The sequence below is a fragment of the Drosophila subpulchrella genome, unplaced genomic scaffold (genome assembly GCF_014743375.2).
Source record: "Drosophila subpulchrella strain 33 F10 #4 breed RU33 unplaced genomic scaffold, RU_Dsub_v1.1 Primary Assembly Seq354, whole genome shotgun sequence".
Lineage (NCBI taxonomy): Eukaryota > Metazoa > Arthropoda > Insecta > Diptera > Drosophilidae > Drosophila > Drosophila subpulchrella.
In genome coordinates, this window is record NW_023665577.1 from 2,549,479 (window position 1) to 2,674,994 (window position 125,516).

The following is a 125,516-nucleotide window of genomic DNA, read 5'->3' on the forward strand; positions in this document are numbered from 1 at the left end:
CACAGAGCGACAGAAATCAAAATCACTTGCTGTCCAGCCTTCGACAGAGAAAGACCACCCTGCTCAAGTTTTTGATACACACCGAGAAAAATAAAATTCAATGAAAATTGGGAAATGCAATATTTCTTTATAGAAAATATTGATAGGGACGCAGAATGCGTAATATGTAATTTTATTTTACCAATAAGTAAATTATATAATATAAAAACACATAATTCTCTTAAACATTCGAACTTTAAGGATTTAATTGAGGGGCGTGAAGGAAAATTGTTAGAGCTAAAAGCGAAATATTTTCTATTACATGTTGCCCATACCATTCCCAATAAAGACAATTTAGCTTTGAAAAAAACGTCTTATGTCGTAGCGTTAGCTTTGGCAAAGCAACGCCGCTTATTCACCGATGTAATTTTTTTTTTAAATTAAATGATTTTGGAGAAGATGAAAGAGGAATATTAGAACGGTGCGAAAACATTGCGTTATCCCCAAGGACCATTTTCCGCAGAACTGAAAAAATCAGCCAATTTATTTTTTCGGCAACAAAAGATAAACTTTTAAACTGCAAATATTTTTCTATTTGCCTGGATGAAAGTACTGACATAAATAATATTTGCCAACTAATAATATATATAAAATTTGTGGATGAAAATATTAATTGTTATGAGACTCTTTGGGCTGTTGTTTCTCTTAACGGACATGTAACGGGGCAAATTTTATTCGATACGCTTTTAAAAACTGTTTTATTGGAAAATAATAAAAGTAAGCTAAGTAGCGTTTGCACAGATGGAGCAAAAGTAATGACTGGAAAAAACAAAGGCCTAGCAAGTCTTTTATAAAAAAATTGATTTTCTTGCCCCTTTATTCATTGCGTTATCCACCAAGAAGCCCTATTCGCCAAGGAATTAAAAGTGGTTAACGTTATGAGCACTTGCGTTAAAATAATAAATAAAATAAGAGGTGGTCATAATAGTTTAACACATAGAAAATTTAAGACATTTATTGAGGAGCTTTTTGATTTAAGAAGTGAAGCAACCAGTTTTTTGAAAACTTTAGGAACTGACGGCGAGGGACTTCTCAACGTTTTTAAAAATTCAGACTTTTTGTTAGATTTTGCTTTTTGTTGTGACATTACTTCATTATTAAATGATCTCAATTTATGCCTTCAAGAAAGAAATAAACTAATTTTTGACTTAATGCATTCAATAAATATGTTTCATAGAAAACTTGTAATCTGAATTAATCAATTAGAGAATAAGAAATTAGATAGTTTAGAGAAAACAAACGCAATATTTTTAGAATTAAATATCAGTAGCTTAGAAAAAGTTGATCAATTCGTATTCCTAATTAAGTCTCTGCATAAGAGCATAGAAAATATATTCCAAGATCTGAATTCCATAAAATATTTTTTTGATTTGCATAATTTTCCACTAACACGTGATATTAGTAATTTAGACGAATTAGTACGAGAAGAGCTAATTTTTTTTAACAAATGATCACAACATTCCGTTTGAAACGGGAACAAATTTTTGGGCCTTAGTTGAGGATAGGAAATATCCGAACCTCAAAAATGATATTTATAAGCTTTACTCCATGTTTGGGAAATAATTCCCATTATCTATGGTTTTTAACTTTTGTGTTTTCTTTTGTTATTTGGTATTTTATTTCTTTTATATTTTTTCCCACGTATTAAAGTATTAAAAAAAATATACCCGCAATTTTGTTCAAAATATTTTTGCTCAGTGCAAAGCAGAGAAACGTCAGGCGACAGAGCGCTGCGCGCCAACTTCGTGGTTTTTACACTGACACTAATGCAAGGCAAACTTGCGATGGTATGAGTGTGCCGACCACTGCCTTAGAGCCACAACAGAAAACACAGAAAAATTCGACGCAAGAATCACAAGCCACAGACAAACACAATCGACAGTTAAAAATTAATATCGATGGTGCGAGCCGCAAAAAATATTTGATATATCGATTGTCAATGGTTTCGGGGTCTAAGGTAATAAACTTCAAGGTACAGTACCACGAGCCGAAGAGCTACTTAGGCCTGGTCAGGCTTCCTGATCATCGGGAGATTACAAAAATATGTCCATTGAATTATTGATCATGGGCGGCTTGGGATTGGGATGTGACAGGACTGGAAATAAGGTGGGGATTGGGCTTGGGCCTCCTAGCCCTAGTTAGTTTAATGCGTAAGATTCCTCAATTTTGAGGAACAATTCTTTTTTTATAAGATTTGTTCATTGCGTCTCTTTCAAAATGACGAAACCGACGTACAAGATAACAGTGTGCTGTAAAGCGCAGACCGTCGTGCCTCACAGACTTCTTGGTAAAGTTTAGGCAGTATTACATGTTAGGTGGACTGCAAACATCTTCTGCTGAGCCTTAGCTACCAAACAGAACAATTTTGCTCTCAGAGGTCCAGTCCAGTCAGACCAGTAGACTTTTGCAACTATGGGTCTCCGGGCTCTTCTCTTCTAGAACTTCTTGCAAATAAATTATTCTATCTGAGACGTCAAAGTTCAACGTCCGAGGTTAAGAAGACTTACTGACTGACCTGCCTAACCAGCTCCCCATTTCCGGGACCCACCGTGCTTAATGGTCTTATTGGTAAAGCTTAGGCAATGTTCCATGTTAGGTCCTCTGGAAACATTTTCCTTTGCGCCTTAGCCACCAAATATTTAGACCCTTCTTATTAGGCCAGTGACTATGCACTTTTGCAAACTGAATATTCGCAACTCGTAAAATATTTCCCTGAGACGTCATTAAAAGAGGCTGAGAACATGGAGACTGGCTTACAACGACGATAAGAGTGTGGAGGGTTCTTGTTAAAGTTTATGTTTTGGAAGCTGCCGGTGGATTTCTCTCCAAATTACAGCCATCTGGATTTTGGAACCGAGCCCCAAAAACCAAAACCGATGACCTTCTGAGTGGCTGCCTTTGCGGAGGCAAATATATTTTTAAAAGATTTTAATAATTTTCTGATTAAGAAAATTGGGACAGCTTAGATCGTAAACCCCCGATGCAATCTTAATGTCAGCGAGTTGTCGCACGCCTTGTAAGAAAACAAAAACAATCCAATTCTTATCCAATATATTTATTTTGAGCTATCTGGATATTAAATTACATTCATATGTGGGGATAATACTAATAATACTATATCCGTGAATACCCTAATTGACTTGAATTGTAACGACACAAATAATTATTATTATTATAATAATAACAATAACACTTGCTCCTGCCTTGGTACGCCGATAAGGAGACCCTGAAAATGTTCAGCGAGGCATGAAAGCGAAAGATATTACAAAAAATGAAAAGTATCTATAAAAGCCTTGAAACCTCGATGATCCTTATAAACCCATGCCTAATAAAAGACCCAAGCCGACGACCGGCAGGCCCGACCTTGGATTTTCATGGATTTTATTCTAAACGAAAAATATTGATTTTGTTTTAGCTTGCGTATTTTAAATTATTTACTGCATAGGTTGACTTGATTGACTTCTTATATTCTGTGATTTTTTTGTACTACTTTAATTAAACTTGTCGGTGGGTAAGTTCCGACCAATGTTCCGAACAAAGGAATTGCTCAAGCTCTTCTAGGTAGATTGGTTGAGGCATTTATTTATTTATTATTAAGCAGCATATTTAAAACTTCAGTTTTTCAAGAAAAATGCTTCGCGCGTTAATAAACTCAGAATGTGCGCAAAATTTGTATTCTTATTTTGCAGCACTCTCCAGCAGGAACTGAAGGACAAGCCGCTCCCAGAATCGACACGGCAAGAAAAAAGCCGCTCCGTCGCTAAAGAAACGCGACTTAAGTCCTTTGGGGATCGCGGTTGCTTCATTTTTAATCACGACGCAAACAAAGTTATTCCTGCACCAACAACAATTTTATTATAACGGCGCCATTGGTCCAAGTGCATTTCCTTTTCAAAAAATCCAGAAACGTAAAGTTTAAAAATCACCTAAACTCGTAAAAAATACTGAATAAAATCATTGAAATACTGAATCGATTTGCGTGTGCGGTCTCATTTTCCGCTGGAGCGAGTTGCAGCGACTTTTTCCCGCCTCTTTCCATTGTATTTCTCATGGATGAAGAAAGGTCGCTGGAGCGCAAACTCCCAAAGTGGGAGCCGTCAGAGGCAATTCCTTTATGATAACAAATACTGAGCATTTCAGCTCCAACTCATTCATTTTTAACTTTAGCAATGCTATATTATTATAAATTTTTTTGAAAATTTGTACATTTCATGAACATTTTCTATATTTTATATTTCCTTATTAACTTTTTAAAAATATTTTTAATTTCTAAAGAACTTACTATTTTTTGGGTGTTGTTTTGTGCAATATATCGGACTTTTTCCATGTTAGCAAGCAGCTTCTTCCTGAATGCCAAAAATAAATTTTTCTAAAAGATATATTATATTAAAAATCATTTCTTTGTTTAGCTGTTTGGGACGCATTTGCTTGCTCGTACGCCTCGATGGCTGGTCTTGCCAAAGTACAGCACAACTACCCGAAAAGCTACTTGGATAACATCACAGTAGCGCGAATTGGCCTGGTCAGGCTTCCTGATCATCGGGAGACTACAAAAATATGGCCATTGAATTATTGATCATGGGCGGCTTGGGATTGGGATGTAACAGGATTGGAAATAAGGTGGGGATTGGACTTGGGCCTCCTAGCCCTAGTTAGTTTAATTCGTAAGTTTCCTCAATTTTGAGGAACAATTCTTTTTTAATAAGATTTCATTGTGTCTCTTTCAAAATGACGAAACCGACGTACAAGATAACAGTGTGCTGCAAAGCGCAGACTGTCGTGCCTCACGGTCTTCTTGGTAAAGTTTAGGCATTACTCCATGTTCCTTTATGATAACATACTTAGCATATCAGATCCAACTCATTAGTTTTTAACATAAGCAATGGTTTTTTATTAAACCTTTTTTTTGTACATTACTTGAAAATTTCTTATATTTTGTATTTCCTTATTAATTTTTTATAAATATTTTTAATTTCTATAGAATTTACTTTTTTTGGGTATTGTTTTGTGCAATATATCGGACTTTTTCCATGTTTACCAGCAGCGTCTTCCTGAATGCTGAAAATACATTTTTTTATAAGATGTATTACATCAAAAAACATTTCTTTGTTCAGCTGTTTGGGACGCATTTTTTTGCTCGTACGCCTCGATGTCTTTCTTTAACTCGCACTTAAAAAATGTTTCCTTCCTTCCTTTTTTCTTTCAATGATCGCAGAATTTGTATATAGGAGAATCACTAGAACTTTATCTGTAAGCGTTACCAGATCAAGCTTTTGAAAACTCGCTGGCATTAAGATTGGCTCTGGGGCCTACGAATAAAGGTGCTTTAGTTTGCATTTACGGAAACATCAAGAAAAATTTACCATCTCACTCCGCAAGGGCAGCCACTCAGAAGGTCATCAATTTAGCAACTAACTACTTGGGTACGATTCCGAAATCCAGATGGCTGGAATGTGGCGAGAAGTCCCCCGGCAGCTTCCAAAACATGAACTTTATCAAATAATCCTTTTTTTAATATATCTACTCTCTCACCGTCGATGTTGGCCAGTCTCCACGTTCTCAGCATCTCTAAAAACCTTTTCGTTCGTACTCTGTACTGGCTAGCTGCAAATAAGTTTGTTTTACGGCGAACCAGTTTTTCGCCTTCAGGTCCATCTTTTTGTTTTGAAAAACTTTAAAGATTCGAGGACGATGAAAATATTTATTTACATCAAAACTTCTTGATGGACTGCTAAACAATTCTAACACTTTTTTTGGAATACGTAATACGCAAATACTTGTATACGACTAGCTAGATTTACCGATGATATGATCGGATCTGATCTTTGTAATACGTCCTTCAAATTTTTGCATCAACTGCTTTTATTCGCATGATTCAGTCTATCCTATCTATAGATTTGATGTGTTTGTTGTGTTAGTTGTGTTTTCAAAAATATCACTTGCGTGAACGAGGATTTTATGAACCGTGGCGGTCATTGGTAGCCAAGGATATTTATCTATAATAATTGTTGCCGTAATATAGCAAAAGTTTTGAAATTTGTTCACATTGATGGGCAATTGGCACGATAAACATATATGAACAATTCTTAAGTTTTTTTAAGCACGATAAATTCTGCGGAAATCTCTGGTGCATTTTTGTATCCCCAAGTGTCTGCCACTAAGTAGAAAGTAATATTGATATTGATGGGGTTTCATTTTTATTACAAACTTAAACACGTTTTCGTTGGCCTTAAGCAACAGAAAATATTTGTTTCAGCATGAAACATGTAGTACACGAGCTGCTTGGCTTTTTTAAAAGCAAATTGAACACCATTCTGTGCAGGGCACAATCGGAAACGGAATCAGTATCAGAACTAAAGGCATCGGCGTCGATATCGGAAAAAATATGTTTGAATTCGTTTTTAGGAGTAGGTGATTCGACAATGGTGAGGGATCGGGAATAAGATTAAACATCCGTTTATGGAATGAGGTGGACGGAGAGGGACTGTACCAAATTTTATAAGTAGATGAGCATTGGCAAACGAGTTTGTTTTGTGTAATAGTAATAAACTGATTAATATGAATATTGTTATGTCCGTTGCCAAGTTTTATCACCACTAACTAACGATTTCATAAATTCGTACGTACGTACGTACAAATAAATGCACAGGTGGTGTATACAGACAAAACAAGAAAGGAAGTTAACTTCGGCATGCCGAAGTTTGTATACCCTGGCAGCTATAATTATTAAATTTTAAAATACAAAAAATGATATTCCCAATAGTATAAGATAATATGTCAAAAAACACAGAAGCTATAATTTATTTCATATTATTTTCCCAACAATTTTCCGATCGTTCCTATGGCAGCTATATGATATAGTCGTCCGATTTTGATAAAATTAAATTCGAAATTCAGAACTAATTAAAAAATGTTATTTCCAAGCGTAGGAGGCTATATGTTAGAAAACACCGAAGCTATAATTTGATTCATATTATTTTTCCACCAATTTTCCGATCGTTCCTATGGCAGCTATATGATAATCGTCCGATTTTGATGAAATATAATTCGAAATTCAGAACTAATTAAAAAATGTTATTTCCAAGCGTAGGAGGTTATATGTTAAACAAGAAAGGAAGTTAACTTCGGCAAGCCGAAGCTTGTATACCCTTGCAGCTATAATTATAAAATTTTAAAACAAACAAGAAAGGAAGTTATCTTCGGCAAGCCGAAGTTTGTATACCCTTGCAGATATAATTATTAAATTTAAAAATAAACAAGAAAGGAAGTTATCTTCGGCAAGCCGAAGTTTGTATACCCTAGCAGATATAATTATTAAATTTAAAAATAAAACAAGAAAGAAAGTTAGCTTCGGCAAGTCGAAGCTTGTATACCCTTGCAGCTATAATTACTAAATTTAAAAACACAAAAAATTATATTCCCAATAGTATAAGATAATATGCCAAAAAACACCGAAGCTATAATTTGTTTCATATTATTTTCCTACCAATTTTCGATCGTTCCTATGGCAGCTATATGATATAGTCGTCCGATTTTGATAAAATTAAATTCGAAATTCAGAACTAATTAAAAAATGTTATTTCCAAGCGTTGGAGGTTATTTGTTGAAAAACACCGAAGCTATAATTTGTTTCATATTATTTTTCCACCAATTTCCGATCGTTCCTATGGCAGCTATATGATATAGTCGTCCGATTTCGATAAAATTTAATTCAAAATTCAGAACTAATTAAAAAATGTTATTTCCAAGCTTAGGAGGTAATGCTTAAAAATGTTATTTCCAAGGAAAGGAGGTAATATGTTAAAAAACACCAAAGATATAATTTTTTTACATTTTTTTTCCGATTATTCCTATGGGAGCTATAAGATATAGTTACGACTTATATACTACCTGCAAAAGATATAAGACTTTTGGGAAAGTTTCAGCCCGATAGCTTTAAAACTGAGAGACTAGTTTGCGTAGAAACGGACGGACAGACGGACATAGCTAGATCGACTCGTCTAGTGATGCTGATCAAGAACATATATACTTTATGGGGTCGGAAACGCCTCCTTCACTGCGTTCCAAACTTCTGACTGAAATCATTATACTCTCTGCAAGGGTATAAATATGGCTCAATTGCAAATTTCTACACAATTTCAAGAACTATGAAATATATTAGCAGACATTTTACAAATTTTTGTTAAGTTTTTGATTCATTCTTTTCATTTAATTTTTTTGTTTTTTTGGTGTACATAAAAATATTTATACCAATTAAACCGGGGACTTCGCAGAATCTCGCGGCTTGTGGGCGTTAGAGTAGGTGGTGCCACTTTTGTAGGCTAATTGGTATTGGCAAAATAAATGCTTTTCATTAAGACAAATTGATTTTTCTTTCCTTTGCTAGTCAAAATATAATAAGATTTTGATTCTTACAAATTTAAACGCACAACTTGCGCCGACAATATTTATCGTAGTCGGTTGTTGACAGCTTCCAATGCAAGAACCTTATATTCTTCTCTACCCAATGTAACTTACATGCTGGTTCGGGTCTAGGGAATTGGCCGTGTATACCAGCGAAAGAGGCGAATTCAACCGAGGCGGGGCGAGTTTAAAAAAAAACATTGGCGGCCTGCCAGCCTTGGCGAGGATTTGAAAACAGTCTTACCAGCAACTTTGGGATGACTTGTGTTAGTGTTGCTGAATATACACAGTAGACTTTTGCAACTATGGGTCTTCTAGAACTTCTTGCTAATAAATTATTCTATCTGAGACGTCAAAGTTCAACGTCCGAGGTTAAGACGACTTACTGACTGACCTGCCTAACCAGCTCCCCATTTCCGGGACCCACCGTGCTTAATGGTCTTATTGGTAAAGCTTAGGCAATGTTCCATGATAGGTCCTCTGGATACATTTTCCTTTGCGCCTTAGCCACCAAACAGAACAATTTGGCGTCCTTCAGTCCAAGGTATATTTAGACCCTTCTTATTAGGCCAGTGACTATGCACTTTTGCAAACTGAATATTCGCACCTCGTAAAATATTTCCCTGAGACATGGAGACTGGCCTACATTGCCGATAAGAGTGTGGAGGGTTCTTGATAAAGTTTATGTTTTGGAAACTGCCGGTGGATTTCTCTCCACATTACAGCCATCTGGATTTTGGAACCGAGCCCCAAAAACCAAAACTGATGACCTTCTGAGTGGCTGCCTTTGCATTGGCAAATATATTTTTAAACGATTTTAATAATTTTCTGATTAAGAAAATTGGGACAGCTTAGATCGTAAACCCCCGATGCAATCTTAGTGTCAGCGAGTTGTCGCACGCCTTGTAAGAAAACAAAAACAATCCATTTCTTATCAAATATATTTATTTTGAGCTATCTGGATATTAAAATACATTCATATGTGGGGATAATACTAATAATACTATATCCGTGAGTACCCTAATTGACTTGAATTGTAACGACACAAATAATTATTATTATTATAATAATAACAATAACACTTGCTCCTGCCTTGGTACGCCGATAAGGAGACCCTGAAAATGTTCAGCGAGGCATGAAAGCGAAAGATATTACAAAAAATGAAAAGTATCTATAAAAGCCTTGAAACCTCGATGATCCTTATAAACCCATGCCTAATAAAAGACCCACGCCGATGACCAGCATGCCCGACCTGGAAATACTCATGGATTTTATTCTGAACCAAAAATATTGATTTGGTTTTAGCTTGCGTATTTTAAATTATTTACTTCATAGGATGACTTGTTTGACTTCTTATATTCTGTGATTTTTTTGTACTACTTTAATTAAACTTGTCGGTGGGTAAGTTCCGACCAATGTTACACGTCCCTGAACAAAGGAATTGCTCAAGCTCTTCTAGGTAGATTGGTTGAGGCATTTATTTATTTATTATTAAGCAGTATATTTAAAATTTCAGTTTTTCAAGAAAAATGCTTAGCGCGTCAATAAACTCATAATGTGCGCAAAATTTGTATTCTTATTTTGCAGCACTCTCCAGCAGGAATTGAAGAACAAGCCGCTCCCTGAATCGACACGGCAAGAAAAAAGCCGCTCCGTCGCTAAAGAAACGCGACTGAAGTCCTTTGGGCATCGCGGTTGCATACATTCACTTTATGCTTCATTTTTAATCTCGACGCAAACAAAGTTATTCCTGCACCAACAACAATTTTATTATAACGGCGCCATTGGTCCAAGTGCATTTCCTTTTCAAAAAATCCAGAAACGTAAAGTTTAAAAATCACCTAAACTCGTAAAAAATACTGAATAAAATCATTGAAATACTGAATCGATTTGCGTGTGCGGTCTCATTTTCCGCTGGAGCGAGTTGCAGCGACTTTTTCCCGCCTCTTTCCATTGTATTTCTCATGGATGAAGAAAGGTCGCTGGAGCGCAAACTCCCAAAGTGGGAGCCGTCAGAGGCAATTCCTTTATGATAACAAATACTGAGCATTTCAGCTCCAACTCATTAATTTTTAACTTTAGGAATGCTGTGTTATTATAAATTTTTTTGAAAATTTGTACATTTCATGAACATTTCCTATATTTTGTATTTCCTTATTAATTTTTTATAAATATTTTTAATTTCTAAAGAACTTACTTTTTTTGGGTGTTTTGTGCAATATATCGGACTTTTTCCATGTTAACAAGCAGCTTCTTTCTGAATGCCAAAAATTAATTTTTCTAAAAGATATATTATATCAAAAATCATTTCTTTGTTTAGCTGTTTGGGACGCATTTGCTTGCTCCATGTTCTCCATGTACTCCATGTTCCTTTATGATAACATACTAAGCATATCAGATCCAACTCATTAGTTTTTAACATAAGCAATGGTTTTTTATTAAACCTTTTTTTTTGTACATTACTTGAACATTTCTTATATTTTGTATTTCCTTATTAATTTTTTATAAATATTTTTAAAATCTATAGAATTTACTTTTTTTGGGTGTTGTTTTGTGCAATATATCGGACTTTTTCCATGTTTACCAGCAGCGTCTTCCTGAATGCTGAAAATAATTTTTTTTATAAGATGTATTACATCAAAAAACATTTCTTTGTTCAGCTGTTTGGGACGCATTTTCTTGCTCGTACGCCTCGATGTCTTTCTTTAACTCGCACTTAAAAAATGTTTCCTTGTCTACATTTTTTCTTTCAATGATCGCAGAATTTGTATATAGGAGAATCACTAGAACTTTAATTTAATTTTTAACTTTAGCAATGCTGTTATTATAAATTTTTTTGAAAATTTGTACATTTCATGAACATTTCCTATATTTTGTATTTCCTTATTAATTTTTTAAAAATATTTTTAATTTCTAAAGAACTTACTATTTTTTGGGTGTTGTTTTGTGCAATATATCGGACTTTTTCCATGTTAACAAGCAGCTTCTTCCTGAATGCCAAAAATAAATTTTTCTAAAAGATATATTATATCAAAAATCATTTCTTTGTTTAGCTGTTTGGGACGCATTTGCTTGCTCGTACGCCTCGATGGCTGGTCTTGCCAAAGTACAGCACAACTACCCGAAAAGCTACTTGGATAACATCACAGTAGCGCGAATTGGCCTGGTCAGGCTTCCTGATCATCGGGAGACTACAAAAATATGGCCATTGAATTATTGATCATGGGCGGCTTGGGATTGGGATGTAACAGGATTGGAAATAAGGTGGGGATTGGACTTGGGCCTTCTAGCCCTAATTGGTTTAATTCGTAAGTTTCCTCAATTTTGAGGAACAATTCTTTTTTAATAAGATTTGTTCATTGTGTCTCTTTCAAAATGACGAAACCGACGTACAAGATAACAGTGTGCTGCAAAGCGCAGACCGTCGTGCCTCACGGTCTTCTTGGTAAAGTTTAGGCAGTACTCCATGTTCCTTTATTATAACATACTGAGCATATCAGATCCAACTCATTAGTTTTTAACATAAGCAATGGTTTTTTATTAAACCAGAATTTGTATATAGGAGAATCACTAGAACTTTTTCTGTAAGCGTTACCAGATCAAGCTTTTGAAAACTCGCTGGCATTAAGATTGGCTCAGGGGCCTACGAATAAAGGTGCTTTAGCTTGCATTTACGGAAACTTGTCAAGAAAAATTTACCATCTCACTCCGCAAGGGCAGCCACTCAGAAGGTCATCAATTTAGCAACTAACTACTTGGGTACGATTCCGAAATCCAGATGGCTGGAATGTGGCGAGAAGTCCCCCGGTAGCTTCCAAAACATGAACTTCATCAAATAATCCTTTTTTTAATATATCTACTCTCTCACCGTCGATGTTGGCCAGTCTCCACGTTCTCAGCATCTCTAAAAACCACTTTTCGTTCGTACTCTGTACTGCAAATCAGTTTATTTTACGGCGAACCAGTTTTTCGCCTTCAGGTCCATCTTTTGGTTCTGAAAAACTTTAAAGATTCGAGGACGATGAAAATTTTTATTTACATCAAAACTTCTTGAGGGACTGCCAAACAATTCTAACACTTTTTTTGGAATACGCAATACGCAAATACTTGTATACGACTAGCTAGATTTACCGATGATATGATCGGATCTGATCTTTGTAATACGTCCTTCAAATTTTTGCATCAACTGCTTTTATTTGCATGATTCAGTCTATCTATAGATTTGATGTGTTTGTTGTGTTAGTTGTGTTTTCAAAAATATCACTTGCGTGAACGAGGATTTTATGAACCGTGGCGGTCATTGGTAGCCAAGGATATTTATCTATAATAATTGGTGCCGTAATATAGTAAAAGTTTTGGAATTTGTTCACATTGACTAATGAATGTATAAAATTACATACAAATAAACGTACAGGTGGTGTATACAGACAAAAATACATATTTTTACCTTCCATCGGCATTGTAACTTGGAATTGGGAACATGTTTTCCAAAAAATATTGTATCCCCTCTTTTTCCATACATCTCTTTTTACACGCTTAATATCTTTACATATAATATTAATCAAGGAATCAGTAAAGTATTTAAAAAATATAAGAGAAAGAAATTCAATTTTTATTTTGGGGCATTTTTCTAATTACTTATCTGTGTGCCGCCCACATTACCATACATTCAAATCGTGTGTAGGTGGCGCTTTACAATCGCCCTTTTGCTCCTCTTAGCTGAGTAACGAGTAGTCCAGAAACTGGACTACAGCTTTGTTCCTTGTTTAGTCCTTGGCTTTAGCCCAATTTTTACTATATGGTAATGTTCTGTGTTGTTGTCACTCGCGGGCTTAATATGTAATATGTTATTGATAAATGTAATCACACAACAGCATTTGCACAGCGTACGTTTATGTGGAAACATTACCTCCATGATGGAAGTAAGTACTACATTGCCAAGGAGAATTAAGAAAAAAATAATATTCTTATTAAAAAATGAATATAATCGATATTATACATTATGAGAGGCTGAAATCATTTTAGCCTGCCAGGTCTAGAAAAAAAGAAACAGTTTTTCGCCGATTCTTTTAGTTTGATAAACTTATTGCTATTGCCCACTTCTCTTGGGTCATCCTCGGAAGACTGAACTACTGCAAAACATTAAACGAATTTTGTTTCGAAGTCATTTCTGTTGTGGCCACCGAGTCTATATAATTTCATTGAATTATAATTATATTGGAGTCATCATTATTAAACCATTAAGTCATATCACTTTTCTGTCAATCTTTCTCCGGAAAACGATCTACAACTGCAACTGTGTTAGTGTTTTTTGTTAATTTGTTTTTAACGCATTTTGCACAGAAAATGGTTTATATTGATCTTATGGGTGTACCTTCGACTAAATAAATATACACTTCTGCATATTTTGCGTATGTTTTGCAATCAAACTTCGTTTCTGCATATTTATTTATCGTAATCCTTCAAAGGTTGGAAATATGCTAAGACCGAGGTCTTTTTATCATGTACTGCGATGTGCATATCATTTTATCGGCTGCTGAGATTGCCTTCAGGTTCCCTAAGTAGATTAGGATGCTGGGTGCCGGCGGAAGGAACTCGAATTTCATCAATTTTAAAGCGACATCAACGCCATGGGATTATTGGCTTATTCGGATTTAATTTCTTGAGTGCCAGTTTCCACACGCCATAAATCAAATGCTCCAAAATGCCGCCGCTCGGATTCCGAACGCAATTACTCAATTAATTTAAATATAATTGTCACAATTTTCCACTTGAAAGCCACACAAAACCATAAACCAATGGATATAAAACAGAGACACCCAGAACTTGGGCGGGACGAAGGGGCAAATGTAAAACGAGATCGCAATTTTATGCGCACATCAAATAAAAATGTATACAGCGACTCGATGGATTTTCCGATAAAATGTCAAAGGCTTTAATGGAGTCTGCCAGAGTCACTCTGGCATCCACTTGACAGCATTGGATCTGGATCTGGAGCAGTGACAGCAAGAGTGAAAGGCGAAAAGGAGAACTGAAAACATGCACGAAAGAAAGGGTCGCCTTCCAGATACCCCTGATTGAAATTGGTAATAATATTGCAATTTTTACCAATCCTACTTCATACTACATGAGGATGCTGGGACTCATGTCCCAATCTATACAATTGCAGTTCAAGAAAAATCACAATTATTCAGTCATGTAAAATTGCTCTTGTTGATTTCTTTTGATCTTCATGTCCGGGTCCGGTTTATCCTTTAAATATTAAAGAATCGTTTACAATATTCCTGTTTATTCTAGATTATGTTCTGGTTCTTTTTCACGACCACTTTAACTAAAACTAAAATGTTAAGCAATGCAGACGAGAAAATAGTCCTTACTTTCAAATAATATTTAGTAGTTCAATTTCCTATTTTTCAAACCGTTTTATTAGTTCGTATATCCAAGAGTTTAAAACCAGCACGGGGTATAATTACGTAATTGATCTGGCGGCAATATTCAAAGGCTGCGGAAATGGAAACTGTTTTGGCCCCAAAACCACCGATAGTGCCGTTACTATTGTAGCCTTTTCATATTGTTTATTTATTGTTGTTAATAAATCTTAATTTGCTTACCTTACGCTTGCTTTGGCGGTCTGTCGCACTGAGGAAATGCAAATGAGAGCAGTGAAAGCAGTCGGGAGAAAGGGGAAAGTATCTAGCGGTGGGTTAGGTGAAGGGGGGCGAGAGGCACAGCTGCGACAGCGGCTCTAGGACCTTTGATCCTCTGACGGAACATGAATTAAACGGCGCTACAGGGCGAACTCTATCCTGGCTTATCGCCAACTCCCCGATCCTTTGTGTGATATATGGGAATGACAAATTCTCCACTTGAGAGTTGCGTCGGTCTAGACTCCAGACCGTGGGCTGGGATCCTCGGCGGAGGGGCACACGTCGCCGCAACATTGCCGCCGACACTGAAAGACGAGACCGTAATTGTTTATGGATCGCCGATTCATATTCCGCCCTCGCGACGGGGGCGTGTCTGGTCAGTGTGGTCCATTAGGTCCTGTTTAGTGCCACTTGACATGCATTATCCTCCGCCTGCGGGGCGTTTTGTTTGCCACTCTAGGGTCAACTCCCTTGGGTCGGTGGGAGCCAAGATGCCAGCTCCTCCTTGGGTTGTACTGTCTGGAGAAAACCCCCATCGGAATAGCCTCTCTAAAACATATTGTTTTAAAATCAAAATAATTGTATATCACGGCTGCCATTTCTAGCCTTTTTCAAAACTGATCCTTACTTTTATTGAAAGATATTGTTTTTTCCATTTTAATAATATTTATCTTAGTAAACTTATGTATACGATACCTTTTTCTAGTATCCTTGCTTTTGTTTGTTTATATTACATTGCATTTATACAAATTAAAATTTGTTATGATAACGCACCCAAATTATCAATTTATATGTGTAATTATCCAAAAAATATTTGTTTGTTTTAAAGTAGCGCTGAAGTAATTATTTATTTGTTTTTAGTAGTGTATAAGTATTTTGAAATTAAAAAAGTTTAATGAAATAACTTTGATTTATTAAAATTTTTAGGGTGCTGGAGATCATAACTTTCTTTACTAAAGAATTCTAAACCAATTTTGGATCCTTCAGAATTTTGCTTGCAATGACCTAAAATTTAGTTAAAATAACCTCATTGCAGCAAACTAATTATAAAGGGGCAACTTTAATGGAATTGTTTCTGTATGTTCATTTGAGCTAATCCCCGATCCCCGTGATTGACACTTAACCCAGGGGAACGGAATCTGAGTCTTCACCCGACAGCTAACCCCAGAAGCTCCGGCTGTCAGAAATGTGGAAACCCTAGCCAAACCGAAAGTGTGATCAGCTGCACTTGTTGGTCTGTGGCCGCAACCCCCTTCACCCGTTGACCCCTGCCATGTGTTTGTGGAGTAATTGATATGCCACTGCCACAACACCACCGATTCGATCCAATCCAACACCACCAGAATCCGAATCAGAAACAGCCCCCAATGAAATATTAGCCTTTGCCCCGATGGCTGTCATAAAGTGCCGAGGAGGAGCGCTTGTTGGGCCCTGCATTTCGTATCTCAACGAGGGTATCTGTATCTTTGGAGGCAGGAAAACATTTTACTGTTGCACTGATGCCACTTAAACGTTTCATAAATGCAACCTTTGTAATGTCTGCCGCCAACGCACTTCCCCTTTCCCCGTGGAATCCCTGCGAAAAGTTGAAAAAGGGAAAACATTTCCAGCACTAAAACGGAAATTGTTGTGTTTTCATTCGCCTTTGAATTCGTTTTTCATAAAACTGATCGCTCGCTCCGATAAAATTGATTTATGCGGCGATCGGCGGCAATTATACGCAGATGCGGTGCCTAATGGATCGGTGGCCGATCGAAAGCGGTTCATAAAGATATAAATACGAGTGCGGGTGAGCAAGGAGTCATGGATATTCCATGGTGTAATTTTTCTTTTGACAACCAGGCGAAAAAGCTGATTGATCTCAATAAATAAAAAGCTAAACTGTGTTCTAAATTTAAAAAATTTTTAATAACTGAACAAACTATTATAAAATCTGTTATAATGATTTGGAGCAAACTATCTTTGAATTTATAATTCTTTAAGGAACATCAACAGATTGCTTTAAAATAAGATAATTTTAAAGTAAATCTATGAAAATAGTTCAATATTTCAATAGTAAAATCTTAGAAAAATAAATGGTTTGTCTGAAATAGTTTGTCTTAAACTTTATTTATTGTCCAATATATACATAAAACAAGGTACTAGAGCTATGAGGCGTTTGCTTACACTACAACGTAAATTCTGCTTGAAACTGCAATAAATTAGAGACTCGAATCCTTCGTCCTGTGAGCGAACTACTGCATGTGCGGGATCTGCTGCTGGGATTGCTGGATGGTTGGGGGCCACATCACGTGGTTGGGAATCGGCGGGGGCAGCGATGTGGGCGAGTGCAGGGGCTCGGACTTCAGCTTCAGATGCTTGGCGATGCCCTCGCAGTCGATGTCACCCCGTTTCGATTTGTACCGGCGATTCTGGAACCATATCTTAACCTGCGTCGCCGAAAGATTCAGCTTCTGGGCGATTATCTCGCGCTCCGCTCCGGTCAGATACTTTTTCAGCCGAAAGCGGCACTCCAGCTCCAGGACCTGAGCCTGTGAGAAAAGCACCCGGGGCTTTCGTTTCATCCTTGGCTTGGAGGATCCATTGTTGCTGCCATGGTTACCGGTGCAATTTATGCTGTTTTTACGCAGTTCAGATCGCGAGGAAGTCACCTGGCTGTTGTCCTCTGAAAGGTTAAATGGGGGTTAGTAAGATGAATATCTCAAATACATCTATATTTTATGTGCTACTTTTATAAAAATAAGATACGCCAAATCGTATGATTGCAAACCACTTCTTGTTAAAGATAAATTTTTAACATATTTCGAAAATGGTTCCGAATTTTGAATTTTTATATGTTAAAGATTTCCGCACTCTCTATAATCTGTTCAAAATAATATTAATGAGATTTAAAAAAAATTTCACAAGTAGCAGTGATCTACATAAAAGTAAAGGTCACGAAATATACTTTATTTAGTTCAGTTATCTATCATAAATAATGTATTTGTCAGTTTTTTATATTTTTCGTGATTTGAAATTTTTACAATAAAAATCTTAAACAACCATGTTTCTGATTTTTCAGATTAAACAAGGAAGAACGCTATAGTCGAGTACCTCAACTATCAGATACCCGTTACTCAGATTAAGGAACCAAAGGGAGATGGATAGGTGCTGACGAGACCAATACAGTTCGGGGTAAAAGTTTTTTCTAGCATGAAAATTGTGAGCCACATAGATTTGGGCGGTTTGTGGCCGTTAGAGTGGGCGCAACAGACAGACATGGCTAGATCGACTCGGCTAGTGATCCTGATCAAGTATATATATACTTTATGGGGTCGGAAACGCTTCCTTCTACCTGTTACATACTTTCCTTTACTCTACTCTACTCTCTAATACCTAAGTTTTGAGTTTTAAAATATAAACCTGGAAAATTACAAACCCTTTTAATTTTGATTTTTGTTTTACAAAATTAGAACCGGTACGATCACTTTAACAAAAGAAATGTCGTTAGATTCAGCTTTTCTTCATTTCATAAAAACTTAATTTTATTTATATTATATGTTTTAAATACTCACTTCTCTTGCCGCCCTCCTCGGCACTGTGAATGCTCCTAAGCGAGGCCGAGTTGCTGGCCGTCTCCATGAGGCGCTGCGTCAGGGGATTGCCGCACAGCTTTTGCGACGGCGTCTGCAGACTGTCCACCTCCGCGGAGCTGTTGAGGTCCAGAGTGGGCGAGGGCGTCACATAGGGCGTGGGTATGTACTCGCTCTTGATGCCCACCGCCGAGGGCGTGGCTCCGCCGTAGACCTCTCCGGTTCCGGTTCCGGCGTAGTTGTAGTTGTAGGTGGCGGGACTTTGGTAGGCCGTAGCCGAGGCTCCGGCGTAAAACGGCGAGGCGGACATGTTGTAGGCCGAGGTCCCATGCTGGAAACTCTGGTGGGGATGTCCGTGATGATGCTGGAACATGTGGGCGGGCATTCCGTAATCCTGGTAGCCGCTGTACAGTTGATGTGGCGGGGGTGGCAGGAGTGGCGACAGAGACGACGATGTGGTAGTGGTGCCATCGTCCAGATGCTGGGGATGCAGTTGCTGCTGCGAGACCGAAAACTCGGATTGCTGGTGCTGCTGGTACTGATGCGGATGCTGGTGGAGATGTGGCTGGTACTCATTGGCGCCATAGAGCGCCGATGCAGCAGTGGCACTGCGGGAAAGCAGGGAAATGGGAAAGACGAAAGGTTAGACACGGGGCTACGCATATATGGCCGCCATATGTTGCATCACGCCGGACCCTGCGGACACATCGAACACATCGACTCCCCGGACCGGAGACTTTTTGCCCACTTCCTGCTGGCGCGACAGGATCCTTGGTGACATCATTTCATGGCTCATCAGGAAATTAAGGACGCCCCTAAGGCGGCGGACACACATGCGAATCACACATGTCGACCAGCCCAAAAAGGACAAACGATCGTCCGACTGACCACCTCGAACTCCCTAACTGCCGACTGCCTGCCTCGGACCTTGTTGTTCTTATTGTTAACACTGTGTCTCCTCATCTTTGTCTGCGGCCTCTTGTACAAATAACGATGATTTGTCAAAGCCCAGAGCCCGATCCTACGATTCTCCGGTCCCAGATCCTATTTGCAATTCATGCTTTCTATGTGTTTTCATAGGATTTCTTCTGCTGCGTCTCGACGGAAGGTTATCAAAATATTATCTTTCGTTGGAAAATTGGTAGAAATTAATTTTCCTATGGAGCCCTATTAAATAAAAATAAATAAAACGCGATTGGGAATGGGAAGAGCGCTGTCTTAGAGAAGAAGTTACTGACAGGTAGAAGTGGAAGAGGTGTTCAAAAGATGCTGGGTAATAAGTAAATACCGGTTGAATAAGGCCTGGGGTTGTTTTTAAGCTTATACTTCTCAGATCCTTGGCCGATTTTCACTTAGTAAGGAAAGGTTTAAAATTGATCGTAAAGTTATCATATTACTAACTCAGTTCTTGGCTATTTCTATCCTTTATTATTCCTAAGCTAAATGTTATTGATCCTTATATCAATTTTGATTTTGACCGTAAATATTCCCAAATACTTTGTTCTTCTGAACATTTTTTAAGAAAAGAAAATATTGAAAGATAATATCCCCAATGGTTAGTTTCAAATCTGTCAAGCTTACCTATCGAGGTGTCCGTAGGCGCCTTCGTAGGCCTCCGTTTGATTGACCATGTTCAGTATATCCTTGACTGAAAACGGAGTGGTGTTCAGGGCATCCGCATTTGTCAAACTGCCCGGACTGGGGGACTGATTGTAATGATCGTAATAGCCACCCGATTGAGCCTGCTGCTGATGGTGCTGCAACATCCTCGCGATGCGATCACTTGGCCACTTGAGAAGCACTTAAAATTTAAATAAATACACAATTTGCCAAATCGCACTTGAACTTGCGACACTTGAAGGGGTATCTCGGTAGCTGGGTAATCAAGTAGGTGGTGGAGTACACCCCACGCGAACCGTAAGCGAACTGGTCGAAACCCGTAACCCGTGAGCCGAAAGCCGTAAAGTGCCGTTCCGATGCGCACTCGACCGTGTCTGCAATTTGTCAGCTCGATTTCGGTACTGAACGAGTACTTCTTGCACCCCAGACCGCCTTGTGGCATGGTGCTCTTGTGCCACACACACACGAGTACCGTTAGGGGGAAAATGGCCGCCCTGAAGCCAATCACAGCACAGCATCGGAATGCGGACTCTCCGTCTCGCTCTTGGTTTTCTCTTTTCGAATAGAGATGTGCGCGTTTTCCCAATTTTGAGTACGCTTTTCATTTTAGTGAATTAAGTTAGTATTAAATTATAAAATATTGAAAAACAAATTAAAATCTTTAAATTACCGGTTCTTTAGATAAAAGAAAAGATATGATATAATCCAGGGAGTACATTGTAAATTGTCGTAATATGCGTGATTCAGAACTAATTTTTCAGTGACAGAATCTATGAGCATCTCTCTCCCCTCAGCGACCATGTGTACATTCTACGTACACAAACGCATATCTTTAAACAATCATACACATTGTACCTTACTATCAGATTCGATAACTGACTCCTCCGCATATCCACTTGCAACGTCACGATTCCTCTGCCTGCTCCCTGTTGTTATTAGTTGTTTGTTCGCAGCCACTTTATGCAGATTTTGTTTCGCTACTTGAGCTTGAGTATCTGTATTTATTATTGTAAAGTCCTTAGGTTTATAGTCCCTTTATACCTTGGTTTGCGTATTCTGTATAAACTGAATGTCAAGTGGCGCTCAAGTGCAGATTTTCGCACACTTGATTTTATGAGTTTACTAAGCTAACAAATGAGAGGATCAAATCAAGTATCGAAGTATCTGATCCACTTACGGTTGCACATTTTGAACAATTTCGCTAACGGCGCAAATAATTGTTTTTGCTTAAAGTATTAACATTTCATCTTAATGTTAAGATACTTTTTATTGGTTCGCTAATACTTATGCAACCGATGAAAAAGGGCCTAAAAGTCGAATTTCGGTTGAACACTCTATCCAATCCAATAACTCCGTTACACTAAGACACATGAAGAAGGAATATTTTGAGAACAAACGTTCTTAAAATAGTATCGATTTATATTTGAAAATATAAAATAAGCAACATTCGAATTTAAAATTAAAATGCAATCAAAAAATGAAAATTTGGCTGTTGTTTCAATTCAGTCGTCACAATGACATTTTGTACAGAAGTTTCCTCAGTTCGAATCCTCGCCGCGACAGTTCATGAGTTATGATTTTTCAAGGCTTAGTCTTAAATACTATTTAACGTTTTAAAACCGTATACAAAAATTTTTAAATAAGAATAAATTGATTTGGTATGCTAGGCCTTAGGCGGAAAATACTTGTGCCTGGTTTCTCATAAAAGCGTGTGCAGTCGAGTAGGTAAGGGGGTCTATCTGCAGTGCGAGCGGTTGTAGGTTCTAACCAAAATCGGGGCCAGAGTTTGTCCAACTATGGCTTTTATTTGTACTTTTACGCATTTAAAATAAATCTAAAATGTGAACAGTTCGTTGTCAATAAAGAATTTTTCGTTCTTAAATTAAGATTTCTTCTTCTTAAAGCAATCTTGTGTCGTACTTGTGTCGATTCATTTTTAGTCTTTGGATTAAGATATTTCGTTCTCAAATTCATATTTTATGGTCTTGGATTTATTTGTACTTCATTTGAAATTTTTGTTCTTAAATCGAGAAAATTCGTGCTGTCCCATCTTTCTAAATTGTACGTACTTGATTTGAAATGACTGTAGAAAGAGTTATTTACAGAAAGAATTTAAAAATATTTTGGTTTATTTTGCACCCAAGAAAAACTACACTCAGAGAAAAAAAGCAGACTGTGGTTTGCCGCTCACTTGTCGGTGCATAATATACATATGTATGCAGACATATGAATGTGTTAGAAAAATATTTAATAATATATAATATATACAAAAATATATATACCTCTGAACACTTCGCTACGTTACCTTTGTAAAGTCGCAAAAAGCGCGAAGCGCTTTTTAAAATGGGCTACAATCCCTCTCCCGCTGTTGATGCACCTCCCAGGAACAGATCCGTAGATTTATATTATTTTTTTTCGATTCCGTCGCCGATGCACCCAATCCTGATTTTAATTCCATTTCCTATGCCCTCGTGCACAAAATTGTGTTCAATTTACATTTAAAAAAGCCGGGCAGAACGTTCACTTCATTTTTTTGACATCCATAAGATACTTGGATGCACGAAATGGAGCAGGCCGCATCTGCCTCCAAGGCCGACGAAAACTAAGTTTACTTTGTAATAAAATTCAAAACAGTTATGGTAAGTTACGTGTTAAAGAACTTATCGATTTCAGAACATAAATATATATATATACCATTCGTTATACCCATGATTGAAACAAGAGCTGGATCGAATCTGTAAAGTTTTCCAGAACAATACAATGAATCTTTAGGCGGAAAAACGGTCCAACATAAAGCAAACCGTTTTGGACCCAGACAGTACTGAATACGAAGCGAAAGTGATCTTCAGAGAGAACTTGGGGATTGTGACCTACGTCGACGCTGAGAGCGTGGAGATCTTAAGGAATAACGGTCACGCATCAAATTCATGTTTTGGAGACTTATGTTTATGGAGAATTTATGTTTTGGACTTCCTGCCACAATTGAAGCCAAGGAACAAAAAACTTTTTTTTCAACCTTTTCCTTAAGTTTTAGTATAGAAAGCAGTAAATAATTGTTAGAACATTACTTTTACCGTCCCTGGTTTAAAGAACTTGTCCAGTTCAGATCATATATATGTTTTCATCGTCAAAACAATCTCAATATCTGACTATTAAATTCGTGTTACCAATGGTAGTAAAAAAGTGATGGATAGAATCTTTAAAGTTTTCCAGAGCCAAACCGGGGCGGAAAAATGGTCCGTCATAAAGCAAACCGTTTTGGACCCTGACAGTACTGAGTACGAAGCGAAAGTGATCTTCAAAGAGAACTTGGAGATTGTGACCTACGTCGACGCTGAGAGCGTGGAGATCTTAAGGAATAACGGTCACGCATCAAATTTATTTTTTGGAGACTTATGTTTATGGAGAATTTATGTTTTGGACTTCCTGCCACAGTTGAAGCCAAGGAACAAAAACTTTTTTTTCAACCTTTTCCTTAAGTTTTAGTATAGAAAGCAGTAAATAATTGTTAGAACATTACTTTTACGGTCCCTGGTTTAAAGAACTTATCCAGTTCAGATCATAAATATGTTTTCATCGTCAAAACAATCCCAATATCTGACTATTAAATTCGTGCTACCAATGGTAGTAAAAAAGTGATGGATCGAATCTTTAAAGTTTGCCAGAGCCAAACCGGGGCGGAAAAATGGTCCGTCATAAAGCAAACCGTTTTGGACCCTGACAGTACTGAGTACGAAGCGAAAGTGATCTTCAGAGAGAACTTGGAGATTGTGACCTACGTCGACGCTGAGAGCGTGGAGATCTTAAGGAATAACGGTCACGCATCAAATTTATTGTTTGGAGACTTATGTTTATGGAGAATTTATGTTTTGGACTTCCTGCCACAATTGAAGGCAAGGAACTAATAACTTTTTTTTCAACCTTTTCCTTAAGTTTTAGTATAGAAAGCAGTAAATAATTGTTAGAACATTACTTTTACGGTCCCTGGTTTAAAGAACTTATCCAGTTCAGATCATAAATATGTTTTCATCGTCAAAACAATCCCAATATCTGACTATTAAATTCGTGCTACCAATGGTAGTAAAAAAGTGATGGATCGAATCTTTAAAGTTTTCCAGAGCCAAACCAGGGCGGAAAAATGGTCCCTCATAAAGCAAACCGTTTTGGACCCAGACAGTACTGAGTACGAACGGAGAGAGATCTTTAGAGAGAACTGGGAGATTGTAGCTTACGTACACGCTGAGAGCGTGGAGATCTTAAGGAATAACGGTCACGCATCAAATTCATGTTTTGGAGACTTATGTTTATGGAGAATTTATGTTTTGGACTTCCTGCCACAATTGAAGCCAAGGAACAAAAAACTTTTTTTTCAACCTTTTCCTTAAGTTTTAGTATAGAAAGCAGTAAATAATTGTTAGAACATTACTTTTACCGTCCCTGGTTTAAAGAACTTATCCAGTTCAGATCATATATATGTTTTCATCGTCAAAACAATCTCAATATCTGACTATTAAATTCGTGTTACCAATGGTAGTAAAAAAGTGATGGATCGAATCTTTAAAGTTTTCCAGAGCCCAACCGGGGCGGAAAAATGGTCCCTCATAAATCAAACCGTTTTGGACCCAGACAGTACTGAGTACGAACGGAAAGTAGTGTTCAGAAAGAACATGGAGACTATGATCTACATCGACGCTGAGAGCGTGAAGATAAAATGAAATTTATGTTCTGGAAGCTGACGGTGGACTTCCTGCCACAATTGAAGACAAATAAACACCCAAGATAAGGAATTCTATAATAGTACATTTTTAAAATCAGTTTCGGTACCGGCGTAATGCTTCTTGCTTGCATCTTTTTAAAGAGTATTCGAAAAATATTATTTCGTGTGAAACACGTAAAGACTAAATAGAAGAAATGGAAATGTCATGAAAAAGTCTCATAAAATAGCATTGCTAAAGTGACAAATGATGGAAATGGAAGACCACAAATGCTTAGTATGATACCGAATTGAGAAGTGAGCCCACTTCGGGCGATGGTACAACTCAAGTAACGCCAAAATGTCAAAATGCAGTGTGACCGCGGCGCAGTAAATGTATTGTTGTCAGTATTTTTAGTGTTTGGCTGAAGCCACAACTAGGGATTTTTTTTTATTTTCAAACAGCCGTTCCATGATATTGTCATTCGCGGGCTAAATAGAATAATGGATTTAATTAATATATTATTGATAACAATAGTTTACAGGAAAAATTGACCCTGATTACTAAAATGTCAAGTTTTATTTCGATTTCACGGTTTTTTAAAGATTAAAATGTTACGTTTCCTAATTTTTTACCTAATTTTTCTACAATTTTATTTTTATCCGCCCAATTATGTCACTTGTTGTTTAATTGTAAGGTCGATTTATTGACTAAATCTAAAGAGCTTAACCTCCCGTACAGGCCAGTATGATTGGATAAGTAACGCCAGCGCAGGAGGACAACAAAGGTGAAAAACGTGAATTTTTGACAACTGTAAGTCGGCTGTACACATCGAAAAAAACTGAATAAAATTCCTTAAAAAATTCATAATGGGTCTGATCTTGAAGTTGATCCAAACAAGAAATCTGTAAAAAATATAAAATTGATCACGTTATGATTATAAGACTGTTTAATAATAATGGATATTACATCCATATGATTTATTCATTCCTATAAAATAGATAGCATTAAGATCAAAGCCATCCTTTTTTAATAAGTACTGCATCATACACCAATTGAAAGGTGTTCTAAAAATAATTGTATTCTTGCAAGAAATTCGCGTTTTTGGACGCTCCTTTGTTAAAATCCTATGCTCCTTTCAAAAGTAATTCCAAAAGCACGGTTATGGAGGACTTCTTAAAATGAAAATGTTACTCTGCATATCTGTCAGTTCTTACGGCTTGGCGGCCTTATGATTGTATTAAAAAGGTCGAGATGGAAAACTTTTGTTCTACCAATTTTGAAAAACCTACCTAGTTCGGCGGAATATCCCAAAAATGCGTGATTTTAATGGCTTAAAGTTTCTAAACGACTAAAGCTACAAACACGTGCTGTATGTCGCTGGAAAGGTAATTAATATGCTAATACGCTGCTATGCTACTTTTAAATTATCTAGAAGTTCTTTTTTAACTTTCTGCCAATTTTCTGAATATTTGTTCGAGTGATTTAAATTTTAAACTATTTATCCCTTGAAATTCCAAAACAAGCATTTCGAAGATATTGCAAAAATACTGGATAAAGGGTAATCCGTTTTAGTTCAGTAAAAGAAAAAATGTCATGCTTATTTGAATGCATAAGAATCTTGGTGAAATTAACTTGTGTAAAAAAATGCTTATTCTATGTTTTTAAGTTATTTTTAATTTTCGTTGAAAAGAATGCAAACGAAGATGTAGATGGCGCATTAGGGCTGTTAACAACGCTGTTATAGATGGCGTGTTGGTACTCTGTTAGTTGAACTTAGGGTGGCCAGGCACGTTTGAAGAAAACTACCCCGCTTTTCCCGAGACGACGTGGTATTTTCGCAGAGGGTACTATTAAGGTATTATAATTGATCAGAGCGGTCACACTTCCCACTTCGTTGAAAAAAATCGGACGCGTTCTGCGCGTTGTCCGCGCTAGAATAAAAATAAGTTTTAACTGTGGCTTTGAATATTTATTTTAAATGAGAAATATTTAATAGATAGGTGAGTAACTGCATTGCTGGTAAATACTTACAACATTTTGCGGCCAATCAGTGAGATAAAAGCCACTTATTTCGCATACACACACATACACACACACACACTGACGCGTGAAAATTTCCCTGTTTTTCGGCTGCGTTGCATTTTTTGTGTGTGCTGCTAACTTTTTTCGGCACTCGCCGCTGGCTGTAAACAATGTTTTCAGCCAGTTGGTCAGTTAAAACATTCGACTAACGACCGTGCAATGCACTTTTTCGCCTGCAGCCAGCAAACGCATAGATACAGAAAAGTATTGATTTTCGTCCAAGATGGCGGACGACGAGCAATTCAGCTTGTGCTGGAACAACTTCAACACGAATTTGTCGGCTGGCTTCCACGAGTCGCTATGTCGCGGCGACCTGGTGGACGTATCGCTGGCCGCCGAGGGGCACATAGTGAAGGCCCACCGCCTGGTGTTGTCCGTCTGCTCGCCCTTCTTCCGCAAGATGTTCACCCAGATGCCGTCGAACACCCATGCCATCGGTGAGTTTTGGAGCTGCTTCCGGCTGGGACCCCTATTATAACGTACTTCCCTACTCATTCTTTCTAGTATTCCTGAACAATGTGAGCCACTCGGCGCTGAAGGACCTCATCCAGTTCATGTACTGCGGCGAGGTCAACGTGAAGCAGGACGCCCTGCCCGCGTTTATTAGCACCGCGGAATCGCTGCAAATCAAGGGGCTAACGGATGTGAGTATGGATGTACATATACTGGGAACTGGGTATAGACCCTATAGCGAATCGGCGGGGTGAGGGGGGACAGCTGCGGAGGCAAAAACAACAACCCGCGCATCGCCTTTCGCGCCCAATACATACACACGCGCGAGCGTCTGTATAAGAGCATGGTTGGACTGTACCGAGAAATTTCTCGCAAACCAAATGCCAAAAGGCAAGCGTGTTAGAGTGGGACAACCATAGGTGGTGTGCGCGCTGCATTTGTCTCGCTCTCGCCTGTACGGCAACGGCTGGGTGGTTGTTTTTGTTTCGCAGCAAATTCGGTGCCAAAGCATAAACATTAATTTGTACCGGAGATAAAAAAAAAAACGATAAAACTTTCAGTTAGAAACAAGCTTATCCTGATTTTTTCGTTAGTACTTGAAATACAAAACTTTAATATCAGAGACATGATTTTTAATTATTGTCGGTAAACAATTAAAAGGTCTTTTTAGTCTTTAATGCAGCATAAATTATTAAAAAGATATCTTAAAACACAAAATATGTATTTGTGAAAATCTTTTATCAGCTTGGGAACCCTAGAAAACAAATTAAGATAACTCTCTTAAAAAATTAAAAAGAACGAATTTGCCAGTCCCTTAAAATATCTTAAATTGCTTTAAGGGTTATTCCTAGTATACGAATTGGATCTTATCGAGATACACATAGAATCCTTAAGATTTGTGGAAAATTTGTTTTGGCAATAGGCAATGTTTTAATTAATTATCTGCGTTTCGGAGTATTTGATTAGAAATACGATGAATAGCTGTTTATAGGAGAATTCAAGATATTCCTATTAATTATCTTATCGAGATACACATAAAATCCGTACGATTTTTGGAAAATTTGTTTTGGCAATAGGCAATGTTTTAATTAATTATCTGCGTTTCGGAGTATTTGATTAGAAATATGATGAATAGCTGTTTATAGGAGAATTCAAGATATTCCTATTAATTATCTTATCGAGATACACATACAATCCGTTAGATTTTTGGAACATTTGTTTTGGCAATAGGCAATGTTTTAATTAATTATCTGCGTTTCGGAGTATTTGATTAGAAATATGAAGATGAATAGCTGTTTATAGGAGAATCCAAGATATTCCTATTAATTACCTTTCCGAATATCCTCTCTTCAGAACGACCCTGCGCCGCAGCCACCGCAAGAGCCCAGCCCGCCGCCAGCAGCACCTCATGTACAACAACAGCAAATACCGGCTCAGCGGGTTCAGCGCCAGCAGCCACGAGCCTCCGCCCGCTACAAGATCGAGACCGTGGACGACGGACTGGGCGACGATGCCAAGGGCACCACCCAGATCGTCATCCAGACCACGGCCGCACCCCAAGCCACCATTGTACAACAGCAGCAGCCGCAGCAACAGCAGGCGACGCAGCAGATCCAGACGCAGCAGCAGCTGCAGACGGGAACCACGACGACGGCGACGCTGGTGTCGACAAACAAACGCTCCGCCCAGCGATCCTCCCTGACCACCGCCTCCTCCAGCGCCGGCGTGAAGCGCTCCAAGACCAGCGTCTCTGCCAATGTAATGGACCCCCTCGATTCGGCCACTGAAACTGGAACCACGACAACCACCCAACTGGTACCGCAGCAGATCACCGTGCAAACCGCAGTGGTCTCAGCGGCCGAGGCCAAGCTCCACCAGCAGACGCAGCAGGTCCGCCACCAGCAGCCGCAGCAGCAGGAGGAAGCCGAGTACATTGATCTCCCCATGGAATTACCCACGAAATCGGAACCTGACTACTCTGAGGACCATGGCGATGCCGCCGGCGACGGCGAGGGTACCTATGTGGAGGACGATGCCTACGGGGACATGCGCTACGACGACAGCTACTTCACGGAGAACGAGGATGCGGGCAACCAGTCGGCGGCGAATACGAGCGGCGGCGGAGTGACTGCCACCACGTCCAAGGCGGTGGTCAAGCAACAGTCGCAGAACTACAGTGACTCTTCGTTTGTCGACGCCAGCGCGGATCAAGGCAACACAGAGGCGCAAGGTTGGTTGAACTCCCCCCGTAAATATGGCCAACTGCCATTAGTTATAAATAGTATTTAGAAAAGGACTTGGTTTCCGCCTGCGAAATGTAAACAGTACAAAATATCTTTATTAAGGTGTACTTTTAATGTACCATTTCTAAACCAAAATACTTTGCCAGCGGAGATCATGCCCTTTTAAAATATAGTAAAGTGCGTTTAAATTTGTCTTGAAACAAATTTAAGCTATACTTCACTGACCTTAGTCAATAGCTAGTTAAGTAAGCCTGTGCTCTATTTCAAACCGCTAAAGAACACATGGCAGATCGGCTGTTTGAAGCATATTACTAAATGCTAAGACGGCAGGATCACGCGATCTTTTATAAATTTGGTTAAAAAGGTGAGTAGAGTGTTGTAATTCCCTGAAGCTGTCAAGACGAAACTGTTGTTGAAACTGCAACCTGGAACCTGAAGAACTACAATAACACAAGGTAATACCAGTAGCCGTAGATCGTTTTGTCCATATATATTTTCTTAAATTTCAGATATTTTAGGATTGAAAAATTTGCCTAAATTTGTTGGGCTCTGAACGCGCGAAGGGAAGTAAAATCTTGCTTTATCAGAGCGTTATTACTTGAGCATGCGCGTTATTGCTCTGATAATAATTCCCTGTTGAAGTTTTGATTTGCTGTGGCTAGTGGTATCAAAAGTCCCCATCACCGTACCCCAAGATGTTGTTTAGACTTGTTGAAGCAACGTAAAAGCTTGCTGACACATTTCTAGCAACGGCATTAATTGCCGAGTCTTAAAAGTTACTTCGAGCAAACCGTGCAACTTTTTATTAGCAAAATATAATAGTGCAGTTTTTATGTTGGAGATAATTTGTTATACGTGTTGTGGAAAATGATGACAGGTCGGCGAAAGTTACCGCTATATAATTCGTCCAAAATTTGAAAACTTCAGAAAAAGTACAACGGGGGATTAGTTTCTGGTCTCCAACTATACCTACCTAAATTTGCTATAGTTTTTCTGTACGAAACTTATTTTAAAAGTTGGGGGAAATCGAATGGAGCTTACTAGATTTTTTTTGCATTTAAAGTTGAATGTAACGAAATATTTTATATAAATTTAGGCAAGGCTTTGTTTTATGTGTCGCAGAAGAATGAATTGTTATATATATATGCCCAGAGGCACACATAGTTAATACGTAGAAAAGTTTGTTTTGTGACCGTGATGTGGGATGCTTTAAAATTCACAGAAATGTGGGTGGGCGAAGAAAGATATTTTAAATGTATTTAAACGTAGAAATTTTAATTGGTATTTAAAGCGGTCTCTTAATTTACTTATATTTAATAATTCAGTTTTAATATGCGAGATATACTATTTTTACTTGTTATTTAATATTAACGACCCTATAAATATTGGATACATAATAAATTACGCAAAATAAAGTTTTAGATATACAAATATCAGGAACAATTAGATTAAAGAAACTAATTATTAAATTTGGTTTCCTTCGTTTATTAAACTATATAGTGTAGGAGTGTTGACTTGTAAAATTTAAATTGATGCATATAAAGACCCACCCCAAGTGACGCTGAGCGATTTCTGTAACACTCGTGTAAATTAAAACTGTTGTCCCCAAGATCGTATATATAACATAAACGTTTCTATCAATATTCGAAGAGAGCAAAATAAACAATTATCGCAAAGATTTCAAAGTTTTATTGAATCTGGAATTGCTGTTTATATAGCCCTAACTTTGGGGCGTTGCCACTTTCTGGCAGCCCTGCTAGAAATAGTAGCCCTGAAATTGGAAAGAGTGGCAACACTGTTGAAAACCATTTAGAAAAACCAAGCCAAATTTGTTTTGTTTTGTTAAATTACTATAAAAGAATTACGATGTTCTTTTTTGTTCATAAAATAGTAATTTCGTTACTGTGAAAATGTGATTTTTGGTGTTGAGTTAAAATGTGAAGTGATGGGGGTGAATAAATGGTACAAGACAACCCCCCTTTGCAGTGCCTGGTGTTTTTCTACCCTTGTGTTTTGTGATAATTCCGACTTGAAACCCAAGCGAGGTGAATCCGGAAGATATTGCTCCTGTAAGTTGTAGAATGTCTTGTTTTCAGGTCCAGTAAGTACTCTACCATCATATTCATGGGTCCTACGGTTAGCTGTCTGCCAATAAACTGCTTTGAGCCAAAGTCTTAACTAAACGTTGTTTTATTTCGCCGATCCTAGCTTAGCGCTTAAGCCTTACATATTTACTTTGTAGATTAGGTCTAAACTTTGGTAATACTTTGCCCACTAAACCAACTTCCCCGCCTTCTCTTCACCCCTCTTTGTTTTCGGTTTCCTTCGCGCCACTTGCAGATACGGAGATCAGTTTCATCCGGAGCCAGAAGAAGAATGCCCAGCTGGTCTACCGGGACTACATCTACAACAAGAAACTCACCCAGGCCAATGGACAGACCACCTGGCGGTGTGCGGATGTCCTCAAGCTGCGCTGCAAGGCGGTGGTCATCACCCGGAATGGTAGCTTCGTCGACGCCCGCCGCCAGCACAACCACGGGTCCCACGCGTCGAGGATTGGCCAACGGCAGCTCTACAAGGTGGAGCAGGAGCTGGAGGAGTACATCGAGATCTGCACGTCGAACCCGAAGATCTCACAGTACCTGGGCAGCAGCAATATCATTGTGACCGCCAAGGACGGCAAGGACTGCAAGCTCTTCCTGCCCGCCGCCGAGGCCACCGAGATCGAGATGCAGGCCCTGGTTGACGCTGCGGAAGAGGAGGAGGAACTGCAGGCCGAGGCGGATGAGCATCGGGCACAGCAGCGGGACCGCGAACGGGAGGCCAGGTGGCAGGCGGAGGAAGCTAAACGCCGATCCCTGCTGAAGACCAAGCCCCTCTAGGAGTTATCAACTAGCACCTAAGATTGTATTAGTCTCGAAGTGGGCCGATTTCTTTAGAGAACTAACAGCCAAATTGTAAGCAATCAATCGGTTTTCTCGGAGGCTTTAGAGCTGGTATCATGTTGAATCTTATGATAGATCTGATATTTTATTAGGTCTATCATAAGATTTCTTAGTTAATTTCAAAAGAAGTCAGTTAATTGTTCATTTTTGTGCACATATCATGTGCACTTCATCAAGTTTGTAAAATGTATTGGGGTATTCTCGTCCATACGTTTAACTAGTGGTAGGTTTCTAAGTAAACATTTTACCTTAAATTGCCAACATCTAATTTAAGTATGTAAATTTTGACAAAGATTACCAATATATTACCCATAAGGATGAATCTACTTTAAGATTTGCCCACATATTCATAGAATTCTTAATTATTATGTCAACCAAACATGATACTGGTTTTATAATGGTTCAAGACAACTTCAGCAAATCGGCCCTCCTACTCGAACTTATTTTAAGACTTTTCTGACTTCTGTAAACTTAATTCGTACTTACCCCCTAATAAACTGAGACCAAAACAAAAGATGGCGCTCATTTTGGAAGGGCCTACTCCATCAATATTAGCCCTCATCCCAAATATAGAGCACTGACTAACCATTCAAACTTCTTATTTGCAGATCTCAACAAGCTGGTCTTCATAGAGAGCCCCTGGTCGACGCCGTGTCTGGTGCTGAATGGCTACATGTACAACTGCCACAGCCGCAAGAGCAACAAACAGTACTGGCGCTGTCACAACTACTCGAAGAAGGTGCACGAAATGCGCTGTCGATCTCGCTGTGTTCTGGAGAACGGTCAGCTGAAGAGCATAACGGGAGGACTTCATAACCACGAGCCGCATACGGAGAAAATCCAGAAGATCATTCAGCGGAACAAAATGGCAGCGATTAGTACCGGCAGGAAGCTATCCAGGACCCACAGCTTCACACAACAGCAGCTCGACGAGCCTAAAGAAGAGTTTATCGATGAACACCAGTTGGCCAGCGATGCGGCCACCTTGCAGCTGTCGGATCACGAACTGATGCACGCCTCCATGATGCTCATGCACGAATAGCTGGGCTACCGGGCAAAACACTCCACCTGGTCTCCGCATTACAATGAAGTTACTAAGTAACAGCTACGGAAAGTACATATCTAGGAAGAGGATTATGTCTTTATGCTCGGTTATGTCCCTGGTTGTCTGGGTGTGCATTTTTTGTTGTAAACAGGTATTACTATGATTTAGAAATCAAATGAACAGAAATTAACTTGAAGTTTAGCGTATAAGAATGTGAATATAGCTGTAAGCCTCTAATTTTATTTTTTTTATAATGAATCATGTTACCAATGAAGAATTTTGCATAACAAAATGAAGCTATTCCCTTTAAAAGATCATGTGAAATAAAGATCTGAACTCATGTAATCTATCGTGCTCCGTTCTGATCTATTTGCAGCTAAAATTTTGAAAAGTACGTGTTATTCCTGTGTCTATCTACTAACTAGGTATTTTCATTTCAGTGCTTACCTACGACGATCGAGGAAAGCTTGTCCACGAGGGATTCACATTCACCTGCCACACCAGGAATCCAGAGAAATGTTTGGCCTTCTGGCGTTGCTCTATGTATAAAAAGATGCACTGCACCTCGGCCCTGACCACCCACATTAAATCAATAAAATCAATCCGCGGATTTCACAATCATAAGCCACCCGAACGGCTAAAGACATTTGTCCCCAGAGTCGTTGATTGGAAGTCTCGCCTTGATAAAAAGGAAAATTAAACTGTAAGTGTCAACTGCCTAAAGTAGATACAAGTAGTTGACATGACTTTGGCAGGAATTCTTAAAAAATTAAAATATTTATTTTAATTTTCTTTCAGATAATGTTCAAGGTAAAGCTTAACTTACAAACTGGACCAATTTCCTTGGATATATGGATTTATAACTATGAATTTGAATAAAAGTTGAACTAGTTATCTAATATTCATCGAACCTTTTTCTTTTCACTCCGTACAGATTGATTTCTCTTTGTAATTAACTTTATTTTGATGAGTAATTCATTAACTAACTAAATTGTTATGTATTCTTCTCCGCTTTTACAGGTGTTAGGGTTGTACAAATAATACAACCTATTCAAAAAGTTCGACATAATCGAGTGGGGAAAATTCTACCCGCGGTCCGCTTGGTTGCCGAAAAAGTGATTAGTGTGGAGCCCGCACGTAAGCTTAACTTGAAGAACCCGGACAACATAATCCGCACCGCTTCCAATCAGCACAACTTTGTGCATGTGGGATTGCCTCGCTTAAAGGGAAAATGTGTTAACTGCCTTAAAAACAACAGGACAGGGCTTAGACGGATCAACACACTCTGTGACACATGCCCAGGAAGCAACTGGATGTGCGAACCCTGCTTCGAGGAACTACACTCCTTAAGAACATAATTATATGATATTCATTTCAATCCTAATTTAAGTTTTTTAATTTCAGCGACAACCTAACCCCTTGATAAAAGATAGCACTGTACACGAAAAATGTAACCGTAGTTTGGATTTCATATTCAGAAAGTACTCATCCAAACGAGTCAATCCCTATTTGAGGTTTTTTAATATTATGTCCAAATTGCGGTTTCACTTACACAACCATAAAAATATAGCAGTGCAATTTTATTTCATTGAACAAAACTTCGTAATGTCCATCACTTCGTTTTTTATTGTAAGCTACGGAAAACTGTATTTTAACTTCCTATTTTCAACGTATTGCCAATACGCACATGTAGAAATAAAAATTTTAATTCAGGCAACTAAAGTTCTCACTTGGCTTAACAACTGGTCCACAATTCCTGCAATAATTTATTATATATCTATTACTTAGATAATTAATCCTTGCAGATATCGGGACACGTATTCATATTTTGCGACTAAAGGTTCCTGCCGGAAAAGAACAATCACTACGGGGCACTCCAAAATTAACAATGGATGCGACAAAAAAGCTTACGACCTTTAGGTTTGACCATATGGAAAATCTAGTTAGTACCTCCTGGAATCAGCATTATCTTATGCTGGTCGGACCTAGAGCTTGTGGACAATGTGTCAGTTGTCTTAAGGCCGGCAGGAAGAACTTGAAAAAGGTCAAAACTTTTTGCATCACATGCCCGGGGGGTGCTTGGATGTGCTTTTCATGTTTCAATATAATACATGCTACGGAGAAAGCAGAAAACTCTTCATCATCAAAGAGGGATTTATATATATGAATTAGATTTCACACCAATATCAACATTTTATTATAATTGATTCTTCAATTGATTAGAATGTTTGAATCATTTCGCAAGTCTTCAGCATTTTTATTTATAGCGGTAAAGTTCTTACGCGTTTCGGAATCCAAAACAAGTTATTTCTATCAATAAAAAAAATATGCTTTATGAGCTATAACTCGTTGTTTAGTAGATATGGACAATATATCAATCTACCTATGGCTAGTTCAGAAATGTCGTATCTTAAATAGTTTAAAAAGTAATTTAAAAAAGAAGACAAACATTTGGCTGTATGTGTTAATTACAAATTAAACTTATTGGAAAAACAGTTGGCTATAACACACATTTTTAAAGCAAACTAAAACAAAATTGTTTTAAAAGTGATATGATAAAAACGTCTTTTCAAATTGGAATACAAAATTTAGGTTCTTCATCTTCAGTATTAGTTTGCTTATATTATAAACAAATAGTCTGATAAGATCATTCTTCGCATTACAAAAATCATATAATGCACACTGAAAAGGAATAAAAAGTATTTCAATACTAGAAAGCCCCTAGTAAAAAGTTGGCTGTGTTGCTAGTTACTCTCAATTACTTTCCGGACTTCATCCTTTGACGATGTCGTCCTCGTTCTTTCTTCGTTGGCGAAAGGTCGTGATTGTGGGGGGCATGCAGCACTTCCAGGCGATTATTTTTCGTGGTGCGGATGCGGGCACGACACTTTGTGGTGGAGCGGGTGGCACAGATCCACTTGGTTCCGCGACCGTTCTCCATGAACTTCACGTAGCTGTGGCCGCCGTAGTTCAGCTTGATGGACTCACGCTGACCCTTGCTGAAGTAAAACTGAGGAGCTTCACCTGGAAGAAAAAGTGTGTGATCCGGTTGGTTAGTAAGGCGCGATTTAGGTTGGAGAGTACTCAAACTGCAGCTGAAGAAGTTTCGTGGACTCTAAAACGATTCAATTGCATTGTTTTGGGCTTACGTTTATTACATTTACATACATATATTTAAGTTTTTATAAGCTGAATCATAATTGCTAACTTAGCTTGTCCGTCTAAGGGAGTAAAACGAGTCGAGTCGACAGAAAGTACAGAAATTAATCTATAGAAGATTCTCAGAAATGACAGATGAAATTATGCAGCCATTATCAAATACGAAACAGATATGAAGGGAAAGTTTGGAAAATAAAAATATTTGTATCTTAAATAATAGTTAAATTTTTTATATAGGTTAATAACTGTAATTAGCCTTCTTTAAATTCAACAAAAGTATCTAGCTCTTAGTTTTAGACGTGGCAAGTTAAAAAATTATGGTGCTTCGAATTTTCTATGGAGTAAAATCAAGTCATCTTCGTAAAAAGTTGGCCATCACTTCCGTCGACTGACCACTCGTGTGGCTCCCACAATGCCCGTGACATCCGCTACGATTTCCTCGTACTTCAGATGCATTCCCAGCTCACTGACATCAATCGTGGCTGGAGATTCGTCCTCGAGCATGGCTCCAGCATTGGTCAGAATGGCATCGCTGGTCAGCTGAATGTCTTGTTGCTGCTGGGACTGCTGCAGCTGCTGCTGTTGCCTGGATGCTGTGGTGGTGACCACCTTGGCAATCGTCTCCACAGGCGGCACCCGACGCACGCGCTTCTTGCGCCGCACAATCTCCTCGTGCGTGTGGAATCGGTTAAGCGGACAGACGACATCATTGATGGTGAAGACGCGGGAGCGACACTTCTGGTTCCACCACTGGTTGCAGCGCCAGAAGCGCTTCTCCTCCCCCGAAGATAGCTTCAGCGTCTTCTCGAAGATGAACGGCTGCCCGCCGTAGATCAGTTGCATTCTTCCCCGGGAAGTGGCCGAGTAGATGGCCACGCTGCTTTCTGTGGACGGAGAGGGTACACATTGTGATTAGTAAATTGTCAACTGCTAAATTACTCGCTACAACTACAAATTAAGAGGCGGTGTAGTGCTGTTTGCCAAGTCATGGCGCGTTTATATTTCGCTCAGCTTAAAATCTAATTTTTCTGTTTGTAGCGGCGCTTCGTAGGCGGATGATTGTGCTCCGGCTGGGACAGACAAACCTTGTACCGCCCGTTCCTTAGCTTAGTGATGAGGAAGCGAGCGTTGCACGGGCTTCTTCCGTTGCGACGGCTGCGGCAGTGCCAGTATGTGGTGCTTCCGTGAGTGTTGCTTTTGGTATAGACATATTTGTTAAACAATAGCTGTATGGTCTTTTTCTGACTGCGAATGGTTTGAATGTTGGGAATGAAGTGCATCACGTTTCCGTCTCCGTCATATACCGTGTCTACTGGCAAGTTCTTCTCGAATCCTGTAAAATAAAATGTATACTTATATTAGTAGTGGTCGGAAAAGTTAAAATAAAATTTGTGGGCTTACAGACTAAATATAGAGAAATAAAGCAACTAAATGTTATATATTATAATGAAAATTGTAACGTTTCAAAACAAGTGTAAATTATAAAGATGTCTTTGATTTTGGTAAATTTTTAATAAATTACAATTAAAATTCTTTGGGAATTCAGCTAGCTTCGATTTGTTTCAAAGCTAATGGCAATGATGACCTTAAATTCCGTACAGATTAAACTCTTCACCTAAAAGTTTTTCCGTATTCGATTGAGTCGGAGATCATGGTAGACCTAGCAACATTTTTCTACATTTTTATCGATCGTGTGTTAACGCAGAGTGGATTCCTCTCGAGGCAAAGTTTCCGGTCATCCACGCGAGCGTCCATTTTGTGCATGGTGTACATTGTGGGATGCGTATGCAGGTTGCTGGTTACGTGGATAACATCCCCTTCCCTGGTGATACGGGTGACCAGGCGAGCTCGGCACTTGGCCTTGTGATACATTGAACACTTCCAGTCTCGACTCTTTTGGCCTTCCCTCAACTTTTCATTGGGCGTGTAGGTGTTTCCCTCGTGGTAAACGAGATCGGTGCCTCGATTGGAGCGCACATACTGCGCTAGCCTGGAGTTATCTGCAAAAAAATCAACAAATTCAGTTAGTGGACGGTCTACGGTTTAAATTAAAATGTTAACATGTAAGGGCAAAATGGTTTTTATGGGTAGTGAAAAGCAGGCGAACATTTTTCAACGGAAACAGTTTGTTTATTCCTTAAGACAGCTTTGGTACCTGCTACTTCTTAGAGTTACGTCCGCTCACCACATCTTTGCGGCTGTGATTGTGGCCCTCGTGCCTCATCCGCACTTTGTTCGTGTCCCTATTTACAATGGCCCGGGCCCGGCAATTGCTGCGGAAGTTGGCGCACTTCAAGTACGTGCGACGGAGATTCGTAGTGCCGATCACAAAGCGGTAGCCATCGATAATCGTAAATCCGTTCTGTTTATAAACACTACGATGCCGGGAACCTGTTAAGAAATCGCCATAGTGGGTAAGTCACAAATGGTAAGGAATGTTTAAAGCTTAATACTATATTAAATGTATGGGTTATTGTGCTGATTAGGTATTAATAAGGCGATGTCTTTGTGAACCGAATGATCCGCTTAAAACTAGTGCTCAGGTTATGAAAAATAGTTTAGCCAGCATTAGAGTTAAATACATAAATGATTAGTTGAATTCAACAAACAAATGAATAGTGTTTCCTTTCACCAAAATGTAACAATGTGATAACAAAGAGATATAAAATAAGACTAATTAGCTTAAACTAACAATCGGCGATCCAGGATTAGGAGTATGGCTAGCTGCTGCCCCGCTTGCCAGGTCGCTTCCGACTACGCTTGTGCAGTTTGAAGGAATCCGCCGGGTGGTTGTGGTGCCGGTGGCTCAGCTTGATGCCGGTGCTACTTTCCGGATTGGTGACGCACCTCGCCGGGCAGCGGAGCGCACTGTTGCTGTTCTTGGAGCAGACCCAGTTGATGCTGTTCCGGTACTTGCGCTCCACGGAGTACATGTGCCCCTGGAAGATCAGGTTCTTACCGCCACGGCGATTGGCCACCAGTTGATAGCAGGCTGCAAGGAGTGGGAGAGATTAGTGAGAAGGCCTCCTGTGATTGTCTTGGGGACACTACAGAAACTACAAAGGCAGGAGAGGCGGAAGATGGCTTTTTGCTCAACGGAAACACCTTTATTGGACTAATGAGATGGCACAGGTAGTTCGTAACTTATGGATGGTTGTGGAGCCCGCGAAGAGCCGAGATCCGATTGGACTTGGTCACCACGCGGGCGGAGCACTTGATGTACTTGCAGCGCAGCTTGACGCACTCCCAGTAGCAGACGTCCTTGATCCGGCGGTTGAGGGTGAAGGGCTTCCCGTCGATGGTCAGCAGGTTGTTGCCCCGATTGCTCCTGGTGAAGCTCACCTCCAGGTGGTCGAAGTTCTGCTTGCGGTGGCTGGCCAGCGTCTTCCTCTTCCTGGACACCAGCAGCGGTAGGTGCACCTTGAAGTCATCCTCCAGTTCGTCTGCAAGACACAATTTGGAGTGGGAGGAACGGGTATTGATTAGGAGGCTCTGACAACTGGACAGCCCAAGATGATCCGCCAAATAATATATGCCTGCGCCGCCATAGTTTCTATACTTTATTAACATTGCATTCGCATTGCAATTTCACATTTTTTAACAATTGTACACAATATTTGCAATACTTTTACTGAAATTTGAGGAGGCGTCGTTGGTTTTCTTTTCATCTTCATCACAAGACACTCAAGCGCCTTTCTTTGGGAGGCGGGCTTTTCGTTCACAGCCGGGATTCCACCAACACTATGCACTTATTTCGGGCAGTTTAACTCTTTGATTGCACCTTTTGTTTAACAATTTAACAATTCGCTAAATTCACTTGCATTTTTTTCACAACCGAGCTGTGGCGACATTTTTGCAGAGTTGCCGGATCAAGCGTACAAATCCAGGGCTGCAACAGCGTGAGTACAGTAGCTACTGGCGAGGGCAGATGTATCGTATATATAATTATCATTTATTCCAGCCAAGGAGTTCTTAATATTATAATTCTTATTTAAAATAAGATATTAAGAATAAAAGCTTTTTGTGGTCCCAATTGAAGGTTAGTTAAGTTTAACTTTACAGAAAACCGAAAAAAACAAATAAAATTAAACTTTACTAGAATGTAATTTATTAATTTAAATAATGTTTTTAATTTATTAATATAACATAAGGTGTCTTCCTTTTTTTCAATGGAAACTTTGAGTACCCCCTAGCCAAAGTCTCACTGTACATCCAGTGCAACCCTGGTTATCTGCTGCCATTTCATTTCTTTTTGGCTTTTTTTTTGGCTTGACTCGTGGGCGTGCTGAAATAAATAATTAAGGCATTTTTGTGTGAAATTGAGCAATGAAAGTGATTAATAATAGGGCAAACTGCCCAGAAAACACCCCCGACTGAAATGTGCTGCAAGTGTAGGCGAATGCTTATTAATTTAACCGAAATAAAGACCCCTTTTAGGAACCGCATGAACTGTGTTTTATTTTGTTTATGTTTTCGGTGGTCTCCCAAAAGCAAAGTATATTGATTGTTTTTGCCATAATGTGCCATTGCAGAAGTCCCAAAGGAGGACACTGAAGTGCCGAAGCCCGTGGAGAACTCCAAGAAACCGGTCACAGATGGGACGGAAAAACCGCCCCGCGACGAGGATGCCATTCCCCTGTTCGACGGCAGTCGCCTCTTTGTGTCCAAGGCTGCTCTGGCCAAGGCCTACATCCCCATGCCGGCCGTCTACACGTTCCGGGTGATGGATCTGGTGATTGGCAAGGAGAAGCTGGCACTCATGGCCCAGCGGAACGAGGCCACCGACAAGGATCTGCTGCAGGACGTCATAAGTACATTATAGAGGCTTTACCCGTAACTCTTACCCGTATCACATCCTATCTTTGCAGCCCATGTGTGCCAAGTGTTTGCCCTGCGCGGCGAACAGCTTACCTCATCCGCAGTCCAGCAGTTCATTAACCACAAGCTGTCCACTCTTAAAGTCATGGTGGTCAAGCCCGGGCAGTAGATTAAATTGTTTGTTGCGTTTGTAAACTGAAAATAAATGCCTGTAACAGAACTTCTCCTCCCACCTCTTGTGCAGTAGCTAGTTACCACAGCCGGAACTCCAAAAATAACCCCAACTAATGTCTGTGAACCTCCTCCTCCTCTCCCGTTCCAGGTGTCATCCAATCCCTGAAGGCGCTCTTCGAGGACAAGACCACCAGCGCCAGCATCCAGTACACCACCACGCAGCGGGGCAGGGTGATGCTGGTCTTCGAGGGCTATCGGTACGTGGTGAACCGCCAGAGCCTGAAGAACGTCTTCTGGCGGTGCTCGCGGTACGTGAAGCACAGCTGTCGGGCCACCCTGGTGACCTCCAAGATACAGGATGTCACCCTGCGCATCGCAGGCGCTCCACACACCCACGGCCCGGAGGTCAGCTCAATGGATCTCTCGTCTGACTTGCTGGACGAGTTTCCGGAGCTGCAGTAGGCAGCCATCTAATTTACTCCCTAGACTACAGACCTAGCCTAATCTAAATAAATTAAACTAAATGTGTACAAAATTTGTAGTTATGCGTGTTGGTTCTACACTTAGTTTAGCTTTAGAATACTTTAAACTTCCTACTAACTTCTGAAATTTGTAATCTTGCAGTTGAGATCAAAATGGAGCCTTCGCCCACGCCTGCCCAGCCAACGGATGCTGCTGTGGCCGCCCTGGCCGTAACCTACCTGAGCGACGATGAGTCGTTCCGGAAACCCTTCACCCTGCCCAAGATTCTGGACGGTAAGTTCTACAAGAACATCCAGCCAAACCAGAAGACGCCAGGCGCCATTCAGGCCACCTGCACCACCTGCTTCGGACTGATCTCCGGCACCACCAAGTCCACCGGTAACTTCCTCAGCCATATCAAGAGACGCCACAAGGAACTGCTGCCGCTGTGCCAGCTTTACTGCCAGGCCAAGGCAAATGGCACCGTGCCGGCGACCAAGAATTCAACACCTAATCCAAACCCAGTCGTCACCTCGACGACATCTACGGTGGAGATGATGACCCAGGTGGCGCCGATTCCCACGCCCACGTACGCCACAGCTCCCACCCACCTGGCCATGCCGGTGACGGTACCTGTTCCCGTCTCCATGTCACTGGCGATGCCGCTCTCCCTGCCCCACGTGCAGACGCCGCAAATGATGGCTCTGATGCAGCAGCACCAGGCCCACGGCGCCGTCTTCATCAGCAAGGACTACTAGCTTCCTGGGCTGTGGGCTCACAAATGTCTGTGGTTTTGACTAGATTTTTGAACTAATGTCGATGTAGAGTACCTATGCTACGGTGAGCGATGGAGCATCTTTTTTGTAGTCTTCGGACAATTGTAAGCCACTATCTGAAGGTCTTCAATCAATATTCTTAAAAACTACGCGAAAACAATGTAGGCTTTAAAAGACAAAATTTAAACACACTTTAATTTTTCTTAATATAGCTAGTTATAACAATAATGACCGGTGCCATATGATTTGTACACCTACAAAAATTGAATAGCATCACAAATCAAAAACTATTTTTTCAATATATACATTTTTGGGTAAGTTTATAATAGTCCAAAGACTACATACTGCAAATCGAGCCACCTGAATCTAAGCTAAGTGAAACGTTGTTTAAGTCCTGATAGATTTAAGCAATTTACAAAACGAAACAAAAAGAAATAAATGATAATAGAAAAATCTTGTATACTGTTTTAATCACTAAAGCTAGCTTTAAAATGATCTTTGTGCATGTAATCAATATAATTTTCTGACACGAGATTTTCTAATTTGTTTCAGTTCGTCGGCGTTACTCGAGAAAGGGCCAGCAATACGACGGGCCCGCGGAGTTCAATCTGGCTGCCCACAGGCGTCCGAAGCTGATCATAGCCAATGAACATTTTATCGTCCATCGAATTCTGGGAAAGGATAACCTAATCGGATCATGGCGATGCATGTATCACCATAAGGGTTGTAAAGCCCGAGCTTCCACTTTTATGGTGGACTCCGAGGTAAAATACCGAAGCACTTGCTCCTCGCACAACCACAACAATGTCAGGACCAAGCTGGGCAGTCTAAAGATGCCTTGGATCACTACCGATTAGGGCCTACAATACTTGATTATCAATCTCACCTTGAAGCTAAGAGATTTAAGTCCTCTGGATGCGATCTCAGAATATTCCAACTTTTAGTGCTCACGCTTCATTACAACAGTCAAAACGTAATTACAATAAATTGGAAAAATGTAGAACTATTTCTTAATTTGAGGAGACAAACGATAGCTTACCAAAAAAAACAACACTTATAATACGCATTTCTTGAAAAGATTAGATATTCTTAAACACAAAATTAAATATTTTTAAGTAAAACTAAAAATAAATTAGATTACTAGATATAATCGTAATCATGAATAATCAAACCATAAAAATACATTATATTATAATGGGATATATTTTTGCAGATTGATTTCTAATTTGTATGCGTAATGTATAATGTAACTCAGTAGAAAGCGATTACAGAAGATTGTCTATTAAGAGATTCAACTAGGGAAAATACTCTTGAATCGTAAGCGAGATCATTTAATTGCAACTCGTTTAGATGTTCATCTGATTTTATTACAAGTTCATAGTTTCTACGTAACTCAAGCCATTGCCGTGACCAAAAGCGTCTAAGCAATGGGAACAGAATAAATAAAAGGACCCGGGACTTCGCAAATTAAAAAAAAGTACCGTGAGATCCCATATTAACAGGCTACTTACCCATCCTAACTAGGCTCGGGACACTCAGTCTAAATTAGAAAGATACTTTGCAAGAACAATAGTGAAATACATTAGCTTAGCCTTAACAGAACTCGGACGTGTGGGTGGGAATGTCGAGAAGCGGTTACATCTTGGGCAGCTGGTCCAGATTGACCTCGCTCTCCATTTTCCAGGAGCCCTGTATTTTGTCGGCGGCCGTGAGGGAACTCAACTTTTTGTGGATAAGCATCCCAGCCGCCTTGGCCGCCTCAATGCGCTTGTTGTCGCCCATGTGGTTGTGCACATCTGTGGTTACGAAAGTAAAGCATTATTCGGTTTTGCGCTTTTGTTTCACTTCACAAACCATTGGTTACATAGAGATCATCTCCGATGGTCTTCAAGCGGCTGCGGCACTTGACCGATCGGTTTTGGACGCACTCCCAGTACAGAATATCATTTTTCTTCCCGAAAAACTTAAGATTGGACCGGTAGACAAAGTTGTTGATGGTCAGCAGAGTGCCGCCCTTGCGGCTGATCAGGAACATCTGCGGACCACAGTTGCGGACGTGTTGTGTAACTGAAAGACATGAAAAAGCTTTGGTTATTTATCGGTTGAATGGGTTCTGGGTACATTTAAGTATTACGGAGTTAGAGCTTATAATCTATTCAAATGTTTTGGCTGAAGATCTGATTTATTGACATCGTTTTATTACGAAAAACTTAATTATTTAGTACTTAGTAGGGGTGTTTAAAACCCAAATGAATATAGAAAGTATAATGTGAGCTCTAAGGCATATTCAGTGTAACTTCTTATTGTTTTGCAGGCCCTCCTGTAGGCGTCGCTAGATCTTTAAGCGGAAATGTCCTCAAGTGAATATAGAAGGTATTATTTGAAGTTTAAGGCGTATCTAGTGTCACTTCTTGCTCTGCAGAGCCTTTTGGAGGCGTGAAAGCAATTGTAGTCCACCTCCTTGTCCTCAAGTGAATATAGAAAGTATAATTTGAAGTTTAAGGCGTATTTAGTGTCACTTCTTCTTGCTCTGCAGAGCCTTCTGGAGGCGTCGCTTGATCTTTTCGCGGAAATCATTGGGGTCCACCTGCTCCTCCTCCTTGGAGGCCGTCTTCTCTGGCAGCGGTTCGTCCAACTCGATCTCGTCTATCTCCTGAATCTCAAACTCCTCGAAGTCTTCGTCCTCCTTGGCGTCGGAATCCTCCAGCTTCGTGGTGTTTTTGATCAGCAGTTCCACCTTGGTGTCCTTGTTGGAGGACATCGTGGATATGGCTCCCGAGTCGCCCGGCATGAACTGCGAGGGCAGGCAGCTCTTGTCGCTGGCCTGCATGAAGTGGACGTGCTCGCCCTCGTAGGGGAAGACCCTCTTCTGGTCGCACACCACGCGCACCTTGCACTCCTCGCCGTGCTCCCGGTAGCAGCACTGGAACACCGAGTAGTCCGCCTTGCGGAACGAGAACTTGAACAGGTGGCCATTGAAGAGGAGCTTGACACCACCTGCGGGTGTAGAACGGAATTAGCTTGGGGATTGCCCAGGAGCAGGACCCTCGTCAGGATCGGGACTCACCCTTCGTCGTGGAGGCGTACACCGCCGGCTCGCTGGCCTCCTCGTTCAAGGTCGCCGCCTGCAGTTTGTCCAGGAGCTTCGGCTTGGGCGTCAGGTCCTCGACCTTGGTCTTCGGCCTGCCGCGTTTACGTGGTGGGATGCGAGATGCAGATGCGGATGTGGCGGCTGTCGATGGGAGAAACAAACGCAACAGGTTAGAACATCTGGGCGAGATCAGGCCTTTCGGGCGAAAAACGAAAATAAAACAACTGAGGAGGGACTTTTGCTGGTTCTTGTTTATTTTATTGGTCTACAAGCAGGGAAATTGTACAAATATTAAAAATAAAATATTTTAATGCAGAAAAACACGGTTCAAAGAAGAAGAGCACTGTACTTTAGAGATGGGAGACATTCTATCGATACTATGTACTCAAAACTGCGCAAAAGTACGGTCACACGCAAATGTTAGGAGGGTGTCTCGGCTATCGCTGCCAAGATTTTGGTGAGACAGTACCGTCGGTATATTTCGGTATATATATGATGGACGTTGATGCACTACGAGCAGTACAAACAAGTGGCCCAACGTGCTTGTTACGCGCGGGGCCCTTCTATAAATTTGGGCAAAAATGCGAGTTCGCGAGGAAGATACAAAAAACAAATAGAGACGGGACACAAATGAAAATAAAAGAAGCAACTAAGAATGAAGCAAATGAGTTAAAATATTAGTTTTTAATACCGGGATAGAAGATGATGTGCAAATTAAATGGTAAAGATTGTTATAATTATTACATAGAACGCGAAAGGGCTCGTGCAGACAAAAATTTGATGTACATCGTGGCAAATTTAGGGGATAATAATTTCGTGTTAGTCTAGCAGGGACATTGAAAGTTAGGCGGTTTACAAGTTCTACAGAATCAATATCACCTCTAATAAGATTTTGCATAAAAATAGTACCAAGCATTGTTCTACGATTTACAAGTGTAGGTAAATTAAGCAATAGTAATCTACTCTGATAAGAAGGTAGCCTTACGTTTTGATCCCAGTTCAAACTACGAAGGGCAAAAAGAAGAAATTTTTTTTGTACCGACTCAATACGGTCAATGTGCACTTGATATTGTGGACTCCAAACCGAAGAACAATATTCCAAAATAGGACGGACAAGGGAGGTAAATAATAATTTGGTTGTATAAGGGTCATCAAATTCTTTTGACCAACGCTTTATAAACCCAAGAACACTCATGGCCTTGTTGACAGTGGACATTATGTGTCAGTCAAATTTAAGTTTTGGGTCCAGAAGAACGCCTAAGTCATTAACGGAATATATACGGTCGAGTGACGTATTTTGAAGAGAGTAACTAACAAAAGTAGGAGTACCCCTATAAAAAGTCATAACGTTGCATTTAAGGCAGTTCAAATTTAAAAGGTTATACTCACACCATCCCTGAAAACAATCAATATCTGACTGTAAGTTGAAACCCGACGCTATATCGTTATATGGTAAACAAAGCTTAACATCATCAGCATACATTAGTACACGAGAATGTTTTATGGTAGAGGGAAGATCGTTAATAAACAAAGTAAACAGCAAAGGACCCAAGTGACTACCCTGAGGCACTCCAGATGTCACGTAGATCAATTTTGAAACAGCGTTCTTGAATATAACCCTCTGAGTCCTACCATTCAAATAACTTGAAATCCAAGTTAATAGCTTACATGGAAACCCAAGCTGATTTAATTTGAATAATAGAAGAGAGTGGTTGACAGAGTCAAAGGCCTTACTAAAATCTGTATATATAACGTCAGTCTGCATTTTTTTCTTAAATCCATTTATTACAATAGATGACAATTCAAGAAGGTTGGTGGTGGTCGATCTTCGCTTAACAAAACCATGCTGATGATGAAATAGACAAATTAAAAAGTTGAAGAATCGGTTTACATATGGTTGACGCACAAAACTGAAGCACACACCCGGGGAGTCCATCTGGACCGGGCGTTGTTGTTGCTAAGTCTCTTATGAGAGAACTTTCCGTAATTTCAGGGGTGAAAATACAGTTTGCCCTATTTAAAGCCTAGTACTCAGATCGGCTAAGAGTTTCACTAGTCGAAAAATCTTATTCTTTGTAGTGTGGTCGAAGTTTTCAAAGTTGGCATGGTCTTACTGTCAAGCAGCTGGGTTTGTTGACAAACGGAAAACAAATCAATTGGAGCAATTTAAAAAAGGAGAGTCTGCGGTGCACAAAGAAATTAAAATAAAAATAAATGAAATTTTCAACGAATGTTTTTATTTATGTAAATTAGAAGCTTAAGGCTTCCTTCTCGTCCCTCGAATGCTTCGCCATCTTTCCCGCGCCATCTGTAGTCCAGCTCCGAGCTGGCCAATAATGGCTGGTAATGGCTCCTCCAGCTGTCCCTTTGCGGGCGACCTTATTTCCTCCTCCCTATAGAAGCCGGCGCGTCCTCCATCTCCGCTTTAGCTGTCAAGTGGCTGGTGGAGGTGGAGTCCTCAATGGGCAGAGCTCGTCGGAGATCGAGCGATGTTCCATGTTCCATCCCACTGGCATTTTCTAGTGGATCTCCTCCAGCGCTTCAACTATTCTGCGGATTTGACCCGTTGTGGTACTGCTTCCTGTCGGTCAAGTCCCACAATAATGGGCAACAGCTTGGATTAGGCATCCTTTTTCATCTGCACTGACCTTTAGCCGTTTTGGGTGTTTTTCTTCCATTTTTAATTTTTAAATTCCCCACCGCTTCTGCACCAACACCGGCAAAGATTAAATTTCTTATTCTTTGGGCCGCGGCTAACGGCGTTCATCGAAAATTCACTCGCGAAATCTGGTATTTTTTCTGGTATTTCCTTAGCTCATCTTAGTACCGCGCTGAAAAACAGACCCGACGAAAACCTTTAGCCGCCTGTTTGCCTCTCGCTCACTCCTATGGTTAGCTCGCGGTTTTCGTCGATGTGAGTACTAGGCTTAAGGGATTAGGGTAGTTAGAATTTGACCAAGCAACCGAACTATAAGTAGTTTGGAAAAACTCGGCAAATAAATCAGCAATTTCAGAATCCGTCGATGCCTCCATTGAGTTAAAACGTACTGATGAAGGCAATGCCGACGACTTACGCTTGGCATTAACAAAGTTATAAAACTGCTTCGGATCATTTGAAAATTCGAATTTACATCGACTTAAATACATAGAATAGCAATGACTATTGAGAACATTAAAGTCCGATCGAGCCACCACATATTTCGAAAAATCAGATGGCTTACCCGATTTTTTATACTTTTTATAGGTGTTTGTTTTAAGGTTTTTAAGTCTTTGAAGCGCATTGGTAAACCAAGGAGGCCTGTTTAGCTTTGAAGGAAGCCTATCAGGAACACATTCATTAAAAAAAGTATTTAACACTATATAGAATAGTTCAGTGGCACTTTCAATATCCATACAATTGTACAAGTCTGTCCAATTATATTGAGAAATCATATCGTTAAGTTTTCTATAGTCACATTTTCGAAAACATCTCATTTTAGTTTGAGGAACTAAAGGAGAGAGGGTATCAACGCATGGGAGGCAGATTGTCAATTCCATTGTTGGATGATATCGGTCTTCAGGTACAACAAGAGCGTCAATTCTAGATACCGTGACTTCAGACGGGTCTGAAACAAACACAAGATCTAGTTGTCTATTTAATGAATTCCGTATAAAGCTTACCTGTAACGATAATTCTAAAAGACCATCTACAAAATCATGGACGGATAAGGGTATAGCGACAAGTGAGTCAGTAGGAGAAGACCAAAAGATATCAGGGAGATTAAAGTCGCCCAAAACAATCAAAAGGTCTCTGTTAGAAAGAAGGGATAGAACAGATTTTATGGCAGACAGATGGTGCTCATAAATTATTAAATCAGAGCCAGGTGGAATATAGGAACATGTAACAAAAATAGATATGGATTGCAAGGAAACTTTCACACTAACAAATTCAATTTCGTTATGGGTATCATAGTAAATTTTTTCAGATGTGAGGCTAGTGGTAACGGCAATCAGCACACCGCCTCCACTACGTGAGGAGCGATCGGTCCTATAGGCATTAAAATGGTTTGACAGAACTTCATTGTCAGATATCTCTGGTTTCAGCCAAGTTTCCGTAATATATATACCAGGGAAAATACCAAATATGTCGACAGAATTTCGAATACAGTCACATGCAAATGTTAAGAGTGTGTCTCGGCTGTCGCTGCCAACATTTTGGTGTGCCCATACTGTCGGAAATTTCTGGTATACACCGAAACATACCGACAGTTCGGTACCACCAATATGTTGGACAGTGGATAACCGATAACCCAGTTAACAGCACTTTTTGTTCTGTTAACGGCACGCCATCTTTGTTGTAGTTGTTTTTTGTTTTCTTACTTTTTTCGCCGCGATCGCTTCGTCTTTTGGCAAACAATTTGTTTGTCCATCGTTATTTCCAATTTGGTAATTTGGTATATACCGAAACATACCGACAGTACGGTGCCACCAATATGTTGGATAGTCGATAACCGATATCCCCGTTAACAGCACTTTTTGTTCTGTTAACGGCACGCCATCTTTGTTGTAGTTGTAACTTTTTTCGCCGCGTTCGCTTGGTTTTCGACTTCGTCCATTCTCCCATTCTTAATCTTGCATCTCGCTTTTTTACTGACACTTACGCTGAGGCTATCTCCCTTTTTTACTGACACTTACGTTGGCTTACGTTTGCGTCACAAACGTCACAAAATTCACAAACGTCACAAAATTCACTTAAACACCGAGCCAAGCCGAACAAGAAAACAAGAATTAATGTGACAGGCCCAGTTTTGGGGACGAATGTCCAGACAAATTGAAAGAGCTCCTTAAGAGGCCTCTGTACTTTTGGCAAACAATTTGTTATTTTGTTATTATTAAACAATTTGTTTGTCCATCGTTAGCAAAGTGCAATTGCTTAAATGTGCATATATGAAATAATGGCAGCAAAAGTGAGTAGTGGGAAGTCTGTAAATTATCCTGCAAGCCTACCGCGAGTGTGTGTGTGAGTGCCTGTGCGGTTGTTTGTGTGTGTGCAGCGAACTGGCATCTTTGTTGTTGTTGTGTCTCAAAAAGGAATCCCTCCAAAAAATGTCACAAAGGATGTGTTTCTTAAATGAAAGGTCCCAGTGTTGTTGTGAAGATCTAAGTGGTTTTTCGGAACCATTCTAAGTCAACCAACTAAAGTGTAAAGTGCTTTGAACACCAGGTGAGTCTACCTTGATGCCAAGCAAAGAATTTTGGCCCTATGAAGGAAGTAAACCTTGTAGTAAAATAGCAAAACATCAAACGCCTTGTGGCACCAAAAGATAACCCCTCCCCCAAGCGATATAAATAAGCGGCTATAAATAGTAGACTGTATCGGGAATTGCCTGCAATAAACGGATTACTCAGCACCCCAAAACTCCATGTGTTTTTCTGTGGGTTATATGTTCGTTTCCAAGATGTCCGGGTAATAAAGTCAGCTGCCTTGCCTCCTCCATTGCAGGTCAGTTCATCGGGGATATTCCGCGGGGCCAGTGGATCGACAAGCACGAATACTTCTTCCTGAGGAACCAGAAGCAGGGCTTCAACCTGGTGTTCAATGGCTACATGTACAAGAAGGAGGCCAGTTTCCGGGCCACGGTCAACTGGATCTGCTCCGACGGGAATGGCAAGCGGCTGAACGAGAACAAGTGCTCTGCGAGAGCCATCACCAAGTTCGATGGAGGCATCAAGCTGGGCAAGAATGCCCACAACCATCCGCCGCGGTTTCTGGGCGCCAATGTGCCCGCAAAGCTGATGCCCAAGGATGCCTTTTATCCACAATATTAAAGAGAGAATAGCCAAAACCTAAACAACATCGAGATTTGTAGACAATTTAGTTGCATGTAATACTTGGATTAAGCTCAGTCTGCTCATGTGTCACCCCGCATCTCACATATCATTCAACCCCATCCTTCATCTCCTTCAGCGAAAGACCAGATCGAGGGCGTCCGTTTAAAGCGCACCGCCCAGGGAGAGTTCCTGATGGTCAGCGGCAAGTCCTACAAGAAGATGCGCGCCATGCAGTACCGCACCTACTTCCACTGCCTGACCAGGAACTGCCCGGCCTACTACGTCCTCGTGGAGCTGAGCCGGCGGCCTCGGCTCACCAGGCACCACGACCACGCCAAGCACTGTGCGCAGTGCCATTAGGAAGTAGGATGTGTATGTAGATATAGGCCGAAACCACAATGTACAATATACCGAAAACCATGAAAGCAATCCCCAGTGTTTTATTTTCTGTGCTGAATTCCTATTGCCCTAATCCCCAGTCACTATGTCCAACTAACACTCCTCCTATCTCCCTTCGTTGTAGCCAAGTACGACTACCAGGTCAGCGTGGACGTGGGCGAGGCCACCATGCAGCTGGCCTCCGCCTCGGCCGCCGGAGTGGTCAACAGCAACTCGCCCTTCTTCATCGTCAGCAAGTACGGCACCAAGCAGATCATGCTCAAGCAGCACACCTTCAATCGCCACATCTGCCGGGACGACGTCACCTACTGGCGCTGCAGCCAGGTGAGTGGTTTTCCCAGAGACCGTATTCCCTACTTTATCGACTCGTTTTTCATAAGATGTGCTAAAATCTGGCTATAGATTTAGGTGTCCGATTACTTTGTTTAACATTCTGACGGTTCCCACGCGGTATCTCACAATTTTTGAAATTTTAAGATTTTTTGTACTGTCCAATAATTTATAAGTAATTAATTTGTATAGTTTAATGTAGATCAGTCTTTGGGAATCATTCTTGTATAGGCAAATTGTTGGTTAGATTATACCAAAGTGGTTTCTGGGATACCGAGATTTGGCTCAAAATTAAAAGAGATTTCTAACTCACCGCGTATGGCGTCCGTTTGCTATAAGGTTTTCATTTTGAGCTTTTTGGTAGAATAAATATAGATTTTTATTATGGTCTATTCATAATAAACTATCTTAATAGGTATAAGAAAAAACTACTTAACTACTTGTTTAAAACATCCTTGGAAAAATCAAGTTAATCTTAATGTTTGCACACCTTTTATTATTATATACTGAATTCTAAGTAATATCCATCTTATATCTAATTATGAGGGAAGGTCCCTGGAATGAACCAAACCTAGATCTGTATAAGTACTTAATATGGGTTTCCTTTCAGTTCGCAGTATTGCGGTGTCGAGCGCGGCTCAAGACCAAACTGGACACCCTGACCATTCTGAACAGCGAGCACAACCACGAGGTCATAACCAAGGCGCGGAAGTATGGCTCGCTGAAGCGTCAGCGGGCGGAAGCGGAGGCAGCGGCCCGGGCGGAGCGTCGGCAGGACCCCTTGGAGACCGCCGCCACGACAGCGCCGGAAACGGCGACCTAGCATGCTAGTCTTAAGCCAAATTGTATATTATAGCATCACCTCAACTTTCGTCTGACTCAATAAAGTTCATTTTAGATAAGTGTATGGTTCCCCTGCGTCTCTCTGCCTTCTAGCTTTAGATCTGTGAGCTACTCATCGTGCCGCCTGAACTAATCCAATTTTTTGCATTCCATTCACAGATTCGGTCTCGTATTACTCGTACATCACTGGCTTTCGAGGGAGTCGCAAGCTGAAGATAGGAGAGTTCACCTTTACCCGAAACAAGTCCACGGGATCGAAAACCTATTGGTCCTGCGCTCGGGCAGGGGCCCACAAATGCAAGGCCCGGGTGGTCACCGTGCAAGATCACGACGTGACCATCAAATGCGGCCAACACAACCATCCGCCCTACTAAACAGCCATAGAAAACCAGCCAACTCTGGCTGTCAATTGTATAGAATCAATTTATTGCCTATTTATTATAGAATATAAATCTGAAAAATCTAAAATGTATTTTATGGTATTCATACTCTCCCACTCCAGCTTGTACATTTTGCATAAAACCCAACTAACAGACAATTTGCTATCTTACAGTTTTCCCCGATCTGGACGACATGAAAGGAGCCATCAAGCACAGCCTGCTGACATTCATTCGGGGTCAACGAGGGTGCAAACTGCTGGCCTTTAATGGCCACAACTACGTTAGGAATCGTCGCAGCAACTTGAAGACCTACTGGATATGCTCCAAAAAGGTAAGCATTATGGTGCTTTAAAATTTTGATATTTTATTTATAAGTAGGGTGGCTTAAAAACCCTTAGCCCTTGAAAGCTTTTATCAAAAAAAGACCCCTTCTATATCGAGATATATAATTGTAACCGTTACTCGTAGAGTAAAAGGCTATATTAGTTTCGTCTAAAAGTACGTAGCAGACAGAAGCCAGCGTTTCTGACCCTATAAGGCATATATATATCAGGATCACTAGCCGAGTCGATGTCCGTCTGTTTGTATGAACGCTGAGACCTGGGAAACTATAAAAGCGGCAAAGTTGGGGCTAAGCATGGAGATTCTAGAGATTTCTGCGCACCGCAAGTTCCACGCAAACTCTATCGACCGCAAACACCCATAACGCTAAAGTCTGTCTTTGGCCCACATATTTGATGAATTGGTTTTAGCGAAATTGAAATTCATTTTATTTACCTATTATTTTGTAAATTAAAATTGATTTTATTGATCAATGCCTATTATTATTTTAAAAGTTATGACTAACTTAGTTAAACAGGCTTCGGCATGGTCTGTAGGCTTTAGCGTTTCTTCTTATTGTCTTTTGTAATCATTCCTACGTCTATATTATTGTATTTATTTTTTGCCAATTGGGCTATTTGGGATATTTGTTCCCACAATGATAATAACCACATAAAGGATTTATATGAGTTCAAAACAGGCTAAGACAGAAAGCAACAATACTTCTTGTTTTCCATTCCAGGGCAGCACGAAGTGCAACGCTCGTGTGGTGACCAACGTCGTTGAAGGCGTGCACAAGATTGTGCTGGAATCGTGCCATCATACCTGTCTCAACACGGAGCGGAAAAAGCGGCTTTCGATGACCACGGCCCCGTCAAAGGTCCGCAGCAAGTCGGGAAGGACGCTGGCCACGGGCTTCGTCAAGGAGGAGGCCGACGAGGATCTCACGCTGGAACTGCGGACCCTTAACTTAAGCATCGAGGACCTGCACAACCTGCAGTGAATCGAGACTCAACCCCTAGCCATAACTTGCGATTTAGAAGTAGACTACCTATATGCGAATTTATAATAAACTCCTTTTCCTGTGTACTTAAGCAAACCAAATTAATTTAAGATTTACAAATTTAATGTCAATTCAAATGTTTGATTGCATGACCTTTAACTAACTCTGCCTGTTTTTCTTGGTTTCCAGCGACCTTTGAAATGATAACAGTGCCGCACACAAAATCCGATCAGCACCCGCTGATGAAGCGCGTCCGCTTGTCCAAGTCTACGGAGGATGTGCACTACGTTCGCACGGCGGCCGGCAACGGAGTCCTGCACTGCGGTGAGCATCGCTACCTGCGCAACGCCTCCTACAAGGACAAGGTGTACTGGAAGTGCAGCAAGTGGCGCAAGCAGTGCCGATCCCGCGTCATCACCCACATCCTGCCCAATGGACAATCCCGCTACGCGGTCAGCGGTGTGCACAATCATCCGTAGATCAAAAAGCATTCAGCTGGCTGAATGGCCACATAGATAGTTAGAATTAAATAATGCTTTTACATGAAAATATAAACGAATATTAAACTGCGAGCATCTGTGCAATAAAGAACTATTTTCAGTTGGTCTGTTTTCAGATTGTAGGAAGCAGTTCAACTTCCCAAAAACTCTGGTGAGTGTTTCTGAAAATTAATTTAAAATAAATCACTTATAATTTATATTCCTTTTCATAGGACTGCATATTTTTCATGGTGCATGGCTGCTTATTGGTTTTTGTTTACTTTGTTTAAATATACATTACCATTACTTGCTTCTTTTTGAATCTGCGTATTTATATTTATATTTAAATGTTAATTTAATTTTATTAATTCTAATTTTAAATGTATTTAGAATTTTATAAGTACTCGAGTTCACTTACTAACTATGTAAACCCTGTTTTCCCTCTCATTGCAGGTCTGACAGACCTTAATCCGAGTATCCTTGCTGACTTTGGCAACGAGAGTTTCTTGCCCAAGACTCGGGGTTCAGGTCGTCAAATGGTTCGCTGCGGACTGGCGCCCGAGCAGAAGTCCGTCCGCACCCTGGACGACTGGGATCGAGTCCGGTATGAGCGGACCAGCGGCGGCGACGTTCTGATCTACGATGGAGACCGCTATCAACGGCGAGCCAGCTACGACGACATCCTCTATTGGACGTGCGCCAAAAAGCGGCTGAACTGCGGCGTTTACATGATCACCCACAAAAACAAACCCACCTATGTGGCCATTTCGGGCGTGCACAATCATTTGTAGACGTACACACTTGACTTTATTACCAATAAACATACACGATTTCGTTAAGAAGCTAGATTAGTGATTACCCACAAGTATTTTCCTGAAACATTAAGTATGTTCCGAGTCCAAACACAATGACTAACTATCTGTTTAATCCTTTCAGAACTGGCTGTTTTTGGGACAGGACAGCGGGGGAGGACCGTGCTGCTGTTCCAGAACGAGAAGTTTGTAAAAAATCGATGCTCCGCCTCTCGTACCTACTGGATCTGCTCAAGAAAGGTGAGTTCTGCCAAATATAAGTGTTTTTTTCTTATCTAGGACTACCATATAAAAATTAATTAATTTGTTTTTAATTTCTATCAAACAATTTAATCGTCTAACCGTTGCTTAAAATATTAATAGTGTTATTAACATCGAAAAGCTAATATTTCATTTTAAAATATTTATTTGTGAACTTTAAAATAACCTAAAAGAGTTTCTGTGATCTATAAAGAATTTAAAAATTTAAATTCAATAATTTTCAATACTTTAGCAAGAAAAAGAACAAATTAAATAATTTTTGTACCAACTAAACGAACGTTAGAAATAATAAACGAATTGAAATTTCCAATTCAAAATAAAATTCTATCATTTAAATTATAAATTATTGATCTAAATTGTCTATTAATGATTTAAAAGTAATCTTTGCTAGGGATCTATTTCTTAGATTGGTTTTACATTGCGGTCTGTTGAAAAATATATGTATATCTGTAGTATATTGCTGAGCGTTAGAATTCCCAAATCGGAATGCAGAAATAAAGTCATATTCTCTTGTCTCCTCAACAGGATGTGACTGTGTGCAGAGCTCGCGTCGTCACTGCGATGGACAAATTCTCCCAGGAGCGCATCATCAAGTGCACCTACGAGCACGACCACAGCCGGAAGTTTCCCAACAACAACGTCAGCTTGCCGGCTCTTATGAAGAGGGAGAAGAAGGCCCTCTCCCTAGACTCTTCCTAGGATTACATTTAAGTGCACACTGTCCAAAGCGTCCAGGCGATTCTCTAGCCGTTTTTAAATAAATCATTTTGTTTTAAATCTCTACTCGATTACGAACTGCATGTTTTTCCATAATTAGGATAAACCTAGGCTGCTGGCGTAGAAGCATCAACTCATTCTCGTACTAATCTAAACTTTCTCTTTCATCCACAGCCTTTCACATTGACTTTGCGGACTCGAAGAAGAATGGTGGCAAACTACTGGTGATCAATGGCTTCCGCTTCTTCCGGAACAAGAAGCGAGGTCACTTGCAGTACTGGAAGTGCCGAAACTATTACAAGGAGCGCTGTCCCGCCATCGCCATCCACGACGAGTCCACCCTTATCCTGCGACTTTGTCACCAGCACCAGCACACGGAGAGCAATGACATCGAGATCAAGCCACTGGCTGGCGGAGAATCGAAGTTACCCGACACCGCTGAGAGTGAGACGCAAGCGGATGAATCGGAGCAACCGAAGACTGAGGTGGATGGTGGTGATGCTCCGGATCCGGAGCTTGAAGCCCGCCCAGTCCCACCTCTCAGGGAGCCGCCGCCGCTCCTTGAAATAAAATCGAAGCTAAAGAACCGCAACCTCTAGCCGCGATTAGATACTCTTTACCACCTAGTCCATAAGCGTGTAAAATTTGTGTATTAAAGCAAAGCAACGTGAAATGTTTTTCAATACCTCCAAGTATCTAGCTGAGCAAACTTAATCGCCTATTTTTCCCCAACTCAGAACTCTTCACTAAATTATCTCTCTTGTATCCGGTTTACTTACAGAGTACGACTACGGGCACGGACAGTATCGCGGAAACAATCCGCAGATCCAGTTTTCCATGTCCAAACGCGGCGGGCAGCTGCTCTGGCTGGACGGGTTGAAGTTTTTCCGGAACAACATAAACCGCACGAATCTATACTGGCGCTGCCATTGGTACTATCGCCACACCAAGTGCCCGGTGCTCATCTGCATGAGCAAGACGAACAGCAACGACTTCCGCCAGATCCACGACCACTGCCATATGCGGGCTAAGCAAAGGGGAAAACCCGCGACGGGAAAGGGTCCCAAGATGAAGACTCCGGTGGTGTCCAACGTGCGGAGTCTGCCGCAGAGCATGGCGCACATGTTCGATATGTAATTTAAGAGCATCTGAAAGCATGTCAATAAAACAAAAAGAAACCTATGAGGAACCCACACAATTGTCCAATTTATTGAATGTACACTTGTATTCGCCGGCAATTTCGACCATAACTAATCCCAAATCTTGCTTTCTTGCAGTTGTGCTGGCCAACGACGAAGTGCCCAATCCGGAGGATGTGCTGGTCTTCTTCACGCAATCGCTGCGCGGTCGCCCTGCCATCATGGCCAATGGCATTCGCTTTCTGATCATGAGCGAGAACAAGAAGAAGATCCTGTGGCGTTGCAGCTCGATGGCCACCAAGAAGCTCAAGTGTCCCGCCCGCATCACCATGCTCAAGGAGACGCCGCCCAAGTTCATCATCAACAAGGCGGAGCACATGCACGCGGAGCTCAAGCGGAACAAGTACAGCTCCAGCAAGGCACAGACGCTGCGGGAACCGCATCAAATGTCCGCCAAGATCGACTGCGATGTGGAGGACGCCGGCGACGTCAACTTTGATCTTCATGAGGAGGAGCTCCATGACCTCGCCCACGACGTCTAGGAGGCACATAGTTAGAATTAGGTGTACGTTAAAGACAAGTGAAAACTGGATCATTCATTCAGAATAAATGGAGAGAAATTGTACTGTTAGGCCAACAAATTCATTTATTTTGTAATTAGCCACTTAATTATCTTCTTTTAGGTCTATCTTTTGTTACCCTGTACTAACAATTTAACTATTCTTTTTGTGTTTTAGACAGAAACTTCGGCTATGTCATAAGTCAAAAGGGACGCGTCCTGTTGTATCATATGAAGTACTCCTATGTCCGCGAAAAGTGCATCAATTACAAAACCTATTGGCGCTGCACACAGTACACCACCCACGAGAAGTGCCACGGGCGAGTTCACACGCTAAAGGGAAAGATTGTGCACTCCAGTAGGCATAACCATCGACCATTCCACCAAATAGGAAGGCAGCACGTGAAGATCATTGAATAATTTGCCATGGTTTAATTGTAGGAGCGATAAGATGTGGACATAAATGGATACATTTTAAATACTTTATTGGTATATTCCAGTATCAACTACCAAATTTGTCTACAACTATGTTTAGATATTACTTTATCTTTGATGTATCTAATACTTTATACTTTGATCTCCTCGATCGTAATTAAGGTTTGTTAAGAAAAAAGCTCATGTACGAAAATAAACTGCAGTCCTCACTTAATTTCATTTTAATACTTTAATTTCTTGAAGCACATTTACGTTCAACCTTGTATCCATCACTAATATCGTATGCTCTTCCTTTCAGGTACGGCACATTTGGCTAGTTTTAGTAGCACCCGCAAGAAAAAGCGTAAGCTGGTCATTGATAAGCATGAGTTCGTAATGGATCGCAAGCTGAAAAGCAGCATCAACTGGCGATGTGCCCGCTACAGAAGTTCCAACTGCAAGGTCAGGGCCACCACCCACGTACTGAAGAACGGCCAGGAGGTGTATCGACTGAAATACGCAAAGCACTCACATCAGTGACCTAAGAGACATATATCTGTTGAATAAATCAAAATGCATTTTTACAAATTAAATAAATTGCCACTCAAGTTAAAGTCTTTCAGATTCGTAAAGATATTGTAATTGAAGATATGACACAAGTCTTACCACTTGTTAACTATTGTTTAATTGTAAGAGCACGTATTCAGTTGAAATGAAAATTGAATATTATATTAAAAAACCAAAAATGTCCAGAAACATATGCGTGTAAGGCATATAAGATATGTGATTACCTTAAAGTTTTCAGAACTCATACTTATTAATCAAAACACTGCTCGTTTACTTACAGATATTATACGCAAGAGAGGAATTATGATTGTCAAGGGAACTAAAGGAAAACCGAAACTACTGATGGGCGGCTATGAGTAAGACTGTCTTGGAGCTTGTTGATAAAACAAGATCGTAAAGAATCGTTTAATTTTTAAGGTACTATCGCAATAATTCGCGTGGTTCCAAGACGTACTGGCTGTGTGCCCGCAACAGGTATATGGGCTGCGCTGCTCGAATCATCACCTGCTCAGTGACCGGGGAACTAATCATTAAGAACCAGCAGCACAAGCACGACACGTTCTACCAGCCCAAAACGGACATTAAAGAGGAACCACAGACTTCGAGCTCAAAGACTCAACAATCTGGGCCATAACCAATAAACCCCAACGCCATTCCATTCTATAAGTAATTCGCTGAACCTTTTTACTTTAATTGATACATAATTTAAATCATATTAATTATTATGAGATGATTTTAAATTCCTCATATAATCTATCCTCCGAGACCTTTTTGTTCCGATTTATCAAATATCTTCTGCATTTTTGGATTTTTCGTAGGGTAGGCTTGCGTTACAAATGCAGATGCATTTTTAAAACTTAATGGATGTTTAGATCTACTAATTTCTAGCACGAACATTCACTTCGTGTGCTTCTTAACATCAGTGTGTAAGTATTTTCCGTTTTTTAAATATGCATTTTTCAATAGGCGTTTTTTTAATTAATGGGTATTGTCAAGAATCGTTGACATTAACACTGGGGATCTTTATCTACCAAGTTCGATTAGCGAAGGGCGTCACTAAGGTAGAAAAGAAGTGAAATATAAACCGAATTATTATTTAAATCAAGATAAGTATACATTTATTGACATATTTATAGCAATTTTACAGGGCCAGTAATTATGTTTTTCAAACAAGTTAGGCACCTGGTGGTAAGTTTTCCAATGCTTTCAAGAAAGCATTCAGAGTTCCTTGTGGTTTCAGTCTGTACTGTATGGAGATTGTGTACATACAATATTTATCATAATTCTTGAGATCGAATAACACAAGGGCACCAATGAAGTTTTTTATAAACAGATATTTTCTTTATTGGTTTTCAGAAAGTCAACGAACGTGGATATCAACAACCCTTTGTTGTTTCTGTTGCATGGCCAGTTCGTAAATTGATACCGCACACAATGACTGGCCTGCTAATTTCTTGAGTAAACTGTGTGTGTTTATACAAATCGGTTTCCCGGCAATGAATGAGCTGATTCAGCTTTCGAGCCACTCGAAATGTGTCTCATAAATTCCTTAAGTGCGGCATATTAATCTGCTATTGCACGCAGTTCTTTGCATTTAGACAGTGGATACCAAAAGTTGGCTTGCCCTTGGAAAAATTAAAATAAACAAGAAAGGAAATTAACTTTGGCAAGCCGAAGTTTGTATACCGTAACAGTTATAATTATTAAATATAATTCGAAATTCTTAAAAACTCAACAAATGATATTCCTAATAGTATAAGATAATATTTCAAAAAACACAGAAGCTATTATTGGTTTCATATTATTTCCCACCAATTTTCCGATCGTTCATATGACAGCTATATGATATAGTCGTCCGATTTTGATAAAATTAAATTCGAAATTCAGAACTAATTAAGAAATAATGCTTCCAAGCGTAGAAGTTTGTATGTATGTTAAAAAACACTAAAGATATAATTCTTTCAAATGTTTTGATCCGATTAATCTTATGGGAGCTATAAGATATAGTTGTCCGATCCGGCTGGTTCCGACCTGCAAACAAAAGAAGACTTTTGGGAAAGTTTCAGCCCGATAGCTTTAAAGCTGAGAGACTAGTGTGCGTAGAAACGGACGGACAGACGGACATGGCTAGTTCGACTCGTCTAGTGATGCTGATTAAGAATAGATATACTTTATGGGGTCGGAAACGTCTCCTTCACTGCGTTGCAAACTTCTGACTGAAAGTATTACTCTCTGCTAGGGTATTAAAAGGTATAATACAATTTGTGAAACAAATAAGATATACGTTTATTTGCCAGTGACCGTAACTGTTAAAAGATTAATTATAACAATTATTTAAAAAAATTTTTAAGGCTGCAGACCTTTTGGTTTAGAAAGAGCTTCTAGGAAACTGCGTCTCTAAACAATAACTCAGGTTTTAAGCCCAAAAACAAACACTTACATGATTTCTTTTTAATATTTCGAAAGATATTTTAGGCGTACATGATTTAGTAAATTTGAGGTACATGTTTGCTTTGTAATATAAAAAAACAAAATTGCAAATATAATAAAACTCTCCAACAGAGACCATTTTCCCGAAGACTTAAAAAAAAGTATCCACCCGGACATGGTAGCTGGGTGACAGGATCATCAGAAACTTATAATGTTCATTTTGTATGGTAGTGCATATCAAAATTGTTTGCTTAAACGAAGGAATTGGGGATAAAGAAAAGATTGCACTTTTGGCGAAGATTGTCGTGGTTTCAAGAAGAACGATGTTGAAAGGCGTTACTTTTTTTTCAAAAACTATCTCAGAAACTATTGGTCCTATCGAATAAAAATAATTAATTAAAGTCGATGGCCATGACCGCATGATAGTTGCTATCAAAATGCCGGAAACTTGTAAACCAATTTTTTTTTCATAAATTTTTCATTGGGGCTTAAAAAAGCTTATAAACATTTCGAAGAGTGGCAGACCACACGGAATTGAGCAACTCAAGATCAACCCAAAGCAACAGAATTTTTCAGCTGGTGCTGTACCAATTTAAACTTGAATGTTTGAACCCAAGATACGCTTTCTTTTATAGAAAAACTATCGATTTTAAGAACATCACACCATTTTAGGTATGAGGATGTCCATAATAGATTTTCCGCATTTTAGTAATAAAAAATTAAATATGTATACAAAAATTAAACGGAAATCAATATAATAAGAATTATTATTGATATGTTTTCTTTTTTCGACCACTGTTTGCTTTGGCTTGTTAATGTGTTTCCTTGAAATGTTAATAAATATGACTAAGCTCTTTACGGCTCTTCACAATAACAAAATCAAAGTGTCATAAATTGATTAACTTGTAACATTTATTTGTGTCCAATATTTGATCACGTGTTTTAGCTTAATTGATTTGTTTGTTTGCATTTGAAAGAAATGCGCGAATGGAATGTTTTATGTTGGCAACGATCAGCCGAAGGGTTCGGGTCCGTGCTCAGTATCTTTCGGATTCCGGAAACTCTAGCTTGCGGTCACACTGCATCCGTGAGATACGAATCTTTGTAACGTAAAGTACCGAAAAAGAAATATTCTCTCTCGAAAAACCGAACCGAGCGGACGTATCGCGCGTGCCGCGTAGATACACAGCCCATAGATACAATTTCCCCTGGCTCGTAGGTGGTGTGTATTGCAGCAGAAGCGAAGGTCTCTCTGCGTGCGAGAGCGTCTCGTCTCCGTGAAAATTCAATAAAACAAAGAGCCCAGTGAAAATCGGTTTGAAAAACGCCAATTGTCTGGCGATTCGAGAGGAATAAATCGGAGGAATAAAACTGCCAGTAGGAAAAACATTGTGTGCAGCTTGAAAACCCATAATGCGTGCGTTTCGTGTGCGTGTGTGTGATTCGCCCGATGCGCTTTAATTAATATCAATAAAAAGTGCAAAAAAATACAACTTTGTCTGCTGGAAAAGTATCTAAACCCAATTATTCGCCGAACAGCATTCGTTTTAATTCGATTCTTAGCGAGTGCGAGAGAGAGAGAGAGGGAGAGGGGAAGACTTGAGAAGGAGAAAGAGATCCCCAACACCAACACAGAAGCGAAACTATAACGGTGGTGGTGGAGCAGAGCAGCAACAACAACAGCAGCAACAGCAAAAACCATGCAAATGTAGCGCCGCTCTACGCTCTTCGCCGCTTTGCATTTGCGCAGAGAACGCCGGCGAATTGAATTCGCCGCAGCTGTGTGTTTGGAAACACCTTGCTCCAATATTTTAACACCCCCCCTCGGAAATACCCGATTTTGCACGACCATCGCCGTTTCAGTCTCAGTTTCGGTTCGCTTCGTGCGCTTTCTGCTGCCCTGCAGCGGAAAATTCAACGAAAAATCACTGGGCAACTTGCAGAAACTCAGCAACTCAACTCCCCAAAAAGCATAAAAGGTAGAAAAGGGAAAGAAAGCAAGAGAACAAGAGCAGGGAAACCCAAAACGGGCAACGATTCTTGCATTTTCCAATGCTGGTTGGCTGCGTTCTGCACGCGATTTCCTCTGTTGCTGCATTTTCATCCAAATCCGATTCCAAAGCCAAGACAACAAGAAGAACGGGTAAAACCAGGAGAACGGCAAGAAGAAGAGCCCCAGCAGGAGAAGAAGAAGCAGCAGCAGCAGCAGAAGCTCCAACATTGTCGCCGCGACGTCGGCGTCGCTGCAGCGCCGCAGCTTCATCAGATAGCCATGAACTACAGCTACAACTACAACAACAACTACATCTGCAGCAGCATCGGCCCCAACAGCAACAACTACAGAAACAACAACGAAGCCAGAGAACAGGTTTGTACACAGCAAAAATTTGGTTATTTCTTAGATCCGTCCGTTTTCCAACTGGACCAGTGCACTCAGAAAAATTAGTGGTACTTTTTATAAAGTATAGTAAGCAGAGTATTCACATATTCAAAGAGGCAAAGAACACCGTTTTTAAATATTATATTATTGGCTTGTCAAAGTGGTAATCAATTCGATATTGCACTTTATATTAAAAATTGACTGATGCTTTAAGAAATGGTTTGACAAGTTGAAATACAATCTTTAGTACCATGAACATTTTATAAAGGTATATTTTTTATGCAAAAAGATGAGTTAAGATCTTTATTATAGGATTGTAAACTCATAAAAATATCTAATTTTTGCATGTCAATATAATAAATACCATCATATATTTAATAAAGATGAAATGATTTAGGGTTATTGGTTGTAAATATCTTGAATACCAGGTCCTATTTTATTTATTTTAATTTTTATCTGTCTCGTTATTCTGTTACTTAAACAGAAATTCCAAATCAATAATAGAACGGAATCACTTTCAACCCAATTAGAGACTTTTTGGTTCGGCATAATCTTGACTTATCTTATCTTAATCGATATCGGTGCGTTTTTTTCTCCGTGCACCGACTCGCCGACGTCGCTCTCCACTCGCTCGCTTATTCATAACTTTTTTGGTTATAGATTTTTGTCACCCCAACCCCTAAACTGGCGACCCAACCTCCTCCCCTCCCCGCTCGGTTCACCCCCCACGTAGCGCCACCATCCTTCAGCTGCTCACATGCTCGACTGTTTCAGTTTTTCAATTATTAATGGTGGCCATTAGTGCGCGCGCCGTTCGACCGACCCGACCCGCCCCGCCCCCATCGGCGGCCGCCCCTTTTGCGGGTGTCGTGTAGACGCTTTTTTTCCTTATCGGACAAATTGTGTTTGTCTGAAAAGTTCAATGAGGTGCGCACTGCAATTGCACTAGCACCAGCACCCCCTTTTCCCCTGACCAGCCGTCATATTTATGCTATCGACACATAGATAAAAATCATGTTGGTGCCGATGTATATGCATGGCTTTTCCAGATACCAAATGGCAGATACCAGGGACCAGATACCAGATAGCAGATAGAACAGCCCGCAGCGCGGCGGAAATGTATTGCATTAGGGGAATTACTCCGGGACGGGACGCAACTCCAGAGTCCGGAGTTGTTGATTAATTCACCTCGAGGTGCGTGTGGGTTTGTTTGCCCGATGTGAAAATTCTCTATTTATATTTATTGCTCGGTTCGTTGCTCTGGGGCGACGATAAGAAATGCCCCTTAGTCATTGGAGTGAATAAGGATTTACGTATTCCGCAGGAAGCGTTGTGCAAAAGTTGACAAACGCACGATAAGTTGTGAAAGGTAGCTGCCGGGTTTCCGACGAGGCAGATGTGCCACATAAACACAGGGGTTTGAAAAAAGATAAGAGTGTCATATACTGTACATTCTGACTTACTACTTACTTATGTGGACGTTGTGTCCTAATTAACCTGGGTGGGGCTGGACATTTTTAAATTGATTGTTGAGATAAAAAGTCCCAAGCAAGCGGAATTCCTCAGCTAATCTTGTTTTTATTAGAATAAAAGAATATAACAGCATCTTGTTAGATTTCTTGGAACCTGAATATTTATATTTATCTTTAGTATCTTGATAAAATTAAGAAAAGTTTGCATAGCCGTTAGAAATGCAAAAATGGCAAACATTGTGACATGATGATTATAAACTTATATAACTTTATTATATAGGGGCTATAAATTTAATCTAATCTAATCCAAGACTTTACTTTTTTGGCTCTAGACAGGGATGATAAACGACCATAAGCATAGATAGATTGCATATTATATTATTTTTAGCCAATGGAAGTGTTGAGGAAAACGGACCAAGTGAATCCTAAAGATAAAACGTAAGGTCTTTAGCGATAATTGATGGGCGTCTTGATAGAAACCTTAATTTAATAGACTTATACGGTCTGTTTTATTTCCCTACTGAGTAATTATTTTAGACTTCCCCATTATCGATCAATTTGACCAGGCTGTGTTCTGCCTAATCGTTCAGCCCCCTTCTTGGAAGCCCTGCGTTATTATCCCATCTAAGTCGCACTTAACTCCACCCACCGCCCACCCCAAGCACCCGGGCCACATGTGTCCACAATAGACCGTGGCATGGGCCAAGGCCATCATTTACCAGGGCCCAGACCACCTGAAAAACCAATAAAGTCATTTCACACACATTAACCTTACCGAAAAGCAGAGAGCATCACGCAACCTCGAAGGGCACATAGTCCATTTGATAATTGCAAGGAGGTTGTTCCTTTTGGACCGTGCGCATCTTCCAGACTCTTTGTGCGGTTCTACCCAACCCCCAGCCGAAACCCACCCCATTCCCAATTCGGCAAACACATGCGAAACGCTGCTCGGTCACATATGTTGCCCAAAGTGATTATTTTCACTAAAAATAAACGAAATTAATGATTGATGAAGTGAGACAAGGGAGCGAACGCATCCATTCCATTCGCATTCCCATTCCCATTTCGCCCCTCCAGAAAACTTTGAACGGCCGTCAACACCAGCAGCAGCCAACCCCAGTCGCACTTTTCCAATTTCAATTCCGACTCGGATTCGAATTCGGATTCGGCATCCTAGAACCGGATTCCAATGAAAATAAAAACAAGGAACATGGCCGAACGTAATGAGAAATAAGCCGTCACATAAAAGAAAAGTGTCTTTTAATTGAAACCAGGTGAAGGAGATGGCCTGGCCTGGCCTGGTATGGCCTGGACTGGATTGGGATCGCAATCGGAAACAGAAACAGAAACAGAATGAGAAACAGAATCGGAGCGGACCGTGTGCCTTGGAGTTTCTTTGTGACCATGCCGCTGTCGCAGCCAGACGGAAATCATAAAAATGTTGCATAAAAATATTTTTTATGTGTGCTGCTGCTGCTGATGCGGCGTCTGCGTCTTTCGGTCTTTTGGCCTGGTGAAAATAATAATAAAATGGGAATAAAATAAAGCAAGTAGAGGCGGAACGGAACGAAACGTACCCGGCCGGGTGCCGTGCCACACATTTCGTTTATATTTACTTGACAAGTTTTTGCACTGCGTCGAGACGTCTCCGTGTCCGTCTGCCTCTGTCTTTGTGTCTGTGCCAGAGGTACACTCGGAAAAAACCAATATGAATCATGCACATACTCCCTATCAATTGTTCAAGGCAATCAAATATTTAATAACGATTCCATGATATATGATGATAGTAATAGTAACGTTAAGCGAATATTCCTTATCAAATATTCCTTATCAATATGTTAACTGAGAAGGTTTAAGTACCATCCTTGGTCCCTGTTTGGGCGCCATTTACTAAGAGCTTCGTTGGAGCTTCAACTTCAAATCTATTTTATTAGATCTTCAGTTTTTTTCTAATCGCACTCACTAATAATGCTCCGAAGTTACGAATGTAATAATACCGCTGTTACAATATAACATCTTTAAACTTAGTTATAGCTTAACATACAAATCAGAATATGGGGCTCTAAAGATAAATTGAATTTCCCACCCTATACTATATCCCCTAAGAGCACGAAATATTCCCGATACCATCTACTTCGAGCGCCCCGTTTCTCCCAGTGCTGGGCTCCTGCCTTCTGCTTGGGACCAGTGTCTTGGGTCGCCGTTTGCCATTTTTGGCGGTGCTATGCAGCGGCGCTCCACGTCATCAACAACATCATCAGTATGGTTCGGGTGTGGGGATGGGTATGGGTATGGGGATGGGGCTGTGTGGCCTGGGCTGGCCTGTTTTATAGTCCAAACGTGATAGCAAAATGTGCCGTCTTCTGGCTCCTCCTGCTGCTCCTCCCCGGCTCCTCCTGCCCCGGGAGCCCCCTCCTGCTGTGCATTTTCGTGCAGTTCGAGGCTGGAGTTGTGGGTCTTGGCAGTTTTCTTGGGAGGGGGCTCCTTCGCCTCGCCTCGGAAAAATAAATTAATGGAAAACATGCAAACATAAATTCTCTTTAGCTGTCAGGTGTTTCACATTTTAAACGTAAATTATAAATAAGCAAAGTAAAATTATAATTCCGCCTAAATGTTTTATTTGCCACCGTCTGCTGTCATTCCGCCCCCGTCCTTTTCCATTTTGGACACATTTTTCTTCTTGTGCCACATTTCTTTTGTGGCATTTTCATTCGCTCTATGGCTTTCTGTATGTTTGGGAGAATTAATTTTATTCAAATTAATGATGAAGCTTATAATTGGCCTCGTTTTTTTGGTCCGGTCTCCGGTCTTCGGTCTCTTCATTTTTAAATAAAGACACTCCACTGTGTGGCAGGCAACATAGTCAACGTCATCGCCTCATATCCAGCATCCAGCTTCAGAATCTCTGGGGGAAGGGATGCTGTGGCTTTTTAAGAGCATTTGACATGACTTGGGCTTCATTTTCCATTCGATGCGCCGCCGCCTCCACTTTGATTATGACGTGAAGTTGGCCAAGTGCAAATACTTTGCTGGTACTTTTTAATTAACTTAATTAGCATAGATGATGGGCTAAGAGTAGCGCTTACACAACATCAAAATTGCATTATGCCTCGCAAGCTTGCCACTCCTCCCGGGGAAGTCCCCCCATTTTGATTTAGATTCTTTCGAGCATGCTGAATTTCTAAGGAGAGCCAGCCTTCATGACATAATAAATGACACATGGCCCGGCGACTCTTGACGGTGGCTGGGGAAAAGCTTTTCATTTCCCCAGCCATCCCCAGAAATGAATGTTACATTCATGTAATAAGGAAGCTATGTGTGCTCTTATAATCGATTTTGAAAGGTGAGTAGGTAGGGCATACAGGTTACAGCCAGGAACATGCTGAATAATTTTAAATAACAAGATAATCGTATGTCATGGGTATTGTATTCAGTTTGTAAGAGATGGTGTGTGCTGAAGAAGGTATAATTTATACCAGGTCATAGCAACTGCTCTTAAAACCGAAGATCTTTCAGAAATTACTCTACTTAGTAAATACCTATAAACTTAAGCTTCGAGGGGAATACATTTCTTCTTAAGACACATTCTTTTGAAAACAAACATCGTAAAATAACTAAGAAATTCCTGAAAATGAAAATCTCACACTAAATAAAACTGATGGATTGACATTCGTCAATTGTAATTTGTCAAGAGTTTTGTGGGCCGACCCCACAAAAATTTGTTCCCATCCAATATCAAACTTTTGACCATCTTTTCGACCCATGATGACCAATTAAGCTTCCATCAATGAAAAAAATATGTATGCTTCTTGGAACGCATGCATGCGATATGGAAATTAAGAGCTCCCTAGCTGGAGGTCTATTCGAGTATTCCGCTCCACGCACATGCCAAGACTCTGAAAATCTCTCAAGTGGTTTTTATTTTAGTAGAGTTTTTCCCCCTCGCTGAAGGCGCTAAATGCAGGAAAAGATTATAGCGGAGGAAATGCTGGCGATGGCGATGCAGACATTCTTGGGTACACACACACACAACATGACACATAAATCGATGCGTATAAATTTGGTGCCTAATTTTTTTATAGCGCGTGATTTTTGATTTACGCATCGTTGGAAGTTTTATTTCGATTGGAGTGTCGGTTTCCCAGAGCCCATATTTATTTTTATTGCTTTTTAATGCGCCGCCGAGGAAGTTTTATTTATACATGTATGCACAGGCGAGCAACTGTTTTTGGTCCGAACAATGAATCTTGTGGGATTATTTGCGTACGCCCGTGCCCGTGCCCGTGCTGGGGTGCAGCTTTATTTTAAATTCAAATTCGCAGCCACCTTATATCATGTTTACTTGGCTTTATAATAATAAAATATTCCACTCTTGTCTCTGAATCCACAGGACACGCAGCAGCAGCAGCAGCAGCAGGAGCATCGGCAGCCACATCAGCCACCAATGCAGGCGGCACTGAGGACGGCGAGCTCCAGCTCAGGCTCCACCAGCTCCAGCTCCAGCTCCAGCTCCCTATCCACATCCGCAGCCACATCCAAGACGAGAGCAGGAACAACGTCGTTAATCTATTTACCGCCTTTCTGCTATCCATGTAAGCATGTGCCTGCGGCCGGCACCAGGAGTCGGAGTCGCAGCCAGACTCTGGGCCATGGCAGCTGCTGTCCGCCCGGCTGGGAACATAAAAATTATGATAAACATGCTTCAGCGGCGACGTTGACACCAGCAGCAGCAACAGCTACGGCAGCAACATTGTCCTCCTCCTGGCCGGGCAAATTCCTGCTGCCGGGTATTCAGTTACCCGTGGCCGCAGCGGGGCACGGCTGCACCGATCTCCGGCAGACGTCGCAATTAGTTATGCCCACTCTGGCTGGCGGGGATGGGCAGGTGGCTGGGCAGGCGGGCGTCTTGGAATGCGGCAAGCGAGGCTGGCGACGTGAGCGAATCCGGCGCGAAGGACCAAGTCATGCGTCTGCGGCGTCGCTGGCCCAGGTAAATCCAATCAGCACTAGCCCGGCAACAATGGAGGATGCGGATGGCGATGGAGCAGGGGGAGCAGGACAAGGAGCAGGACAAGGAGTACTGGCGGATACGCAAACAACGACAACGAAAACAACGGCAAGGGGCACAACTGGTGCCGCATTGCCGCATGATGAAGAGAATGATGAATGTAGGTGCTTTAACTATAACGGTGATATTAGTCTGGATCGGCGGGGCCAGGCCGCGGAACTTTCCGGCATTACGTGGCTGATGTTCTTGTGGCAGCATCTGCTGCCGGGCAGCGGAAACACCACCCACACCCGAACCCACACCCTCGAATCCAGCTTCCCAGCGGGGACAACAACGAAGGCGCTAGGAAGGAGCAGGAGCTGCTGCGCCATGACGTCGACAAAAAGCTGGCTGGGACCGCTGCTAATGCTGCTCCTGGCCACGTCCGTCAGCGGCTGGGGTGGTCGGCAAGATGGTGAGTAGCCCCCCGTCGATAAGTAGCGCTATGATAAGAATTTATAATTTCACTTGGCGCGCCAAGAAAGTGGCCCAGCTAAGTTGGGGACCCCAGGACCCCGTATCCTTCCCCATCCCCATCCCCATCCCCATTTTCATTTAATTTTTGTGGCATAATTTGTACTCGCAACAGAGCGTCAGCTGGCGGCTCATCCCTCCGCCCACTCCCTCTCGAAAACGGTCATGCTCAATTGAATCCATAAGTAGTTTGTGACCGCAGTTCTGCGTTCGTATAATGCGTTTCAACTGTTTCTCCATGAGCGAATTTACCCAAAAAAAAAGAAATACGGGCAGAAAAACAATGAAAACAACGAGCAACAGCCGCTACGGCAACAGCAACATGCAGTGGCAAATTGTACGGAAATTGCCCGAAACAAACAGCCAGCAACCGCCGACCGCTGACCATAATTCACTCAAGTTAGACAAAAGCATTTCGGATGCCCCGCCCCTAATCCCCCGCCCCCATCCCTTCCAGCAACACAGCTGTCCCTCTGCGAAACGAAAGTCCAAAATCCAGACCCAAGCCCAAAACGCAAATGAGTCTCGCAGGCAGTAGCAAAGGCACAAGCGTCATGCTCTTTGAGTTCGGAATAAGTGTTTGTCTGTTCGCTCGGGGTGCGTATTGCCAGTCGATAGGGGTGGTCCAGTAATGGCCTGGGCTCCCTTAAATATATACGTAGTACGACCCCTACTCCTACTCCACCCACCCCACTCCACGCCAGCTCCTAACGAACGAGCTCTTCAAATTGCGCACACCCATAAGTGTGGGCAACATAATTGGGTTAAGGAGTTGTTAGCGCGTTGAAGTTGTCATTATAGATCATCATAGATAAGATAAGTGTACGTTGCCAGCGATAGGAAATTGCTTGTCATAACAGGAACCACAAATGACGGAGTAGTGCATAATTAATATCGTGTTAAATATTCTCGCTGTCAATCTTAATTGAATACAGGGAAAAATAATGGGATGGTAAGACAATCAATTAGAATTATTACGAGTAATAGTAGATATATAATGGGAAACATTAGCATTTTGTATATCTGAAATTGTAATCTAATCAGATAGAACTGATATTATAAATATATTACAAAATCCCAATAATATCAAGTTATATTTAAAGTAAGACAATCACTCTGTATTATTACGAATAATAAGACATTCTTAAAAACATCAGAATTTTGGATATCTGAAATTATAATATTTGGTTCTTTAAAGTTTCATTAATCTCACTCGATAGAAATTATACACTAGATCTATTGCAAAATCCCACTCAAATCAAGTTCTATTTTAAACATAACTCAAATGATATGTTGCTTTCGCAAGCTCCCCTGCCTTGTTTAGCATATGTACATGTCTGAGAAGCCGCCTTAGTTACCTTCCCTCGCAGCTGCCAAAGCTCCCGAGATTTATTTTGATTAATGCACCTGATTACTGTCAGTTTATAGGGATCCAGATCCATTGTGAGGAGCAACTCTTTGAGCATATTTATTTTATTTTGCTTCCCCCTCATTTCGCTTTGTTATCGCCTAAGCTTCTTCGTAACTCCCACCATCTGCACGGTTTTTTCTCCCCCCGTCCTGTGTGTTTCTTTCTGAGCCACTCTAATCCAAACGAAAAACACACCGAACACCGAAAATATATCTGAAAAGCCCCGTGCCCGCTTTTTCGCGTTCGCGTCCGTCATTTCAACTGTCTATACGCATTTGTACGCCTGTCTGTCCGTCTGTCAGCCAGTCAGTCGGTCGTGGTCTATGTCGTATATTTGCTTTTAGCTTGTATTTACTTAAGCTTGTCCTGCAGCATATTTTTCAGGGTTCCAGGGGTTCGGGGTGGCGAATTAAGGACGAAGGGCAACGTGCGCTGATTGTGTTGCGGCAGCAACAATACCATACTCGCTGCGGCACTCAGGCAAAAGTATTGAATCATGTTGGAAAATTATTCACGGTACTTGAAATTGGCGAAACAATTATTCGTCGGCGGGGGGTGGTTTTCAGTTTTCGGTTATCGCTTTTCGCTTTTGGGTTTTGGGTTTCAGACTCCGTAGTTCCGTAGCTCCGTAGTTCCGGACTCCGGACTCCGGGACTTTCGTATCGTTCGGGGCGGTGGCTGCCCGGCAAAGTGTGCTACACTTTTCGCACAACAGGCGGCCCGCTGTGCGTATGGGCCGCATTATGACAGCCAAGCGAATGCGGCCCGTAAAAAGCACAAGTCATTGGACAGCACACACACTTGTGCCCATATATTCGTATGGCCAGAGCTATAGCCAGGGCTATATGTACGCCCGACTGTAGTCGGAGGTCTGAGCTGCGGCTCAGTTGGGGCTCAGAGTTCAGAGCGCTGCGCTGATCCTGCGCATGAGTACCTTTTGTTTGCCGCAAATGTAAAAACAAAAGCAAAAAATGGAATCAACAAGGAACAAGTAAAATAAAAGAAAGGAAAGGAATAATAAAATAAAATGTGTATCGCTGTAAGTACGGCGCTGTGTGTGTGCGAGTGTGTGTGTGGCACCGTGTTGCTGTAGTTGTTGCTGCTGTTACTACACGGAAAAGAATTTAATGTCAGTTTTAAGTTTATTCATATAACTTATGAATTCTCTTTATTTTATTTACACATTATTTACTCAGATTTTACCCGATGTTAGATATTTTTGAACAGATTTGTCGATTACGGTCTTTAATGTTAAAAGGGATTAAAATTGGATATCCCATTATTTTATAAAGGATACTAAGATGCATTTTCTAACTCTTAAAACATATTATTTTGTAATTTTTTAAATTATAATTATATTTGTAAACTCTTTTTGTACGTATTTTGGAAAACATTAATACTTAGGAGTTAGGATCAAACGTGATGGCACAGCGCACCTTTCTAGTTTGAAATTATCCTTAAAGTGAAGTAATCGAACCGGGTGATGGTGCTTGTGTTGTTTCTGATAGCAAGTGTAAACGAAATTTCAATTTTAGTAAGTAATAATTTCCATTTACTAGCTATCATAGGTAAAACAGGCAACTGTCTTAAGTTTCAATGCCATTGTTAAGGGATTAAGTCGAACAATAGGTAGCAATAACAGCTAAGGGACTAAAACACTGAAATATCGAACCATGAAAGTTAAATCTATTAGTTATTAGTCATACATATAGTGCATTCGAAAAGAGGGGAACCATTATAAAAGTATTTAGTTGTTTAAAAAACATACAATATAGTATAATAGGTAATCGCATTGCATTACCAAATAATCCATTAACATACTTCGATTTAGTTGAAAGCCCATCATAGTAAAAGCATTTTAGTTGAGATTTCGACAGGAAGGAATACTTAACTTGGTTGCATTTCTCTCTCTGTACATCGACTCTTTGCCTTTGGTTGTGTTTCTGTTTCTGGCTCGGGTGCGCACATTCGTCTCTCCTTGCGAGTTTTCTGTATTTGAATGCGTAGCCTGAGCTCGGACCGTCCTCCATCGCCGTCTCCACCTCCGATTCCATCTCCATCTCCTCATCCATTTCCATCTCCAACTGCTACTTGGCAGTTCCGAGTTTCCCAGACCCACACCCACCGCCCAGCGGCATCAGGACTGGCTTCTCCATCTCCACTCCGGTTCCTGCCCACCATCAGTACCACCATCGCCACCACCCTTATCCCAACTCCCAACTTCCAGACCTCCCAACTCCCAGCTGAGAACCGAAACTCCCTGCCGCTGCCAATCGTGCCCAAACATTAAGCTATATGTATGGCTCAGAGGGTGGTTTTACCATTTCTATATGTATCCGTGTGCGGGTCTATACCCATTGTATGGGATATAGTACTTATTGCCCGGGTGTGCGAGTGTGCGAGTGTGGCATGCCGTTAGCTAACTTTCCGTTTACGTTTCTTTCTCTATACTTTGGCTTCGCCTTTTCCATTTCTCTGTTCAGTTCAGTTCAGCTCCTTTTTTTCTTTCCCTTTTTTTTTTAATATTCACAATTGCCATTTCGGTAGTTTTGCTGCCAGTGTGTGTGTGTGTCCGTATCTGTGTGTGACATTATTATTATTACGAGCAGTTTTTGGTTGCCTGGCTTGTTCAACTTATTTATGCGCCTGCCCTCCCCTAAACGGATACCCTACCCCCACTAACCTTACTACCCTTAGCCCACTGAAATATCCCAGCTCCTCATCGGGAGGGTCGTAAATTTGCGGCCCCTTATGCGCACGCACTTAAATACAATCATAATAATAATTGAAACAATTTACAAATTAAAAAGCCACAAATCCTGGCACCGAAAACTTGACAATACAATTAGACGAGTGAGCTGGCGAAGAAAGTGGCCAACCGAAATCTAAATTTATCAATAAACAAGTGCTTTTTGTGGCCTTACTCGTAAGTAAATGTGCCTGGAAAACGCACTTCATTGGGAAAGATTGCGGTTGCTCTTTTATACGGCTGGCTCTTAAATGAACAATGAGCGCAATTGAGGCCACAAAACCATACGTACATGCATACACATGTATCTGCAGTCCGCGGGGAGGCAATTGGAATATAATATCTTAATGCATTAATGGTTAAGTCGTTTATTAATAAATTATTACTGTGTATTTTGGCTTGCAGCGCCCACAAATTGCACGTTTCCGGCACGATGGGAGGGCTCCTGGTTCCTGTCCGGCTATCAGCAGTCCATACACATCAAGGGCTCCCAGTTCAGCTATCGCGGCAGGTGTGCGGCCTCCGATGGTAACAAATATCTGATTGTCGACGAGTAAGTACCATCTCTCCGGCCGGGATCCATTTGCCCCTCCTTGGTGGGGGCTGTGCATACCGCTCCGCCTGCTAACAACAATATGCTAACATCTCAACCCGATACTCGATCCATTGGCTGGCGAAATAAGTATTTCGTTCGTTTTTGGCACAGGCCGAGGAAAATCAGATGTTCTGGTTTACTTTTCCCCCACATACATATATATATAGTGTACTTTTGTGTTGGTCCCTTTGTCGAAGAGTGCCTATAATTGAATAAGTTTTCATTTCTGACTGAGGAAGGTGTGTGTGCTTGGTAAAATGTGTTAAGGTAAGGCTGAGGACCCTCCGCACGGGCGGGAAAATGCAGCACTAACCTCATTAAAAAGAAGCCAGTCAGCACACCGGAGTGGGTAGAGTGCTGGCCAAAGACAACAGCGAGGGGTGAGCGACGGCGGCATCGACGGCGGCAAGGAGGCATGTAAAATTGAGGTGCACTCAGAGAAAATATCAGGGAGGGAGAATTAACAAAGGCCTCAATAAGGATTAGAATTATTTCAATACCCTCTGGAGTTGTATGTAGGTACTTTTAATTAATTCATTTCAATGCCATTTCAAGAAGTCTTATCTGTACCGCAGGGCATAATAGAACTCATTTAGAGCTCATTTCTAGTCTTTAAAAACATTACTAAATGGTAGTCTTTGTATAGAATTTCAAAAATATAATATTCCGAAAATACCACAAATGAGTATATCCTAAGCACTTTAGTTTTTTTTTGATTTGATATCAAAAATTCTGCATTAACTTGCACTATATGGTTTAGCAAAGACTTCAGTGTTAGGCTTATGATTCCAACACAATGAAATTATTATTAACTTACAACGTTTTTTGAATGGTTTTATTATTAGAGAAATTAAAAAGCTGGCTATTTTATTATATAAGTAGCTTAGTTAAAAGAAGGACTTAACATAGATCGCAGTTTCAGTTTCTTTTTAACAAATTTTTAAAGTAATTTCAAGATTGTTTTTGATAAAGGTAACTTCTTTGCTGTCAAAGGTAGTTCTATAAAGACTAGATTATGATCTGAAAAGAAAATGCATCTCCGTGGGATTTTTTTTCCCAGTGCAGCAGTCAAACCTGTCGTCGACGTTATCGCTGAACGTTGTCGTTGCCGCTGTTGTTGTTGATGTTGCCGCCGTCTGCCAGCTGCTGCCGCCGCTCTTAACTTCTGCCTCTGAAACGGGTTTGAGTCGAGAAGAGTCGGGTTTGTTGCCGCACCATGCCGCACCGTACCGCCACCGTACCGCCGTGTCCTCGGCAATCCACACTCCATCTGCTCCGTGTGCAGGGCACTTTCTTGGAGGCAGCGTTGCTCGTAATTCGGATGTTTGACAAGAGCCAGTCATGTACCGAGGCAAAAACCACCCATCTATCCCATCTATCTCTGTGTTCCCTGAACGTGTATATATCGGCCGATAGATATAGTCATCCGTGCCTGTGTTTGTGTATCCAAGTATCCCTGTATCCAGTTCCCAGTCGTGTTGTAAATGCTACTGAGCCAATGCTAAAAACTAAATCAAACTTTTTACGTACCCACGTATTGTGTTTTTAATTTAAAGATCTGCCTTTTTGACTACTCTGTATCTGTGCTACTCTACCATCATCTCTCCTACTTAGCAGCTGTGTTTTATGCTGCCCATTTTCCGATGCCTTTTCATTTAAAACGATACGAAATGAAAACCAAAGACATTTAAAGGAAAATTGCTTTTTGTACTGCGACTTTCCATGCCTTTTCCATTCCTTTTGCTTTGGTCTGGAATTTCCCTTTTGTTTTCTTTCGTATGAATGTTTTTTAGTCGTAAAGAGCAATGTGAAAAACAATTAAAACCCTTTTAAGCTGCTTTCCTTAATGCGAAAAAAATAAGAAGTACCCACAAAAAAGCAAAACATTGAGTTACCCAAGTGGAGTTTATTTTGAATTTTGTGTTTTTGCCATGTTTATGCCTATAAATATTTAATAAACATATGAATAATCCTATCCGTAAGCTAAGTTTTTCCGTTGTAGCTGAAATGTGAAAATGTTTTTTGATTTTTCCGCTGCCTTACTTTTACTCTTTAAATAGTATTGGCCTTTTTGCTGTGCTGCTGGAGGCGAAGGCGGGGATTGTATTCATATTTAATTCTCCCTTTGCCACGCCCTCTCCTCCGGCTGCCATTCATTTTGTTCTGTACAAGTTTTTGTCGTATACCAATAAATATCGTAAACATATCGAAACCAAACCGAGCCCCATCTACTATATCTTACCAACTAGGAAACTACAGAACCCCTACATGTCGCCCAGCCACAATCAAAAATCAAACAAAAACCCAGATGAAACTCTTTATTTTGAAACGTTATCTACTTATCTATACGAATAAATATGTATTCAAAATATTTTTACATCACTTTTCAACAACATATATATTTTGTGAGTTTCTTGCGTTATTAAGTGTACGTCCTTTGAGTTCCTTTCGATGATCATTTATTTACTTCTACTCGAAATATAACATCAACTTAGTAATCGCTTTTCAATCGAATATAACCAACTAAAGCGGGGACAAAGTCGAAATGTAACTCCTTAAATTTCCCAGTTTCGTCTTTGGGCCCCGCTTCTGGGATCATAACATGTTTATTTTGTACCTACCAGTTTGGCAAGAGTAAATCGAAAGATATTTAATAGAAGCCGGAGGGGTAACGCCTCAGTGTGATTCTTCTTGTTTTGCACCCAGTATACACATTTACTCGTAAATAAGATATTTCGTTTCCGATACCTTCCATTCACACAAACACACGGAGGGACTTTCAGAATGCCCGGTCAAAGTCTTAGCCTTAGTTTACCAACCATTTTGTTTGTCGATTGCGCCAAGAACCCGAAAACAAGCCAACACATCCCGCACCACCGAACCAAAGAAACCAAGAAATACCCAACAAGAAACAAAAAACATGAATATTGACCCACATAACCATTATACCATATACATGCAATACCATATAAACCGTATACCAACTACCGATACCGAATACAAAACTTTTCGTTGCAACCAAAAACTTTTTTAGGAAAGGATGTCATCGTTGCCTGGTTATCTATGAGAAGCATAAAAATGTGCTCCAATATAAAGAAAGTGAGTGCGAAGGTGATAGTATGTATATGCATCAGTCGAACCCATCTGCACTGGCGATGCGTAGCTCTAATAAACAAAGTGATCATAGGGGGGGAGCTCATCCCAATACGAACGGGCATTCAAGACTATCTTCATCGGATCAGTACATAATGAGATCCAATGACGATATGAATGATTGTAAGCATTAACTTTATATTTTTCTCTATATCTCTCTATCTCTCTCTAAAATAAGTTATAAGCAAAGCAAGCAAACTAAAATGAAAATACAAAGACTCTATCTCCTAACTCGCTATCTCAAAATACCAGTTATCTGTTATCATTTCAACCTATTATTACATATTTCGAAATGCTCCCTTAGTTAACCAACATGACTAACCTAACCTTATTATTTAAGCGCTATTTTCATTTCACTCAAAACGAGAATACAAAAGTTTTTCGTTCTGTCCAGTGACCAACTGAAAAGCAAAAAAAATAAGATGAAAATACGTTCTCAGTTTTATTACTCTTTTTGAAAACACACACAAAACAAACGCAGGATTTAGATGATTATTTCGGTATTTCTGATGAGTTCTATTCAGTTATTCTGGTTTTCCTTTTTTCATTCGAACTTTCTTTGGTTTTGGTTTCAGTTCGTGTATGATTTTGATGCAACCTTTGGTTAATTATACAAAACAAAACCAAAAAAAAGAAACGAAACCAAACCAAACCAAACTTGTAAATAGTCTCAAACAACAATTACTCTGCATACGAAATGAATAAAAATAACTCTACTTTGTTTACGTTTGTCATGGCAAGGGTCCTCTCTCTACCTCTCTCTCTGTATATCTCGAACTCACCTCACTTTAATCAAGCAATCAAGCAATCAATCAACAACGAATAACCACTCAATCTATCAATCAACAAGAAGTACATATCTAACCACAAAAAATATATATATAACCACCTAGAAAACCGATAACAATACCAAAATGAACTGTATATTTTCCTCAACATACACACGTTGCAATTTATACCGAAAGTTACAACCTAAACTACTCGTACCACTATTAATATTACCAAATACCCAAAGATAGTGTCAATCCAATTAAGCTACTTAGTTGCGATTTTCAAGCGTATTAGCGGATTAGCAGATTAACCCCTCCCAACAGAGCAACCAATTAAAGCCAAACTGAAACCGAAACCGAAACCAGCGAACCCGAAATCGAAACCGAGGTCCAAAACACAATTATGTAGGTCTACTCAGTAGATTCAAATACAAAACCATCTAGACAAAGGAAAACAGCGCGGCAGTCTTTATTTCTAATTCTAATTCCAAATCCTACTGAATCGGAACAAAAAGGCAAACCCCCCAATCGAATCCAAAAAGAAGGGAAAAAGCAAAACAGGAAACTATAACCAGTTTTAGTTAAGAACCTTTGTTTCTCTCTTTTTTCGTTTGGTTTCTTCTTTGGTTTTGTGCATTTTTCGGTTCACCGTTACTGTAAATAATTAACAAATACAAGCGAAAAACAAATTGTGTAAATATATAAAAAAAAAGTAAAAAAAAGAAACCTGAGACTGAAAATCAAATTGTTTGTTCCATGCCCATTTTTTATTACCAAACATTTACATATATCTAAATATATATCCATATATATTTGCAAACTCTATTCAATATTTATATGATATGTATACTTTCCTTACTTCAACATTTTCAACCACTCCAACAACAGATCTCTCCAGAACCTAAAAACCAAAACCAAAACTAAAACCCAAACTAAACTAAAACTGAAACTACAACTACAAATCAATTTGGAGCAATTCAATGTTAAAATACGTGTGCGAGAGTGTGTGTCAGTGTGTATTTGATTCAAATATCGAGAGATGAATAATAACAAATAGAGGTGTGCACACACATGAGAAATTTGATTGGATTTTGGTTTTGAAATTTGCATATTTAAAATTTTGTACATTTTTAACAGCCGCAGCTAAGTTTTTGTACAGTTCGTTTCGCGTTTGTTCTCATCTGTATAGTTCTGTATAGCAAACAAAGCAAACCGAACCCCAAATGAGCACCCACACATTTGTATTTACAAAACAAACTTGTATTTAGTTGCGACCCCAGAGATGCGACCCATCCACTCATCTGTAAATAAATCTCACCTCCAATCATGACAAAAGCAAAACCAAATAACAAAGACCAAATACCAAAGACCAGCACACCGGACACGACGATCCTACAGAAACCGAGTATTAAAGCGTTGAAGTCTTGAACCAGTTTCCCGAAAGCCCATTCAAATCTCTGGCGGCAGAGGCAGTGTATTGAATTTCCAATAAGTTTCAGTACTTTGGCGAGCAGTCGAAGAATTATTGCCCAAGTTTTTCCATCCTGTATATATTCTTTTTCTCGCTTTATCTGGCATCACATTCACAACCCACTTACTTAACTCGCTGTGCCCATGATTTATTTATAGGTCGAAAATGGAAATTGGAAACTTGACACCGAGTGTCAAAGTGTTTTCACTCCGTTCCAAAGGGACTTCAAGAACTCGCAGCAATTATCCATAGCGAAAGTATCCCATTTGCAAACGTTCTGTTCGCATCCATAATTCGTTGCTAATTGCTGTAAGCCGCTTAGTTCTTAATCAGGTGGCGAGCTGCCAGAGCACCTAATTACCAGGGAAAATACTAAATAACCAGAAGGGTTGCCAGACTCGGCATCGAGTGCTACAAAGCCTCTCCTCCGGATTCGGATTCGGATTCGGATTCAGAATCAAATTCGGATTCAGATCTAGATCCGTCATGGCAACGCAATCCGCCCGGACACGCATAGAAATGTAAATTCATTATTTATTATTTGTTTGCCTCAATAGAAATCAAATTAGTTTAAGTGGCGAGCTCTTGGCCCAGAGCTCAGTCAGACAGTTGGCTTCGCATTTGAAAAACGCCACGCCCCCATACCACCACCGCCTACACCACCCCTCCCCGGGACCTCCTCACAATTTGATATTTTCCACTTGATATTTCCGAGGGCTGGGGCTCCAAGTCCGACTGTCTGACTGTTTGACTGCCTGACTGGCTGTCTTGGCTGCCTCGTGTTGCCCGCCTTCCTTTTCCCTTGATTTGATTTTGTTTAAATATTAAACGAGAGTTTTAGGTCTCATTTATAATTCAGGGGACCCCGACCCCCAAAACCTCGAACCAATGGCGTGGGCGGGGTCGAGTTGGTTTTGATTAGCAGACCGTAAAACAATGGTATCAATAGTACAATGGAATTGCGTGCGTGTGTGCCTGTTCTTTATTAAATCATTATTTGTTTAGATTGTCACACAAGCGAACAAACACGAGATTAAATTTCAGTTTTGGATAAAAGAGCAAGCCTTGCGGGCGAAATGAAAATGCTGCCAGGGCTCATCCTTTACATTTTGACCATTTTAATGCGCTTTGAATTGAGATTTGAATTTTCAGCAACGGCATAATAAAGTTGCTTTCAATTACGACAGTTTCAGTCATTTTTATGCCCCTACATGCGCACACAAGGAAACAATGTATATAAACCCGGCCCTTGGCAGACTGTAATTGGGCTTAGACAGTCGACAGTTTCAATTACTGAAAACTTGTACATATGGGATTAGCAGGGAAAGCCTTGTTAATTGCTATAAGGCTAATGTAGTGTCGTTTTCACTCGTGTCGGGCATCAAAGGATATCCAAGGTTTTCCACACACACATGCGATGCCACACTCGTCGTTAAAATAATAGGTACAAATTGGGACAAGGCTAATAGTGGGATGGTCTTGTTATGACGTTTGTGAGAGTAGGTTCAAAGAATTATCTAGAAGATTGAAATCGATCGAAAGGGTGCCTGAAAAAACATAAATATATTTTAATACATTGTTGTTCATTAAAAGATTTTGTGCTCTAGTCAATGATATTTAACAAATTTAAATATAATATACAAATAAACATAAATCACCAGGGTTTTTTTAGGTGTCTGAAAGTATGCAGTGAATAAAGAATATAACTCTTTTTGAACGAATTTATTGTCCTTTTGAGTTTTAAATATATTGTTGCATACTTTTAGGCACCTAAATTTACATTTAAAACTAAGAAAGGCTATGGAATTGGTATCAAACCTGATATATATATTTAACTTAAAATATTAATAGGATATAGGATTAATGTTGTTCTATTAACTATAGTGCTTTAATTTTCTTTTCTTTTTAAAAATGTATAAAAAGTACTGGACATTTCAAATGAGAAATATTTCATTTTCTGTTTGTTTTCAAGTAATTGAAATGATTTAAAGCGAAGGAGATGTCCCTATTAATTTGACCACGAGTGTGTGCGCACGGGTAGCAAAGTGCGTGTAAGCGAGCTGCCAATCAAATGAACGAGTCTGCTTGCCGAATCCTGAATCTGAACCTGAATCCTTCGATTCATTGGCATCAATGATAATCCAATGCGAGCCATCAAAAGCAATTGCATACTTGGGGGCGTTTGCTAACTGCCATTTAAATTGCATTTTCGAGTACAAACTACACACGGTAGTACGAGTATCACTAGCCACTCGACCTGCACGCCCCTGGATCCAAACCCCTGCCACCCCCACCCCCCCTTAATTATGTTTACCGCTTTTTATTTTGCCAGCGCTTTTAGCCAGACATTTTGTGTAGCCTGTGACGGGCTGGCAGGCAGCATTTGCATACCAATTTCACTTCCAGCTGCACTACACCTCCACTCCACCTGCAAAAAACGAAAAACCCTGGGAATAAAAAACGAAGCCCAGAGGTTGGGGCGATGGTGATGGGCACTCAATGAAGGCCAGGCCGCAGCGTTTTAATTGCAGCGCAAAAGCGTAGGCGGTATATGAAAATAATTAAAATAATTAAGCAAAACTACGCCAGCCAAGCACTCGCCGTTTTCCGTTTTCAGTTTTCTGTTTTCAGTTTTCAGGAGGTTGCCCTCGCCGCCGCTTCTTGAGTTTCCATTTTTTCGGGGAAATACTCAACGATAATTTTTGCAGTCTCCCTTGGTTTTTGGCCCCCTCATTTTTTGGGGCATTTTATTATGAGTTCATGTTTCTGGGCGTTCAGCGCATCGCATATTCGCATTCTTGGCGCCCTCATAATTTGCTTTATATTATTTGGTGTTACAACATGGCAGGACATGCTTTCGCCAATTTCGGTGCAAGGATATTTAAATTTAATCAAATGTCGGTAAAAATGTTTGCCATGCCTTTTATGCGAGCCTCGAAAAGGGCAGGGAAAAAAATGGGGAAAATCATCAACAATAACAACACGCACACACAACAGGGCATTGCCATGCCATGGGTGTGCGTGTGGGAGGGGCTGGAAAGGGGGGTGGCAGTTTCCACCTGGACGTTGACTGGGTAATTTGTTAGCCGGGCCAGGAGGCCCAGGCCCAGGAACCCAGCCCCGAACCTAGTCCGACACCGAGTTTTATTTTATTTTATATAGTTTTTGGCATTTTCGTGTGCCTTTTCGCCTTTTTTTTTGGGCGTGGGGGAGGAAAGCCCCTGCGTGAGTTGGTACAGTTCTCGCCATATATATACATACATACATATAGCGCGAATACCGAATGCCGAGCATAAAAACTTATTTACCTAGGGACACCCGGGAACAGAGCCGGATTCCGATTCCGGGGCGATTCAGTGGCGTCAGGCGCCCGGGGTGTCAACCAATTTCGAGTGTTTTCCCCGGGTCCTGGCCCAAAAACAACAAAAACAGCACCGAAAAAAAAAGGAAATCTCTCAACGCTCCTGGCCAAACACACACCGTGTTGCCAATTGTTGTTTTTGCGTGTTCTCGGGCACACACTCTCCATACATATATTTTCACATTGCCATTTTCATTTCAATTCATTTCATTTATTTATGCAATATTTTATGTGCTCATTCATTTTTTGCCCGTTTTGGTTGTCGTCGGTGCCCGTTTGTTCTATTAATTTGTTGTCGCTCCATTCAGAGTCCCCATACCATTATCATGGCATAGCACACCATGGCATACCGTCCTTCCTGGTCGGTTCCACTTTGGCCCGGTTATTTGCCATCCGCCACGGTTCGGTTCCATTGTCAATTTCGTGGATACACGTCGTCTATTTGTATCTAGTATTGTACGCGCATAAAATTCGTGCCATAAACCCCATTCGTCTTAATTTGTATGCCTTGTTTTGTTACGGTTACGGTTAGGTTCTGTGTTTTGTTGATACTTATTTATTATTTTTATGCCGGGCTCACTTATCTTTGCGTGTCTGGCCTCCTCCTTGGGCCCCTTGCCGAATAATTTGGGGAGTGTAGAGAGCTGCAAACCATAAACTAAGCCCCCTGCATTAAAGCCAAATTCGACCGAACTGCAATCCATAAATTCTCGTAGCCACATCAAGCAATCATCATCAGCAGAAGCGGTTCCAGAATCGGAAATAGAACCTGATTCTGATTTAGAAACAACAGACCCCACGTAAACGACAGTTGTAGAAATGTGAATATGAACAATGACAATAACACACAACGCTGTAAATAAAGGTCCAAATTCCATATATTCTCTTGTACAGATATTTAATTGTGTTTGTTTGTTGGTACATACATACTTACATACATATTTACTACTGATTGATTTGATTTTGAGTTTACTTTTGAGATACTGTTCGTTGTCACCAATTGAGACGCTTTGATTTTGTTTTTTGACTATTATATATAACTCTTTGTATTTGTACATGATTATGATTATTAATGTTTATATTAATCCACTGCTAACAAAAAATCATCATCAACTTTGTACAGTAAAACCATGAGCGAGCGAAACTAAAACCAAAACTAAAACTAAAACCAAAAAAAGAATATAAGATACACCCAAATCTGAAGCTTCGGCTTGGGACGAAGCTGAAAGTAGGATTTCCAAGATTGGTAGCGGTGCATGAAGAGATGTACATAAACACACTTGTAATATATTCCCCGTACCTCTAAGTTCACCATTGTTTCCTCACTTAAATCTTCAAATTTGATTGTGATCCGAGCGAACGGTTTGTAAATCTCCTTATTATGGTTAATAATGTTTTCGATATACATAATTCTTTGCCTTGTTTTTCCTAATCAGATCGAGTCTGCCAAGCTCTTGGAAATCGTACAACCCCAACGCCCATTCCACTTCAAAAAGAATGCCTTTCAAATTTCGTTTAACGGTTTGTTAAGTTTCCTTCAGTTGTCCGATCCCCAAAAAATGCACCCACCGCACCCGAACTCCCCACCACAATCCCCCACAACTCCCGCTTTTGATTTCTGTTCTCGCTTTAATAAGAATTAAAGGATTAAAGAGGAAAATTCATTCGTTTCCATAGAGCCTACGAAAGCGAATTCGAGACACATCTGCATAGAAAGCCATGCGCTCATTACTTTTACCCACTCTCTGTCATACTTTGTTTTCTAATTCAATTTCGTGGATGTCAAAAACAAGAAAGGATTTCAGCTAAATTTTGTGCTCCTTTGCACATGCCTAAGAGAAAAAAAAGAAATGAAAAGAAACGATAAAGAAAACGAACCACAACCAAAAATGAAAGAAATGTGATATATATTTAGCCACGAATATATATCGAGTACATCTTGTATATGATGATGAAATGTTGGGATGGGCTGCCCGGTGACCGCTAGTATAATTGTCTCATTTATCAATTACTTATTGTACTTTCTTCTTACTACATTCTACCTAACCTAACAACCTACTACTACTTTACCTACTACAACCCTACTACTACTATTCGTACTACTATTTGCTCTATGGGTTCACCATTCTGTGTTGTTCTTCCTTTTCTGTGTGTCCGTGTTCGTGTCCCTTTGATTTCGATTCCTCCTCGTTTTTTGGTTTTCATTTTTTCGGTTTCCTCAGTTGCTTTGTTGTTGTTTAATTAGTTCTATTCAGTTTTCGGTTCTCCCTACGTTCTGTACATACATGTGTGTAATTTAATTAATGTAATTTTAACATGAAACTCAACAATTTCTGCTCTCGGTTACTCATAAGTTACGATTGTGTCGTTTGTTCGTTCGTTCGTTCGTTGTTGGTTGGTTCAATCCTTTGTTCCTCCTACTTTCTAGCTGTGTGTGTCTCTCATTTATCATTGTTGTTCGTTGTGCGTGTGCGTTAGAATGTTTTTGGGCCACCACTCTACCACTGTAATTTGGCCCGGCTATCTAATATAACTCTGCGCTTAACGGTCAGTCCGACCGCAAAAACAAAAAATATGAAAAAAACTAGAGAAACCAAAAAATCGTAAAGAGAATACCGAAAACCAACTGCAAAAGTATTATAATTTATTTACCATTTTTTCCTTACGTTTATCCATGTCTGTGATGTCGTTTTTTGCCTTGTCATGATATACCCCCATATATATGCTACAAACGCTTCTCCGTAGTATTTGACCATTACACGCAAACACACTCATATCACCCGACTAAAAAACAAATATGAAAACATCCCACACATCCGCCAGACACTGCCACGCCCACCCCACACCTTCTTTTGTGCCTTGTATAACTCATAAAGTGTAGTTGCTACTTAATTACAATCATTACTCAAAAACGCCACAAGGCCGGTCCCGAAACCCCGAAAACCCTGAAAACCCGAAACCCAACACCCCAATACACTCGATTACGCCCGTGTGTATCCCGCATATCCTGGCTTTTTACACCACACAACATAATTGGTATTTTTTCCACTTCCATCGTTTCTTACCTCTTTTTGCGACTCTGCGTGTGCCTGTTTTTAAGTTCCTTGCCGTAGCCTGTGTATTGCTAACGAAAACAAACTGAATACAATTCAATTTGTTGACAGAAAAGTTAAACAAAAACCAAATACGAAACCGTTTGCTGTGTGCCTTTTTAGCTGTAAACATTTTGTACTGTTGAGAACAATGCCTGAATGTGTTTTATGTATATATTATGCCCATATCTGTATCTGTTGGTGTATATTTATACGAAACGGATTTTAGTTACCATTAACTTTTACACCAAACTCTACAACTCTTACCAGTAAAAAAGAAAACGAAAAAAGAGAGGACCCTTTACCAAAAGAACATATATGAACATTTATATATGTCACATATATATCTCTCGCGTTTGCCATACAGAACCAGAAACCACCGATTACCCAATTTATTCATCATGAGTAAATGTTTGTTATTATTTTTTAGTTGATTCAAATGTTATGCTTGCTCTAGCAACAGATACCTTATATACGGCCCTACCAGGCACTAACATTATTTTACCACCTAACCGCCTCTGTTACTCCTCCCGTATCCCGTACTCCCATTTCCCCGAAAGAACCCCCATACCATCTCCAATCCCAATCCGAATCCCAATCCCGTGCTTTTGGTTTCAGAGCCGGAAGAACAAGATGAACCAAGTGTGTGTTTTTGCTTTTCGGTTATTTTTTGAACGTGTCGTGCCTTTCAGTTGAGTTTACAATACAGAAGTTGGGCAGTGCATTTCCACAGCCCAGGGAAGCGCCGCCGAAAATGAAAAACTCTTGTCTTTAAGTTATTTCTGTGAACGTCATAAGTCTTTGGTTTGTTGTTCCTTACCGCCTTTGGTTTGTTTGCTTTATATATATTTTTTGTTTGGTTCTGTTTCTGGAACTTACATACTTATCTTACTTATGTATTGTACTTACCGCTGCTTTTTACACATTTCCACAGAAATTGTTGTTGTTTCTCCACTCTGTGCCGCACTTGAAGCTCGAAACTGGGGGCAAGTTGCCTTGCGTCTTTTGTCTCTGGTCTCTTGCCGCTCCACGCAGCAAAGGCAACGCGCAACGCTCGACTTGCGACATTTTTGCTGATTTAAAGCTCCATTTCGTCATTTATTTGCGCAATTTTCTCCCGGACCATCAGCAACAGCGGCCACTTAATTAAACAAATTTCTGTGCAATTTAAATGGCATGCTTGGCGATGGCCCTGGGTCGGATGAGAATTCCCAGCAGCGGCGCAGCTTCCAGTGCGGCACTCAACGAAAGTTGAAAAAAGAAATATATACCTATAAATAAACATATTTTTCACATCCCTAGCCCTTTGTAGATTTGATTTCCTTTCAACCATGCCCTTACTTAAATGTTTTGCTATTACTTAGTACAGTTTACTACTTACCTACTCTGCTCCCACTAAAACCTTACTACTTTCTACTACTAATACTGCTACCACCACCAACCACTACTACTACTATCTACTACTATTCTATTTTTTCCTACTTCTGTGTGTTCTGTGTTCAACGACCGCCTAATTTGCGATTTGCATTAATTGAATTTTTATTTGTGCTTTTAAAATAATCATGTCCCCCAGACTTTTGCAAGGGCCGTGAGACTTTACAGAATCTCTGCGACCAGATACCGGGCGATGCCCTGCTCTACTCGCTGTTCCGGGAGAGTGCCGAGCCGGTCAAGTGTCCGCTCAAGGGTGAGTAGCTTCTTGGGCCCTGGCAGTCCGGGCAGTTCAGGGACCCTCTTGGGGGAGATCTACAACCGTACCTCTTGCAGGACCCTTCATCTTCACCTACAATCGGGGCCACGGGGAGTGCAAGTCGCCGGTGTCCAACATTGAGAGCTGCACGGAGGAGAGTCGCCTCCTGTTGAGCTTCCAGGCCTGTCCCGATGTCCAGGGCACCGAGAGTACGGGTAAGTCTCGCCACCCTCGCCGGTGACAATGACTCATCACCTGGCCCTGCCCATCCGGAGCTCAAGACGAACATCCTTCCTTCCTTCCTTGCCTTTCTTCTCGGTGGCGCTGCTGTTCCTGCTGGTCCTGCCGCTGCAGTGGAGGAGCTGACTTGCCTGGCAACCTGGAAGGACGGCAACTCACGCTACTTGGTCGGCCTCGTCTCGCACCACCATGCCATTTCGAACGAGGAGCGCTATCGCTGCTTTGTCTACGAGAAAATCTCCTCGCTGATGGGTAAGCACCCCCCCAAAGGGCAAACAGGATGAACTTTTGTTTGGGCCCTAATACCCGTACACTCGTACCCTTTGCAGGCGGCCCCAGCATGCTCAGCTCGAAGGATGCCGAATATAAGCTGGCCCAATCCGGCGACGCCACTTGCAATGGCTTAGACAGTGCCGAGGTAAGCATTTTCGAAGCCCCAGCCCTGGCCCCTCTCCCACTCCTCAAACAGTTTCCCGCCCTCTTCACCTGCCATTTTCACTTAGCTGCACTCAGAAAAAAAGTTATTTTTTTATTTTTTTGATTTTTCCTGGAAAAGGATGTGTTTTCTTATACATTTAAAATACATTTGTACAGACAAATGGGTCTTAGGATAATATGAACTGATGGTATCAAATCTAGACTCATCTAACGCTTTATGTTTAGGGTAATAAACTAAATATTCGTTGCATCATTTATAAATACAAATATTTATATCCAAATCCTAAGTAAAGACTTTGCTGGCAAATAATTGTGTTTAAAAAAAATATATTTAAAAGCTGCCAATAATTGATGATGATGTAAAAATACATGTAAAATTCATTTGTTAACTTTCCAATTTGCAGTGATACTTGATTGGTATGCATTTTTAAGCAGTCGTTCAAAAAGGTTTTAAAAAAAACGTGTGTAACCAGACAAGGATTTTGGAAAACAGTGTAATATTGATTATAATCAATAAATTAGGTAAAAAAGCCTCCAAAATATTATATAAGAAATTATTAATATTTTATAGATATTTATTTTTTATTTGAAGGATATTTAACAATACTCTTAACAAATCTTAAATTCTATATGCAAGGCGCAGCTTTAATCTATGAAGATAAATACAGTTTTTACTTGCCTCTAATAGGAATCGGTGCATACATATACACATACATACATAAAATTTAGTCATGACCTGGAATTTAGCTAGCAAATAAACTTTGACTTATGTATTATATATTTATTAAATCGTCAAAAATTGATAGGAATCAGTTACAAACAGTATAGTTCGAAGCGACTTAACCTAATCCAAACTTTTGTTTTGAGTGCCTAATGATGGCCACGCCCAACAGCTGCTAATCCAACTAACTCCCGCCCCCAGGTTGGCTCACGTATCATGTCGCTGCGAAAACCGCCCGTCGCCGAGCGCTGCGACTTCCCGGCCTGGTTCAAGGGTCCGCGCCACTGGCATGCCCTAATGGGCAATGCCGTCTACAATTATCATTCCAAGTGAGTAGCAATCAGGCCTGCGGCCAAGTTGTCATCCAAAACCGAAACCGAGACCGAACCTCTACCTTTTCCCAATTTGCAGCGACGGGTCCGTGCACATTATTAAGCCCAACGGCTATATGGAGACACGTGCGCTCTGCGAGCAAATAAATAAACAGACCCCGACCGAAATGATGGCCGTGGTGCACTACACCACCGGGTGGTAAGTGGCCCCAAATTGAAAATGCCCCGTGCCCCTCCCTCTGATTTCAATGTCCACCCATCCATTGCGCCCGCAGCCAATCGGGATTCATGTGCATGATGTTCTACCGCCGGGACACGTTCGTCATCGAGATACAGACGGGCAAGCCGGCCATCCGCCTGGAGGACGCCTGTGCACCGGATCACTTCGACATCAATAAGATGGCCTACATTACCTTGCTGGGTAAGCTGCACCGCCTCACCTTTGCCCACCGCCTCTGAGAGTCCACTCAAACGTTGGTTTATGTCGCCTTTTAGCAAGCAATCCGGACCTAGCCATTTGTCCCATGGAGGGCATCTACACGCTACGTGGCGCCATCGGACCGCCGTATCTGGCCACGCGCCACAAGCGCAATCACAATGGGAAGTCGCATCTGGGCCACGGACATCACCATCACGAGGGCGCCGAATCGGGAAATTTCGGGCACAAGGGGTATGTCCGCTTTGGTGGTCGCCACCTCTGGCATTTCTCAATCTATTTCGATTTCCATGGTTACGCAGACACAGTTCGCTGAGCTTTCGGAACGCGGAGCGCATGGAGCGGGGCTCCTGGCATGCCAACACTCGAGGCCTCCCAGTCCGCAGTCGACGCAACGCACCCAAGGATCCGCAGGAGCAGCAGCAGGCACTGGTCCTGGAAAAGGTCAACAGCAGCGATACGAGCGTGGGATTTGTGGCCACGCGGAATCGACGCGATGTTCCCGGCTGTATTCCCAACTACAATGCCCAGCGGCAGCTTTGGGTGGGCTGTACGGCGGAGAACTTGATAGACGTCAGTCCGCTGTGCAGCGTGGATGGTGAAGAGGGTAAGTGGATGTCAATTTATGACGAGGGCACCCTGCTCCAAGCGACAGGAGGTAGAATGTTTATTTTGTCAAGTATCTAGATTAGTTTCATGCAAAGACTTTACAAGAGGCCGAAAATCCACGCCAAAAGCTTTGCTGGACATTCGGTTGTATGGACGTTACGCATCTTACAGTCGTTATATTATCTTTGATTCATCTAATTAGAATGAATATCTTTAAAAGGTTTAGAGTTGTAAGAATCTAATAATAATAATACCAAATTGAGTTAAAATAGCTATTAATACCATTTTGATAGCCCTTAGTAGATACAAGCAAAACATGGCTAATATTAAACCCTAAATAGATCACTCGACTATTTGGAAATGTCTCTTAAGTTGTTTTCCTCATCTAATCAGTTGCGCTTGCAACTTGTAAACCATATAATAAATCATATTCTCCTACCTGTTTGCAGAGTACTCCTGCCACGGATCCTGGAGCGAGAACAGCACCTTCTACATCATAGCTCGCCACAAGGGCAGCAAGCACGGGGTCTGTCTGACCTATCGACCCACGGAGGGCACCGCTGCCAAGCTGGTTGTGGGCGATGCCTGCTATCGGGGCACTCAGAAGCCACCCGATCACCATCTAGAGGCCAATCTGTCAGTTTTGGGTGAGTAAATCGCGAGCTCCCTCGTTAAATTCCGAAAGTTTAACGCTCCAATTATTAAACCACAGGAAAATGCGGCGAAACTGGCATCAGTGCCTCGCAGATTCACCTGGGCAACTGGCTGCTCCTGGTGGCGATGGCGTCATGGCTTCACCTGCACAGCTGAGGGGCAAGTGGCAGGAACTACAACTTGACATAGGCAGCTAAGCGTGACAAGCCAAAGCGCTACGTATACATCACTAATTCCCCGAAACCAAATCCCATTATGATCGACATGTATACAAGACACATCTAAGACTTATTGTATATTTCGTGTAGTATGTGTAAGGCGAATTCGAACCACTTCGCACTGGTTTGGCTGTATATAATGTATTGTTTTTTTCTTTAGTAATGATACACACATTTGTTTAGTTCTAAGTGCTTGAAATAAACAAGATTTCGATAAATTAAGACGACCAGGAGCACACACAACATGGAAAATGGTTTGCAATACAGCCTTAGATCAGCGCTATTTGTATTAGGCCTAATAAAACGCGTCTATTACTAAAAGTAGCGCCACTATTAACGCAAAGTTGCTGCAAATGCTATTTATTTGTAGTACGATTACCCACTAAGCAATGAGAACATGAAACAAACCAGAGAAAAGACATCAGAACTATACGAATACAAGCTAAAAGCTTCTTCGTTTTGTTTTTTGAAACCATCTAGTAGCGTGTTTTATGGCATGTATTTTTTATATAATTTCCAAAATGTTTCCTACAACAAAGTACATATGAAGCACAGGACGAAGGCGGAACATTTTAAACTATATACATATAAAAAAGAAATGTATTCGGAGGCAGTCCGATTTCGCGATGCTTTCAAAATGTACAAAACAGCAAATGGCCGATATGGTTGGTCGATCGAATATGCAGCGTACAGCACCGCATACTTAAATATATGGCATAAATAAACAATATATTTTTATGTACAAAAACGCAAAATCGTACATACATACGAGTATATATAATGAATAACGTTTTGCATAGGATCGCATTGGTTTCATAATACATAATTAATACCTTGCAAAATACGCATATATTGTATGATTCATTGTAATAGTTATATATACTGGCAGCATACATACCTAGGCATGTAAGGGAAGTGAGGAATTCGAGCAACTTTGATAAGTAGAGGCACACCACTTTCATAATCAATCAACTAACTTTGTAAGACACAACACAAATCAACTCACGACTCAACCAAACGAATGAAAGACAGACGGTGTCGGATCGATAGCGAAGGAAGCTAAAATAATTAGAGTGTTTAAGACAATTAAGCGGTGATATAGGTCTAGAATAAACAACTGTGTGAATCTCTGATAGAAGCACAACCACGGAGCAGCCGGACAGCATCTGCTAGAGTTTGGGCGAGGAATTAATGATGATCAAGTGTATCCAAAGGATTTCAAAACTAGCATTTTTCTCTCGATGTAGTAAGCAGGCATTTTGCCCAAATTCCAAATCGAAAACCTAAGCGAACTAATAGTATCGAGTACCGAGTATCGAGTAACCAATTAAGGAGTAGCAAGGACATAAGCAGAGAGCAGACAGAAGAAGAGAGACCCCTTCAAGGCAACTAGTCAAAATTTATGAAGCGTAACTTTGAGTTCCATGTAAATAGCGAATGTAATGCGAATTGACCCGGTACGCGGTACGGTGTGTGTATACATATGTAACTAATTGCTAGTTAGCTAAAGGACGAAAGGATTGTGGCTAAGGAACCGGCGACTTGGCGGGCAGGACACCAACATGCACAGTGGCGTAGGGAACAGGGGGTTACTTTCCAAGTACTATGTATACATTCAGCAGCACTTATATAGAAATACGAAGATAATGAAACATAAACTCGAGCAGCAAACACTAGGAAATCGGCGGAAACCGGAAACGGAAACAGAAACAGAAGGGCGGAAGCAGCAGCACTCCATATCGTTGTGGCCAGACAAATCAGTAGTCGTGATGTACAAATTGTACAATGATGATCGGACGGAGTAGCAGCCGCTGTGCTTGAGCATTTTTTTGAGTGTACCTCTCTAAATAGGCATTTGCATTTGTTGTCAGCTTTTAAAACGTAAATACGAGCATATTGAATAATAATAAAAGCATTTTAAAGAGGAAAACCGAAAGACACATGAATCAAACGAAATATCGAATTATACTTGAAGTCAAGGGACAGTTTTTAGGCCCATCCCCCATCAGCCAGGACTCGAATTCCGTTTGGCAGCCGCTTTGCTGGTTTATTTTGCAATTGTTAAACTGAGACACTTTACTGAACCCTCTCTTCCCACCATCCCCAACTTCGATTTCTTACCCAGCTCCAGATCCATTTCCAGATCCAGCCTTAGTTGTCTTCTTGTGTCATTGTCAGAACCTTAGCGTGTTGTCGATGTTCCAAACGGTCTCCACAAATGTATTCGAATGTTTCTAAAAACTGCTCTTTAGTTAAGCGAAAAACAAAACCTAAATCCAAACCAAACATAAACGTGCAAACATATTTTTGTAAATAGACGAAGCAACGCTTGAATTTTTATCCAGTTTTTGTGTATGGCCAACTGCAGTCGACTTATGTGTGATGGGCGGCCAGGCCCAGCTTGTGGGCGTGGCTGGTCCATCTGAGTGTGAACGCTAAGCATTAGGGATAAGTGATTTTTATATTCAATGCGATTTTATAAATCATTTTAATTGTCTATTTTAACGAGTGCAGCAACCGAAAGGAGACGAAACAAATTATGCCGTCGGTTTAGTTCATGTGTGTGATGAAAAATGTATGCAATTTTCGTCAATAATTGAATGTTTTGAATACTGTGTTCTAACCTTGTTTGGATTTGTTTTTTAAGCTAATATAAATACAAATACAAACTAATTAAAAATAAATATTTACTGTGTTTTCAATCAATCATGGTGGAATCACTTTAGCTGCGCTGGCAATTAGTTTAATCAAAGTCGAACGACTAATTTAAGAAAAAAGTTTCAACATCTTGTATGGTTTTTCCTTAAATAAAGTATTTTCTAAAATTAGTTTTTGAAAACGTGATTGTCCCAATGTACAGACTCAGTGGGTACAATTTACGCTATGAAAATTCGTATTAATATTTTAATCATTGTGAAATTAAATTTGTTTCAATTTTTTGTGTACAAACCGCCTTATCTTCTTTGCCACTATACATATGTACAAAGCTCGAAATTCCGATGTGAGTCACTTTGTATAAAGTATGTATAATATACATTTTTATATGTGTTCTTATCTGAGTAATGGTGCAGTCAAACTTAAATAGATTCAACTCTTAACCCGCAAAAGTCAATATTTATAAAAAAAATTTACTTTTTTTTTAAAAATTGACAGAGCTTAAAATGTAATACAATGGGCAATTTTGTACAAATTGGCTATTTTAGAGTAGAAAATTTGTATGTTGGAAGTTTTACTGTAGTGCCCTATTTTGGTGATTCTGACACCGCTGTATCTTTCAGTTTTCTTTTAAGAGCATAGCAATAAACATCGTTTGAGCAGAGTATTTATTGTGTTTTTGATTACACATGTACGTATTAAAAGCTTTACCTAATATTGGAGAATTATTTTAAACGTTTCAATTTTATATTTGCGATAATAGTGAATAGAGAATCAAGTCAATATTTGGAAAAAACAATTTAGTGCCATCGATCTGTTAAAAAATGGAAGAGAGTGGAGATTTTACTCTCAATTTGCCATGCGACTGCTTTTTGGAGATAATAAAGTACATAATTGCCGATTGCGAACTAAATAAAGAATTCGAGTATGACATTTTCAAAAAATATAACGATTTAATGAACTTTGTGTTAGCCCACAATTTATTCTTGGAGTTGTTTGCGGCGCATCACAAAAAGCTGTACCAGGTTCTGGAGTTGGGCCTTGAACGCAGAACCACAAAGTTGCTTATAGATCTGCGAGTCAATAAGTTATCAAACCAAAACAGGAACCTTTTCTGGAGATCCTACCTGCATTCTATCAGGGAGGGGAGTTCTTTCAAGGCAGATTTGTATTTTGGCCATTATGGAAAGAATATGGAAAATTACGCAGAGGTTAATGTAGAAGGTGAGTAACAGTTTTATGATTCATCTGTTCCAAATATGCAACTTTTCTTATTTAAAGGCATTTTATCATACCCCGAGAAGTTAAATTTGAATGGTAACATTACCTCACAGGCATTAGTGGATATATGTGTCTCGCTACCAAATTTAAAAAAATTGTCCGTTGGAAGCATTAAAATAAGTGGAAGTATTTCGGACATCGCACCCCATTGCGGTAATCTGGAAATGCTAAGCGTTCAATTTAACGCAGGAGATGATGTTGCCAAATTCGCACCGCTGGCTCAGTTGCCCAATTTAAAAACCTTCACTATTGCTGGAATCCACAAAAGCGGTTCGCAATTAATATTTTTTAATGATTTAACGAAATTGCACCGACCTAAAAGTTTACCACCTTTAGCTTTGACCATTGAAGATGATATAGTCGACAGTAATACCCCTGTTACTTTTGCTGCTCTTGATTCATTAGGTTATTTGCACATACAAGATAGTTATGCTGTATTTGATGGAAATAGAAACGCACGACTAAGGGCGGTGTACGAGGTAAATGAAGCACCGCAAGGTGGCAGTTCAAAAAAAGAATCTGTGGCAACCATAACCGTAGGTGAATTTGTGGACTTGAAATTTGACAGCTCAAGAGAAGAACTTATTTTAAATATAGCTAAAAATTCGGATATAGGCCAAATGGGCTCTTTATCAATGCTGCCCAAAACGAGTTACTTGGTGATAAAAAGTCGTTCTGGAGAATACATAAAGCACACCTCCCTTGCAACATTCTTTCGATCAATAGTCGCAAAAGAAACTTTTCTTTTAATATCGTGCAACATAAAGAATATGTTTCTAGACCGATCAGAATTCATGGAACTTTCGAAATTAAAGTCAATACGATTTCTGAAGTGCTCCTTTTCCGATTGCTATTCGGTCCGATTTTTAGACCAACTAACTAACTTGCAACATATGGAAATTTTTGTTGACGAATACCTTGACTCCAAAACATCATTACTAGTTCTGAAATTGCTTAATGCCAATCAGATGACCGCAAAACTGAATTTCAAAAATGTTAATATTACCCTATTGAAGGGTGAACAGAACTTGGATATTTTTCTGAAAATTGGCTGTAAAGCTGAAGTTCTGTCCCCCCTGGCTCAACTTAATGGTATTACCACCCTTCAAATTAAAGGGCACCCAGAGAAAGAATCTCTTAACGGACTATTTGAAGCATTCGCCACCAGCAATATAAGCACTATCGAAGAATTGGATATCTCGAAATTGGGTGATATTTTTTTCAACAGTGTTTCCAAAGTATCAGAAATTCAATCCATTAAGAAACTGTCTTGCGACCTAGTAGATCTGACTGGAGTTGAGAAATTGGCCAACTTGGATAAACTTCAAGAGTTGAACATAAAAACAAATAAGTTTGGAACCCTGTCCTCACTTTTTACAAGTCTGGCTGCGAAGAATAAAATTCAGTGTATAAGAATACCAAATGGTACGCTTTCACCTAAAGAGATTTTAGAGGTTTCTCGAATAAAATCACTGAAAGTATTAGAGTGCAGGTTTTCCGACATGGAAGATCAACAATCGTTGTCAGAGCTAGCTAACTCAAGTATTGAAGAACTAATTGTTTCCCCAATTTCTTACCGCCTACACACAGAGCAATCCGTACATAAATTAGTGTCTGCATTTTCCTCAAACGGAATAATTAGACTTCAGCGTCTGGAAATTAAGGGCAAAGCACTCGACATCAGTGAAACAACTGAAATTTCTTTGTTACCAGTTATAATAAGTTTGCAAATCGCATCTTCTGACTCACTGAGGAGCTTGGCACGTAATCCACTGTGTAAGCTTCAGAGCTTGGAATTATGTTTTTCTGTTGGCCTTAGTGAAATTGAATTTTTGTTTCAATTTGAAACACTGCAGTCATTAAAATGCGCATTGCGCGATGAAAAGGGTGTAGCAGTTTTGGCAAATATAAAAGGTCTTAAGGAACTGACCATCGTCGAAGCAGAAGGATCGCTTAGTGAACTTTACAAGACCTTTGCTGATGAGAGTTTGACAATTTTAGAAAAACTGCATACACAAATTATAAGTTCGCAAGAGATCTGTGAGATATCGCAAATTAAATCCTTAGCAGAACTAAATATTGATTGCAAATGCGCATGTGACAATTTATCAGACCTGTGTCAGCTAAATGAACTTAAATCACTACGTATAGCTGAAAAAGATAAATCAGCAGTGAAAATCGATAACGTGCTGCCGATTTTTAAAAAATGTCAAAAACTCGATTGCGTCACCTTTGAATTGTACGATGGTTGCTCCGAAGCTCCCAAAATTGCAAAGGAAGTTAATACAATTTTAAAATCTATAAGGGATCCTGCACTTCGAAGACCATTAAAACTTCATATTCAATCCATTGATCGAAACGTAAGTAGTTATGCTATTGACACAAGCTTTTAACTAATAAAAATGTTTTTTTGGTGCAGATAGAAGTCATGGAAACTGAATACTTGAGGGTTTCGCATAGCCGAATAAGAAGAAGATTACTTTCGCATTACTTAGTAAGAAGGGGAAGAACAAATTGTTTTCGAGATTGCCGCAGAACATCTCCATCGTTGGGCTGCGTTAGGCCTTAGCCAATACATCAAATTTCGGAGCGCCTTTGCAATAAAATATATTTAAATGCTACCATATGGTATATAAAGCATGTTTAATTTCATACTTGTTTCTAATTTTTAGCTGCTGGAAGTGAAGATTTTCCTAGGCTTATGCCTCAAGTCGTCTGTTATATTTTTCTTGTAGGATTTAAGGATGTCAAATTCTGTCGTCAGCTTATAAAGTTAAGGTTGGTAAAGCGCATGTCCCGAATTCGTCTACATTAGAACATTCAAGCTTGGGTTCGAAGGCATCTTGTACATAGAGATGAATAGACCCTAAAGATGTTTTCCTGCCAAAGTCTCAGTTCGGTTTTGTGTATTCCAATTGGACAGTCGATGATCTTAAGTTGTTGAGATAGCAAAAATGACCAAAGGGAAAGACCAGCGCTTGATAGCTGTTCCGGGCATCAGAAACGAGATGGAGAAGCCCTTGAGGTTCCATCTTAATTTCTTAGGACGATAAAAAGCTGAGATCACCCAGGATATCCGGCAAAGTTCCCCATGACTCCGATTTAGCACCCCTGCCTGGCCTTCTCTCTGTCCTTATGAACGCTGAGAACTCGGGAACTATAAATGCTGGAAATTTAAAGAGATAAGGGACGGACGCAACCCTACGCTCGTGGGTGAGAAGCACTTTTTTGGCTGGAAAGTTACGATTGAAGCAGTAGTCTCCAAGTCAAAACAAGTATCTTGGCAACTATTCGATGATCCGAGTCGTGGACTGCACTCCAAAGGAGTATGTAAACGTATCTGTATGCTGTTCTGAGATCAGGGAATCTTTCTGCATTCACTTTACTTGATTACATGAATTAAAAACATTCAAAAAAGGAAAAACAAAAAAAGAAATGTATATAGTTGTGTTACGATTTTAATGGTGGTGTTACTATTTAAGTGCGGAAAAAAAATGAACAAAATGAATGGAACAACAGTACCTCGACTATCAGATACCCGTTACTCAGCTAAAGGGACCATAGGGAAATGGAGATATGCAAACAGCAAAGCAAGATTGAAATGCGCCACCTACCCGCGATCTCAATATATGGTTATGTGATATTTTCCGAGATATCCGCGTTCATACTTACGATTTTTTGACGTGGCAATTTTTTGGGTCAATCGATAGGTATTGATGAGAGCTACATATTACAGTTAAAATTTTTGTTCTAGCATCATAACTGTAGGATCCACAGCTTTGGGCGGTTTGTGGGCGTTAGAGTGGGTGTGGCACCCTGTTGAAACAAACTTGCGCTGCGCAAGAAGCTCAGGAATCTGCGTGCCCAATAGCCTAGCTCTTATAGTTTTCGAGATCTCAGCGTTCATACGGACAGACGGACATGGCTAGATCGACTCGGCTAGTGATCCTGATCATGAATATATATACTTTATGGGGTCGGAAACGCTTTCTTCTGCCTGCAACATACTTTCCGACGAATCTAGTATACCCTTTTACTCTACGAGTAACGGGTATAAATATATGTTTATTTTATAAGATTTCGCTGCATGTTTAACCGACATAGCCACAGCCGCCGTGGCCGACAAAGTTAACGGATCAGGAGCAACGTACTAAAGGCTTCACGTTTTATCTTATTTTCACTGGACGATAAAAAGCTGGAGTCGTCCATGATCTTCGGTAGAGTTCCCCATGATTGCAATTTAGCAGCCCTGATTTAAAAGCTTAAGCAAACGTCTGCCATTCAAAGAGCTAAAGATAATTTTTTTACAAACTGAACGGACTAAAATAAATACTAATTAAATTTTAAACAAAATTTTAGGTCTTGCCCCTTCAAGAAAAATATGGGTTTTCAAATGTTTATATATACGCCAGTCGGTTCTTTTCAAAGTTGGAGCCATTTTTTGCTTTTAAGCTATCGAATTGTTTCTAAAAAGTCCTCTAATTAGTAGTAGAGTAGTACATACGATCAGGAATATATGTGGAATACAATGTACCCTTTTACTCTACGAGAACGGGTATTAACATCCACCCCATTATTTGACATACATGGATTACAAACCTGTTGTATTTCTTACCAAAGTTAAACTCATTTAATTAGGAGAGTGCAATTAATAATATTTATTAAAGTTTTCGATTTGAAGTAAATGTTTGGGTCATCTAGGCTGCTTAGTCGAATTCTTCCAGAGCAGGTGGTGATCAGTGGAATCCAAATTAAGCAACGTCTCTTATTGGAATTGTAGCTTTAACAAGTTTTTTAATACTAGAAAAATGAAGCAACTTATTTAAAATAATACTTTTATTTATATATCTTTATTTCAAAAATGTGATTCGTGCTTTACCCTCCTAGGGTTGGTAACAGCGCCATTGTAGTTATAGGCCCGCCTTTTAGAAATTAGGAGTCACATCCTTCTTGAAGTATTAGTTACATCCTTCCTTCAGTAGGTTGCAGAGCCATCTTGGTGTATTCGTCTTCGTCAACATGACTAATGTCACGTTAATTTATTGAAATTTTTTCTCTTTGTTCATACATTTGGTGGGTGAGGTTTTTTTGTGGTATTTGCAATACCGAGATAGGGATTCATGAAGGGGAAAAGGTAAGAGACAAAGCATCAGATACCTCACCCGAAAACCTGACGCTTTTTTGTTCGTACGAAAAGGATGTGAAAAGGTGTGAAGTTTTTAAGGTTGTTGGAGATTGCGGCTCTATAAAATCAAAATCATGAAGTATATATTCCGCAAAAATAAAACAAAAAGATAATGTTAGGAATTATATGTTATGGTTTGCCAAAATATTCTAAATGTAAGTTTGGAGAGTTTAAATTAAAAACATACAAAATATGATTATTTATTAGCAATACTTTCGTGCTGTAAAATATTTAAAAAATACATACTGAGCCCACATCCATACATGGTTTAATAGAATATTTCGTACTTTATTAAAGTAGCAATAGTAGAAAGAACCATATACAAGCACTAATATAAGCGTCATTGACATTAGGTTATTAATATAAACCTAAATGGAAAAATAGATACACAATTTATTGAAAGGAATTTGGATGACTTGCAATCTGTGTTTTTGATATTGAATGATTATATTAATTCATAATAATTATAAATTATTTCCTTTAGTAGGTATACTAAGCACTGTTAGTTATTTTTTTATATCGCTGGGAGTTGCATTTTTGATGCACATATAATCCAAATTGCTAATATCAGTAGCGAAAACAATTTTTATTTATTAAATTGTGGAAAGTATGGAAATATTAATTAAGTTCTATGCAATGCTATGTCTTTCCCGTGAATCATTTTTACAAACACAATAATATAGGTATTGACTAAATTGTGTTGTAGTTAACTTGGTTATTTAATGAAACATTTTGGACATTTTATATATTATTTTAAAATGTTTTGATTTTACAAAACTAAATACAGCAAATGTGTAGGGTTTTAATGCAAAAGCACAATAGTGTACAAATAAAACAGAATGTTTAAAAAACCAACAACTGGCGAGAATTTATGAAATGTGTAAGTATTCATTTTATGAAATGTACTTATTCCAAGGGATTTTTTATAATCCACGATGCTAGTATGTCATATACCATTACTTGAGTTTTTGATTAATATGAAAGTCCAAGCATTTGATGAATAATCCTTCTCGCTTTTTAATATTATCGTTAAGACTTTAATGTCGCATGTTGAGTACTTTACAAAAATTTCGTGCAAACAGGAAAGTTTTTGTGGAAAAGCAATTTGAAAGACAGAAAAAATAAGCAACCATTATAAGTATCTTGTTCATTCAATAATACACATATGCCGCATACATATAGAACCCTTATACTTTTACACTGCAACCAAATATAAACACTCATTCATATTCATTCCCAATAAATGTTTCTAATAGTAAAGACGTCCCATTTTTGGAAAGGTTGTTTCATTTTCCGTGGTGGGTAAAAGTGGATGTGCTAGTTTTTTAAGTTGACCTCTACCTCATATTTTTTAAAAGCATGATTTCCATTTGCATTTTAAATATAACGAAAAATAGCTAGCACTACTGAAGAATTATCAAAAATTGCTTTCAGAGTGGCTTAAAGCTGTTATTGAGGAATTCAGAAATCAAATCTTATAATCGTTTTAATTGAACATTATCCAAATCCTATTTGGGTTCATTGAGGCGACTAGTTTTTGTTTATACACGAATCCATAGAAAATGAGCGGCTGCGGAGAATTGTTAATGTATTATTTGCCTTTGATAATGCAGTCCAGGAAGTGAAGTTGAAATGAAATCCTTGTTCAGTACTTAACAAGTTTAAGGATTACCTTTTTTAAAGTTATTGCTTTAGTTAATAGTTTCCTTGTAGATTAAGCATATGAATAATTATCCCCATTTGAATAATCTCAATTGAAATTTGTCATTTTTTAGACGTATCAAATCAACGTTTGATTGATAAGTATTTTAAATGTTCGAGCTTGTCAGAGCGCTTTTTCCTTGGCACAGTATCAGTGCATTTACATTATTTTTTTATAACCTTTATTTATCAGGATATAGACGTTGTAAAGACTGCAGTTATAATTTGTTCCTTTTAATAAGTTTTATAGATGAAGCAGGAGAACAGGGGACAACAGTGTTTGCTTTGAAATTAGTCATAAGCCTGACGAACGGTCACTAAATCAATGAGCTTTCAATAAAATTATTATTATATTTTATTATATTATTATATATATTATGGAGTTTTGTGATAATACATTTTTGTTTACTTTTGACGGTAGGCATTGTAGAAAATATTTTTTTACTTTTGTTGAAATTTCGTAATTTTACCCAAACACTTGATAGCAAATATTGGTCATCTCATCAATATATAACTTTTACAGTTTTGTTATTTGTAAGGTTGTTTGATTTTAAATGATATTAACTTAAAGTTTGATTTATGTTTAATTTGTCCAATAAAACAAAATATTTTCGGAATAAAATATTAGTTCGTACAAGAAAAATTTTATAAAATGTTTCAATATAAAATTATAATTATATAATATAAAATAAAAATAAAGTATAAATTTTAAATTCGAAAATTATACATTTTAATTCAATAATAATATATAATATTATTTATTAAATTGATACATTGACATACGAATTTTTGTCTAATTGGTAAATTGGTATTGTTATAAATTGGTAAAATAAATAAAGTGGTAAATATATGAGATTAAAAGACGAGTACGGATCAATTATTGTACATATCAGACGAAAAAATACCAAAGAATTATGAGGATTTACATTCAAAACGAAGTATTTTTTTTAGATGTTCATATCTTTTGTATACAATTCCTCCCTTTTTCGAATTAAAATATAATTCAATTTATTTCGAATATTTCTTGGGAGATTGTTGGAGTTTTCTGTTGGTTATTCATTTTAGATCAGGAAATGCATTAATGGTTTTAAAAAGAATATTTCGTGGGATTTTACGGATGATAATTAATTCTGGACAAGGCAGGGGTTCTTTTCCTAACCTATCCATTTAATATTTATTTATAAGTTTTGATATAAGTGTAAGTTGTGATATAGGGCCTTTGTATATATTTTTACTTGTTTCCGAATATACTTGCGCAATTTTTTTTTATTTGTTGAAATAATATATTTTTGACGAATTATACCACGAGAGCGTCAGCGGTATGTTTGATAGACTTGAGAAATATGTTTTCCTTTTTCCCAATTGATATCATACAGATTGAAGTAGTATAAATTATTTAAAATTTATCGCTTATAAATTTAATTCGTATTTTGTTGTAATGTTGTCATACAATACTTTTTTGATATTACGAATTCTTTGAATTTAAGTTCCTCTATGTAGATATTAAGCCCGATAAGATAGCTTAAGTTAAATCGATAGAAATGTGTACGAATGAGTAAGCTGGTTATGCATAATGTTTCCCGATAAAGTATTTCAGATAGCGAAGTTAGTATAAAATCCATGAGTCAACGTATTACACGTATTAATCCAAAAAATTTTAAAGTTACCCATCTTTCTGATGTTGTGTTTTTGTGGTAGGTTACTGTAACCAGCTGTAAATATTAGGAGGTTTATATACTGGTATACATAAATATACGTTTTTTTAAAATTTGTTGTATTTTATATTTTTGTTTGTATTTGGAGATATTTCTGTAGTCAACGTTTGCTTTTTATACTTTTCCTAAGTGTGTCAAATCGATAATGTTCTGAATATTTAAGGTTTATACTTTGCGAGAGAAAATCTTGATTCCGAGTTCGTAGTGGATGTATTCCTAATCTTAGAAAGATTTTCAGTGGGAAATGCTTTCTTTCGTAAAGCTTGTTATTAGTACATTTTATTCATGTCTTTTTAAATCAGCGAAGTACAGAAGTTTACTTTTTAACTTACTCTTTAAACAAGCCTGCTTTGTAGTATTTGCAGTTTATTTAAGTTTAGTTTCAGAGATTTGTTGTGGATAATCGGAATGAATTTACGAATTCGTTATTAATTAATTATTATTATTAATTAACTCATTTTTAATTTTTTTTGTTTGGTTGCAATATTGTTAATTTGCAATAAAGACTTTTGATAAAATATGGGTTCTTATATAATTTATGTTATTTTAACAGTGTTTTTTATTTTTTAAGTTTAGTTTCAGAGATCTGTTGTGGATAATCGGAATGAATTTACGAATTCGTTATTTATTCATTTTGAATTTTTTTTGTTTGGTTGCAATATTTTTAACTTTTAATAAAGACTTTTGATAAAATATGGTTTTTTGTATAATTTATGTTATATTCACAGTGTTTTTTATTGTTTAAGTTTAGTTTCAAAGATTTATTGTGGATAATCGGAATGAATTTACGAATTCGTTATATATTCATTTTTATTTTTTTTGTTTGGTTGCAATATTTTTAATTTTTAATAAAGACTTTTGATAAAATATGGTTTTTTGTATAATTTATGTTATTTTAACAGTGTTTTTTATTGGCAACATAAATGCAAAATTGCAGAAAATTGATTATAAAGTGAGTAAAATAAGTAAAAACTAAGTTTTACTCCAGACCTCCAAGACCTACGGCGATCAATTCTACCAATCTCCCCGAAAAAGTAATGATCGGTTATGAGGTGTTGTACACATGTCATACATACCACACCCAATGCAATGCAAAAAGTGCCTTCGATTTAATCACCCCCAATCCTTCAGCAAAAAAGGAAAACCGTACATGCAAAAACTGTTCCGAAAACTCACACTCAAACGAATCTAGACAAGAACCAAGAACCTACTATTACTTATCAAAAATCACTCTCCACATATTATCTTCCTTCAAACACACAGCCTACCGACACCAATAAAGTACAACACACACAAACATTTCATCGAAACGACTTGGAGAAGTAGCCCTGCTCATCCACAAATCAATTCAATGCACACAAAGCAACATCAATGGCGATGTAATAGCAATAGCAGTAGAAATAAAAACGAATCAAAACCTCAAATTATATTCCATTTTGGTTTCACTCAACAAATACTTTTCACGCAATAGCCTGAGCAACTTACTTAGCACCAACATCGAAACGGTCGTGATAACAGGAGATTTAAATTGCTGTCATCAAAACTGGGGATCCACACACTCGAACTCAAGAGGTAAAATAGTAGCCAAGTTCATTGAACAGTCACATCTTACACTCCTAAACGATAAGTCACCAAAACAAGTTAATACGCATAACACCTTTACCCACATTGACCTCAGCATCTGTTCTCCCTCACTCACACCAATCACAACCTGGAACCCAATAGATGACCTTTTTGGAAGTGATCACTTCCCAATACTCATCCCCCTTTTCCAATCGACACCATCAGCACTAATTAACCAAATAATAGTAACAAACGCACACCATGCAATACCATAAACACCAGCAAATATCAAAGAATACATTCCATAACAAACAACAATAACGAGACTTTTCCAAAATCAATATAGCTAACCTGCTCGCACAACATTGTGCTCGCAAACTTCAGCCAGGAATTCATCTCTTATAAATGCAATACACCAATCCTCAATCACATCTTCAACAACCACGTACCCGAATCATACAAAACCAGCCTTATTATTGGTATGAAATAATAAAAACTCAAAAAGATAAAACCGACTTCGCATCATACCGACCCATCTAACACACTGGACAAAATTATAGCAAACAGACTATGGTGGTTCCTTAGCATCGACAAACTCCTACACCCTAATCAGTTAGGCTTCGAAAAAGATCCATCTACACATATGTAGAAATCACAGATGCAACTGCACAAATATTACACAGGACTCTAACATAAATAAAAACGTAACATCACTCAAAGTACTCGGACTAAACATGAATAATAAAAACAACTGGAACTCAAACATTTACTCTCTCACACCTACCATCGTAAAATAATGCCCGGTCAGTCTCAAATTTAAAAACACACTATTAAACTTCACAAAAGCCATACTTATATCCAAAATTGACTCCGCACTTCACATATATGCTTACGCCCCGGAAAATACTCTACATATACAATCTTAGAATAGTCCTGGGTGCCCTTAGCACCACACCAACATGGAACCTTCTATAAGAATCTTGCATTCCAACAATCGAACCACGGCGAGACCACCTTTCAATTAAACTTTTCAAAAAGCAATTCGCAATCTATTAAACCTAAACAAATACCGCACATATCAGAAACAATTTTCGAGGGAAAACCGGATTGATCAAGATCCTACCTATTTTTATACGATTTTTCAGGTTGTAGTTGATTAAGGAATTCGATACAAAAATTTCGCCTGGTTGAAAAGTCCTGACTATAAAGTTGCTACCTCTTATACTTATTAAAAATACACCATTTTTATTGGGAACAATTTTATAACGCACCTACCTAATTAGATTTTTGTTTTAATACCGATTTGGTATTAATTATTTTGCACACCTTTACCATAAGAAGAGAGTTGAAACAACAGATAATACTTGGAGTAATGGATATAAATCGAACCAATTTTTAGGCGAGTTTTCGGGTTCTTGTTGATTTTATAATACCACACAGACACTTTATAAGGGAGTACCAAATGGATTAGATATCCTGCCTATAAGGTTGCTACCTCTTATTAGATGTTATACAGAGAATTAATAAGGGAATAGAGATCATTTACAAGCGAATACCGGATGGAGTAGTTATCCTGCAGCTACAGTTTCTACCTCTTATATTTTTTTTAAAAATAGACTAATTTTATTGGGAATTTTTATTTGTTTTATTATTATTGTTGATTGTTGTTGATTTTATAATACCATACAGAGACTTTATAAGGAATTACCAGATGGTTTAGTTATCCTGCCTATAAAGTTGCTACCTCTTATGAGATCATCATCAGAGAGAATTATATTAATGTTATTAATTATTATTATTATTATTATTATTATTATATCAGAGAGAATTTAAAAAAGAGTAGAGATAATTTATAAGAGAATACCGGAATAGTGCATAGTTGCTACTTCCCAACTTTTATAAATACACCATTTTTATTGGGAACAAGTTTATAACGCAACCTACATATTTCGATTTTTGTTTAAGTACCGATTTGGTATTTATTATTTTGCACACCTTAAGAAGACAGTCGAAAAAACATATACTACTTGGAGTAATGGATATACATCGTGCCAGTTTGTCACGAGTTTTTGGGCTCTTGTTTAATTTATAACATAGTACAAAGAATTTATATCGGAATACCGGATGTGTAAGTTATCCTGCCTATAAAATAGATACCTCTTATAAGATTTGATAAATATAATTAATAAGGGAATTACAGATGGATTATATATTCTGCCTATAAAGTTGCGACCTCTTTACTTTTTATAAATACAGCATTTTTATTGGAAACACTTTTAAAACGCGCCCTACACCTATTTAGATTTTTGATTTAACACCTATTTGGAATTTATAAATTTGCAAATTTTTTACCATAAACAAACACACTACTAAAAATCACAAAAGCCATACTTATATCCAAACTTGACTGCGCACTACACACATACGGTTACGCCCCGAAAATACATTAAATATACACTCTTAGAACAGTCCTGGGTGCCTTTAGCACCACACCAACATGCAACCTGTTTTACGAATCTGGCATTCGAACCACGACGAGACCACCTTACAACGAAACTTTTCAAACACCTCATCCGCTCTAGGGATACACCAATACCTCAACATTAGGACGCACTTCTGAAAATGTTCAGTTTCTTAACATACACTTCAAACCAAGAAACTATAAAAAAAACCACCATAGCAACACGCAAAACTTAATCAATATCTCGCTACAGAACTAAAAAAAAAACTAAAACATCAAAACACAGCAACACCTATAAAGTTGCTACCTCCAATATCATACAGAGAATTTATAAGGAAATGCCGGATGGCTTAGTTATCCTGCCTATAAAGTTGCTACCTCTAATACTTTTTATAGATACACCATTTTTATTGGGAACACTTTTATAACGTACCCTGCCCATTTAGATTTTTGTTTTATTTGCATACCATAAGAAGAGAGTCGATACGAAAGATAATATTTGGAGTAATTAATAAAGATTCTCCCAATTTTTACACGAGCTTTCGGGCTTTTGTTGATTTTTTATTTCTAGAAAAATGGTTGGAGGGAATACCGGATTGATCGACGTCCTACCAATTTTTAAACGAGGTTTCGGAGTGTGATTTTGTGTTAGGTTATTGGAATCAGCAGTATATATTTTTAGGTTTATGTACACCCAAAAAAAAAACCAAAAGTATACACTTAATAAGCGTTGTGTTAAAAGTATACTAAAGTTAGTATAAAAATGTAAGTATTAACTCAACACTAATTAGTTTCAACTGTATACTTTGTAGTGTAATTGCTCTACCAAAGAGTATAAAGCGTAAACCTGTAGTGTTATTTTTAAACTAGTCATATTTGACTATTTAGTTTATAATTTATACTTTTGGTTTCAACAAAAACTTGATGTAGTATAAAGAAAATGTAGTTTCAAGTTATTACAAAATAGTTTCATGCCAACACTTTATAGTATTAAGCTAATACTAATTATTATATGAGTGAGACTCAGTAGTATAAATAGTATACTGAACATTAAATAGTTTTTCATGGTGTGAAACTAGGACAATAGCGATTATTCGACCATATATTTTGGTGTAAAACCAGGACAATAGCGAGTATACGAACACAGAAAATTCTACCGGAGTTGGCGTTGCTTGACGCGTTAATTATTATTGCCTTCCGGTGTGTGTATACATATGTAACTAATTGCTAGTTAGCTAAAGGACGAAAGGATTGTGGCTAAGGAACCGGCGACTTGGCGGGCAGGACACCAACATGCACAGTGGCGTAGGGAACAGGGGGTTACTTTCCAAGTACTATGTATACATTCAGCAGCACTTATATAGAAATACGAAGATAATGAAACATAAACTCGAGCAGCAAACACTAGGAAATCGGCGGAAACCGGAAACGGAAACAGAAACAGAAGGGCGGAAGCAGCAGCACTCCATATCGTTGTGGCCAGACAAATCAGTAGTCGTGATGTACAAATTGTACAATGATGATCGGACGGAGTAGCAGCCGCTGTGCTTGAGCATTTTTTTGAGTGTACCTCTCTAAATAGGCATTTGCATTTGTTGTCAGCTTTTAAAACGTAAATACGAGCATATTGAATAATAATAAAAGCATTTTAAAGAGGAAAACCGAAAGACACATGAATCAAACGAAATATCGAATTATACTTGAAGTCAAGGGACCGTTTTTAGGCCCATCCCCCATCAGCCAGGACTCGAATTCCGTTTGGCAGCCGCTTTGCTGGTTTATTTTGCAATTGTTAAACTGAGACACTTTACTGAACCTCCTCCTCCAACCATCCCCAACTTCGATTTCTTACCCAGCTCCAGATCCATTTCCAGATCCAGCCTTAGTTGTCTTCTTGTGTCATTGTCAGAACCTTAGCGTGTTGTCGATGTTCCAAACGGTCTCCACAAATGTATTCGAATGTTTCTAAAAACTGCTCTTTAGTTAAGCGAAAAACAAAACCTAAATCCAAACCAAACATAAACGTGCAAACATATTTTTGTAAATAGACGAAGCAACGCTTGAATTTTTATCCAGTTTTTGTGTATGGCCAACTGCAGTCGACTTATGAGTGATGGGCGGCCAGGCCCAGCTTGTGGGCGTGGCTGGTCCATCTGAGTGTGAACGCTAAGCATTAGGGATAAGTGATTTTTATATTCAATGCGATTTTATAAATCATTTTAATTGTCTATTTTAACGAGTGCAGCAACCGAAAGGAGACGAAACAAATTATGCCGTCGGTTTAGTTCATGTGTGTGATGAAAAATGTATGCAATTTTCGTCAATAATTGAATGTTTTGAATACTGTGTTCTAACCTTGTTTGGATTTGTTTTTTAAGCTAATATAAATACAAATACAAACTAATTAAAAATAAATATTTACTGTGTTTTCAATCAATCATGGTGGAATCACTTTAGCTGCGCTGGCAATTAGTTTAATCAAAGTCGAACGACTAATTTAAGAAAAAAGTTTCAACATCTTGTATGGTTTTTCCTTAAATAAAGTATTTTCTAAAATTTAGTTTTTGAAAACGTAATTGTCCCAATGTACAGACTCAGTGGGTATAATTTACGCTATGAAAATTCGTATTAATATTTTAATCATTGTGAAATTAAATTTGTTTCAATTGTTTCTGTACAAACCGCCATATCTTCTTTGCCACTATACATATGTACAAATCTCGAAATTCCGATGTGAGTCACTTTGTATAAAGTATATACATTTTATATGTGTTCTTATCTGAGTAATGGTGCAGTCAAACTTAAATAGATTCAACTCTTAACCCGCAAAAGTCAATATTTATAAAAAAATTTTACTTTTTTTTTTAAAATTGACAGAGCTTAAAATGTAATACAATGGGCAATTTCGTACAAATTGGCTATTTTAGAGTAGAAAATTTGTATGTTGGAAGTTTTACTGTAGTGCCCTATTTTGGTGATTCTGACACCGCTGTATCTTTCAGTTTTCTTTTAAGAGCATAGCAATAAACATCGTTTGAGCAGAGGATTTTTTGTGTTTTTGAATACACATGTACGTATTAAAAGCTTTACCTAATATTGGAGAAATATTTTAAACGTTTCAATTTTATATTTGCGATAATAGTGAATAGTGAATCAAGTCAATATTTGGAAAAACCAATTTAGTGCCATCGATCTGTTAAAAAATGGAAGAGAGTGGAGATTTTACTCTCAATTTGCCATGCGACTGCTTTTTGGAGATAATAAAGTACATTATTGCCGATTGCAAACTAAATAAAGAATTCGAGTATGACATTTTCAAAAAATATAACGATTTAATGAACTTTGTGTTAGCCCACAATTTATTCTTGGAGTTGTTTGCGGCGCATCACAAAAAGCTGTACCAGGTTCTGGAGTTGGGCCTTGAACGCAGAACCACAAAATTGCTTATAGACCTGCGAGTCAATAAGTTATCAAACCAAAACAGGGACCTTTTCTGGAGATCCTACCTGCATTCTATCAGGGAGGGGAGTTCTTTCAAGGCCGATTTGTATTTTGGCCATTATGGAAAGAATATGGAAAATTACGCAGAGGTTAATGTAGAAGGTGAGTAACAGTTTTATGATTCATCTGTTCCAAATATGCAACTTTTCTTATTTAAAGGCATTTTATCATACCCCGAGAAGTTAAATTTGAATGGTAACATTACCTCAGAGGCATTAGTGGATTTATGTGTCTCGCTACCAAATTTAAAAAAATTGTCCGTTGGAAGCATTAAAATAAGTGGAAGTATTTCGGACATCGCACCCCATTGCGGTAATCTGGAAATGCTAAGCGTTCAATTTAACGCAGGAGATGATGTTGCCAAATTCGCACCGCTGGCTCAGTTGCCCAATTTAAAAACCTTCACTATTGCTGGAATCCACAAAAGCGGTTCGCAATTAAAATTTTTTAATGATTTAACGAAATTGCACCGGCCTAAAAGTTTACCACCTTTAGCTTTGACCATTGAAGATGATATAGACGACAGTAATAGACCTGTTACTTTTGCTGCTCTTGATTCATTAGGTTATTTGCACATACAAGATAGTTATGCTGTATTTGATGGAAATAGAAACGCACGACTAAGGGCGGTGTACGAGGTAAATGAAGCACCGCAAGGTGGCAGTTCAAAAAAAGAATCTGTGGCAACCATAACCGTAGGTGAACTTGTGGACTTGAAATTTGACAGCTCAAGAGAAGAACTTATTTTAAATATAGCTAAAAATTCGGATATAGGCCAAATGGGCTCTTTATCAATGCTGCCCAAAATGAGTTACTTGGTGATAAAAAGTCGTTCTGGACAATACATAAAGCACACCTCCCTTGCAACATTCTTTCGATCAATAGTCGCAAAAGAAACTTTTCTTTTAATATCGTGCAACATAAAGAATATGTTTCTAGACCGATCAGAATTCATGGAACTTTCGAAATTAAAGTCAATACGATTTCTGAAGTGCTCCTTTTCCGATTGCTATTCGGTCCGATTTTTAGACCAACTAACTAACTTGCAACATATGGAAATTTTTGTTGACGAATACCTTGACTCCAAAACATCATTACTAGTTCTGAAATTGCTTAATGCCAATCAGATAACCGCAAAACTGAATTTCAAAAATGTTAATATTACCCTATTGAAGGGTGAACAGAACTTGGATATTTTTCTGAAAATTGGCTGTAAAGCTGAAGTTCTGTCCCCCCTGGCTCAACTTAATGGTATTACCACCCTTCAAATTAAAGGGCACCAAGAGCAAGAATCTCTTAACGGACTATTTGAAGCATTCGCCACCAGCAATATAAGCACTATCGAAGAATTGGATATCTCGAAATTGGGTGATATTTTTTTCAACAGTGTTTCCAAAGTATCAGAAATTCAATCCATTAAGAAACTGTCTTGCGACCTAGTAGATCTGACTGGAGTTGAGAAATTGGCCAACTTGGATAAACTTCAAGAGTTGAACATAAAAACAAATAAGTTTGGAACCCTGTCCTCACTTTTTACAAGTCTGGCTGCGAAGAATAAAATTCAGTGTATAAGAATACCAAATGGTACGCTTTCACCTAAAGAGATTTTAGAGGTTTCTCGAATAAAATCACTGAAAGTATTAGAGTGCAGGTTTTCCGACATGGAAGATCAACAATCGTTGTCAGAGCTAGCTAACTCAAGTATTGAAGAACTAATTGTTTCCCCAATTTCTTACCGCCTACACACAGAGCAATCCGTACATAAATTAGTGTCTGCATTTTCCTCAAACGGAATAATTAGACTTCAGCGTCTGGAAATTAAGGGCAAAGCACTCGACATCAGTGAAACAACTGAAATTTCTATGTTACCAGTTATAATAAGTTTGCAAATCGCATCTTCTGACTCACTGAGGAGCTTGGCACGTAATCCACTGTGTAAGCTTCAGAGCTTGGAATTATGTTTTTCTGTTGGCCTTAGTGAAATTGAATTTTTGTTTCAATTTGAAACACTGCAGTCATTAAAATGCGCATTGCGCGATGAAAAGGGTGTAGCAGTTTTGGCAAATATAAAAGGTCTTAAGGAACTGACCATCGTCGAAGCAGAAGGATCGCTTAGTGAACTTTACAAGACCTTTGCTGATGAGAATTTGACAATTTTAGAAAAACTGCATACACAAATTATAAGTTCGCAAGAGATCTGTGAGATATCGCAAATTAAATCCTTAGCAGAACTAAATATTGATTGCAAATGCGCATGTGACAATTTATCAGACCTGTGTCAGCTAAATGAACTTAAATCACTACGTATAGCTGAAAAAGATAAATCAGCAGTGAAAATCGATAACGTGCTGCCGATTTTTAAAAAATGTCAAAAACTCGATTGCGTCACCTTTGAATTGTACGATGGTTGCTCCGAAGCTCCCAAAATTGCAAAGGAAGTTAATACAATTTTAAAATCTATAAGGGATCCTGCACTTCGAAGACCATTAAAACTTCATATTCAATCCTTTGATCTAAACGTAAGTAGTTATGCTATTGACACAAGCTTTTAACTAATAAAAATGTTTTTTTGGTGCAGATAGAAGTCATGGAAACTGAATACTTGAAGGTTTCGCATAGCCCATCAAGTAGAAGATTGCTTTCGCATTACTTAGAAAGAAGGGGAAGAACAAATTGTTTTGGAGGTTACCGCAGAATATCTCCATTGTTGGGCTGCGTTAGGCCTTAGCCAATACATCAAATTTCGGAGCGCCTTTGTAATAAAACATATTTAAATGCTACCATATGGTATATAAAGCATGTTTAATTTCATACTTGTTTCTAATTTTTAGCTGCTGGAAGTGAAGATTTTCCTAGGCTTATGCCTCAAGTCGTCTGTTATATTTTTCTTGTAGGATTTAAGGATGTCAAATTCTGTCGTCAGCTTATAAAGTTAAGGTTGGTAAAGCGCATGTCCCGAATTCGTCTACATTAGAACATTCAAGCTTGGGTTCGAAGGCATCTTGTACATAGAGATGAATAGACCCTAAAGATGTTTTCCTGCCAAAGTCTCAGTTCGGTTTTGTGTATTCCAATTGGACAGTCGATGATCTTAAGTTGTTGAGATAGCAAAAATGACCAAAGGGAAAGACCAGCGCTTGATAGCTGTTCCGGGCATCAGAAACGAGATGGAGAAGCCCTTGAGGTTCCATCTTAATTTCTTAGGACGATAAAAAGCTGAGATCACCCAGGATAACCGGCAAAGTTCCCCATGACTCCGATTTAGCACCCCTGCCTGGCCTTCTCTCTGTCCTTATGAACGCTGAGAACTCGGGAACTATAAATGCTGAAAATTTAAAGAGATAAGGGACGGACGCAACCCTACGCTCGTGGGTAAGAAGCACTTTTTTGGCTGGAAAGTTACGATTGAAGCAGTAGTCTCCTAGCCAAAACAAGTATCTTGGCAACTATTCGATGATCCGAGTCGTGGACTGGACTCCAAAGGAGTATGTAAACGTATCTATCTGCTGTTCTGAGATCAGGGAATCTTTCTGCATTTACTTTACTTGATTACCTGAATTAAAAACATTCAAAAAAGGAAAAACAAAAAAAGAAATGTATATAGTTGTGTTACGATTTTAATGGTGGTGTTACTATTTAAGTGCGGAAAAAAAATGAACAAAATGAATGGAACAACAGTACCTCGACTATCAGATACCCGTTACTCAGCTAAAGGGACCATAGGGAAATGGAGATATGCAAACAGCAAAGCAAGATTGAAATGCGCCACCTATCCGCGATCTCAATATATGGTTATGTGATATTTTCCGAGATATCCCCGTTCATACTTACGATTTTTTGAAGTTTGTGGGCGTCTTGTTGTCGTTAAATTGGGCGTGGCAAACTTTTTTTGGGTCAATCGATAGGTATTGATGAGAGCTACATATTACAGTTAAAATTTTTGTTCTAGCATCATAACTGTAGGATCCACAGTTTTGGGCGGTTTGTGGGCGTTAGAGTGGGTGTGGCACCCTGTTGCAACAAACTTGCGCTGCGCAAGAAGCTCAGGAATCTGCGTGCCCAATAGCCTAGCTCTTATAGTTTTCGAGATCTCAGCGTTCATACGGACAGACGGACATGGCTAGATCGACTCGGCTAGTGATCCTGATCATGAATATATATACTTTATGGGGTCGGAAACGCTTTCTTCTGCCTGCTACGTACTTTCCGTCGAATCTAGTATACCCTTTTACTCTACGAGTAACGGGTATATATATATTATTTTATAAGATTTCGCTGCATGTTTAACCGACATAGCCACAGCCATAGACAAAGTTAACGGATCAGGAGCAACGTACTAAAGGCTTCACGTTTTATCTTATTTTCACTGGACGATAAAAAGCTGGAGTCGTCCATGATCTTCGGTAGAGTTCCCCATGATTGCAATTTAGCAGCCCTGATATAAAAGCTTAAGCAAACGTCTGCCATTCAAAGAGAAGTAACTCGCAGTCGAGTGCCTCGACTATCAGATAATCGTTGCTCAGCTAAAATAAACACTAATTAAATTTTAAACAACATTTTAGGTCTTGCCCCTTCAAGAAAAATATGGGTTTTCAAATGTTAATATATGCGCCAGTCGGTCCTTTTTAAAGTTGGAGCCATTTTTTGCTTTTAAGCTATCAAATTGTTTCTAAAAAGTCCTCTAATTAGTAGTAGAGTAGTACATCCGATCAGGAATCTATGTGGAATACAATGTACCCTTTTACTCTACGAGTGACGGGTATTAACATCCACCCCATTATTTGACATACATGGATTACAAACCTGTTGTATTTCTTACCAAAGTTAAACTCATTTAATTAGGAGAGTGCAATTAATAATATTTATTAAAGTTTTCGATTTGAAGTAAATGTTTGGGTCATCTAGGCTGCTTAGTCGAATTCTTCCAGAGCAGGTGGTGATCAGTGGAATCCAAAATAAGCAACGTCTCTTATTGGAATTGTAGCTTTAACAAGTTTTTTAATACTAGAAAAATGAAGCAACTTATTTAAAATAATACTTTTATTTATATATCTTTATTTCAAAAATGTGATTCGTGCTTTACCCTCCTAGGGTTGGTAACAGCGCCATTGTAGTTATAGGCCCGCCTTTTAGAAATTGGGAGTCACATCCTTCTTGAAGTATTAGTTACATCCTTCCTTCAGTAGGTTGCAGAGCCATCTTGGTGTATTCGTCTTCGTCAACATGACTAATGTCACGTTAATTTATTGAAATTTTTTTCTCTTTGTTCATACATTTGGTGGGTGAGGTTTTTTTTTGTGGTACTTGCAATACCGAGATAGGGATTAATGTAAGGGAAAAGGTAAGAGACAAAGCATCAGAAACCTCACCCGAAAACCTGACGCTTTTTTGTTCGTACGAAAAGGATGTGAAAAGGTGTGAAGTTTTTAAGGTTGTTGGAGATTGCGGCTCTATAAAATCAAAATCATGAAGTATATATTCCGCAAAAATAAAACAAAAAGATAATGCTAGGAATTATATGTTATGGTTTGCCAAAATATTCTAAATGTAATTTTGGAGAGTTTAAATTAAAAACATACATAATATGATTATTTATTAGCAATACTTTCGTGCTGTAAAATATTTAGAAAATACATACTGAGCCCACATCCATACATGGTTTAATAGAATACTTCATACTTTATTAAAGTAGCAATAGTAGAAACAACCAAATACAAGCACTAATATAAGCATCATTGACATTAGGTCATTAATATAAACCTAAATGGAAAAATAGATACACAATTTATTGAAAGGTGTTTGGATGACTTGCAATCTGTGTTTTTGATATTGAATGATTATATTAATTCATAATAATTATAAATTATTTCCTTTAGTAGGTATACTAAGCATTGTTAGTTATTTTTTTATCGCTGGGAGTAGCATTTTTGAAGCACATATAACCCAAATTCGTCTTGTCGTGTAAGATGCTAATATCAGTAGCGAAAACAATTTTTATTTCTTAAATTGTGGAAAGTAGGGAAATGTTAATTTAATTCTATGCAATGCTATGTCTTTCCAGTGAATCATTTTTACAAACACAATAATATAGGTATTGACTAAATTGTGTTGTAGTTAACTTGGTTATTTAATGAAACATTTTGGACATTTTATATATTATTTTAAAATGTTTTGATTTTACAAAACTAAATACAGCAAATGTGTAGGGATTTAATGCAAAAGCACAATAGTGTACAAATAAAACAGAATGATTAAAAAACCAACAACTGGCGAAAATTTATGAAATGTGTAAGTATTCATTTTATGAAATGTACATATTCCAAGGGATTTTTTATATTCCAAGATGCTAGTAAGTCATATACCATTACTTGAGTTTTTGATTAATATGAAAGTCCAAGCATTTGATGAATAATCCTTCTCGCTTTTTAATATTATCGTTAAGACTTTAATGCCGCATGTTGAGTACTTTACAAAAATTTCGTGCAAACAGGAAAGTTTTTGTGGAAAAGCAATTTGAAAGACAGAAAAAATAAGCAACCATTATAAGTATCTTGTTCATTCAATAATACACATATGCCACATACATATAGAACCCTTATACTTTTACACTGCAACCAAACATAAACACTCATATTCATATTCATTCCCAATAAATGTTTCTAATAGTAAAGTCCTCCCATTTTTGGAAAGGTTGTTTCTTTTTTCGTGGTGGGTAAAAGTGGATGTGCTAGTTTTTTAAGTTGACCTCTACCTCATATTTTTTAAAAGCATGATTCCCATTTGCATTTTAAATATAACGAAAAATAGCTAGCACTACTGAAGAATTATCAAAAATTGCTTTCAGAGTGGCTTAAAGCTGTTATTGAGGAATTCAGAAATCAAATCTTATAATCGTTTTAATTGAACATTATCCAAATCCTATTTGGGTTCATTGAGGCGACTTAGTTTTTGTTTATACACGAATCCATAGAAAATGAGCGGCTGCGGAGAATTGTGAATGTATTATTTGCCTTTGATAATGCAGTCCAGGAAGTAAAGTTGAAATGAAATCCTTGTTCAGTACTTAACAAGTTTAAGGATTACCTTTTTTAAAGTTATTGCTTTAGTTAATAGTTTCCTTGTAGATTAAGCCTATGAATAATTATCCCCATTTGAATAATCTCAATTGAAATTTGTCATTTTTTAGACGTATCAAATCAACGTTTGATTGATAAGTATTTTAAATGTTCGAGCTTGTCAAAGCGCTTTTTCCTTGGCACAGTATCAGTGCATTTACATTATTTTTTTATAACCTTTATTTATCAGGATATAGACGTTGTAAAGACTGCAGTTATAATGTGTTCCTTTTAATAAGTTTTATAGATGAAGCAGGAGAACAGGGGACAACAGTGTTTGCTTTGAAATAAGTCATAAGCCTGACGAAATCAATGAGCTTTCAATAAAATTATTATTATATTTTATTATATTATTTTATTATATATATTATGGAGTTTTGTGATAATACATTTTTGTACATTTTACTTTTGACGGTCTTCTGTACAGCATTGTAGAAAATATTTTTTACTTTTGTTGAAATTTCGTAATTTTACCCAAACACTTGATAGCAAATATTGTTCATCTCATCAATATATAACTTTTACAGTTTTGTTATTTGTAAGGTTGTTTGATTTTAAATGATATTAACTTAAAGTTCGATTTATGTTTAATTTTTCCAATAAAACAAAATATTTTCGGATTAAAATATTAGTTCGTACAAGAAAAATTTTATAAAATTTTCTCAATATAAAATTATAATTTTATAATATAAAATAAAAATAAAATATAAATTTTAAATTCGAATATTATACATTTTACTTCAAAAATAATATATAATATCATTTTTTAAATTGATACATTGACATACGAATTTTTATCTAATTGGTAAATTGGTATTGTTATAAATTGGTAAAATAAATAAAGTTGTAAATATATGAGATTAAAAGACGAGTACGGATCAAGTATTTTACATATAAGACGAAAAAATATGTTTGATAGACTTGAGAAATATGTTTTCCTTTTTCCCAATTGATATCATACAGATTGAAGTAGTATAAATTATTTAAAATTTATCGCTTCGTTCCTCTATGTAGATATTAAGCCCGATAAGATAGCTTAAGTTAAATCGATAGAAATGTGTACGAATGAGTAAGATGGTTATGCATAATGTTTCCCGATAAAGTATTTCAGATGGCAAAGTAAGTATAAAATCCATGAGTCAACGTATTACACGTATTAATCCAAACAATTTTTAAGTTACCCATCTTTCTGATGTTTTGTTTTTGTGGTAGGTTACTGTAACCAGCTGTAAGTATTAGGAGGTTTATATACTGGTATACATAAATATACGTTTTTTTTTAAATTTGTTGTATTTTATATTTTTGTTTGTATTTGGAGATATTTCTGTAGTCAACGTTTGCTTTTTATACTTTTCCTAAGCGTGTCAAATCGATAATGTTCTGAATATTTTAGGTTTATACTTTGCAAGAGAAAATCTTGATTCCGAATTCGTAGTGGATGTTTTCCTAATCTTAGAAAGATTTTCAGTGGGAAATGCTTTCTTTCGTAAAGCCTGTTATTAGTACATTTTATTCATGTCTTTTTAAATCAGCGAAGTACAGAAGTTTACTTTTTAACTTACTCTTTAAACAAGCCTGCTTTGTAGTATTTGCAATTTATTTCAGTTTAGTTTCAGAGATTTGTTGTGGATAATCGGAATGAATTTACGAATTTGTTATTAATTAATTATTATTATTAATTAGATCATTTTAAATTTTTTTTGTTTGGTTGCAATATTTTTAATTTGTAATAAGACTTTTGATAAAATATGGGATCTTATATAATTTATGTTATATTAACAGTGTTTTTTATTTTTTAAGTTTAGTTTCAGAGATTTGTTGTGGATAATCGGAATGAATTTACGAATTCGTTATTTATTCATTTTGAATTTTTTTTGTTTGGTTGCAATATTTTTAATTTTTAACAAAGACTTTTGATAAAATATGGTTTTTTGTATAATTTATGTTATATTAACAGTGTTTTTTATTGTTTAAGTTTAGTTTCAGAGATTTGTTGTGGATAATCGGAATGAATTTACGAATTCGTTATATATTCATTTTTATTTTTTTTGTTTGGTTGCAATATTTTTAATTTTTAATAAAGACTTTTGATAAAATATGGTTTTTTGTATAATTTATGTTATATTAACAGTGTTTTTTATTGGCAACATAAATGCAAAATTGCAGAAAGTTGATTATAAAGTGAGTAAAATAAGTAAAAACTAAGTTTCACTCCAGACCTCAAGGACCTACGGCGATCAATTCTACCAATCTCCCCGAAAAAGTAATGATCGGTTATGAGGTGTTGTACACATGTCATACATACCACACCCAATGCAATGCAAAAAGTGCCTTCGATTTAATCACCCCCAATCCTTCTGCAAAAAAGGAATACCGTACATGCAAAAACTGTTCCGAAAACTCACACTCAAACGAATCTAGACAAGAACCAAGAACCTACTATTACTTATCAAAAATCACTCTCCACATATTATCTTCCTTCAAACACACAGCCTACCGACACCAATAAAGTACAACACACACAAACATTTCATCGAAACGACTTGGAGAAGTAGCCCTGCTCATCCACAAATCAATTCAATGCACACAAAGCAACATCAATGGCGATGTAATAGCAATAGCAGTAGAAATAAAAACGAATCAAAACCTCAAATTATATTCCATTTATGTTTCACTCAACAAATACTTTTCACGCAATAGCCTGAGCAACTTACTTAGCACCAACATCGAAACGGTCGTGATAACAGGAGATTTAAATTGCTGTCATCAAAACTGGGGATCCACACACTCGAACTGAAGAGGTAAAATAGTAGCCAAGTTCATTGAACAGTCACATCTTACACTCCTAAACGATAAGTCACCAAAACAAGTTAATACGCATAACACCTTTACCCACATTGACTTCAGCATCTGTTCTCCCTCACTCACACCAATCACAACCTGGAACCCAATATATGACCTTTTTGGAAGTGATCACTTCCCAATACTCGTCCCCCCTTTTCCAATCGACACCATCAGCACTAATTAACAAAATAATAGTGACAAGCGCACACCATGCAATACCATAAACACCAGCAAATATTAAAGAATACATTCCATAACAAACAACAATAACGAGACTTTTACAAAATCAATATAGCTAACCTGCTCGCACAACATTGTGCTCGCAAACTTCAGCCAGGAATTCATCTCTTATAAATGCAATACACCAATCCTCAATCACATCTTCAACAACCACGTACCCGAATCATACAAAACAAGCCTTATTATTGGTATGAAATAATAAAAACTCAAAAAGATAAAACCGACATCGCATCATACCGACCCATCTTACACACTGGACAAAATTATAGCAAACAGACTATGGTGGTTCCTTAGCATCGACAAACTTCTACACCCTCATCAGTTAGGCTTCGAAAAAGGTCCATCTACACATATGTAGAAATCACAGATGCAACTGCACAAATATTACACAGGACTCTAACATAAATAAAAACGTAACATCACTCAAAGTACTCGAACTAAACATGAATAATAAAAACAACTGGAACTCAAACATTTACTCTCTCACACCTAACATCGTAAAATAATGCCCGGTCAGTCTCAAATTTAAAAACACACTATTAAACTTCACAAAAGCCATACTTATATCCAAAATTGACTCCGCACTTCACATATATGCTTACGCCCCGGAAAATACTCTACATATACAATCTTAAAATAGTCCTGGGTGCCCTTAGCACCACACCAACATGGAACCTTCTATACGAATATTGCATTCCAACAATCGAACCACGGCGAGACCACCTTTCAATTAAACTTTTCAAAAAGCAATTCGCAATCTATTAAACCTTCACAAATACCGCACATATCAGAAACAATTTTCGAGGGAAAACCGGATTGATCAAGATCCTACCTATTTTTATACGATTTTTCAGGTTGTAGTTGATTTAGGAATTCCATACAAAAATTCCGCCTGGTTGAAAAGTCCTGACTATAAAGTTGCTACCTCTTATACTTATTAAAAATACATCATTTTTATTGGGAACAATTTTATAACGCACCTACCTAATTCGATTTTTGTTTTAATACCGATTTGGTATTAATTATTTTGCACACCTTTTACCATAAGAAGAGAGTTGAAACAACAGATAGTACTTGGAGTAATGGATATAAATCGAACCAATTTTTAGGCGAGTTTTCGGGTTCTTGTTGATTTTATAATACCACACAGACACTTTATAAGTGAGTACCAAATGGATTAGATATCCTGCCTATAAGGTTGTTACCTCTTATTAGATGTTATACAGAGAATTTATAAGGGAATAGAGATCA

General features: G+C 39.0%; 9 protein-coding genes across 36 annotated transcripts; 4 read left to right on the forward strand and 5 right to left on the reverse strand.

Annotated features, from left to right (window-relative positions):
* Positions 1-17,323: 17,323 nt before the first annotated feature.
* LOC119560211 (muscle-specific homeobox protein tinman) lies at positions 17,324-20,427 on the reverse strand. Its single transcript, XM_037873570.1, has 3 exons — positions 20,243-20,427; positions 18,644-19,269; positions 17,324-17,754 (listed from the first exon to the last, which is right to left on the reverse strand). The coding sequence occupies exons 1-3, from the start codon at positions 20,425-20,427 to the stop codon at positions 17,324-17,326; spliced, it is 1,242 nt and encodes a 413-aa protein (XP_037729498.1).
* A 6,413-nt stretch (positions 20,428-26,840) lies between these two features.
* LOC119559869 (modifier of mdg4-like) lies at positions 26,841-60,910 on the forward strand. 21 transcript variants are annotated; one of them, XM_037872993.1, is made up of 6 exons: positions 26,841-26,978; positions 27,240-27,497; positions 27,565-27,704; positions 28,867-29,743; positions 60,542-60,617; positions 60,679-60,910. In XM_037872993.1, the coding sequence occupies exons 2-6, from the start codon at positions 27,284-27,286 to the stop codon at positions 60,893-60,895; spliced, it is 1,524 nt and encodes a 507-aa protein (XP_037728921.1). In that variant the 5' UTR covers positions 26,841-26,978; positions 27,240-27,283; the 3' UTR covers positions 60,896-60,910. The 21 variants fall into 21 exon arrangements, with proteins under 21 accessions (XP_037728921.1, XP_037728906.1, XP_037728922.1 ...); XM_037872978.1 differs by lacking the exons at positions 60,542-60,617; positions 60,679-60,910 and adding exons at positions 58,364-58,715; positions 58,860-59,352; XM_037872994.1 differs by lacking the exons at positions 60,542-60,617; positions 60,679-60,910 and adding exons at positions 56,729-56,844; positions 57,391-57,648.
* On the reverse strand, positions 35,584-37,900 carry LOC119559871. The gene has a single exon (XM_037873001.1). The coding sequence runs from the start codon at positions 37,746-37,748 to the stop codon at positions 37,281-37,283; it is 468 nt and encodes a 155-aa protein (XP_037728929.1). The 5' UTR covers positions 37,749-37,900; the 3' UTR covers positions 35,584-37,280.
* Positions 39,161-39,889, reverse strand: LOC119559874. Its single transcript, XM_037873005.1, has 2 exons — positions 39,598-39,889; positions 39,161-39,296 (listed from the first exon to the last, which is right to left on the reverse strand). The coding sequence occupies exon 1, from the start codon at positions 39,836-39,838 to the stop codon at positions 39,626-39,628; it is 213 nt and encodes a 70-aa protein (XP_037728933.1). The 5' UTR covers positions 39,839-39,889; the 3' UTR covers positions 39,161-39,296; positions 39,598-39,625.
* On the reverse strand, positions 39,756-40,766 carry LOC119559872. Of its 2 annotated transcripts, XM_037873003.1 has the most exons (3): positions 40,403-40,766; positions 39,957-40,348; positions 39,756-39,897 (listed from the first exon to the last, which is right to left on the reverse strand). In XM_037873003.1, exons 1-2 carry the CDS (start codon positions 40,473-40,475, stop codon positions 40,050-40,052), a joined length of 372 nt encoding a protein of 123 aa, XP_037728931.1. In that variant the 5' UTR covers positions 40,476-40,766; the 3' UTR covers positions 39,756-39,897; positions 39,957-40,049. The 2 variants fall into 2 exon arrangements, with proteins under 2 accessions (XP_037728931.1, XP_037728930.1); XM_037873002.1 differs by having other exon boundaries at positions 39,957-40,766.
* LOC119559873 lies at positions 44,268-45,653 on the reverse strand. The gene is made up of 2 exons (XM_037873004.1): positions 44,990-45,653; positions 44,268-44,931 (listed from the first exon to the last, which is right to left on the reverse strand). The coding sequence occupies exons 1-2, from the start codon at positions 45,168-45,170 to the stop codon at positions 44,771-44,773; spliced, it is 342 nt and encodes a 113-aa protein (XP_037728932.1). The 5' UTR covers positions 45,171-45,653; the 3' UTR covers positions 44,268-44,770.
* A 2,926-nt stretch (positions 60,911-63,836) lies between the features above and the next one.
* Positions 63,837-96,684, forward strand: LOC119561067. 4 transcript variants are annotated; one of them, XM_037874910.1, is made up of 15 exons: positions 63,837-65,059; positions 70,934-72,005; positions 76,630-76,777; positions 79,854-80,095; positions 90,231-90,353; positions 90,434-90,571; positions 90,711-90,848; positions 90,926-91,014; positions 91,957-92,084; positions 92,167-92,286; positions 92,363-92,508; positions 92,583-92,757; positions 92,826-93,130; positions 93,582-93,779; positions 93,845-96,684. In XM_037874910.1, the coding sequence occupies exons 1-15, from the start codon at positions 64,964-64,966 to the stop codon at positions 93,940-93,942; spliced, it is 3,216 nt and encodes a 1,071-aa protein (XP_037730838.1). In that variant the 5' UTR covers positions 63,837-64,963; the 3' UTR covers positions 93,943-96,684. The 4 variants fall into 4 exon arrangements, with proteins under 4 accessions (XP_037730838.1, XP_037730839.1, XP_037730840.1 ...); XM_037874911.1 differs by having other exon boundaries at positions 90,240-90,353; positions 93,845-93,942; XM_037874912.1 differs by having other exon boundaries at positions 79,854-79,918; positions 93,845-93,942.
* Positions 96,685-97,306: 622 nt separating this feature from the next.
* LOC119561070 lies at positions 97,307-100,528 on the forward strand. 2 transcript variants are annotated; one of them, XM_037874918.1, is made up of 4 exons: positions 97,307-97,350; positions 97,423-97,883; positions 97,941-100,300; positions 100,360-100,528. In XM_037874918.1, exons 2-4 carry the CDS (start codon positions 97,484-97,486, stop codon positions 100,507-100,509), a joined length of 2,910 nt encoding a protein of 969 aa, XP_037730846.1. In that variant the 5' UTR covers positions 97,307-97,350; positions 97,423-97,483; the 3' UTR covers positions 100,510-100,528. The 2 variants fall into 2 exon arrangements, with proteins under 2 accessions (XP_037730846.1, XP_037730847.1); XM_037874919.1 differs by having other exon boundaries at positions 100,364-100,528.
* Positions 100,529-113,579: 13,051 nt separating this feature from the next.
* LOC119561069 lies at positions 113,580-117,279 on the forward strand. Of its 3 annotated transcripts, XM_037874917.1 has the most exons (5): positions 113,580-113,635; positions 113,708-113,869; positions 113,937-114,168; positions 114,226-116,585; positions 116,645-117,279. In XM_037874917.1, exons 3-5 carry the CDS (start codon positions 114,138-114,140, stop codon positions 116,792-116,794), a joined length of 2,541 nt encoding a protein of 846 aa, XP_037730845.1. In that variant the 5' UTR covers positions 113,580-113,635; positions 113,708-113,869; positions 113,937-114,137; the 3' UTR covers positions 116,795-117,279. The 3 variants fall into 3 exon arrangements, with proteins under 3 accessions (XP_037730845.1, XP_037730842.1, XP_037730844.1); XM_037874914.1 differs by having other exon boundaries at positions 113,708-114,168; XM_037874916.1 differs by having other exon boundaries at positions 113,708-114,168; positions 116,649-116,863.
* Positions 117,280-125,516: the final 8,237 nt, after the last annotated feature.

What these genes read in the sequence shown, in the direction of transcription:
- LOC119561069 (XM_037874914.1), top strand. Translation starts at nt 113,769, where the DNA reads ATGGAAGAGAGTGGAGATTTTACTCTCAATTTGCCATGCGACTGCTTT. An exon ending in CGCAGAGGTTAATGTAGAAG is followed by an intron (nt 114,169 to 114,225) that starts GTGAGTAACAGT and finishes TCTTATTTAAAG; the next exon opens with GCATTTTATCATACCCCGAG. An exon ending in TTCAATCCTTTGATCTAAAC is followed by an intron (nt 116,586 to 116,644) that starts GTAAGTAGTTAT and finishes TTTTTGGTGCAG; the next exon opens with ATAGAAGTCATGGAAACTGA.
- LOC119559871 (XM_037873001.1), bottom strand. Translation starts at nt 37,748, where the DNA reads ATGCAACTGATCTACGGCGGGCAGCCGTTCATCTTCGAGAAGACGCTG.
- LOC119561070 (XM_037874918.1), top strand. Translation starts at nt 97,484, where the DNA reads ATGGAAGAGAGTGGAGATTTTACTCTCAATTTGCCATGCGACTGCTTT. An exon ending in CGCAGAGGTTAATGTAGAAG is followed by an intron (nt 97,884 to 97,940) that starts GTGAGTAACAGT and finishes TCTTATTTAAAG; the next exon opens with GCATTTTATCATACCCCGAG. An exon ending in TTCAATCCATTGATCGAAAC is followed by an intron (nt 100,301 to 100,359) that starts GTAAGTAGTTAT and finishes TTTTTGGTGCAG; the next exon opens with ATAGAAGTCATGGAAACTGA.
- LOC119560211 (XM_037873570.1), bottom strand. Translation starts at nt 20,427, where the DNA reads ATGTTGCAGCACCATCAGCAGCAGGCTCAATCGGGTGGCTATTACGAT. An exon ending in GCCTACGGACACCTCGATAG is followed by an intron (nt 19,270 to 20,242) that starts GTAAGCTTGACA and finishes GCTTTCCCGCAG; the next exon opens with TGCCACTGCTGCATCGGCGC. An exon ending in CGAGGAGGGCGGCAAGAGAA is followed by an intron (nt 17,755 to 18,643) that starts GTGAGTATTTAA and finishes TTAACCTTTCAG; the next exon opens with AGGACAACAGCCAGGTGACT.
- LOC119559874 (XM_037873005.1), bottom strand. Translation starts at nt 39,838, where the DNA reads ATGTACTCCGTGGAGCGCAAGTACCGGAACAGCATCAACTGGGTCTGC.
- LOC119559869 (XM_037872978.1), top strand. Translation starts at nt 27,284, where the DNA reads ATGGCGGACGACGAGCAATTCAGCTTGTGCTGGAACAACTTCAACACG. An exon ending in GTCGAACACCCATGCCATCG is followed by an intron (nt 27,498 to 27,564) that starts GTGAGTTTTGGA and finishes CATTCTTTCTAG; the next exon opens with TATTCCTGAACAATGTGAGC. An exon ending in AAATCAAGGGGCTAACGGAT is followed by an intron (nt 27,705 to 28,866) that starts GTGAGTATGGAT and finishes TCCTCTCTTCAG; the next exon opens with AACGACCCTGCGCCGCAGCC.
- LOC119561067 (XM_037874910.1), top strand. Translation starts at nt 64,964, where the DNA reads ATGAACTACAGCTACAACTACAACAACAACTACATCTGCAGCAGCATC. An exon ending in AAATATCTGATTGTCGACGA is followed by an intron (nt 76,778 to 79,853) that starts GTAAGTACCATC and finishes AAACTTTTTTAG; the next exon opens with GAAAGGATGTCATCGTTGCC. An exon ending in ATGGCTTAGACAGTGCCGAG is followed by an intron (nt 91,015 to 91,956) that starts GTAAGCATTTTC and finishes TCCCGCCCCCAG; the next exon opens with GTTGGCTCACGTATCATGTC.
- LOC119559872 (XM_037873002.1), bottom strand. Translation starts at nt 40,475, where the DNA reads ATGTTAATAAAGTATAGAAACTATGGCGGCGCAGGCATATATTATTTG.
- LOC119559873 (XM_037873004.1), bottom strand. Translation starts at nt 45,170, where the DNA reads ATGTTCCTGATCAGCCGCAAGGGCGGCACTCTGCTGACCATCAACAAC. An exon ending in TGATCTCTATGTAACCAATG is followed by an intron (nt 44,932 to 44,989) that starts GTTTGTGAAGTG and finishes TCGTAACCACAG; the next exon opens with ATGTGCACAACCACATGGGC.